Raw genomic sequence first — 144179 nt, forward strand, 5'->3', positions numbered from 1 at the left:
TTTTATAATCAGCTGCATATTTTAATGGAGTACCATGTTACATATTTGTGCAAATATCGGATTTAATGTCTTTTCACCAAATTTTTATCACATTAATAAAACAACTAAACGATCTATCCATTACATAATTATAATATTCCAATTTTTCATATTGACTTATAATAATGATAAAAATATCGATTCGCATGTTTAAATAATTATAATTGTTATAAAAGCGCAACTATTGAAATATGCATACATAAATTAGATAAAATTTTTGTATAAAGGAGACAAATATGTAGCACTGTCAATTTTGTTAACCCAGTTTGAATAATCTAAATGTTGTATTGTACGGAAATTTTTAACCTATATACTCAAAATTTATGTATTGACGTTTTAATAATATAAAATATTTTCTAATGACATTTAGAAAACCTTTGATAAATAACTTTATGAAAATATTTAATTAGCCTAGAATAATAATGCATAGTACAAGCATAATCAATATCAGGCTTTTGAAGTTAAATAAAACACAAAAATAATCCTTCTAATATGCTTTATAGGACATATAAGAACTGGCACAGCTTAACATAATAAAACTGCCTATTAATAGCAATATCTCTATGTGTTATTATTCTAATGGTATTGTAGAACGTCCTATTTACTCAATTTTAGCAAACATATTTAAATTCTCTATCTACCCTACAAATGTTTTAGTTGATTCTACAAAAGCTTTACACTTATTAACTTTACTTCTTTGTTACAACAAATGTATTTGAAAAAGTGAGATTAAGGATTATGTATAAGAAAGACAGAAAAACATTGATATACAAAAGGCACTAAGTAAATTTACTTCCTTTGCTCAATAATAAATACATAAAAGAAAAAAATTGCTTGTTTAAAAATGCACTTTTCTAAGAATTATACCTACATAAAAACATGTTTTGCACCATTTTTTTGTTTTCCTGACAATTTCTTAGTTTTTTTGTATATCAATTGTAAAAATTCCAATGCATCATAAATAATTATTGCACAGTTTATACAATGCCGTTCACATTATAGTGATAGCCAATGTAGGTTCTAATTTAATAATTTACAACTGAGATATAGCTAATTTTTGAGGGTACAAATAGTTGTCTTAGCTTATAATTTGATGCAATTAAGATTGAAAGCATTTGTCTAACTCTCGGCAACCTTGATTGGCTGGAAGCATGGACACCCAAGAATGGAGACGGCTTTGGCAGCCATTTGATACACATTGTTTAGCATTTTAAATTGTATCTAAAATAGCTGATCTATAGCTCGACAGTTTAATGTGATCTGATTGGTTGATACAGAAGTCATTGAAAAAATACTGTCAGTTGTAAATCTATTGACAATGCTAACTAGCAAAACCGTTTTATAGTTTAACTGTATAAAGCAGAGTGTGTGTTAACTATAGATGACATAACATAAATAAAAATTAATATACTCTAAACAGACATAGAATTAAAGGTGAGATATGTTGTATTAACCATGCTAAAGTATATAAATTAGCACTTCAAATATGACATTCCCAGACTTTTCTCATAGACCACTTATAAAAAGTAACTGGTGCTGGTGGACCCCTTGCAATGACTGAATGAATGAATATGCAAGTTTTTAAAAGTAGTAGTTGCTGAGCTTATAACATGTATTTGCCTATATTGATAGGTAAGTCAAACAAACTTTTGAGTTTTTTACTATCAAAAGCAGATTTTTTTTTCTCACACCAGCCTAAACCCCTGTCATGTCCCCCATGGGCCTATGGGGGTCCACCTGGACCACTTTGGGACCTAAGGCTTTAAATTGACTTTCCTGATTTGACAACGAATTGGTAGTAGTATTATATATTATTATAAATCCACCTCTCTTAGCTGCCAATGTGTTATCTTGTATACATAGTACAAATACCTAAACATTCATGTTATTTGTTAAGCAATTAATGTTGTTTTTCCTCAATCTAATAATTTTTCCAAATTTTAATTGCTTACTACGAACACAATTTATTGTATTTAAACTGCTACTACACTACACTTATGATGAACTGCATACTAGATTGAATATAGAGGTAACATTAAAAAAATCATTATCCATGACTTAAATAATGTTATTATTTGCATAAAATTAAAAATTAGTGGTTTTTTGGAGTAAAAATTTTATTATGCAGACAAGCCCATTTCATTTTCTTAGGTACATTGTAAGAAGTTCCTATCAAAATACTAAAATAATGAAAGAGGTGGAACTCTCTTATATGCAATTTACTGTAACCTTGATTTATTTTCTTCCAATGTATTTCACTAATTAGTTGTAATTGTACCTTGTAGAACAAGGTTTGAATATTAATTTTGTATTATGTATGAATCCATTCATAAGCTTTGTTAATTTTTATAGAAGTATACTTCAATCTTTCCAGTTTATGTCTGTGATTGTTTTGTTTTACTTGTAAGTTATTTATATTTATTGAATAAATAAATTGCTTTGACTAGAGTAAAAAGGTGTTTTATTGTTTTTCCCTAACTTTACATTTGTATATAAGCAATAAAGAGTAATTGGTTTATTTACTCTTTCAAAACACTGTGAATAAAAATTACAATCAGTTCAATTCTGTGCCGGGGATTTGTGACCTTTGGCTGCTGTTTATCTTGTAGAAAGTGATGAAATTTTTTGTATTAAAATATATTTTTATTTTTCCCCTAATTTCAGAAACTTAATGGATCATTTCCAAAAGATTAAATGACTTTGATAATGAGTAGCGAGATTGTAGTTCCATAATCCCTGCTCTGAAAGCTTACTCATATTCAATAGGAAATCTACATTTAATATTTTCATGATCAGAGATTTCTCTTGGATGCCTATGTTATAGAAATATCAAATAACATGTCAGTAATTGTATAATTGTCTTAATTCCTTTTCTGCAAAAATTAAAATTATCCATCTTCATTGTATTTCTGTTCAGCTTCCAAATAGGAAGGCATGCGACCAAAAAGCAACTTTTCTCGTTTATGAACATGGCGCTGATGCTTCATCATGGCATTCCTATAACCAAATGCCTTTCCGCACATATTGCACACATGATTTTTAATACCCAAATGATCAACTTCATGATGACGTCTCAGCAACAAATGAGTGTGAAAAGCCCTTTTACATGTATCACATTTAAATTGAGGCTCCTTGTGTTTTAACATGTGACTGTTAAGGTTGCTCTTAAAAAGAAACCTAGCTGGGCATTCTGTACACATATACCTGTAGTCCCCAGTATGTGTTCTCATGTGTGTTTTCAACAACTCTGCATATCTACCTTTGTATGGGCAGAATTGACATTTGTAATGGAAATCATCCCTGTGCCTTAGACTGTGGTTATGATATGCACAACGCAGTCTGAACGATTTCCCACAAACATCACACACATATTTTTGATGGTTTGGATCGTGCATAGTCAGATGTTCTTTGAAATATGAGCGACTTACAACCTTGTCGCAGACATGACACGTAACTTTAGTCGCATGTTTAACTTTCTCTCGTTTCGATGTTTCAGCGCTTTTTTCATCTGAACCCCAATTTTGCTTCAACTCACAATCATAACTATCAGTGTAGTCGTGGTCTTGTGACGTTTCAAATGCAAACTCCTCTTTTATAGGACGTCGCAAGATTGCTTCAGATTCCTTGGCAGTCTTTCTAAATAAAATAGCTCCTTGTAGAAACTTGTGACAAACTCGACACAATAGCTTAGAATACCCGTCGTCTTCTTTTAATTCAATATCAGTAAATATATTTAAAGCGTCTAAAATTGCCGAGGAATTCTCATTGCCGTAAATAGATATTTCCCCTTCTTTTAAACATATCCTACAAGTTTCATGATAATCCGAAAGTCTTTTTGTATTTGGTACTTTGTTGTTTTTCGTATAATATTCAATGGTGTCAAATTTATTTTTATTATTAGACATTTTCATGATATAGTATGAGGTAACCATAATTAATGATTAATAATATTGAGTTAATAACATATACCGTATTTTACTCTTCAATATAAATAAACTGATGTCAAACTATCTTAACGGCGAATTGTCAACAATATTGTTTTTTTTATTCTCAAGGCGACCAAAGTAAATGATATCGTCCGTAACATTATCACTTGCTATAGGCTGCTAATTTCGTTAAATAAAATAGCCATAATTAAGCTCGATTTAAGTTTTACTATTTTAATTTCAACTTCATAATTTAATAGTTAAATTAAGAAAACTTGTAAATAAATTCCTGTTATGTGTTAATGATTTTATAATATAATGTTGACTAAAGGTTTTTTTATAACGTTTTTTTCTATCCTCATTGTTTGCAATGTTAATAGAAAATAATACTTCATAACATAACAATATTTTTTGTAACTGTTTTGTACTATACCAACAAGTGATGACACAGTCAACACGTAATGGCATCGTGCTACTACACTACTTTTCTACTCAGAGCATATACTATATTCGCTGAACAGAGTTAATACATAACGATTAATCTTAATGGTTACTGATAATTGAGCTAAGGATAAACTTACATACTCCTATATACTGTCATAATATTTGCAAGATGCGGAAGCGGCCTCTTTTTCGTATTTTGATGGGTTTTTATTACTCTGCAACTTCGCGTGTTTTTGGATTGAATTCTATGTAGTTGGATATTTGGAGAGTTCTTGCGTTGACTAATATTTATTTTGTGACTGAGTTTTTTGACTGCATCAATGCAAAAACAAGTAATATACTTCCTTAAACCCAGAAACAAAGAGGCATTTTTCGTTAGACAACCGTAAAGACGGTGATAAAAAATAAATTAATTTCTACTTGCACATCTTTTTAAAAAGTACTTGTATGTAACCGAATCATGTTTTTTTGTAGTTTTTAAAGCCCTATAGGGGTGGGTGAGGTTGTGGGTAGGCCAAACGCTAGGTGGACGACGACATAGTCATGATTACGGAAAGTTGCTGGAAGTGGGTAGTGCAAGATTAGTCATCGTCGTGTTCTTTGGGGTAGGTTTATGCCTCGCCTATCGGCTAAAATGATGATGAAAACCTACTAATCTCAAATGTAAATCTATCACATGCTTACAATAATGCGGTTGAAAAAGCTCCGTATTAACTCTGTTTGGCGTACATGGTATCGTCGCCTTAACTTCAAAATGGAACATGGTAATATTATTCACTATTACTATGTATCAAAGTGATAGATAGCCTTTTTTGAGAGACCTATTTAAAAGAAACAAACCATTAGCTACAAGATTCATCAATAACAAAAGTACCATACCATCATTAAATATATCGAAGATCCAATAAATGAGATTGAAAATAAGTCATGAATTTTTCAGTTACGGAAAATTAAAATGATTGTTACTCTTTATATATGACAATTATACATTAAATGAGGAATTAGAAATAAAACTATTGATTAAACATTTAAATAGTGTAATATATTTGATATAAATAGTTCTCTTGGACTAGAATTTGTTTACATTTCAGATAAAACCTTAATTTATAAAATATTTAATACTTTTTCTAATAATTTAAAAACGAGTACATGTAAATGATGACTACAACAATATAAACATTTATAAATCACTAATGTTGAGGATTCTAATTCACAATGGAAGATTTGTTTGATAATTTGTATATGTTCTACGCAAAGGCCACATTATCACTTATGGTAGTAAGGACAGGACATCTCACTATTGAGTAAACCTATGTAACTGTAAATTGCTAACCATTTATAGAACAAATATCTAGTTGTTAGTATTATTATTAGGATTTACTTAAAACTTTGATTCTTATTAAAATATCAAATAATATTATTTACCGCTTCAGTACCAGCGTTGTCTTTATTTGGCGGCCACAGGCGAATGTGTAAAGCCAGCTTTTATCTGCTGCAATGCTGAGCCCGTCTTCACCTAATGTTAATATAAAAAACTGTAATTGCAGAGATAGATAAAAATTTCTAAACACTCTCACAACTAAAATCGATGCTTGGCTGTGTGTGGCTTTGGGGCCGACAAGCGCCATACCTAAGAGGTTAAATAACTTTTCTGTTTTTCTTTACTGAACTACTCCACAAAGCTGTAAAGACAATAAATGTTGACAGCATTATATATTACCAAATATAAACCATTCACAGCTATATAAATAAGTTACTGTTTCCAATAACAGCAGCAGTCAAAAATCAAGTAATCGAATGATAAAATGAAGTTTTTCTTGCTGTGACATTTTTTTAACTGTTTTATAAATTCCATTTGTAAAAATTGTGTAAACATCACCTTTTAGATCCTGCATCTAACCAATTTGTTGAAGATTCATTATTTTCATGAATGTAACAGAATATTATTAATCATAAAAATGCAGAGTTGTCATCATTTTTAGATCTTTCACAATTGATCATTAGTTAATTGTGTGTGTACAATATTTTCAAGATAATTATTTTGTTAATTTATTATGTTGTTTGTGTAAAAACATTTGTGCTAACCTTGACAAAAATGTGTACTTATTCTTATGCAAAATACAACTTTATAACATAACTAAATTATAACAAATAGACGTGAGAAATATAATTTGATAGTTAAAGAATGAAAGCTATAATTTAAACAACATACAACATTTGAAGAAAAGAGTAAAATAGATTCTCTATGAAGTTATTAAACACATCATTTTTTTGAATTCTTTTCACATCTTTAAAGCATTTGAATACAAATGTAAATGTATGCTAATTTTATACATCAATAATGCTTTGGTAAAATCAGTGTAATAAAATCACAAAACATACAATTATTAAATAAGTATTTTTATAAGTTGAGGTACTAAATACTATTTGTTTTTATTCACCATACTTCTAAGCAGCTTACATGATATTTAATTTTTTTTTTCAGTCATATGACGGACCTCGGCACATTGTAACAATAAACATGGAAGCAAATATAAATTCTAATACTTGTATAGTCAGCATCAATGTGCACCAGATGTATTCAATTCTTAAAACCACAACTTGCCATATTAGGAGGTATAGTACACCAACGATGGAAGGTACAGTCAGAATAACAGAGAACATTACTGGTATGTCTGAAAATATAGAGTTAATCAATTGAGCAAAATTTTTAGTTGCAAAAAATACAATATTAAATTTTATTATAAACAGTTTTTCTGAAGAAATTTATGTAATATTGAATAAGTACATGATAAATATTTGTCATTGAGGAAAGTTGATCCTTGAGACCCATAATTTTATACATGTAATTTATATAATTGTGTCTAAAGGATTAAGGTTTTATTAATGGCAATTATTTTATAAAAATAAAACATGTGTAAGTGAAGATTATGAATTAAAAATTTCTTTTTCAATATGTATTTTTTGAATCCAATGGCAAATTGCAATCTAACTATGGATCAATTTTGATTAGCGACACCATATTTCTTTTACTTTTACTTTTGCCTCCCTTGAAATAAGCCCATTAACTCTAATCATATTTTTTTCTGTCAAAATATACTACTGCCTAATTAGCATTTACTATTTTCGCTCTCTTGGGTGGCAGAGAGGGAAAGGCTCTATGCCGTAATTTGAAACCCAGTGTAGATAGCATTGATTAATTAATGATTAAAATAAAAAAATATAATACATACCAAAACATTTTTTTAAATATGATTTATTTAAATCTTATAAATAGAACAGGGTTTCCCGTTAGCCTGGGAATTATTTTTTCTAATAAAACTTTCATATTATTATAAATTTAAATGGGACATAAAAGACAATATTTTTACCTCTTTCGCTGAGACTTCCTTTACGTCCAAGTATAAGTCTAGCTCCTTCAACAACAAAAAGACCCATTAAGACACCGTAGTCTTGACCAACTGTTGTCCAGTAACTATCGCTATTTTGCTTGTTTCCGATCAATATAGATTTCAGTATAAGTGTACCCAATTCACATGTGGCAAACAGACCGAAATAAAATGAATTAATATACAAAAGAATCTCATATGCTAAACTTGAATTCACCATTTTGGATTTATCATTAATTTAATAACAATTTACGCTACAAATGCAATCAAGAATAATACAAAAGTGAAAAAATTGAATTATACGAAGTAGTAATTTTAAAAATAGAATGCTAGTAGATGAGACAGTAGTTGGTAATTTTTTGAATCATGAATGACATGCGATGCCATGGTAAAAAAATTTAGTTACATACATACCAAGCAAAAATATATCTAGTTAGTTCATAAATAATTCCCATTGATTATAAAAGCAAAGAAAATAAAGAATGTGAATATTTCTTATTTTTTCTCATTCTCATTTTCGAAAAATTCTAGGTTGCGTTTCTGTATGTTAATAGGTTTTCTCGGCTGATAACACTTTAGACACGATGAATGTAAGAGTGAATGACTGAACTAATTCTTTGACGATTTACCTGATTCACTAACTAACGCGAGCGTGGGTAGTCGTGTTCTATGTCGTGTTCATTGGTGGGTTAAAATATTTTATGAATTAAACTGTTAAAGTATATTACCGAAATATACTAGTTGAGTTGATATTAAGTGTTTTAATCATCAGTACTCTTGGCTGAATATGATATGGTAAGTTTTGAGACTGCACTAAAATGTGACAGACCACGCGCTTTTAGCGCACGTTTCGATATATAATTATGAGTAAAACATAACATACTAATATTATTATTTTCGTATTCTTAAGATTCATAACAAATATTTGTAATAATAGCAAGTGTGATATAAAGTAGTGTTTGTGCAATTGTAACGTTAATTTTTTCAAGGAAGTAATAGAATTGTGGAATGAAACCATAGTCTGTTGGTATACTAAGTTTTTATGTACAGGCAATGTAAACGAAACTTTATGATAATTAAGCATGAGATAAATTATAGCATTGCAATATATGTCATTGTTAAATGTTATTTTCAAAACGTACTTCTATTTTTAATAACAACGAAATAGAATTTCTAGAATACTGGTTGATTAACGTAAAAAATTAACTTAAAATAGCTGCTATCATTATTTTAGTTTTTATAGTTTTATTTTTTAATAAATACGTTATATCTACGTACATTAATAATTTATAATAAATTGAATTCCAAAACTTTTATAATATTATACGACGGATATTCTTTAAAAATAATTTTAAAACTATTTAATTTTAAAAATAAGAAGTTACTTTTTGACTTTGGTTATTATTACGGGTTTATATATGACGGCTTTTTGTTCCTAATTACTTTACAGTTTAAAGTATTTGTTATCTGTGTACATTTTACAATTACCTTTTGTCCTTGTACTGGGCCATAGTTCAACAAACATCATTGCCCACCAATAGACGAGCATTTTGAAGACAAAGGCCTATTACTCGTATATCACCAATTGTAATTATAATCGAGTATTCCAATGAAAGTACTTAATATAGTAAACGACGTTAAAACTACTACCAGTTAGAGCTTTTAAATGTTAATGTCGCATCTCTCATTTCATGTGTACGGTAAAAATGTACTATAATTTTATCTTCAAAATTAACAAGTGGCGACAAAATAATATATTAAGTTATTTCTTAACTATACGTCGAGTATGTAATTTTTTTAATGCGTTTCATTTTCCTGGATTTTTATTCAATAAGGGCTGCCACGATAGACGTCTTATTGTCAAAACTATTGGTAACTTTATTAATTTAATGTTCTGATTAAAACGGCGATTCGATAAAAATAAGGTATTTATTTTTTTAACTGTGAGACATTATTAATACTGTAATTTGCCAAATGTTTTATTACTAGGTACGAGGTAGGTTTTATCTACTCTGTTTATCTGGTCAATGAAATATGTCAGGGCGCAACTGACGCGTGGACTAGGATTCCCTCAGGAGCCTCGCCTTGTTCCCTTATATAATTTTATTACATTATTGAGCTGTCATTCAGAATGCGTTTAGTATTCTGTTGATCGATTGCTTTTGTCTGGTTAACATCTCCACCACTACGGAAAGCCTTGGTCCGGGAAGTTTCGGAAGACACCAGCAATGAATCTATTATAATAAATTTATTCTTCTCGTTATTTTTTCCCATGAGATCCTTTCATAAATCCGATAAAAAATTGCCGAATTGAGCAAACTAAACAAATTTGACATTTAGTATTTATTTATTTATATAAATAGATTTCGCGCTAAATGATGTTACATGAAGTGACGCGAACTGCAGATAACCATAGTTTTCTCTAGTATAATAGTTGTTTATTTATAACAGTATCTTAGAAAAAGCTCTAGCGGATCCGGAATCCATATTAAAACCCATAAAAGTGTTATGCCATACGGGAATTGGTAATAAAAAATCCAGCTCAACTACTACGCAATACACGAGTTATGAACAATAATTACGTAGACCTCGACCCGAAAATCAGTAACGTCTCAACACAACTTTTATGATAGTCATTCATAAAGTATCGTCAGGAATTTTAAATTTTTTTAAAGACATTAGTCTTTTGTATCTGTGGTCGAGACCCATACTATTGCATTATTGGCAGATTCTCCGGGCTGAGAGGACAGACCATGGAGGTGCTTACCTTACCTTGTTTACGTAATGCTCGAGTACTCCGGAAATATTAGCTCAGACAGACCGTTACCGACATTGCTTACGATCTTAATATGCTTACTTAATTATTCATTGTAATCATTATCGTCGACTTCTTTATCAATTCATGTATTACAAATTTTATGAAAGTAGTATATGGCGGAATATTATTCATGAATTTTAACTTTTTGACAGTCGCAGAAATCTTACATCTTACGATATCTATGGACTTAACACGCCGTTAATTTAGTTGACAGGGAAACATTATTTTCTCTTCTCTTCTTATATTAGTCTCTGGACATTTTATTAGCTTATAACTCTGTAATGCTTCACTGTTTTACGACCAAAGTAATGATTTTTAAGATCCACGTAAAGCTATCCGCAAAAGGTTAGAGAAGTAATTAAATTGCGTTTATTTCTATATAAACATCATCGTTTCAACTGAAGGACGCGTGGAAGTGTAAGATATGCTTCCCCATAGATTTCCAATAAGAGCGATTGGCAGCGACCTATATCTTGCCTCTTCTGACTACCTTAACAAAGTCATCTGTCCATTAATAGGAAGACGTTATACGCTGCACTTGCCGGTGGCCCCTACTATAGAATCTTAGGGATCAATAGCCTTGAGAGAAGTCAGTCTGGCCAATCTGGTCTAAGTTAGCCAGTTGTAGCTCGAAGAGTTAACGAGTGAAGCTTCTTGAAATACTCCAGAACCTTTATTCTTCGCCATATGTTACATAAAATGTATTGTCATTGTTCGTTGTAACAAAATCCCTAGTAGAGAGTAGAGTAGGAGTACAGTATTTGACTCCTGGTTAGGAATTTTATTATATTATTGATTACAAAATGTCACTAAGCGGCTTGTATTCAGCGTCTTCCTATGATCTTAACATGGCTTGCCTAGTTCCCTATTAGCAGGGTACGTTGATTTGTTTCGTTTGTCTACGTATTCCAACAAGATCTAACTAGTCTACTTATATACGGCTATGATTGGTCTCGGCATTTACATCTTCGTCGAACTATATCCCAGTGCGGTCACAAATTTGCCACCGTAAAAGAGCAGTTAGTATATTGTAGGTGAAAGTTTCATAATACACCCTTCGGAACCCTTGAGTTGGTGTTTAACGCGTATCCAAGTCGATGCGCCGAAATGTGGGCATCCACGTTAGCAACCCAAAAGCTCCCTCTAATCTGGTGAAATAAATAGCCCTTGTCAAGGCACGCAAGCCAGCCATGGAGCTTTTAGTCCGACTGGAACCACCATCGCACGCATTATGTGCGCATTTCTATCGCGTAGTATGGCGGTTCTGGTTGGACTGTAGTTACTGTAGAGATTTATGTAGTATGTAAATGTTGAGTGTTTATCTTAATATCTAGATGATATCGTAATCAATATCAATAATATTTGTATTTCTTTTCGAAAAAGTAACGTGTGACACATTAAAAATTTATATATTTCATCAGAGAAAAACGTCATCTCGAGAAAGTCAGTTTATTCAAGTGATAGAAGCCGTCTCTCCGAGATAATGTTGCATTGTCCGAAATGCTTTTTCTTACACCTCTGAGACAGTAAAGTTTAGAAAGGAAATAGGGTAACTGTCGCGTCGCGACCTACTTGCGACGTCGTTATAAATGCACTGTTTAATTTTAATCTTGCCGCACGAATAAATATATTTAGATTTTAAAACTTTTCTATATCTTTTTACCAATATGTATGTATGCAAAATGTATGTAAGTCATTTAGATTTATCTATGTAAATAAAAATTAATCCTTAAATTTGTTGTGAAAAGTAAAACTCGAAAATTGCTCAATAATTCAGCTTTTTTTTCGTTGTGGAATTTTTTTATTCTTTTTATTCTCATAGATAAAAAGAATAAAAAAATTCCAAGGCTTTAAATAATTCCAATATCAACATAATTTAAATTAAAAAAATATTTTTATTTAGCCACAGAGTGAATTAAAATGCCGGTCACTAGCTGTCAAATATTTGACATCACAACCTGAAAAGAAGGGGCGTTAAGGTTTAATGAAACGAATAAATTGCGTACCATAAAGAATACGTTATATATATTTATATTAGCATTCATAATAATTAATGGTAATATGATAAAGTCTTTGCTTAAGAAAACAGTTTAATTGCAGTGTGCGAAATAGAAAATTTGAGCGGCAGCGTCCTCTGCTTACAATAATACCACACTGATCGTCAATCCACCTGCCAAGCGTGGCAATTATGGTATATCCCCACATACAGACTTATACCTCGCAGTGGATGTTTTTTTTTTTAAATTAGAATATGTACATCTGTTGCAATTTTGGCCACTTGATTCCAAGTCTAGTGTGTAAAACTTTTAAAGGTGTGAATGTATAGCTCATTTCGATAATAATAACATTATGGTAATGGAGTAAGAAAAGGCGTTATCAGAATTAGTATAAATACGTATATATATTAATTTTTGTTTACTGTACGTTCCTGCAGACTTTGTACTGCTTTCTACAGAGATTCTAAAAGAGTTTCCACGTAATCACTTTATACAGGATGATTTGTAAATTCTCCAAAGGTTTTTTGCTGGCAAACGAGAAATACATTCACAGCTTTCATACTTTTACACCTAAAATCAATAATCCTGTATAAAATGCTACTTAAGAAATTTAAATATCTATTTGTAAAATGATAATGCGTCTAGCACAGGAATAAGAACATCTTTATTCAATCTCCATTGAAACCGAAGTAAAGCACGTCCTGAGAAAAAAGTCCTCGTGCAAATCAAGTTTATTGTTGTCGAATTATGAGCGTATGATTGAATATAGCACAGAGTGGAAGTCATTTCAAGTCCTTCCTTTTGTTATCAACTATGAGTAAACGTGTCATTTGAATGGACATCCGTGGGAAATAAAATATGTTAAAGTTACTTAAATATATAGTAATTTGTTTAAGAATTTATGTAACAACGTCGAAAGAATTTTTTATAATGATACTTCGAACATCACTATCATTATCATTTCAGCTGTCCAATCCTATTAAACTAATCGGATCGGTAGTAGCAGGTCGCTGCGTTCAGCGTCTTCCGAGGATATTATCAATGTCTTCTGTCCTGCGCTGCATTTGCCAGTCCGTGGTTTCTACTGCAGAATTTGAAGTATTAAGCGGGCATCTGCACTGCGCGATATGTGGTCAGCTTATTGCCACTTCAATTTCGGTCTCGAAGCGAAATTCCGTACATACACATCTCCATGGCTCTCTGTACGTCCCTAACCTGAATTTGTCTAAAATCCTAAAGTAAATTTATCTGGTGCCATTATCATCATATCAGCCTATAGATGCCTATTGCAAAGCATAACCCTCACCAGTTTCACCGTTGTCACCGTTTTCCAGAACTTGCTACTTTGTATGTATAAACACTTTCGATATTGTCACGAGATATTACCGAACGAATTGCAGTCTTCTTGTTAAATGCGTGATACCGATTCCTAATTTAGCGTCGTAAAGTCGTATAGCCGACTTGTAATTTTATATCGAAAGGTCCCAATAGAAAATCACGTTCCAATTGTTTTTTTTAATTGTTCGTTTGTTAAGGATAATCAATTTCTACGAATACCGTAAGTTTTACAAAGTATATATATACATATCATTGACATAGAAAGTATTAATTGGAAAAATGTCTTACATATTTTTTTCTTAACTTCGTTAATAGAGATTTAATACTGTTAAGTGCTGTATTGTACAGTTCATTGAATTTTCCTTTAGTTAGTTAACCTAAGAGCTCGATGCTCGTCTAGAGTGCCTGTTGGCGGGGCATGTCAGTAGTGCAACTGTCAGCCTTTGAGGCCGGAAACTTCTCGAGAGGCAACCAAGAGCTGGTAGACGCGTCCTTGGTAGACCCCCAACTAGGTAGACTGATGATATAATCAAGGTCGCTTGCTGGATGCGAGTCGCGCAAGACTGATTATCATGGTGATCTTTACGGTAGGCCTACGCTTTGTAGTCTGCTGATATGGTGATAAACCGGTGAGCTAAATAAAATTTCTTTAAAACAGAAATGAAATAATATTTGATAAACTAAACACATTTAACAAAACTTATCGACTGAGACCTCACAACGCTAACATTCAGAATATCTCTCCTATTTATCCTCTAAAACGTTAAATTATTTTTTTTTATAATTTTTTTTATTATCTGGCCTAACCTAACCTAACCTATTATTAATACAAATTCGAAATAACCGATATGAACAGACGATCTTTGTAAGGTTGTCGGAAGACACTGGATATAGGCTGCTTCCAATTGGTCCCATTGGATAATATTTCGAAAGTATATGTCCAGCGGTGGACGTTCTGCGGCGGAAATAATGACGATATATGTAATACGTATGTAAGTAATATTACGCAATAATAATAGTCTAATGAAATTTCATTTATTAACTTAACAACCAATTTTAAATAGTCACGTTCCATAGATTTTGAAATTATAGTTAATAATAGACAAAGTAACGGTTTATATTTGTAAAGGAATTCAAGTATTTTGTGAACACGGAGTTTTGTTTTGCAATTACAGTTTCAGAGGTTAAACGTACTCATATTATGCAAGTAATTCTGCATTAATACACAATAATTTTACATTTATTTATATACGTGTAATATAAAAAGAGTTATTCGTAAAATATATAATAATTTCGTAAGCTTACTTACATAAATCATTTGACATTTACTGCTTGTTAATGGGTAACCCAAAAAAAATTTTTTTCGGATAAAAATAATCCAGCGTCATGTTTGTTTGGCCACCTTGTGGTAGAAACTTTTCCAGAGTAATATTTCAATAACCCTTACAAACATAATTTTCGAATTTATTTTTAAAATAATTCATGTCATATTATTCGTTCAGCAAAAACGAAAGCGTCTTCAATCACTTACGAATCATCCTTGCCACAGGATATCCACTACTGGACAACATAGTATAGGCCTTACCCGTGGATTTTCAATAGGACCGGTTGAAAGTGGCAGCATTTAACGTCTTCCGGTGGTCTTAAAAAGGAAAACATTCGAGCTTCGATCGTTCTTCCGTTATGGAAGTTATGTGCCATACCCAATGCCACTTCAACTACCAATCCGCAGAGCTAAGTCGGTTACATTCTTTCGTGTACGGATCTGCTCATTTCTGATCCGAACTCGTAGAGAAATCCAGAGTATTGCCCTCTCCATAGCTTGTTGAGCCATTATTAGTTTGCCAATTAGGCTCACAGTGAGAGATCATTCAGTTCCGTAATTAGACATATCTTCATAAATATCCATTGTAAAGTTCTGGGACAAGACTAGAAGCGTAAAAACAAAACCAAAAAACTCAATATAACACATTATGGGATCATTCGCGTCAAATCATGTTAAAAAAATATTAATTGGTTAAATTAATTTAGATTAATTATTAGTAAATAGATGATTTTTCTAAAAAATGAGTTTATGAATAGAAATACAATGTTTACGAGCTCCGAAGACATACGCGATCATTTTTAATTAATGTAACAGGCGACTGTCTGGAGATAATGAATTAAATTACAACATATACAACCCGCAATCCGCGCGACATCGGGTCAGCTGTCAATTGATGATTCAATTGCATCTAGCACTGGTTGAATGCAATGTTATTTAATAACGACTATATTTTGATAATATCTGTGCGCCGCGCCGCTTTGTTTAATTTATTCATTTGTTTATTAAATAAAGCACTTTATGCTTTTGTTTATGTTGTTTATATTTCGCGACATTTAATGCATATTTGTGGTTTTTGTCAAACGTTCTTTTATATAGTAGAAATTAAATCAAATTAAAATGAAAAAATGTAACGATAATAATCTACAGGAGAATCGTAAGTGAGTATATATATGTAGAGCTCTTTTGATGTCAGTTAATGTATAGTTTAGTGGTTGCCCAGCGGTAGAGGGCGACACTTGCGATCGTAGGTCGCCGACTTGATTATATAGAATTGCCAGTGCTCACAAGTTTCCAAAGGACAGGCGACCTTTGCGTACCATAATATTGCGATCGAAAACCCGCTTGCCAAGCATAGCGATTATTTTATATCCTCCCTTACATATTTTTGTGAGAGGCTGTAGAAGGTATAAAGAAGCTTGCCATAAAATCTAAGTTTTGTTTATTGATTGATTGATTTTTATACCGTACTTAAATAACTACCGCACCTAATTACAGTTATCGCCACAACTAATTGCTGAGGACAGTGACTCGGGAACGGTTTTGAGTAGGATCATAATTAGAGATCGAATTTTATTTTAATTATATTTGCTTACAGTTGAAGAGTTGGTTTATCGAATATCGTTTCATTTTTATTGTCGAAAGCACTTATTCATATAATAAATTCCGGAATGAAATTGAACGAGTAAGGCGGATAGCTATACATATATATTCCATTTGCCTGTGAATAGGTAGAGATCCTTATAGTTCCTTTTGTTTATGTATCTATTAATATGTCATAAAATCCCCATCTATAATTTCTTAATATACAAATAACATTATGTAAATATGTAGCTGGTTTTTGTTCATAACGCTCAAGTGTTTTTATTTATTCACGTTACTGTACACATAAGATCATTTAGGAAGAATGCTAGAAGAGCGCAATTTGATAGAAACTCGTATCAAATTCAACTCTTTATCGTGGAATCTTTCAATTTAAAGTTAAAAGGCTTCCAAACGCTTCCAGATCTATGAGCCCACAACAAATTTAGTTTTTTTGTGATCACTATTACTACATTTTTAGTATAGTAGAAGATTAATTCATCAATTAAATAACGCTCCGACTCAATATAGTTTTTATAAGTTTTTGTTTGATGAATTTATTACAAGATAATATAGAGATATTACATAGGTACGCCACGCCTCCCATGGGAAGTCGCTGAGCAGAAATGATAATGACTTGGGAGTGTATTATACACAGTCGCTCACAATAGAGATACCTATTTTAATTTGTTTTTTTTTTTACAATAACGTCATAAAAATATATTGAAACGTTTTTTTTCTTATCAAAATTTTCAATCGGTTATCATGTCAGAAAAGAGTCTGATATAAATTTGATAGCACTATAAAAGGTTATACAACGCGTTGCTATGAGCGATAAAAATGTACAATACTTATTTGCATTCTGCGATGCTAAGATTTATTTGCACTTCTAGAGGTCATATCGCCAACATTCTTGAAACGTTCGAAGCGTAGATGCGTTCGTGGATTGTTATAACATTGTAAGTTGTTTTAAATCGTGATAAGTAGCGATTTATAGCATTATTATTACTTATACTCTATAGATATATTATGTTTAAAAAAACACCTACTCGACGTATAAAATATACGTACATATTACTATATGCATATCACATTATCGATAATAGGTCTAAAAGCTTTAAAAGGGGTAAAGGCAATGCACATATGCTGTTAATTAACGTGTGATATAAACCATTCAAAAATCAATGGTTTCAGATATAATAAAAACCGTAATAGTAATAAAAAAGCGTTTCCAAAATCCGGATAATTACTTCTAAAAATTTATTAGTGCTTCCTATTAATATTAATAAGTGTATAAAGGCTGATTGGTTAGGAGCATAAAAATTTAAAACTGTGGACATATAGTTCGTTATCTATCAATTAATATATGGTACTCTCTATTTAAAAATCAATTAGTTCAGAAATAAGAAACTGCGTCATGATGACAAAGCGTTTACAAAATTCGTATAACCACATATTAAAATTAATCATTGTTTATTATCTGTCCCTGTAGATTTTCTAATGGCAAAAAATATATCAACGTAATATATTTCAGAGTGATCACACGTGTTTGGAAATCGGTATAAAAGCTTGAAACCTTTCCATATCATCCCGTTTGTTATTATTATTTACGTCTGATTTTAAAATATACTAAATGCAATTAAATATAGAAAGTATTCCAAGTCACTCAGGAGTTTGAAAGTTTAAGCGCCCTTTTGAAACTTTTACGCGCATATTTATTTTCAACTTTGTACGTACAAAGTAGAAAAATGTTCGATTATATACTAGGAAGTAGTGTTCTGTTTATCGGATTTAATATAATTGGATGTGACATCACTACAAGGTTACACTCGTATTATTTTCTATATTATATAGATAATGACACTTTGTTAATAACTAATTTCGTAACAATAGATTGATGTCATTACGTTTGTTCTAATTTTAAATTGTACAACATTTTTATCACCATTTCAACCGTTGGATGTGTTCTGCTGCTGCTACATTCCCCCATACATTTCCAATAAATCGAGCTTCTTTTGCTTTAGTAAGATCGTATATACCTTGTGACTGGACGTACTACGCTACGTTTATCGGTCCGTTACCTCCATTCCAGTACCATAAGACCACAGCCGCCATTTGTTCTGGTAGCTATGTGGCCAGCCGTCTCTTACTTCAACTTGCCACTCCGCTGGGCCATGTCGGTATTTATGATAGTACATAATTACGATACATATGATCATAAAAGGATATCATGATACATATGGCATAGTTAGCTTGCCTGAAGTGGGAGTGGGCGAGGCACATTATTTGAGCAACCATCGAACGTTGAACATCGAAAGATTCTCGAGTACCGACGATGAGGCTAGGGTAGAACCGCTACCAGGTGAACTGGCGACATAGTAAAGTAAGAAAAGGACCAATATTTAGCCACTTCGTATCGGTAGTCGTGCAGTGAATTTCATTGCACGACTACCATTGCATGTGCGGAAGTGGCTAAATATTGGTCCTTTACTTACTTAGGATGGACTTCTGCGAGGTAACGCCTGATTCCATTAAAGACATAGTAAAGGTCGTAGGAAGGTGCTGGATGCGAGTAGCGCAAGGCCAGACAATGTAGCGATCTTTAGCGGTGGCCTATGCCTTGCAGTAAGCGTCTTTTGCCTGACACGATGATGGCACAGTTTTGACTTTCGATTAATAGCTGTTTTTCTTTGTCCACAGATAAATTCAAGAGGTCAAGCCTGGACACAGATGACCGTAACAGTGTTATGATATTATCTGTGTGGTTGTGAATCGTTATGGAGATGTCGCATCAAGGAGGGGCGGAGGCCGAGAGCCTTCTGCGCCCTGACCAAAGGAGTGGAGTCGTCATGCCGCAAGGAAACCGGACTGGAAGTGAGTTTTTCTATCAATATATTTTTTCAATCTTTACCTACATCTCTTATACAGGTAGACTTTGTACAACACAGCATGACATAACACAGTTTGTAAATTTTGCAAACTCTTGTTCAACATGTCAGCAGACTTTTAAAGAACTTTTAAAGAAAGGAAAATGTCCCGAAAGAGAAGACGATATTCCATCGAAAACACGTTCTCAATTCAATTTCTTAAAAAGTCTTTGAATGAGAGTTGCATTAGATGAAAATATTATTTTTGGTTTTTTTTTTGGTGGGTAGCACTTATTTATATTTGAAATAGAAAATAACTTGTTTATATAGAATAAAAACTAATTTTGTATCTCACACAACATGGTTTTTTCTTGAAACGAAATTACCATCTTATAGAAGGGTTGTCTACATTTGTATTTATTTAATATACCCACCCACCAAATGTGTCCTTGATGTGCATGTACTGAGTATAAAAATATACTGTTAACACATAAACAATGTTTATTATTTTATTTATTACGTTCGTATAAAAACATTTTATCCAATTTAACTTCGTTGCTAGATAGCGACGGCGACATCGATTTCATGACCTTGGCCTGTGCGATCTAATTTACTTATCTGTGCTAAATCAATTATGCGCGGTTAAACCTCTTTTTACATAAAGATGGACGGACTTTGGACTATCTATTGGTTACATAGAAAAATATAAAAGGTTAGATAGATAAGATTTACATATATTTTAATAAAAATAGTGTTGTAAAACTCATGTTTGAAATGTTTATCTAATACTAAGATTTTAAAATAATAATTTTTTAATACAATTAACCTAAAAATAATTTTCGATATTTTTAAATGATCGCTCGGTTTTTTTATCAAAATATATAAATGTTCATAGATAGAATAGATTTTTAAATGAAACAAAAATTTTACAAAAATTACCATAGCTATACATTTGTTAACGACCGGCTTTTTTATCTGTAGTCTTTTAGTATCTGTCATGGTAACGGAAAAAGAAAATTACTCTATGCCGATGCCATTATATTTACCTAAAACCTTATATTTTTAAAATAACGTAACTACTTACAATAGATCTTATAAACCGATAAATAAACTGGTTTTTGTTTCTTTGGTATCAAGGATGTATTATTGAGATACATTTTTGACATATTAGAATTCTTAAGATAAAAGACATTTGATTTTAGAGGATTGGTACATTTCATCATAAATATATGTTATAAACTTATGTTTTATCGTTTATTTAAGATTAGAACATAAAAATATTTTTTTGTTTGGTTTACGACTTAGAAGATACGCAAATTTTACTTTGTACCTACATTGCACGAAAAAAAATGTTGCGTAATTTCTAAAATACTAGTTTTATGTCATTATGTAAAATTATTAATTATTATTACATGAAATATATTATTCCAAGATTTATCACAAAATTTTAAAACTTAAACTGAACTAGCTTTTATTTCGATTTTTGTTGCGGTTTTTTCTTCGTATCAAAAAATCTCTACAAAATAACTTACTATTTATTAATTTGTAACAATTCACCGATAGACGTTTTCCAAAGTCCACAATTTTGAATAGTTGTGAATGAATAGTGAAAGTTATTTCCCCGTCATGCTTCAGCGTTACTTTGAGACATCTGCACATTTTTTTTATTTTATTTAGAAAACACGAAAGAAATTTGCTTTAGTATATTATGCAAAAAAAATTGTTTGAAAAATGGGCAAGTGAGACGGATAACTATACCTTCTTGTGCATGAAAAAAACTACACGTTTTTATGCACTGGTAGGGACTCCTTTCGTTCCTCTTATTAATATATCTAGTAGTATCTCCTTAAAGACGCCTTTATTCTGCTTAAAAATAACTCCGGTAAATACAGATTCGAATATACCATTTATTCATTAAATATACACTCAATATAATTTACTGTGTACGTCATAAAACGTCACAAGAGCCCAATTTTAAAGAAACTAGACATAGTTCTTATAATGGTATCCTTCAACTGAAAGCTAAAAGGTTCCAAACGCAGTTTGATCTTGGAAGAGCCCATAACAAACTACTTTTTATTTTAGTTTTTACTTTCAAAATGTTGTTATACTATTTTAAGTAGAGCTTTGTTAGCATTTAAATTAATAGAAACGAAAATGAAATTGATAAAGACGAGAATCAATTGAGTTACCCCGTTAGCGGTATTCTTCAATTTAGAACTATGATGGTTTCAAACGTGGTATGATCTTAGAAGAGCTTACAACAAACTTTGACGGGTTTTTTGTGTTTTGTGTAAATATTTATAGAAAAGTTAGAGCAATAAATTCATTAAAAATCCGTCGTACTATAATAAGATTTTTTCGGACCATTTCTGGAATACCAAATAATGTTTAATATAAAGATACATGCAGGATGTTAAATAACTCCGACAGCACCTTCATCCGAATGCATAACCTTTTATAGTAAGCGAGAAGAAAATAACGTCCATTAGCAAAGTAAAAACTGTATGTACGTCGCAAAGTATGTCGAGTCGTTCCCTCGTAATGAAGATACTAGAAATTGGAGTGTCCCATTAGGGGCCCGGCCGGGGCGAGCGCGCCAGGATAGCGGACGTGGAACGCTCCTTTTGAACGGAGAGTAATTAATGCAATTAGATCAAGTGCAGACGATAACTTTTATGAATAGCGACTCGTAAACGTTTCTATAGCTTTTGGTCCTTTGCTTATAAAAATACATTAAAAACGTAAACATATCGCACTTATCACTCACATATGTATTTTGAAGTGTTTATACAACTCTGGAGTTAATTGATTCAACTATGATGTTTGTGGGTAATCACAAAAAAATTCTCGGGTTAATATTTAGTACCCCCGTAGTCCGGTATTTTAAGTTGAAAATATATTTAGTCCGAACGATGTTGGCACCGCGCTATCTATTTTGTCGGAACTTATAAGTCAGAAGTGGCTAAACGCTTTTACAGATTGCAGATCGTAATGGCGAATATTCATGAGGGTTACAATGCGATTGACATTTCCTAATATGCATAAACCTTAACCTAAAAATAAATAAAAAAAAAAACAAAAAGGACTTTTGATCCTAGTTTTCAACAAATTATGCTCTTCTAGCAATCTTTTATTACGTAAACAGTTGATCAATATTAATGATATCAAATGGAAATATATATCTAAAAAATCAATTATTAATTTCGAATAACTAACAGTTTTGTTTTAAATAAACATAATAGAACGGATACTTAGTTGCTAAAATGCATCCTGAATCATATCAACCTTCGTATCGCTTCATTGTCAGACATATTATGTAATAAAAATGTTTTACTTTTAAAGGTCCATTTTTAAATTCTGTGGAATTCGTATTTGTGAACCTTTACGACTTTTATAGCTTTTCCGAAAGCAAAGCTTGCGAAATCTGAATTCGCGTGATCAAAATCATACTTTTTATAGTAAAAGGGTGTTACTATTAGAGGCGTCTTGGTAAAAACATTAGTAAAACATATATACAAACTGGAATGAACAGCGTAATGTATTGCTAAACTTAAAAGTGTAGAACGGCTTGGCCGATTCAAGAATCTTATTTTACATATCCTTGTTAAGGCATGAGAAAGGATGCTATTGTGGTATTTATTAAAAAATCCGATAAAGGTTGAATAGCGACCTTTGCTAATAAAGTCTCACGGCAGCCAATCTAAAAATAAAAACTTAAATATCGTTAATATATTATAAATGTTAAAAAAAAACACTAAAGCAATATCAAGCTAAATGTGGGTAGTTTTATATCGGATAAACCTTTGGTGATATTTTTAACGCATCGTCACCAAAAAGATAGGGTTTCTTTAAGTTAATTAGTAATAAGGTCGTATTACCTCTAAATACTTAAACTTTCTTTCGTGGTTCACTTGTCCCAACACGTGGTACCGTGGTGTCGGACCACGGACCCGTAAGCGCAGCGTAGTATGTCCACCCCACAGGGTGAATAAATGTGCTTTTTAAGATCGTCATAATAAGCGGAATACAAGTAGTGTTATTAAAAATCTATAGAGGAAGTCTATGTCTAGCGGTGATGTCCTAAGGATGAAATGATGATTGATGAAATAATATTTTCTGTATAATTACCTCTTTTATTGGTTTTAAACTTAATTCAAATAATAAAGCAAGCGATTGAACCAATTTTCTCTTGGGCACCCCTGAAATATCAAATGTGTTTCAAAAAACGAGAAGAGATTGTGTTGTAGGAGGAGTACAAGCCGTTTACTCTTTGGGAGTTGTTGCGAATAGTTGCCTCATGGAACGTTCAAAAAGCTAAATAATAACTAAGCAGTTTCGATCTCCGGTGACATAAATAACGAGCTGAACCGAGGTTCTAGAACCATGGAGCCTTCGAGCTGCTAATGCTGCGAGCGCTTTGCTGCATACCCTGGGGAAGCTATAAATGCCAGCAGGCAAAACACATTTATTTATAACAACAAATATAAATGTGTAAAGTTTAGTAATTTTTTAGTGTTTAATTTACATTTTGTTCATAAATATCAAATAATTACTTTTATCAGTGAATTATTTAGGACTGTATCGATGTACCCATTTCTATTAGACTATTACAGCAACGTAATTAATCTGTCACGATCTCGGTACTATCCGCTATCTATTTTAGATAATTCGTCCGTCCAATCGCTGACCCAGTTAACTCGCTACCGATCCGTTAAAGTTTAATTGTTGGGTCATTTCATTGGGTAGGGAAGTTATTTTTGAACGTGTATGATAACCTTACGTTGTGAAACATCTGTCGTGTTAGGTTATTTTGTTTAAGACATTTATTCATTTACTGTTATTATATCAATAGCATTACTTATAATATGTTTTAAATCTAATATATAAAATTCTCGTGTCACGGTGTTCGAACTTGAACTCCTCTGAAACGGCTCGACCGATTTTTACCAAATTTTATATGCGTATTCAGTAGATCTGAGAATCGGCTACTATCTATTTTTCATACCCCTAAGTGATAAAGGTGGTCCACCCCTAAATTCTTTTTTTTATTTTTTAGACAACTTTTTTGGTTTTTATTTTATTTTGATACAGCATACAAAAATACATACAACCTTAAATTTTCACCCCTCTACGATCAACCCTTATCTTAAATTTGTTAATTAAAAACTTTAATTTTTTTTGCAAAACAACGTTTGCGGGATCAGCTAGTTATATTATACAATTGTAAAAGCTTCTAGTTGTAACTCACGAGGGGTACCGACTGATTGTACTACGCTTTATAACCTGTCGCAATCAATTAAAAATAAATAAATTAATGTAACATTTCAAAGTGCTCACTTTATTTAACTTTCACTTTCCTTCTCTCATCCTTCACAATTTATCTCTTTATACTCTCTTTCATCCTTCATGTTTTCCATTATTCAACATACAGCATTCACCCACATTACATTTACGCATTGCCTTACTTCCCTCGTCACACTTCCTGTAATACGGTTTTGTTATAGCTAATTACGTCACCCACCACCCTGCTACAAAACCACAAGAAAGTGTGGCGGCTCTTCCCCCGTTCCAATGCAATGACACAAGTAATACTACCCATTTCCACTTCGCAAGCCACTCTTAGCCCTCTATACGGGACAGCAAGTAATTGTGTGCTCCACAGTCTGGTCCATCGCCTGGTCACAGATGCAAGTGGGACTTCCTTTGAGTTTAAACCTATACAGGTATACTCTGAGAATCCCCCGAATCGAATTGACCGAATCAACTAATTAGCTGTAACAAACACACGGTACGGCAGTTCCGGTCGGAATATTGTGTAAATATGGACGATATTTTATAGTTAGATTATCATTGACAAATGCCGTTTTCCGGCGGGCATTTACAACGTCACCGGGTTTGAGCGTTGTAGGCGTTTATTCTAGACCTTTTCGCATTAATTAAATTCCAAGGGCCTTGGGGCATCTGGTCAATCTGCTACATTAGATATTTCACCGGATTAGGCCTTATGGCTTGTACGCTTCATGGAGTGGCTGGACTTATATCGGCTTCGGCTATCACCCGATACACGTTGAGCACGGGTGATCAAAAAGGCTGATTCGAATAATGTAGAAAGAAATAATTCATATAACATTTTCTAATTTGATTTTAAAATTGTGTTGTTTTGTATTGTTGTTTAAGATGGTGTTTTAGGTATGAAACTATATATTTTAAGTCTTCAGCGACATCGAAAGTATCCGTGTTTTCAATTGTTTACCGACAATTTGACAAGGATTTGTAAAAGACAATGTCACGACTTGTTTGAGCAGCGAGATGTTTGTTAAATTATCCTACCCTTAAACTTGATTTAACTAAGTTTTGTGAAATCGCATGTTGCTGTTTATAACACTATAATAATTTTGATAATAAATCTATTTGTCATTTCAAACATTATAACTAGTTGTCACCGAATGTGAAATTCGCGAATTGCGTAGGACTTTTGCCATTACTGTAGAATGTAGTACAGGATTACATTATATACGAGGGTGGATTGAAAAGTACTCGGCCTAACCAAGAAAATAAACACATACTAAATCAGTTATATTTTTATTTTTCTACATAATCACCATCAAGTTCAATACACTTTTGCCACCTCCCCTTCCAAGCATTTAGACCGTTGAAAAAAAAAAGATTCTTCCTTAGAGTCAAAATATGCGTCTACAGCTGCTTTGACCACGTCGTTGTCGAAAATCTTTGACCTCCCAAATGCTTTTTTAGGTTAGGGAACAGAAAGAAGTCTGATGGTGCCAGATCAGGTGAATACGGCGGATGCGGTAACAGTTCAAAGCCACAGTTGTGAATTTCAGACATTGACTGTACTGACGTGTGAACACGGGCGTTATCTTGATGATACAGGACTTTTCTTCTGAGCATTCCTCGACGTTTTTCTTTTATTTCCTCTCGTAAACGACGTAGTAAGGTGCAGTAGTAATCAGAGTTTATAGTCTGACCCCTTTCAAGATAATCAATCATAATCACACCTTTCGAGTCCCAGAATACTGAAGCCATCACCTTATTTGCCGACAAAATCGACTTAGCCTTTTTAGGGGGTGGTGAACCAGGTCTTCTCCATTGTTTTGATTGTTGTTTTGTTTCCGGTGTACAGTAATGACCCATGTTTCGTCTATAGTAACAAAACGATTCAAAAAATCATCTGCATCGGCTTCAAATAACTCCAAACAGTCGCGTGAAATAGTCAATCGCGTCCTTTTTTGTTTAACTGAAAGCAGTCTCGGAACCCACCTCGCAGACACCTTGTGGAAACCCAACTCGTTGACAATGATGTTTTGAGTTCGTTCATAAGAGATGCCTATAATCTCGGCTATCTCTCTAATTTTTAATCTGCGGTCTCCCATTATTAAATCAAGTACTTTTTTAATATTTTCGTCAGTAGTTGACGTCGAAGGCCTTCCAGAGCGGGGTTCATCTTTCACACTCTCTCTACCACGCTTAAATTCTGCTATCCATTTTTTGACGGATGAATATGACAGAGCACAATCGCCTAATGTACTGACCATGTCATCATGGATGGCTTTTGATGATAGCCCCTTCTTATGGAGGTACTTAATGACGGCACGCTGCTCGATTGGCTCCATTCGCGGAAATTATGTCCCATTACTTTGTTAATAAATTTATAAAATCACAACTAATTATCGCACACGTTTCGATTGTTTCGATTTGATTTTTAGAATTGAATGGATCTGTGTTAGGCCGAGTACTTTTCAATCCACCCTCGTATCATTCACAATAAATATTAAAATATGCGGTCATACACACCCATGCAATTAATTTCGTCTTAATTCGTATTGTTATGAATTTATCGCAAAAATGTAAATTGTTAATTTTAATACACGGTTATTTATGTTGAAGTTATGTTAGCCTTATGGGGCTGTTACAGCTTCTTCAAACCCAGGGCTGAAACTAAAAAATAAATTGGAACATTCAAAATATTCTCAAGTAAAATCTTAAAAACTCTGATTGTTACGTCGTCGTTAAGATAGATTAAGAGACTTACTTAAAAACAGCAATAAATAATATATAAATAATAAACATTAATGTAAAACAAAGGTACGCTAATGTCAGCGTGTAAAACATCGATACTAATAATAAAAAAAAACATGTAAAATATTAACCGTTGATAATAAAGTACGACATTTAAATTTGTGTTATATTATTTTTGGCCGATTAATAAATGAATCTGATCCAAACGTTTTTCGTTAAAGTTTATATTGTATTAACTTTGAATTAGGTTTGCTGCGTCTTTTTTCAAGGGCACATCAACGTGTTGAAATGTAAGAAAATGATGATTATGCAATGAATACTTTTATACTCCTTTGAGTAAATTTATAACAACCGCGAAAACCTTAGAAAACAATTTTTTATAGCAGCACGCGGCACCGTAATTGTCTCTTTATAAACAGGTAGAATACACATGCCCATTACATGCTAGGTGCAAGGGCAGATTGTAGTGGCGATCTTGGGGGTGGGGGGTGGGGGGTATCCCTAGCAGCGGGCGTCTATCGATCATAATTGCATGATACAAAACCAACGCTATATTAATTTTGATAATTAAGTTATAATATGGTAAAAAAAGACAATATATATAATAGGTTTTTTTTTAATTAGCATATTATGCGAATTAGCCTCCGATCGGCTTGTATGTATATATTTATATAGCATTTATCTTTATTAACTAATAATATTAGCATAAGCGAAAACGCGGGAATCGATAAAAAAAACTGGATATAATTTCAATATTGTATAAATTAATTTCATTGCTATTTCATACAAGATTATTTAACATAGTAAATGGAAGGGAAATAATATTTCGTATAAACCAATAGAAAAACTTTTAGATTTAGATTAGAACGACTACATATGCACCTATTATTGTAACATAAATATACTACCTTTGTGAAACCATTTCATACTACACGATTTCATGTCCCCCGTGTTGAAGTGTTTACCTTCTATAACGCGCGAATTTCTCATGTTACGTTTTATAATTATAAAACATTCATCGCTCGTGCAACCGATAGCTGTTAAGTTCTTGAGTGACGACCAAGATCAGGTAGACGCACCGTGGGTAGGCCCCCCCACTAGGTAGACTGACGACATAATTAAAGTCGGGATGCGGAAACCGCAGGACCGGTCATCGTGGAGGTCATTGGGGGAGGTTTATACCTTGCAGTGGGCGCCTGCTCATTGGTGAAAAAGAAGAATGTTTTCTAAAATTTATGTATTTAACTGTTTTAACAGTTATATATGTATACATGTTTCTTAAATGGTTTCCTTTTTTTAATATAACACATGTTTCGCAAATATCATAGTTTTGCCTTAATATTCGGTTAGAAACTCTTTTAACAACATAAACTAAATATTAATCCTGTGCGCGTATGCGTGTTAAACGGGAGTGTTTGGAAGTACCGACGTGATCGGTAGTTGTAATTGTACTAAAAGGTTTTATAACGTAATTAACACAAGTAAATAAAGTATCAAATGTATGTAATATTAAAAAGAAAACAAATAAACAAGGAAAAATATTTTAATTATATATAGTCAAAATTTAATGTACGCATTACATGTTTGTTTATAATAATTGTTATAGGTAATGTATTATTTTTTCCCACATGTTGAAGTTTGTAATCTGCATAAAGATTTAATTATGAAAGTAGCCGAAGTTCGTCAAACATTTCAAATCAATTTTTTTAATAAGACCTTAATAAAGTAGTAAAAGGCAAAAAAAATTATAGCGATAAATTGAATAAGTTTAGGAACTTAAATATAGAATTAAGGAAGTAAAGTATTGTGCAATGTGGCTTTCTATCTGGAAATGGGATTCAGTATCTTGAATAGAAAAATAATAGTGCGTTAGTGTGAATAAAATAGATGCTTAGATTTGACAAGCTAGAATAAAAATCATAAAAGATCAAGGAAAGGTTGCGGAAATAGAAATGAGAAAAAAAGATTAAGTTCAAAAAATGTAAAATAAAGAGCTTGCTGAAAATATGATTTTACTGAGGTTAAAAGACTGCCATTAGGAGGTAGAAGTACGAATGGGTTTTTTTTTTAAAAAAGGTAGTAATAACGTAGTAGTTCATATATAAATAAATAGTTCGTCTAAGTTGTTTGTGAGTTTTTAATGGTTCCAATAACACGTTTCCTGGACATTTTTCTTGGATAGACAATAGTTATTAGACCATGTTAATACTGCATTAATATTTGCAAGTAATAGTTTAGTAGAAACCACCAGTACATCCTAAATTACTACAGAGATAAATTACATCAGCGAACCGCAGATCGTAAACGTTCCACTTCATTGCTGAATAATCAATACAGTTTAAATATAGAGTCAATACTGTCGAAATTTTAAAGCACTTGAAGTCATAAAGCGTTCGCGGAAAGCATGCGGGCTGCCCGTTGTTCCGTTGTATAGTTTTAGCATTTAACGGCCTGTAGCGCTTGGGCCGCGACTTGAAATAAAATAGTGTACCAATCAATGTATAATTTAGTGAAACTTTCAAATTGTATTGTTGATATGTATCAATTTTAGCTGTATTTACCCATAAGAAAAAATTTAAATAATGAGAAAACGTCGTGATTTGCAGCTGGGATAAGAAAGATCTGTATCAAATAGCGGCAACCTGTCTGCGCTTAGTAAAAGCAAAAAAAAAAATATAAAAAAACACCAGCGATTAGAATTAATAAAAAACGCATCACGTTAGGTTAGCTATTCGCTAACAATTAATTCGCTATTCAATTTTTCTGAAACCTTGACTTAAGTCGGTGACGATATAATAATAATACACTTAGATACTGAAATTTTTAATAATATTTACTATTATATAACATAAATGTTAAAACCACGTGCATGTTAATTTTTCGTTTTCCAAAAAAGATAAACATATATTATTAAAAGTTAATATTACAATCCCTTATGTTTGAATTAATCTTGTAGGCATGTAAATCTACATTGATGTTTATATCATCATCAGCATCATTATCTATGGTCTCCTCCGTAGATTTCCATACTGGTAAGCATCCATCATGTGTTCATCTTGTGGATGACATCCTAGGCTGCGCTTGTCATTCCATGGTCACATTGAATCTTTAGACCCCAGCCGTCATTTGTTCTAAGAGCTACGTGACCTGTCAACTGTCACTTTGTCTTGTAAATCCTTCGGGCTATGTCGGTTTTAATGTTTAACATTAATAAACTAATAAATAATTGACTTTTATCTGGTTATATACAAAGTGTAAATTTTTGTAACGTGACGCCAATTGCATAGAATATGTATGGGATACATTGCGTATTTATTGGAACCGTATATTGCATATATCAAATTAAATCACAATAAATATTAAACAGTGACGCTTTCCATATATGAAATATTCAATTCTGTATCCATTCGTATTCGCACATGGCTTTATCTTGCTTTATCTGTTCCAGCTTCACGCATGTTACATTTCGCGTCGGGGTATAATTTGCGAACTGGTTTTCATTGTTAAACGATATACAGGATCGCCGCCTTGAAAACTATCAACCATAAAGGTTATGTTTACTCAGATGTGTCCTATACTCTTGCATCGGCATATACAGGGTGATTGTTGGTTGGTTGGTTGTTGTATAAATTTTGACGGGGCTCATTTGTAAGCAAAAAGCCTTAAAGCTTTTTCACACCTATTTCTGATCATCTTGTATAAAGTGGTCACTGTGAAATATGTGACATTATTGTTTCAATTAGAATGCGACAGGACAATAACTACTGGCAGAGTACAAAGTCCAGACAATAATTAATTTTAATACGTGGTAATGCAAATTTTGAAAATGCATTTTTTTATTTTAATTGAATATTTCTTAAACAAGTGATTTTTGTGATATAATTGTGCTATACATAAGTTGCAGTGAAAGACCATTTTTTATTGTTATAAGTCGTCATCCGTAAGACATTGGTCGTAGATTTTCTTCCATAAACACTGAGGAATATTAGACAACGTATTCCGCTGCTTACGTATCGCTGCCCAACCGAAATGGATTCGACGATTTCATTACTTACATCGGTTATAAATGTGAATGCCTTAAAGTCTGGACACTTGTATAAAATGTCTACATATCTGCATTGCGGATCTCGTATGTTATGATTTTTTTTTAAACTAGGCTTCCAGGTTCACACTCGATGCTCTATCGCGCCGCCGAGCACGTGGCTCGGTTGCGCGTAAAATTACATTTATCACCGGCATTCGCCCCCAACGCTATTTGGTCCTAAATGATTCAGTTACAATTTCATTGCGTTATATTCCTGTTCGTGAATTTTGTATGGTAATTTTGTTAGCGTGTACGAACACACACTTAAAATTGTACGCAACGTAAAATATATTTTTGCGTAAAATGTCCTATAAAAAAATAATCTTTAAGATTGCGTTACGTAAAATTGATTAGATAGGTAATGGAGTATATTGGTTGTCCCATATATCAACGTCAATTTTAAATCTTGGGTAAAAAATTTTTTTTTCGTCATTGATGGGTAGTCTATTGAAGTAAAATTTTAAATACATGTTTCAACAAAAATATACTACATTCTATCAATGTCGTTTACAGAAAGTTAACTGTAGGATGAGAGTGTAACAAAATTTTAAAATTTAAAATTTATTGTCATAAGCAGATTTCAGCTTGACGTTGATTTATGGGGGTGAGAGGTGGTCTCTGAAAAATAACCATGTCGAGTATTTGTGCTTTTCTTAAATGTATCACCAATCCTGTAGTGAAACTAGCTATGATGTTCTTCCTACTAAAACTCAATACTTGCTATCTAATGTTATATAAACGCTTGGTTATATAAGTTTTTTAAAAGCAGCACGTCAATGTCCATTGGATAATTGTCTTGTTATAGATATCTGTTAAATATATAAAAATAAATGCGATTTACACGAGAAACCTATTAAAAATTAGTAATTATTGGTTACCTGCATCGGCAAATACCTGCTAATTATTAAATGAAGAATGTATAGAAAGTTTCGCGTGATAAAAGATACCTTTTATATACTGTTTGCCATAACGTAGAAGACTAAACCTCTTTACAGTAAGTAGACTTGACGGCTATCTCGGGTACTTCGGCTCGAGCTGTTACACAGATATTTCATTGTTGGGAGGCCGCCAAGCTCTTAGATCTTGAAGTGATTGGTTGCAAGGACCCATATCCCTTTTTTAAATGGTTAGAAATAAAATCGAATCGAAGTCGAAAAAAAATCCTAGTCAAAATATTTCATTTAAGTTTTTAAAGTTTACTCCATGGACCAAGGCCAGAATCTTAAGGCCTTAAAGGCCATCTTTTCTGAGCTCTATGTGGCCTGTTCACTGCCGCTCCAACTTTCCAATGCCCTAAACTATGTCGTAACATTCGTTTGTCTCCGAATCTCCCTATTTCTGATTGGATCTCCCTGAAAAATTCTGAACGTAATCTTTTCAATGACGGTGAGCGACTTTAAGCTTGCCAATGAGGCCCGAAGTATATACAGGTGATCGATTATAGGTATAAAAGTTTTAAGGAGGTGAATGTACTCATTTGTAAGAAAAAAAAACTTTAAAGCTTTTTCAAACAACCTGTATAATGTGATCGTTCTGAAATATATCACACTAATGTGTTTTCTTTCGAAATACGACTTGCCAATAATTTCTGGCAACGCAGTCTATAGGGACAGATAGTAAACAATAATTAATTTTAATATGCAGTAGCCTGAAGTTTAAAACTGATCTTCTTACTATATAATTATTTTGTTATTTATTATTTCTGTAACCATTAAGTTTTGGATAGGCCGTACTATACTTATAGAGACGAAGTATGTGTACTCTGGCAGTATATATTGTTAAAGATAATTAAGTAGGCGTAGAATGTAGGTAAAGGCTACTAGTTATAATTTTACAAAAAAAGTTGCAACGGCTTCTCGCACGTCTTCGCAAAGGTCTGATACATTTTTTCTAGTATTACAGCTATGTGTCATACTTGTTAGTGTTCCGGCGTGCGGCAATAAACGAGAACTGACTGCAGCTGTGTTGGCTAACGAGAGGGAGATTGTTTGAACGACCAATTTGTTGAAGGAACCGGTTTTACGACTCATCTTCAAATAGTTGCTTTCATAACAGACGAGGCGTTTTCTTTTAAGAAACATGCTGACTTGATTCCTAGGGTTGATAAACATACAAACTTTACTCGTAAAATAGTGATAATGATGCATTGAAATAGTAGCGTGCGGGACATATTGCTCGTGCAACCGACGACTGTTATAGTCGAAAGGTTTTTGGGTGGCCACCACAACCCAATAGATGCGGCGTGAGTAGGTCCCCTGCTAAGTGGAATGATGACATAGTCAAGTTTGCGTAAAGCCGCTGAATATGGACAGCGCACAACTGGTCACCGTAGTGATATTTGGGGGAGGCTTTCCAGTGAACGTCAATCGGCTGACAAGACGATGATGCATAGCATTGAACTACCACATGGAATTGTTTCAAAATTGTTTAAAACTCTTTGATAAGCTTTAGCATAATGAATATTCCGTAGTTTTAAATTTAAAATATTCTTCACTTTTAAAGCTAAATAATTTCGTAAAATGTATTATCTATTTGATATATACAGGTTGAACAGACAGCGCAGATAATACTTGTTTTGAAATTAATTAGGTTGTAGATAAAACAGAATGCTGGTATTAGTTTCATGTTTTTTTTTGACGTAAAAGTCTAGCATGCGTTGAAAACGTTATTTTACTTTTACACAATTCACGATTCACAAATCTCGGTAACTGACATCTCTTGATTTTTACCGATTATTTATCTATATCGATAAACATTTAAAAAATCATATAAGAATGAAAATGACTATTTTAAGTTATAATACAGTTTGAAAATGAAGTACACTAATATACTAACACATGTATAATTATAAATAGATGACAGCACTTACTAGTTATGTACACAACGTATATAAATAAGAAAAGCAAGTGTAAATATAAAATAATGAATATTAGAAGTGATAAAGTTATAAATTAACATGAAGTATTTAACAAGCACGTTTGTGGAGATGATAACAAATGAAAACCCGTTGACTTTGTCGTGGGCTTCTCAGATCAGGGCTCTTTTTATCTGACTTGCACTGCTGCTAAACAGGCATTTAGCGGGTTCGATGGGACAACGTACTAAAGGCGCTTAGCCTAAAACCTCTTTTAAGGTAGTGATGCTCGAAGGCTCCCTGGGAAGCTTTGGCTCGGGCGGTATATACTATAATTTTATCGGATTGGGAGACCACAGAGCTCTTAGGTCGTTCTGGCAGGACGCCTCATAGATTCAAGGGCTTCCACGAAGGTACCATGACATCGATGCATGAGCCGATCTCGACTCCGATGAAGACAGTTGGTTTTAGAACGGCTGTGAAATTTTTTTTATGATGTCTGTTTTAACGTTGTCGCAACATCCGAGAACTCAAGCTAAAGCGCATATGTTTGGATAAAGACGGTGCGACGTCTGAATATGCCGGGTGTGATTGTTTTGTAGGTAGAAGCACCTACAATTAGCGAGGACGTGTTTTGATCTGAGACTTTAAGTAATGGATCGATGCTCGTTTTAAGAACTGGGCGAGTCAGGGTGCCTTTAGAGGAAGTTTGAGGTGAACTGAAACTAGGCATCATTTCAGCCATAGGACGTCCAATGAGGGACCTAGGCCTCCCCCATAAATTAGTAATACGATTTTGAACGATCTTAATAAGCTTGTCTGTCCATTTTGTGGACGGATGTTCTGTGCCGCGGTTGTCGGTTCGTGGTCTTCACTCCAGAACGATAAGTCTCCAGCGGCCATCTATTCTTCATAATAGAAGTCCATCAGGTCACATAGTGTGAGCACTATGTGACCTGATGTATACAAGTGATTACTGTAATTGTTTCAAAGTAAATAAAAGTATGAATAAATGAATAGATACGCTATAAATATAATTTCCTTTGGTCTAAAAGTCGGCTGTAATAAAAAAGACAGCGTTGGTCACACGAGTGTGCAGTGTGTTGCCATATGTTGCCCAGCCTTTACGAGAATGCAGTCCGAGCGTGTGTTTATTTTAAACTGAAATTTATATTCCATGCAGATAAAGCACCTGCTTGCTCCGAGGTAGCCGGAAGGTTCTTTGTTCGCTTGTTTTTATTTTCAAGACCATTGTTTTATGATAATCATTCTATTTTTAAATATAGTCAATACGTATGTGTAACTTCATATTTTTGCTTATTTATTTTCTACAATTATAACAATGATATTGTTTAAACAAACCTCAAAAAGAGGTTTTATTTGAATAATTTCATATCTATAAGTGTACTTTAGTTCTGTTGTTTCACTGTTAATAGTGCATATTTACATAAAGTTATTTACATATAATAATAAATATTTACTTGTGTTCAAACATGTGTAACTGATATTATTATATATTTGTTCTTAACATTTTATCTTCCTATTGTCTGTAGTGCACGCGAAAGTGCTGAGCACCGCCTTTAGTATATGTGGGCGGTGAGGCAAGTAGGTTGCAATTAAGAAGTCATACACAAGATATAAAAGAACAGACGGCTTGACGTATTTCTTCCTTGTTTCGCTGGTTTGACTGCCGCTTACTACCTCAGGAGGCGACAAGCAGTAATATGAATAAATAGTATATATGAATATGTTAACAAAAACGTTACTAAATATGATCTGGGTTTAATATGATTATTTTACCGCCGGGAACTATGAAATTTAAACGCGAAAGTCTCGTCTTGATTGATAGCATTTTGTGATGTTCCCTCTTAAATTGTTATCCTTTCTCTCTCTCTCTTTCTCTCTAAACATACATATATTAAATTTTCATTTATAAAATGATCTATCACGGTATAACTGGAACCATAAGGCTTATAGACTAGAAATGTAGAAGGAGGCATAGGCGATGATGGAGCGTTTATAAAATTGCATTTTTTCACAGCTCTGATAAGTATATATTTTTTATTACCAAGAATATTTATTATCAAAATAGTCTTACAAAAGGCATTGCGGGCCACGCGAAAGGGCGTTGAACGGATAATTTTAAATATAAATATATTTTGTATGTAGGAATAATATTTACACTTAAAAACATTGATCTGTTTAAATATCTTATTATTGAGTATTGTAAATAGATTTAATCCACTTTACGGGTGCGCCTATCGTGTTCAGACGCTATTGTTGGTTTCGAATTAATTGAAATGCTAATTATAAAACAGCTGCTATTTATATCGTTGATATTCGCCATCACCTGTTATAAACTTTGTTTTTTTTTTTTTGTTAAAGACCGTTAAACCTTCCTTTCACTATTGACTAATATTAGGCACTCGTGTCTAACGATGACATCAGTGTGAAGTGATGTCATGACCGTTTTTTTATGCGGCAACAAGTTATGTCACTTTAACTATATGGACTTTTTTTTTTATATGCAACTTTTGACAAGTCGCTGATGTTCTTAAAATATTATCTGTTTACATTGTTAGATGAAGTCAAGTCAACGTTTTAGTTCATCACTATTGAAAGCAGATTGATTTGCGTTGATCTGCGCTTACGAGAAAAAACCTCAATTTTTTTTGTCACGCTAACAATCTTTACTCCTTTTCGAGCGACTCGTGGACTGACAGAAATGTCAATAATGTTACGAAATTCCGCGATGTATTCGGGACATTGCTGCATAGAGAAACTATTATTGAATTTGGTTTCAGAACTAGGTTACATTACTCAGTGCTTAAAAATCAAACTTTTTTTAGTTATTCTAGTCATATTATATATATATAAATATAATATAAGTGTCACAGCTTATTTTAATTACTTGTTTATTTATCTTAATTGCTTTGCTTAATGCCTACTTACAGTATAATATTACGAGTTTGATTATTTTTTAATAAATGTCTTTAATACTATACTAATTTAAATATGACGAGTGACTAAGCTAAGACTAAGCTGAGGTTTCCATAGTAGTATATCGCGTCAAGCCTTTGAGGTTCACTATTTTATAAGAGGTTTTATCAAGGCTTCCTCTGTGCCCTGCTACTTCGAACCAGCGGAATCTGCAAATATCATTTGGGGAGTAAGTAGAAAGTCAAGAATCATGAATCAAGCAATATAGGCTTAGTAAATAATAAAAAATAGTATAATAGATATAATTGTATAAAAATAAAACTAGAAATAAAAATAACAAGAAATAGTAAAATGTGAATAAAATCGAAAAATTAAGTCAAAACTGTGATAATGTTGCACGGTGTTTTAAGAACGAAGGTGAGGGTAGGAAGACGATGTACGAGAGACGATATGAATGTGAAGAAAGAAAGAGATTGTGAAGGACATAAGGAGATGGTGATACAAGAGATAGTGTAGAATGAACAAATAAAATCGGTAAAATAAAAAAATAAAATGAAAAAATACTTTAAGAGAGTTGTGACGTCTATGCCCCACACGTAGCAGGAGAAACGAGAAGTACCCAAAAAGGAGGGTCATTATAGAAAAAGAAATAAATACCATTGCAGGAGTGAAAGTTCGGTTTAAAAAAAAGCTTTCGTGTTCATTATATTACTTAAAGGCGAAAATAGCTTGGTTGTGTTAGAAGCGCCTACAATTGATTTAGTTAACAGCGCGGTATCAAATTACAGTGGGTTATATGCAGATTGCGGCCGAGACCCAGATTTGCAGACCGACGCATATTTTTAATTCAATATTACCAACATCCTGTCGGAAAGGCTTTTAAACATAAACAATTGATATACTTCATTGTTCATAACTAAACAACAAGGCGTGAATAGCGATTATTTTTTTAATTTATTTATTGCAAAGAGGGTGAGTTAAATTGCTCCAAATTCTTTGCGCTACCTTCATAATCGATTATGTATTATTATTTAAAATAAAATCATCAGTGTGTGTAAAGAAATATTGACTGAAGTTTTACTACAATTATCGGATAAAGATAAGCTTGTCATATTCTAAGCTTCATAAAAAGAGTACTTCTCTTCTTTGGCCTTTCCTCTTTGCCGTTTCTTTCCTTTTTTTTTTACTTTTTTGGCCAATTATTTACGGTAATGCAATACACTTCCATGTAATAATTTCGAATTATCATAAGATTAATTTAAAAAGTTTCTACAAAATAGGAAACTTATTAAAGGATTTTGAAAGGAGCATGAAATTGAAATGTAAATCAAAGAACATAATAAAATAACAATAAATTAAAAAAAAACATCACAAAAAATATACTTTTCTTTTCATTTTTTGATAATTTTTTGAAATTACCCTGTCAATCACCTAAAAATATTCTGGGGTTGTTTTGCGTCGATCATTAAAGTTGTGTAGTTGTTAAAAATATGTGTTATGTAAACATACGTAGACGTTTTATTTATGTTCACGGTTGTACTATTCCGCCCTCAATATCGAACACATTGGCGACGATTCTGACCATAAACATTTTATGACCGAATAAAAACGTTCGCGATGTGGGATTTGTTTCTTACAATGTACAATCGCGTAGAGCGATATAAGAGAGATACAATAAGGTGTGCGATTTATATGTGTTCTCTCACGAGTCTAACATTTTCTATATTTCTTTTTAAGACGAACTCGAAAAGCAAATTGTAAATTTAAAAACGATATAGTCGTAACAACTAATAACTTGGTTTAGAAAGAAAATATTTCGCGCTGCATTCCGATCTATCCTTCACTAATGTTTTTTTGTAAAAATAATTACTTGTAAGACAAATAGAGTCTACATGAGCTTTCACGTTACGTTGTGTCTGCATGTATGTATGTATGTATATATATATATATATATATATATATGTGTGTGTGTGTGTGTGTGTATGTATGTATATGCATTTTTGGGGGGGATTGCGGGCCGTTGCTCATACTATTTCTTATGAAGTTAGATTAGTATCATATTAGCAAGAAGAGACCTAAGATGGTTCATACTAGCCTAGAAGAAACCTATTCATTTTTGACTTGAAGACTCCTAAGTTATAACTGTCAGGACTAGAAAGGGAGAGTTGGCGCTTTAATCGCCAGTGCATTTCAATTTATACAAAGTTGTGTCAAAGTTTTACGGAGATTCTCTGAAACTGTGTTGTGTTGAAAATTTGATGTAATTACCGCCCCTTCTAACCGGTTCTATTTCAAATTACTGGGGAACGCTTGCGTTTAGCAGTGGTGATGACGATATCAGCAACGCTGACATTGACAAACCGAGTATTGACGGCGAAAACTTTAAAAATTAAATCTAAAGAGTCTTTCTCCCATTTAATAGTAAATAAAATACAATAAACAAGCTGAAAAACCAATTAGAAATGTTAAAATAAATTAATGATAATATTGAATAATTAAAAATATTGAATCGTGATTAATGGTCCGCTTTATATTTAAAAATGAAGTTTCCGTTGCAATAAACTTTGTCTTTATGCGTCATCGGTACGTCAATTTGTTATCTTCGTTCCGTTTGATTTCGCTTCTTTGAATCCCTTAGTTGGTGTCCATTTTCGTTTTGCTTTGTTTTTTACTGCCTACATCGAAAAAAAATTATGGACATAAATACATCTCGTCCCAAACTGCTCATTGTGTATGCATTGTTTATAGTCTCGGTTGAATATTTTACATATATCAAACTGTTTTATTACTTTTTGTTTTTAGACTGAACGAATTTTTTTATAATACATTCTGCACATGATATCGTCTTTGGGTACTTGGTACAGTTGTATTATTATTTGAAACTTTAGTAATTTATTCAAAATGGTATGAATCATAATTTATAAATATATAATATATATATATATATATATATATATATATATATATATATATATATATATATATATATATATATATATATATATTTATATGGTAGTTAATATGTACACTATCAAAATTTATTATTTAAAAAAAATTGTTACATTTGTCGTAGCCAGTAAAAAAATGCACCATATGTTTGAAGACATGGTATTTCTTAACCATTTATTTATCATTATTAACCCTTAATTAGGCGCATGGGGTCAGGGCCACTTGAAATTCAAAAAATTATGGCTTACAGTCTTCAGAGCGTACTAACGCTCTTTCTAGCTTCCTCACTCCACCCGGGGTACGCGAATTAGTCACATCCAGAACATTAACGCATATGCATGCATCGCTGTCCTTTAGAGAGCTGACCCCATGCGCCCAGTTACGTTACATTTTTTGGCGAAGGTAAGTTTTTACTTTTGTGATTTTTTTTGTGTTTATATTAGTATATTGTTTACTATTTATCTTTGTATGTGTGTATTTTGATACGGTATGATTTCTTTATGTATTTTTGAGTTTTTTCTATGCTTTTTCTTTTTTTTTTGAATTGAAATGCCTAACTACAAACTAGTATTGCAATGGCTGGATGAAGTGCTTGATGAAGAGCAAGATGTTGCTGCCTCGGATTCGCAAGACGAAACTTTAAACGATGCTGTTATTGATAGTGCTCATAATTCAGAAAGCGAAATTGAGGAGTCTGAACATATCCAAGACATCGGAAGACGGAAGATAATTATTTTTTATCTCGACATACTCAGAGAAATGGCCCGAAAGTGAAATGGTGTAAAGTACCACCATCGAACGCAGTAAGGACCCGAGCACAAAATATTATTTTATATTTACCTGGAGTATAAACATATCTGGCATTTGTCATACACAAAGCTAATATTGAGAAGACTTTGACATATTCAAGACGGATTTTCTTGAAGAAAATACCTGCGGCACTTGTGGAAGATCACCAAAAACGTCGCATACAACTACGTGCTGTACCAGCGACAACAAAAAACGGCTCTATGAAGTTTATAATGTGAACAAGGCGGTTTATCAATCGACAGCTATGCGCGGGCGCTGTTCATCATGTCCTAGAAAGGACGCCAAAAAAGTGCCAACAAAATGTTTCAAGTGTCGTAAATTTATTTGTCAGCAACACTCAAGGATTTACTGCGTCGGATGCAGAACAGAAGATTCCGCTGATGAGACTGAATAAACTTTATTTCTTAAGATGATCTCGGCTATGCCAAAAAAATTAGTTTAAAGAGAGGTTTACTGTTTTAGTTTTTTTTTTAATATTTTTAATATCATGGTAAGTATTTGTTTCTTAAAGTTAAGTATATTAAAGAACTTTATTAATTACTATAGAAATCCATTAAATTTTATTCCTTTTTGATACTCCTTTCCCAATGTTTTTTTGGGGTCATTTAAGACCCCATGCGCCTAATTGAGTGATTTTCTTAATGCGCCTAATTAAGGGTTAAGAGAGTTCAGGGGTCCAATACTCTAAGTTTATTCTTTATTCTTATAATGTGGGCTTATTAATAACCGATTGGTCCTTCACATCCTTTATGTTATGTAATGGTTATTTTTTCTAAGAGAGGCGGTTTCTTTAATGGCAAAAAAGGTTATTAAGATGACGTATGAAATACGGCTTAACGATACTCGAGGTATGCTTATTATAGCGCATTTTATTAAGTAAGCAAGACTAAATTATTTTAGTCTCAACGAACTAACTCAACTTATTAGACCTAACTCTCAAAAGGCATGTGAATTTTCTAAATTACATTTCAATTCAATTCTAAGTGAACTTATAATAATTATTATATAATATAATTGATTATGGTCTAATACGAATGTAATCATTATCATCATAGACATTAAATTTCCACTGCTGGACATTGGCCTCTCACTTAGATTTCCTAAAGACCTGGTTGGAAAGAATATGGTTGTTAGGCCGGGAATAAAAATTAAATTTAATAATAAATAGGAAAGAAAAGAATGGTATAATTACTGTAGACTAATTAGTAATAAAGGGTCATGAAGTCAAATGTACAAAAGTAATAGTGCGCTTTCAATGCAAAAGTTTAAAATGGGTCATTTGACCCATTATAGTATATTTAGTGTTAATTTAAAAGGCACGTCATCAACGTACTTATATTATTGAAATGCCTTTATAAATAATAATCAACAATGAAAGGGCTTAATATTTACTATAGGCTGAATTTAATGTGTTAATATATTATTAGGAAAAATAATGTAACAACTTCTTAAATGTTATTATCCTTTACGAGATTTTTGTGTTATGTTCGGAATAGAATAAAAACGCCTTGCATCACACAAGCTTAGCTACCGTAAAAAAAAAGGTCTAGGCTATGCGTCTAAATGTAAAAAGAAAAAGGGAAGAATGATAGACGAACAGAGCAAAAGGGTAAGAAAGAAGAAATGTGGTATAAAAGAATGGAATGAAAGATCATGTGAAGAACGGAAGCAGAGAACGGAAATAATAAAAAAAAACTAAGTGAAAAAAATAAATTGGCCAAAAAAGACCCTGTCCCACCACAAGATATGGGGCACGAGAGGCCCCCAATAGCGTGGGTGTTTAAAAAAAAAAGGCTATGCGTCTCTAGCTCTCTGCCAGCCACACAACCTGGCGACGCTGTAAATGCCAACGAGAAAATTGCGTTTGTCAAAGAAAAAAAAACTACAGTATAAATTGTAAAAAGCTATCTACTTATATGTTTACTAATGTAGATAACTTATTAAATTCCTTCGTAACGTTTCAGTAACTTTGTCATTAGGTAGCTAAATAAACAAGTTTGACCTACTGAATACAGTAGGTCAAATAGAAGGCTGTATTCGTAATACGATAAAGTTTTTACTGGTGCATTGCTGTTGTGTTTTTATTACGAATTTCGCTAACAAAAATTAATATATAGTTTGTGAAGTTATTATTTGTAACGCTTTTATATCTAAAAGCAAAATGGCGGGTGATAGTGACTGCAAAGAATAGATCGGCTGTAGAAACTTGATTTATAATAATCATTTCAACTACGGCTGACGTCCAATGCTTGACGTAAGCTTCACCTATAGAATCCTAACAGAACTATTTTGTCAAGCTAATTTAAATATGGAACTGCAATAATATGCATACTCATATCTTTATCAAAGTTTTCCTTTGCAACCCACACGACCTTTCCGGTTTTTGTGACAAAGTTGCTGAAGTAACTTCTGTACATCTGAAGGCATCGACTCGAGGTTTTCGAGGGAGTTCTAGTTCTTTGCTACCTTCAAGAGAAGTTTAGGGTAAGCAACATCTGTCCCTCGTCCCAACGAATCCGAGTAGAAACTATATGTCACTTAGATAACTGTGGACGGCAGTCAATAACAATCTAATAGTATTAATTGAAGTACTTAAATTGTCAAAATTTACTGTGCTTTGACCTTTTATTAACTTGGTTCGAGTGATGGGTAATTCTGAAAATAAAATAATAGTTCTAAAACATGTTTAATGTTTAGGATGCTGCTAAAGTTAAATTCTTAGAATACTTTTTTACAAAAATAGCAGTTAAGAGGCGATAAAATCTTGAACACCCGTTACAACCCGTATACAAATATTGACGCAATGATAAAAACTAAGATATGATCGTTACTTAAACGAAGTCAATATTTGCTACATACATGGAGACGCATGCTCAAGATTTATGTAGTACGTTTTCCTGTAATTTTGCATCTCATTCCAAAGACTTCATTATAAAATAAAAAAACGAAAAAAATTGAAACGTTTTTATTTTTTGGATTTTTATGCAGTTGTTTTATGGAGACTATCAAAATAGCCAGATCACACTCGGTTCGCGCCTGTTAAGTCGTCGTCTTACTTCGTACTGTCGACACAGCTGCGTAAAATCACTTTTTGAAATAATAGTAGTTTTAAATAGAATAAACGCATTTCGGGTGTCTTCTTTACGGAGCCCTAGTGCTCAGACACTCTATGAAAAGTCCGTACCTTACTGACCTAAGAGCTAGGCGGCTTTCCTATTTGGGTAAATATATTAGAGGGACCGAAAGGTAATGTTGTTGTAAGGTAATGTGTTGTTAAAATTGTTTCTTAAATTAAATTCACGCTACATTTTTAACAAGTTTTTATTTCTAATCAACAATATATTCACCTTCGTTTTTGACGACTATCTTTTGCCATTTAGTATACAAATTATCAATGCCAGAGCGGTAAAAATCAATCGGTTTTTCTGTAAAATATGTCGACAGAATCTACATTACCTACCTCCTTCGTAATTATATTAGATGCCCGAGATGGAGATTTTGTGTGAGCCTACCAGCTTAGTTACTGTAGAGATAGATAAATAGGTTTGTTGGTATCTTTGGTGCTCTGTTATTCTGGTGAAGCTACAAATGCCTTAATAAAAATCTAAATATTCATTGTCATCATCCTTTCTGTTGCAGAAAGTTCGCTGTTGGACTATGGCCATTCCTATAGATTTCCAATGGCACCGGTTGAAAACGGCCCGCATCCAGCGTTTTCTGGAAATCCCCGTAGCCCTTTCCATAGCTATTTAGCTTAAAAAATACTATTAGAAGAAAGAAGTTTTAGGTCGCTGGAAGATGTTGGAAGCAGTCTGCTTCCAACATGTCCTATTAGAAATCCATGGGGGAACATATGTCCAACGTCTGAAATGATAATGACAATGAAAATAAACTTAACCTTTTTTAAGAACTTTTGAACTAAAAAAGTAATTCTTGTTATACTTTATAAAAATAATACAATAATTTTGCAAAAAGCATTCTTTGGAATTTCTATTGAAGGAGCGGCATATAATACGTCGACATTACGTTCCTCTGTTCGACATCTCTTTACAGTGTCAAGAACAATGACATATTTGAGTTTCAAACTGCACTAACAGCGAAGTACTCGGCCTAACAAGAACGCTTTGTGCTTCTTCATGTCACTTGCTACAGCCGCGTGTATGTTATAAGGTTTCTAGGTTACTATATTTTGGATAAAATGTTTAAATACTTAACACGAAAAGTTAAAATTGCGTTTTTATATAATGCAGTCATGTTTCTATGGCTATTTATTAATATAGACAGCTCTATGAAGTTCTAGTTCTCTAGTTTTGGTGGTGTTTTATTCTTCTGTTTTCACAAACCATGGGTTCAAATCAATCAAAATAAAGGTTGTCAAATATCTCTCTTCCGCCTTTTTGTCTTTTGAATTTCGCGGCTATGTACAAAGCGCTACAGAGCTCGTATCTGGCAATACTATACATAATTTGAAAGGTCTTGACATAACCTACAAAACGACGCTATGCATGATTAGTTTGGATATTGCGTTCAACAGTTATAGACGTGTAAACATGGAGTTCACTAACGCCGAAATTCGCGCTATTTTAAAGTTTTCCTTCGTTAAAGGCAAATCCGCTAGAGAAACGTTCCGTGAGATTAATGGTGTTTTGGGGGATGGTACTCTATCACTTCGAACCGCGGAGGAATGGTTTCGACGATTCAGAGCCGGCGAAAACGACACCATGGATAAGCCAGCCGGCGGAAGACCTGTGACGACAAATACCGATCAAATCATGGACTACATCGAATTAGACCGGCATGTGGCATCTCGTGACATCGCCCAGGAGATGGGAGTTAGTCACCAAACCATTTTAAACCATCTGCAGAAGGCTGGATACAAAAAAAGCTTGATGTTTGGGTGCCGCATGATTTGACGCAAAAAAACCCTCTGGACCGAATCAACGCCTGCGATATGCTGCTGAAACGGAACGAACTCGATCCATTCTTGAAGCGGATGGTGACTGGCGACGAAAAACGGATCACATACGACAATATCAAGTGAAAACGGTCGTGGTCGAAGGCCGGTGAATCGTCCCAAACAGTGGCCAAGCCGGGATTGACGGCCAGGAAGGTTTTGCTGTGTGTTTGGTGGGATTGGAAGGGAATCATCCACTATGAGCTGCTCCCATATGGCCAGACGCTTAATTCTACCATCTACTGCGAACAACTGGACCGCTTGAAGCAGGCGATCGATCAGAAGCGTCCAGAATTGGCCAACAGGAAGGGTGCAGTGTTCCACCAGGACAACGCCAGACCACACACTTCGTTGATGACTCGTCAGAAGCTACGGGAGCTCGGATGGGAGGTTTTATCACATCCACCATATAGCCCGGACATAGCGCCAAGTGATTACCACCTGTTCCTGACCATGGCGAACGCACTTGGTGGTGTAAAGTTGAACTCAAAAGAGGTTTGTGAAAAGTGGCTGTCCGAGTTCTTCGCAAATAAGGAGGGGGGCTTCTACGAGGGAGGTATTATGAAGTTGCCGTCTAGATGGAAACAGATTATCGAACAAAACGGCGCATATTTGAACTAAATCCGATCACTGTAACACTTTTTATAAAGCATTGAATAAAGAGCAAAAAAGCGGAAGAGAGATATTTGACAACCTGTTATTATTCCTTTATGTACAGGGTAATTGGTTATGACTGTGTAATAAGCTTTTAAGAGATGAATGTATAGATTATGAGCTGTCAGTTAATGAATGAAACAAAAATGAAACCTTCCTCTCCGTGAATTCAGTTGCGATGAAGCTGCAAAAGCCCCCGGGCTAACAGCATCAACTTCAACCGAAACCAAGTAAGCCAAGCCTGTCCAAAATCAATGGTTTTTATGATTTTATAGCAAAAGCGTTTTTAAAATTACTTCATATTAAAAATGTTTATTGATTACTATCTCTTCCTGCAGACTTTGTACTGCCAGAAGTTATAAGCCTGTCGCATTCCAATAGGCAAAATAAATTAATATAATAGTAACATTAATAGTAGTAGTAATAGTAACAATAATTAGTAACATTTTTATAATATGAATTCAGTGTGATCACTTTTTACAAGGTGATTGGAAGTAGGTGTAAAATCTTTCCTGGTTTCGCTAGCAAACGAGACACCCCTTTAAAGTTATTAAACCTATAACTAATCAACATACGTTACACACCGCTCGCGAGCGCTCGTTTTAAGATTTGGAGCAATTTCTCGATTTATGATATAAGGGTATGATGTGATAATATTACATAGGTTGTAAATGCACTAACGGAAAACTAGTTAATTTTGCATCCAATTTTTGAGAGCGTAATGTAAACAAAAAAATAAAATAAAGTACTTCACGAAACATATATTTTTTTCGTTACGTCAAATTAAAAAACTCGGAATAATTACTTCCATTTAAAATTCTTGATTTTCAAAAATTAGTGTAATGTATTTCCCGTTTTACAATTTAGTAGTTGTACTGGTGACTTCGTCCGCGTGAATTTGAACAAAAAAAATATTGTTTTGTTTTACTTTTTATTTATTTATATTATAAGAATTTGACTAATGTAAAAGTTGCATAAGTTCTCCTTATTACATCAGCTACCTGCCAATGTAAGTCTTGTCAAAATCGGTCAAGACATTAGCCGGAACAAACAGACAGACGAATTTAAACAAAAAATGTAATGTATATTTATAGGCATGTAATAAAAAGCAGCTGTTTTAATATTACAAACAGATGATCCAATTTTCTTTATTTATGAATAGATAAACTTGTACGTATCTCAATGTACAATATCTTTTTCTTTAATTTGTGTTATGTACTAGTTTACTTAATTGTATAAAAAGTAGCAATCTTGTACCGAAAAGCCTGTTTTCTGAAGTTAACTCATTTACCCGTAATAAGTAGAGAAAAGTTTATTTTGGTATTGATTTACTTGAGGCCAAGCCGTATTTCGCGTATACATTATGTTAGAAAGGCCCTTGAAACTTTAGGGACAGGCTCTTAGAATCTATTGTACACGTATTGATGTTTTTGTTGTTTGTTTATATTATTTATTTCGACTTCATTTGTTCAGACATAAAAGATCGTCATAATGGCTGAAAACGTTCTCTTTTAATCAACCTTTAGTTTTTGGGAGAGAATAAATAGCGGGTGCTAAATAAAAAAATAATAGCGTGGCCCATATTTTGTTCATTATTAGGCTTATAATTTAAGCACTGGTAGTGGTAGAGAATTGAGAGTTGACATCGTAGGTTTCGGGTTCGATTTGCGAGATACAATGATATGTAAATCACACTGCATTAATTATATAGGATTGCCACTGCTCACAAACAAGTTTCCAGAGAATTGGCAACAGCGTCCTCTGCGTACAATAATACCACACCGTGATCGCCAACTCGCCTGCTAAGCATAGCGATTATGGCATATCCCTCAGAGTTGTCTTTTGGGGAAGTCTATGCCGTACGGCTGAATCGACGATTAGGCTTATAATACTAAATATTTATATCTTGTTAATTAAGTGGAAGAATCAGTGTTGATGACCAATCACGATGTTAATATCAATGTATAAACATTTTTATTTTCCTATGCTGTGGTTTAAAATGTCATGATCATTATTTCAGCTGTAGGACGTGGACGTGGAGGCGTCTATCGTAGATTTCTAATAGGACCGGTTGAAACGTAGAGTATATCAGAATTGGTGAAGCATACAAGATGAAGAATGGAAAATGAAATTGTGAAGCATGGAAGAGCATATTCTAAATGTAGGGATGAATGATAGGTCCCCTAAAAGTGAGGCCATGATCAGTTGGAAAAGACTTGTATCCTGCGTATTTCGTTGACCGTAACATACAGTCGTATGTCCACTTTTTGGATGGACTTCCACAGAACCTTATGGCCTCTGTGGCCATCGGTTCCACGCTATGTGGCCTACCACTCAATGGCTATGTCGGTTCCTTTCATTAGTTTCACGAATATCATCATTTCTAATTCTATCTCGTAAATTAATCCCAAACATAGTAGTAGTAGTCCATAGCTCGCTGGGCGATCGTGTTAAAACATGCAGTGCTGTTCCTGCAAACATTATTTCATTCATATTTAATACTACGGAGTATTCATAAAAGCATCTATAGAGAAGTATATGTAAAAATAGATCGTATCTTTATTTAAGTAATTTTCTTATAAGTGTTCTTACAATGCGATACAAAATGGCCCTTCCACACAACTTTGCTTTCACTGTGTGGGTGTACTACACTGTGTAGGCATTGACGGTACAAGATACCGTTAGACCCGAATTGTCGAACTGGAGACACGAGTAGATGCGGTATTGGTTTATAAAGGTCATTTCAAACTGTTTTGTGTAACGATTTTTTATATTAAACAATGTTGACAGGTAAAAGTTGGATTAACAAATTTATAAATTTTCTCTGCGTAAGTCGTAGTTTTGATTATAAGACGAATAAATACCTCTTAAATGAAGAATCATATTAAGAATTGTACGTTATATACATTGTAGATTAATCAATGTCTCTTTACAGTTCATCTAGATTTTGTCGTCTCACTACATTTAGATAATATAATGAAAATACTAAAAAAAAACAAAAAATATTTCTATTCTATGATGAGTCTAAAATTTAATAATTCAGAAGCCAAAATTGCAAAAAAACTAAGAACCAGATCTAAGTTAACTTAAACACAAAATAATTTTTTTTAAAGTCTAAGATAAGTTATCTAAGGTTCATAAGTCGGTTATGTATAAGTAAATATTGAATGTAATCTACGTTTGTGTTAGGTGTAATAAGTTAATAAAATATATCACTATATTAATTTTATTCCGAGGTTAATTTAAAACCTAATATAAAAGATCTGTGCCACTTCCGTTAATGTTTGGAAGGCGTAATTGAAAAAAGAAAATTAAAATTTTCTGTAGGTTATTTCTGACAGAAAGAAAAAAAAAGAAGAGACATTTTTAGTTTTCCTTTAGCTTAAAAAGGAAACTTTATTCAGCTGCCTACATACTGTACAGCCTGACCCGTAACACAACGCTGGTTTTCAGTAAGAGACTTATTAACTTTTATGGCCAAAAAACATGTAAAAATAAATTAAATAAAAATGTAAATGCTCGGATTACATTTTCACCAATCAATTGAGCTTGGCAACATGGAACTGTTGGATAAAGGCTGTAGCAAATTGTTAGTTTGTAATGGTATTTCAAGTTCATATAACAGGTTGTCAAATATCTCCCTTCCGCTTTTTAGCTCTTTATTCAATGCTTTATAAAAAGTGTTACAGTGATCGGATTTAGTTCAAATATGCGCCGTTTTGTTCGATAATCTGTTTCCATCTAGACGGCAACTTCATAATACCTCACTCGTAGAAGCCCCCCTCCTTATTTGCGAAGAACTCGGACAGCCACTTTTCACAAACCTCTTTTGAGTTCAACTTTACACCACCAAGGGCGTTCGCCATGGATAGGAACAGGTAGTAATCACTTGGCGCTATGTCCGGGCTATATGGTGGATGTGATAAAACCTCCCATCCGAGCTCCCGTAGCTTCTGACGAGTCATCAACGAAGTGTGTGGTCTGGCGTTGTCCTGGTGGAACACTACACCCTTCCTGTTGGCCAATTCTGGACGCTTCTGGTCGATCGCCTGCTTCAAGCGGTCCAGTTGTTCGCAGTAGATGGTAGAATTAAGCGTCTGGCCATATGGGAGCAGCTCATAGTGGACGATTCCCTTCCAATCCCACCAAACACACAGCAAAACCTTCCTGGCCGTCAATCCCGGCTTGGCCACTGTTTGGGACGATTCACCGGCCTTCGACCACGACCGTTTTCGTTTGATATTGTCGTATGTGATCCATTTTTCGTCGCCAATCACCATCCGCTTCAAGAATGGGTCGAGTTCGTTCCGTTTCAGCAGCATATCGCAGGCGTTGATTCGGTCCAGAAGGTTTTTTTGCGTCAAATCATGCGGCACCCAAACATCAAGCTTTTTTTTATATCCAGCCTTCTGCAGATGGTTTAAAATGGTTTGGTGACTAACTCCCATCTCCTGGGCGATGTCACGAGATGCCACATGCCGGTCTAACTCGATGTAGTCCATGATTTGATCGGTATTTGTCGTCACAGGTCTTCCGCCGGCTGGCTTATCCATGGAGTCGTTTTCGCCGGCTCTGAATCGTCGAAACCATTCCTTCGCGGTTCGAAGTGATAGAGTACCATCCACCAAAACATCATTAATCTCACGGAACGTTTCTCTAGCGGATTTGCCTTTAACGAAGGAAAACTTTAAAATAGCGCGAATTTCGGCGTTAGTGAACTCCATGTTTACACGTCTATAACTGTTGGACGCAATATCCAAACTAATCATGCATAGCGTCGTTTTGTAGGTTATGTCAAGACCTTTCAAATTATGTATAGTATTGCCAGATACGAGCTCTGTAGCGCTTTGTACATAGCCGCGAAATTCAAAAGATAAAAAGGCGGAAGGGAGATATTTGACAACCTTTTATAAAGGTTGATTGGTTATAGGTGTAAAAGCTTTTCAATCCTTTATAAAGGAATCACTGTGAAACATGTCACATCATTATATTATTTTTCGATTGGAATGCGACAGACAAAGTCTGCAGGGCCAGATAGAAAATTATTTTTAATTTTAGTATGTATCAATTCGAATTTCTCACTATGCCATGAATACGCTAAACTGTTATTTCTGAAACGGGTGTATCATAAATATATTCTTAGTTTAAAGCTTTTATACCTCCATATATTCAATTACTCGGTATATAGGTAGAGTGCCGGTTTGTGAGTGATTCTGGGTCAAAATATCATTGGCTTATGTGATATTTTATCGATCAGCCTTAATATATACACATTTATACACAAATTACCACATTTTAATTTAGACCACAAACTCTTTGGCATCGCATATGACGCGCATTTTAGTGGAGTTATATTCTAACACAATAGTTCATGAAATGCTACCGTAGACAACAAACGAGCATTTCTTGTAATTAGTAGCTGGAGATTGTCACGCGTCATGTTGACAGTAGCAACTATATAAGCAGATCACATTTTGTCAATGCAGTAGTTTCTATTGTACATTTTATTTACTGGCTTATGAATATCATCATTATCATTTCAGCCGTAAGACGTCCGCTTTTTTATCGACTACAGGCAAAGCTTTTGAACTATGTCTCGCCTGATCTTAAATGATGATGAGGTCTACAATTCTTCAATCTTGCTTAGAAGAAAACCTATTCACTCTTGACTTGAATACCCCCAAGTTATAGTTAACTGTAAACAACGACGCCGATCACTTGTCCCATACTTTGGCTGTTCGCACTATAAAGTATCAAAACTCATAGTGCGTGCTGAGGGATTTCTACTGTGTATGGTTAGGTAAATTCGTGCGTCTTGTTGTCTGATGGAAAAATGGAGATGGGGGAATTAATTATTAGATTATTCTTTTATTAATTTCCGCTGCTTGACATAGGCCTCCTACATGTATTTCCAATGACACTGATGGGATCCAGTGTCATTACATGTCATACATATACCAAAAGAAGTACCTACTACTACTTCAACTTGTTATTCAGCAGGACCGTCCTAATGAATATAATAATGTTCAATAAATTAATATAATTATGTTTATTATTCAATAATACTAATAACTCGAGCAGTTATTAGTTGCAAAGTGTATATTGAGCGTCAGCCCAATCTTACATTTTCCGGAAAGATCTTGATGGGAAGCGTGTGCCTTTAGTCCTCATGTTAGACGTACTTCCTGATTCAATATTTAATGTAACGACTTGAGCCGAGGCTGCCCAGAGAGCCCTCGAGCTTAGTTATATACAGCTTTGTGAAGCTGCAAATGCCATCAGGAAAACAGCATTTAGCAATGACAATCCTTCACTCATAATAAAGTTTTTTTTTAACAAGTTTTTGTGTAATAAACTTTTTGTAATATCGTACTCAGTTGCCGACAAGTTACTAATTTTAAGAAGGTTAAAGAACCTATAAGTAGCTATCTTTATTTCGACAGCATAAGAATAACAGCAATGTAAATAGTTTTACCCGATATTGAGTTACAGCGATAGAGAATTGAGACTTGCGATCCCAGGTCGCAGGTTCGTTTCCCGTTAAGTAATCTTATATAATTCACACAAAGGTTATTAATTAAATAGATTTGTTACAAATAATTCATCACAAATAATTTTCCAGAGGGTGGGCAACAATCGTCAACCTACCCTCAAACTCGATGATTATGAAATATTCTCCCATAGATATCTTGGAGAGGCTATAGTTTGTAGTTTGATGTTGTTATGTACAGCATCATACATTTATTAATGTACTTATATACGAGCACATACACCAAATTATCATATATATTCGTATATTATGACGGTTGATTGTCTTCACGAAATTTTTCTCTTCGAGAATTCCTTGCATGTAATGATAAAAACTTATTACATCTAAGCACATAATCAAACTAATATCTAACTTATTAAAATAGTTAAATGGGTTACTATCATATTTCAATTAACCTGGAATTAAGTACAAATCAACATCGTTAAACATCGGCTACATTATGAATCGGTGAGTACACATGTACTTAACGCATGAATCATTAACGACCGGTAAGCGGGATATATTATCACGCTTTTTGCCGCAGGGAATAAGCAGAATTGAAAATTGTTTATTAGGAATAAATGTTTCTTTAAATATACAGGGTGATTGGTTATAGGTGTGAAAGATTTAAAGAGCTGAAATTATAGCTCAATTGCTGTCAATAAATAATAAATATATAAGTTACACCCTGTCCAAAAATCAATACTTTAAGAAATAATTAATAACGTTGTTATTACAGAAAGGAACTTTAAAACTAAAATTACTATATATAACAATTAAAAATTGTTTACTATATATTGGCCTGTCGCATTTAAATAGACAAATAAATTTCAGTAAAATTTTTCACAGTGATCACATATAAAAGGGTGATTTGACTTCGATGTAAAAACTTTTATGTTTTTTGCGATACGATAAAGCTATATATTTAACCTATAGCTAATCATTCTGTAATAAAGGAACACATTAAACGCATCTAAAATAGTCCAAAGAATGATTTAATAAATATTGAAATTTGTTACGCCTTTATTTTAAGTGAATTATAATTAATATCTAATTTATTACTTTTCGTGTTACCAGTTTATACTTTTAAACATATGATGGAAATATAAATATTAATAATATACCTTTATTTTAATTTTTTAAATGGTACTTACTAGTTGGATTAAAAACTCCAACAGGCTGATCCATGATGTGTTCGTATCTCAGTATGCATGGTTTTTTTACAAGTTACCCACATTAACTACACGCATATATCAGACAATCATGAGCCTCTTGCACCGTAATGAACCTCATTACGTACTCGTTGTAATCCAGACCATGTCTGTCTCACTTATTGTTCATGTGCATCATAATCGTAAAAATGCGAACACTTAACTTTACAAGGAGCGAAGTATTACTCATTAAAGTTTTTTTTATTATTATAATTTTTCTAATAATGAACTCAGAATATTATGTAATTTGACAATGGAGTACGTACAACTAATGGCTTTTAGGTTAGGTTAAAGGACCTATGACATGGTCAAGATCTCGAGAAGTTGCTGGATCAGTGGGCGTCTATCTGCTGAAATAAAGATGATAATGTAATTTGATATTAAGCTTTTATGATGTATCTATTCTGTATAGGATTTAACAGAGTTTGTGTTAGGATTATGAGGTCAAAGCTGAAGTGTTTGTGGGCAGGCCGTATAGCGCAAAGGCGGCTGGGGTGACGGCTGGGTTTTTTTTATCGCCCCCAATTTTGAGAGGGCCTCCCGTTCCCCTATCTTGCTTTTGGATAAGGCCTTATGCTTTCTATAAATATTTTTTTCATTTTATTATTTATTGCCATCTCTTTCTTTCACCCTTCACAATTTCTTTCCCAGTTTTGTTCTTACATTGCTCATATTATCTTTCTCACTCGCGGCATATTTTCGTCACTTCATCTTTTACCCTTCGCCACGCTTTCCGCAAGAATTCTTTTTATTTTTATGTATTATTGTTTTCTTTATTCAAACTTGTATTATTCAAAATGTATTTTATAAAGTACAAGCTTTATAAAGAGTTTAATGGAATCAGGCGTTATTTTGCGGAAGTTCATCCTAAGTAAGAAAAGGACCAATATTTAGCCACTTCCGCAGATGCATGTGCGGAAGTGGCTAAATGTTGGTCCTTTTCTTACTTTATAAAGAGGTCTCAAGGTTATTGAGTGGAGACCATGGACCTGTGTAGAACTTCCACGCACAAGATGAACAGACGACCCAGTTGGAGTACTTAGTAACATTTTTGTGTTCAACTATTTACGATTTTATATTTACAAAAAGTTTGTTTAATAAAAACTCGTCAAAAATCATGTAACAATGTAAAGATTTTATAAATGATAATAAAGTTTGGAATAAATTGCTTTTACTACTATACTAAAGATATTTATGAAAGTTATCACAAAAATGAAGGAGCACGTGTCATTCTGTATGTCACAGTTTGATTTTTGTAAATGATCGAAGTGGATTTGATTAAATGAATACATAAATTACTGCTTTGAAGTACATTATTACTAAGTAATTAATACCTTTAGTTTATTTAGCATAGCCTCAACTTAGCCTCGTCTCTTAACCAAATATATTTGAAATCTAACCATATTGAACAGTTGGAGTAAACTCTTCAGAAAATACGGACGCGTTTCGCCTACACAGATCAGGAAGAAATGGTTAAGAATTGATATTTTTACCAAAGGAATTTAAATATATTTTGTGTCAATATCCTACCCGAAATTTGATTTGGCACGTCGTAACAAGAGCGAGATAATCGATTTTGTGAAGCATTGTCTTTGTCTGTCGCAATGATTAAACTATCAAAGCACTGTGCGATAAGGACAACGCTTTGTAAAATTGAACCAAGGCGACAAATTCCAATGTTTTATATAAAATCCGTAGCATTGAAAGGATTTCTTGTGATGACATTGCACTACGGTATGTAACGGCATGTTGGAGGACGCCGTTACAGGCCGCGCGGAAAGGTAGTGCTGTGGGTACACGCACATCACGTTTTTATTACATTATTTGTGCGATTTTTTATATATATGTACCTACTTTTGATGATTTATATATATATATATATATATATATATAAATCATATACATATACATATACCTATATACAATACGGAGTATATGGTACCTAGAACAGTCAACTAAAAGCGAGGAATCTTGAAGTGACAAAAGCGATTTGACGACAAGAAAGTTCGCCTTTTTTTAGACTACGAAGGATAATGATTATACATTTTAAAAATTCTTAGTTATTTTGTTAAGTTTTGAGTTATTTCCCACGTGAAATTTTTTTGTTTCTATTTTTATTTACTACTTAAAAATATTTTTACTATGAAGTTTTTGCTATTTTTATGCGATCCCTATCCACCGAACAGGTTTAAGTATACTTTATTATCCAACACCGATGCATATGGCATGGCGCGGAGTGCCAGAGTGGCCGCAGGATTGAAGCATTATTGACGAAATCCCTTATCAGCCCTTCTCGGTGTGCGTAGGCTTTTAATTTACTCTCAAGAGACACGGTTAAGCTAAAAGTCAACGATAGTCACTATTTTTATTCAATCTGTTTATATAATTATTAACAAATAGCGGCTAAGTCCAAAGCTCCTGACGGCGTCCTCAAACTTTGTTATAAAAAGTAGGTTTAGGTTACTCCAAATCACCCTGAACCCTGCCCCCTCGAACTCGCGGAACCTGTAAATATCAATAAATCAAACGACTACCCGTCTCGAAAAAAAAACAAAGTTTTAACTACAATACAGTTGATTTTTATTAATTTTTCATTGTAACACTTTCGTAAAAACAACGTTCATGCCACTCTTCTAATGAGGGAATTTTCTTGGCTTCATTCAATCGGAGCTTCCGCGTAAATTTTTTCATTATTCGTATCTATTATTCACGAACGCTGATGAGTGACGAGCTTTTTATATTACCAGTCTCTTTGTGTTTGTATTTCTTTTGCGTGTGTGTATGGAGTGGTAAATATGTTTGTTTGTTTCGTTCATTTAAATAAGAATTTGTTTTTTTTTTTTATATATATATATATATATATATTTTTGACAGTAATTTTGTTCCACGATCAGTGTAAAGGGCTTCAAATAATGTTAAAAACTTTTACACGTTCAATATGTACTTTCAAACTTAAGAAATATAAATACATCCAGTTTAAAATATACAACGCTAAATAACTATGCTTGAGATTTTTTTGCGGGATTGAGGAGATTGGTGTAGACGAACGAAAGTAACCGAGGCTAGATCCGAGAACCTAAGGCTAGATGTAGCTTCCAAACGCTCTGGAAAGCTACGGCGGAGACCTATGCCCAGACGTTCACGGCCCCCCATTACTGAAATAATGATGATGAAAGAACTAAACATTTATCAGGGGATTTGGTTGTGTTTAGGCTGATTCGAAGTGGGGTCTTTCGGTAAGCCTGAAAGATTTTGTATTGATTGTGTATACTTTTGTATAATATTAAAGTAGCAAAATTATAATAGAGAATAGTAAATGATTTATAAAACGATTTCCGTGTTCGGTTGTACCATTTAAAATCATAATTTTAAATTATCAAAGCTTTTATTGCTACCCATACACCGATAACCCATCGATTGTATGCAGTAACTCGGTAAGATTTGTTTAGAAACGTCGTTCTAAATAATGATGTAAATGAGGAATAGAATTAAAATATAAACACATATTATAATTATATTCTACAATTGACTCGCTACCTGAATATGGTCTGTATAGTAAATTATATTTTTTTAATCTGGTTTCAAAACTTTGACGTATTATGTAAGAATAACTAAGTAAATATTTACGTCTGGATATAAAATAATTGTTAAAATTATCTAGTGTACGAGTCAAAAACTTGTCGACCCGAGTCGAATGAGAAATCCAAAATTGAAGTTGATTTAAAGCGAAATTCCTAAATAAGTAATTTTAAAACGTGTTGAAATAGTAAACTTTGCTTTTTTGACATGTTTATGGAAATATTTGAGGTTATATTTATTTTTTATATCATAATGTTTATTTAAGCGCATAATATATTGATAAGAACATATCAGTTTTAAAATATCCAAAGGTCAAAATCGATAAAGTTGTAATTCTCTTTAAGTGTCAATGGTGACTTCGTATTTTTGCGGATGTATTGTGTCGTTTGTAACAATTTACATTATAGAATAAGTGTATCATTTATCCGTTAGAAATGTTATGGTTGGCATTATATCCATTTGGAAAAATTTTATAATAAATTATAAATGAAAACGTTATTTTATTTGTTTATTTATAGTAAATTATGTATACGGAAGCTATATACTTTAGCACTGATTATGGTATTTGGTCTTTATGATTTAGATAAATTAGTTTTTTTTTTTTGGACAAAAATGTTTTGTCCAATGTTGTAAATTGTTGCGTCCACAATATATAAACCGAGTAACTTTCTTGATACACCGTATAAGTTTATACTATATAGTACGAAAGTAAGCATTATAAATTACAATTTTGACTGTTTTTCTTTTTTTAATTTAATACATGTCTAAATCTCTTTCAAAGAAAATTACGTATGTACTTAAATATTTCTTTTTTTTTTCAGAATGGGAGTCGGCTGAAAGCGAGAAGTTGCCCTTTTTACGTAACGAGCCGGTCAGATTAACGCCGGCTTGGGAAGGTTCTAATCTGCCCAATGACACACTCAACCTCAAAGGTTAATTTTTTTATAATTTTATATTAAAATATTTGCTCCTCACTTGTTTCGCGTAGCCCGCCTTTTGTGGGTGTATTTCTAATACTATAATATATTAAGTTTCTCTATTACTATAATACAGTTTAGTAATTTTTAACTCGCAAAAAAAATTCGCGCTAATTTGTAAATGAGATATGGTATAAAACATATATTTTTCAATTAACGCTCCCATCAACCACTTTTGCTAAAGCCTTATGGTTCCAGAAATATCGCGATGAGTCATTCTCAATTTCACATTAGTGAAAATTACCTATAAGGAGTAATTGGCTATAGTTCTAATGCTTTAAAAGGTTGAATGTATAACTTATACTTCAGTTGAATGATAAAGCACCTAATTTAAATCATCCTGTAAAATTATAACACATCGCAGTAATTTATTTTGTCTATTGGATTGAGATAGGCCAATAACTTCTGGCGGTACAGACTACGGGGCTAGAAAATTACCAATAATTAATTATAATATATAGCGATCTGAATTTTGAAAACGCTTTTCTTATTAAATAATCATTATGTTATTTATTATTACTGCATCGATTGATTATAGGCTATATGTTCACTACTTTAAAGCTTTTATTTCTATAATTATCACGCTGTAGATATAGATAGTTTAAAATATGTCCAATATTTACTAATGATTTTTTTAAAGAAAAGGTGGGTGAAATCAAAGGGATTCAATATTATATAAAACGTCTGATTCATCCATTTTATCATTCGCATCTCTCAACATAACTGCAATTTCTGCTATGCCAATTAATCATAATGTAACAATGCTTTGCCGATAGTTGTTATAATTTAACAGCTAACTGTAACAATACAGGTTATTGTAATGTTTTCACGGGGTTAATTGATTTTGGTTAGAAGCGTATAAAAGGGAGAATATAAGGTAATCTGCAAGTGTCAACTACAAGCGTTACAAGGAAACGGTTGTTTGATGTGAAAGTGAAGTTTATGCAAAGTGGTTCTTGTTAACAAAGGTTTTTATTTTTAATTAACAAGTTTATTTGATGGAGATTTTAAGAGAAGCTATATCAGTGTACAGTGTCTCTTTCTGATAAATAGTGCATATCCAGTGTTCGGTATATAATGAAGCTAGTTGAATCATTAAGTTTTTTAAACATAGAAGGGTTGGCGGATTGGCATGTTGAAATGGCAGTGTCATGTATCGGCAAGCGCATCGTATGACGTCCACTCATAACATGGACACTATCAACATAGCGCGATCTTCCTATTCTGGTATTGCTTGAGGTTGGCACTGGCTCACTTAAGTTAGTCACTAATTACGATGTGACTTATGATTTTCTCTATGTTATCACTTAGATCGGCTCGGCTTCAAAGACCTCCACTCTGGAGCCCTAAATGAGCTAATTAAACATCTATTGTATCCCTCTTTATTCATACTTTGGTACACATAAAGAAATTTTAGGACAGCCTTACGTCCAGCTGTGGACGTCCCACGGCTGAAATGATGATAAAGAAGCTGGAATAAAAGTATTAAGTACATGTGAATTGTTATTGAAACACTAGCGGTGGTTGACACACTAGGAGTTTCGGCGCGGATATGGTTCTTATATAATAAGATTCGTAAATAAATATATATAATATAGAACTATAGTAGTCTTGTGGTTTGAGGTTGTGACTAACGATTGAAGGGTCTAATTCTTGACAGACATTGTATTTATCATACGAGTAGCTGTTCCACGCCCGCTTCTTGAGCGTGCCTTTTATTACACTGAAAAATTTCTTTTAATCCATTGTTGGTAATTTTAAAGTTGTTAAGGTACGAAAAAACTATTCTGGCTATGTTTTATATCTGTGACAGTCAAAATATGCATTTTTATTGAACGTTACCCCAATCTATCTTTTACAATTGTTTCGTAAAATAGTAGTATGTTCTTAGCTATTCCATTTGCAAAAAGAAGTTGTCGCACCAAAGTCTCTGACCATTATGGTTCTAGAGATGTCGTGGTAAGTAGACTGGTGGAAATCTATTATATGTATAGATAGATCTGTAAGTTGCCACTGTTAACAAAATTGAACAATAACTTTTTAAAGTACAGAATTTTCTTTGGGTCGGAAAATTACTGCTGTTCAAGTGACATTTGCAGATCCTAGGGTTCGAGGCAGCTGGGCGCAGATTGCTCCTAGCCTAAGACCTCGTGTAAGGTAGCAGAGCTTGAGAGCTTCCGGAGGGGCATCAACTCGCGCTGCTACATATTATTATTAAGCTGATTGGATAAATACCGATGTATCCTATAAAAATATGTGTATTATCGTTACAGGTATTGCTATGGACTTAGCTCCTCCGAAGGACAAATGGTACCTCATTTACTTGACGCTCATGCTGCATGGCCTCGGCACACTGACAGCGTGGAATATGTTTATTACGGCCCGCGACTACTTCGTGGTGTATAAACTTGCCAATGCGGAATTCCTTGCCAAACGTTTCCTGCCATACGTCGGGTGGGCATGCCAGATACCTAACTTGCTGTTCAGTTGGTTCAACGTCTTCGTTCAGATAAAGTAAGCATAGTATGTTCAATAAATTTTCATCATCATCATGCCAGCTGATAGACAATTAGTGCATGGCATATGCCTCCCCCGAAAATCGTCAAAATGACCGGTCTTGCGCTGCCCGCATCCAACGACTACCACTATTACTTAAGATAAATCATGATAGAGCCCAATTATTTGAATGAATATTGATTTATATTATTATAAGCCGAGTAAATAATAATAATAAATGTTTAAAATTACATTAATGATTCAAATATAAAGACGGAGAACCAATTAGATGCCATAACCGCTGTCAGCGTTTAAAAAAATGTTAAAAGAGCACTTTCTTCGCCTCTAAAATAGGATATAGTGTAGCATTTGTTATTTGTTAGTATTTATGTAATACCTTTTCCACGTAAATATTTACGCACGCACACATATACAAACACACGCAAACATACGCAAAAACACATATGTGTGTGTGTGTGTCTGTATAAGTATTCTCGTTAGTAAGTATGTGTCTATAGTAATGTAAAAGTCTCCCTAAACTGCCCTCTTCTTCGTGTCTCTCATCTCCATCCAAAGGTTGTCTGATCGTCCCTAGCGTTAAGACCGCCTCTTGTACCATTTGAATTGTTTCTTTTTTTCTCTTTTTATGGTGTACAAAATAATTAAAAAAAAAACGTGGATTGGTTGCTCACTATTGAACATAGTTATCTGTTTTCCCATTACCTACGCCTTGAGTAACAAATTAAGCCAATTCTCATACACGCTATACAAGTTACGAAAATGAGCAAACATGTTTATAGCTCGAAAAAGGTGTATCAGAGCAATTTGTAATTTGAAACCAACGGTCAACTGTAAGCTGTATTTCAGAAACTTAAGGTTACACACGTTCCCATTGTTGTATATCTGCAAGACCCCGCTGTGTTCACGACGGCTAATGTACACTTGCACCAATGACTTTCAGGCCAGAGGAACGAAATAAAACTTATCTTAGTTGCACAAAATCTAAAACCACGTTTTTCCAAAAAAATATTCTCCCATTGTCTTTGCGGGTAGGTATATAACAAACTGCCGCGCGCGCTCCGTGAGATTGAATCTACTGCTCATTTCAAGCGTAACTTTGGACACACTTTTGATCGGTAAAGCAAATTATTCAGTTGACGAATTTTTAAACGGTAAATGTTTTATATACAATTATTATTTTGTATTATTTTTGAGTATTATAATATAAACATTTATGACTATTGTGAATGTAAATTGGAATTTGAACACACAACTGACATTCATTTTTAATTTTTTTATACATACCCATATAAAATTTCAACTATTTTTTCTCGTTTTTTATGACCTTGACATGTGTTTCACTATATAAGTGATTCGATTGATTTGACGTAAAAAATTGGTAAATTTTTTTGATGTATGTATGTAATACATTTGAATGTATTATTTACCTATTTCAATATTTAAGGAGAAGAACGTCGACAACTGTATCACAGTTTACAACTAGTACCGTTACCACCGGCTGACAGCCGTTGGGTACAGAACGTTCTCGATTGGCGACCACGAATCAGTACAAGTACGTGGATAGGCAACACGCTATCGGGCCGAAGATAGTTAGGTCGCGGGAAGCCGCTGGAATCGGGCAGCACGAGACTGGTCTTTGCGGCGATCCTTGGTGGAGGCCTATACCTTGCAGTGGGCGTTTATGGACTGACGTAATGACGTCATCTTGCTGCCTATGAAATACTAGAATTAATTATCGTATTATAAATAAACACATAAAAACGTATTTTACAGGGGTAACTTAACCACGCGTATTGTGTGGTCGCTAATAATGGAAGTGATGGTTTTCGTGGTGACCGTCATCCTGGCGATGGTCGATAGCAGCGAATGGCCTGTTGTATTCTTTTGGATCACGCTCTGCTCTGCTTTTATACTTAACGGTAAGAATACATTAAAATATTACTAATTTTAAAAAGAGTGCTATCAATGCAATTTTTCTGATATGTATAAATGAAAATCTATCACCAAATGTGTTTCTAAGCTTTGTACTCAAAACAACTCAACAGGCTCGATTTTTTATTTACTTTTCCGTTAAGTCAGTAAGAAGGTTTTTATGAGCAGAAAAAAAATGTAAATTGCGGGGAACATAGTAACAACACTATTCTCTTCCCATATAAACTACAGATTAAGTTAAAACACATGTCCACAGCTGTCAAACATAAGAAAATAAACAAAATAAAAATAGACTTAGAATTCGATGAAACATAAATATAATCACAATATTACTAGTCTTGCAGTGTATGAAATAGAAAACTAATTTGTATCTAATAGTTGTTCATTATTTTAACATTAGCCATTGGTCACTGTGAAGGCCGTTTTATTTGTATTTCTTTTTTTAGAATGGGATAGGTCAAACGCTTTTGCGTGGGACCGTTATTCTATATGAGGCTATAAAAAAACTCTAAAACCCGTTTTTTAAAGGATGATTTAGTATTAAAGACGAATTTTTCTCGCATATAAATAAATAATTTTCCTTACTATGGTTGTCTGTAAGAGATTGCCTTGCGTGATGAGACTGCTCATTCCACTCTTTTGTTTATTATTATGAAACTATTTAAAAATATCATTTTATACATTTTATAACAATCAAAAATATTAATAAAATAATATAATTAATGAAATACATAAATAAATAAGAACAATGTCAATATTTATCCCACTTTCCAACGCAGTGGCAACACTAAATAGTGCTGATTGTCACATATTAATTAGTGAGTAAAATATTGCTCTACTAAAACACAGACTAGCTTTGCAATAATATTTTGATTATCAAGATTTTATCATAAATGTTACTTCTGATATACGAAAACACTTTAGCATGAATCGGCAGGCGGTTTATTTGCAACACGAAGCCAGACGTAATAACAATTTGATACACATTTTCTTTAATAACAATACATAATTTGTAAATCAACACCTCACTTTGCGTCGTTGTTACTTTCCAAAAAAACATGAGGCAAATTGCAGAGAGAATTCTTTTTGAATCTTTTTGAATTTCCAAAGCAAACCATGTAAAGATCGAAGTTTGGTTCCAGGGATACGAAAATACTACTTTTTGAATGAAAAATTGAACAAAGTAAACATTTAAAAAACAAAAGTAATATAACTCTGACAATAAATAAATTGGAATTTTATACCTTTTTTGTAACTAGAAACAACACGTAAAAATTAATATATATATTTTTTAATAAAAGCACAACACACTACGTAATTGAAACTAAACTCTAAAATTAGCAAAATGAAGTGAAAATGAAACTATTTTAAATTGCGATAATTTTTAGTTTAAAACGGAATGCCCGAGTTCTGGTGGCATGCCGCAATTAAAAACAAAAGAATTGCCATATTATTAGAATAAGAAGGAAATTTATAATAAATGAAAGACACGAATCTAAAACAACGGAACCTCGAAAATCCTTCGCACAGTGAATATTCAGTAGAGACGCAATTCGAAAAAACGCAAAATGAAACGACGTAAACTGACGTATTGGCGTATTCGCAAGTGATCATATAAAAACTCATCTGAGGTTGTTGTGGGCTCTCCCCTGATCAGGACTCGTTTAGAACACTCGTTTTAATTGAAGAATGCTAGCATAAGGGTGTTTAATCTTATTCTAGTTTTTATTAAAAAGCTATTTTCTGGCATTCTTCTCCTGCCGTATACAAATGGCCACTGTAAACATAGGTTCGCTTACAGTGGAGCCGAAGAACCTTCACTGCTAGACATAGGTCTCCTCTATAGATTTACTGTCCAGCTTTTGGGCGCATGTGCTTCGCAGGTGTTGCCAAGCAGTGGTCCACTCCAAAATATTAAGGTCTCCCGGTTATCTGTTCTGCGTTCTGTGTGGGTTGTAGGTGATAAAGTAAATAAATAAATGTCTCCTATCAATTTTTATGAACAACTTGTGGTGTTTTGCAGCGTTCAACGCGGTTTTCCAGAACTCTGTGTATGGGCTAGCGGCCCGGCTACCGCCGCAGTACACGGGCGCTGTTGTACTGGGCTCCAACATCTGCGGCACCCTCGTCACGCTGCTCAACTGGCTCTCTGACTCGATCGCGTCCAGTCATCGCACTTCCGCCATATACTACTTTATAACCGGAATGTTCGTGCTTCTCATTTGTTTCGACACATACTTCGCTTTGCCGTTAAATGTAAGTAATTACATTAGTCCGAGGAAAGGGGACTTTTTTAAACTCTTTTTTTGAACAGAATAAAAAGTAATCATACGAGGATTCATTCTTAAATTACGTTCGCTCTGACGAATGATGGGGAGTGTTTATTGTGAGAGCTGGCATAAGGGGTGGTAGGGTCTGAGAAAGCGTGACGATCGCCATTAAAATACGTTAAAATATTGACCATAGATATCTCAGAATATTTGTGAAAATCTTGAACAACTAACTAATTAAGATATTATGTATTTAATTTAAAAAAATAAAGAATATACTATCTACGTTAAGTTCATGAAAAAACGTTGAATGCAGACCACTTTCATCTGGTCTCATTGAAAATCAATGCAAGAGGTCTATATCCAGCAGGTATACGTTCCATGACTGAAATGATGATAATGACACATAAACTACGCTGTTAAATACATATTCAGAGATGAGCAGAAATTTAAAATTCCAGGGAAGCCTTTAGAAAGTAGGGAGAGTTTCAGCCTTTCGTAATGTCAGATATACCGTAAACGCAAAACAATTAAGGTATATAAACATTATTATAGTGAAACCAACAACTATTATAAGGAAGTCCTTGAAAACATAAATTAATAAAAAAAATATAAATGTATTTTGTTAATGTAGAAGAATTCATAGATATTTTCTGTAGATATCAAATCTCTCGCGACATTACTGGGGGTATAATAAAGTTAAGATGAACAACAGACAAATCGTTACAGAAATGGGACAGATTTTAGACGACGCAGTCATTTTTGTTTGCAAAAATGTGTTTTGAACCGAAAAACTTTGTATTAAAGTGCCATCTATAGGGTACTACCTGAATTTTAAGTAAATAGCTGTGAACATATAACTTTTTTTGTATTTTACCTTTAAGCTATTTATTTTAGCTTAAACAAAAATTACGCATAAAATTAAAAGATAAAATTTTATAAATTTAGAAATTTAGCAAAATGCCTAAAAAAGTAGGTTCTGAATCACGCTATTAAAGTTTTGGAATTTGGTAGTATATATACGATTTGAAAGCTCCATCGGATGCATGTCTATCGTATCTGGCTGGACCAACACATCGTATTAGATGTATGTGATGATTTATAAAATAAATCGTTGTTTATATAACATATAATAACATGTTGTTATAAACATATTTTCTAAAGTTTTCATGTTCCTCCCACTTTCCAACGCAGTGGTATCATTGATGTTTCGATGATGTCACATTTCTCATACAGTGGGTACAATATAGGCTTTACTAAAACACACGCATATTTCGTCAATAAATTTGTGTGCACCTAAGTTTCGCTACATTTGTTTTTAATATTTTAAATCGTGACTTTAAATAATATAAGAAAAAAATTGAAAACTCTGAAACTATTTAAATTTAATATAAATTGAGAATAAATTTTCGATAAAAATATTTAAAAACAAAATACTTAAAAAAAAGTTGAAAAAATTTTTTCTAGAATTGTTGGGATTCGAATTGACAACTGCCATTTTTACTTTAATTTTGTTTGGAGCCAATAGATGTCGCTATAATTAAAAATGTTAAAACTTTTTTAGAGATTCTATCGCTACCACGAAACTTTACAAGAGAGAACCATGCGGGTGAATCCAGCTTTAGCGGCAACCAATCAACCCAGACCGGCAAAACAACGTCCGCCTTATGGTTTAGTATTCAAGCAAGCCTGGGTTCAACTTTATAATATTTTTATAATTTTCTTCGTAACGCTTGCTGTCTTCCCTGAAGTTCTTGCCTGTAAGTATGCATCCATATATTTATGAGTATTAATCGTCCCTTCGCGGCTTCATGTGGTCAAAAGGCCTGTCGCAGTCCTATAGAAAAAAAATAATGATACACTTTTCAGATTATTTATTTATTCAATATCTACATTGATTACTTATGATATAATTTTTCTTTTGAGTATGCTTTAAGATTGTAGTATGATTATATTTTAATCATAACATTTTACTATGTTTTATTACATTCTTAGTCGCCTTTTTTGTGTTAGTTACCTTGTGTTTGATGGCAAGAAACTGGTAATATAATTAGTATGGAAAAGTTTTATTTTTAATCACAATTACCCTCATCTTCTGCTATTGATAAATTTAATGTATTACTAATTATTCAATTAATAATTAATGCCAGGATCAACCAATTTTGAGTTCTGGTTTATTTATCTAATAGATCCAAGGTTTTTAAAAAGAGTGCCTTTTATCTGGAAAACACTAATACTTTACATTCGCTGATAATTTTTTCGGATTCTTAGTTCCGAAAGTTGTCCAGGTGGATCTAGAATACATGGAAGACTCGATGGGAGACGGTCGTGAGAAAAAAAAAAACATTGAGGGTACACAAACCGAAAGTGGTGGTCCTTGCAAGTGGTCCCCCTGAATCAGCCATATTATAAATGATATTCTAGAAAATAGTCTAAAATCCTTTGTTTTACATTCTGCAACTAAACTAAACATTAATAATTTTATTTAATTTATACCTGATTGTTATTTTTATCTAATTAATTAGGTTCTTTAATGTCATATATTGATAGATATAATTCTACAAGTAATCATATTATCAGGGCAAGGTTTGTTTATTATGTATTTTTTATTTACAGCTGTACAGCCAATAACTCCGGGTTTCCTCGGTAAAAATTTCACTAAAATCACCTGCTACCTAACGTTTAACTTAACCGCAATGATTGGAAATATCACAGCTAGTTTCTGGCAATTCGTAAGTTAATTTACCTTTATTTGTATACTATTATTAATAAAAGTGCCAAGATCTTCATTTATGCCATAAGAAGTAAACTTTTGGCGATAGGTCTCGCCTAAAGACGTCCAATGGGACCAGTGGGAAGTGGCCTGTAAAAGTATGAAATCAAAATTTTGGCTATGTAAATGTCCAATTAAATATTGCGTTTATCTAGATAGGTATTTTCGAACGTTGGGGCCATGTCCCACGGACAAGAGTTTAACACTATTGCTTTAATGTAAAAATTATGAATGTTACATAGGGGAACATAAGAATTTGAGAAAGACACTGATCTTGATAGTAAATTTCAATCCTAATCTAGAACAACTAATAACCGATGGATGAGATTACATTAGAATATATAGGTTTTCCTTTGACCCCATGAGAAGCATCAGTTTACTATACTGGTACAGCCTTTGTTTGGAACCTGTAATCCATCCAATGATCCATCCACTTGTGCTCAATTCCGAACAAAATTCAAATCCGTTTGCATTTGAATTCGAAAACGAAAGAATAATTTAAAACAAGTGTCGTCGCCATAGCAGTTAGGAATATGAAGCATTCTTCTGACTCTACACCCGACTATTTTTACACGGTTTCGAAGCGACGTCTAATATTTTACATTGCGATATTTTAATAAATTTAACACCTGTTTTTATTGCTGTTTAGCCGAATCAAAGATGGCTAGCACTATTCACGACACTGAGGGCGGTGCTTATACCATTGTTACTACTGTGCAACTACATACCGACGGAGAGAACGATGCCCGTGTTGGTGCAGTACGACGCACTGTATTGGCTACTAGCAGTTATCCTCGGTTGGAGCTCTGGGCACGGTAGCTCGCTCGGTATGATGTACGTCAGTGGGTGAGTATCTACAAATACTTGGTTTCATTTTCACCTTAGGTTAACCTTTTGATTTATATAGTTGCAATATATACATTTAAAAGTCGCTGCTTGACGAAGGTGACAAATAAGTTTTAAGTCACTGGCTAGGAAAGAATTTCGGTTTTTTTAGATCAAAATGCAGGTACTTTGTGGTTAACTTAAAACAAAGGGTAATCTAGTAAATCGGAAAAATTAGATTTTTAATAAAACAATGAAACAGATATTTATTCCTTAGAACAGGCTCTGCTAAGCACCACTGAAAAATAATGATATCAATATAATAAACATCGAAATATGTAATTTAAGAGAAGAATCTGGCAAGAATCTCGACTTTTACACCCCTTTAATGCAAATTTAACAATTACTTCTTCTTGTAAATATTCTATTGCCATGTGAAAAATAGCAGGATACTAATCCTAAGGATTTTTATCCCTTATATCATCTGTTATATAATAATGTCCTTTTGATCAATTTTGCCTTAACTATAAGTTTTTCCACTTAATGGTTTTTTTCGCTTACAAATTTAAATTTGCTGTATTTATAATGAACATTTTTAATACTCATTTTTTTTTATTTTAATACTCACTTATTATTTGACTCCGCCTTAAAAGATTACTATAATTTATTATGATTTACGCCTTAAATACTCATTTCAGTCTAGTATAAAAGTTTTCGGTCCCCAGTGACCACGCTGACCAGTCTTTAGCTGTTAACTATTACTTATAAATATTGTCTCAGGTGGTGTTTTACTGACCAAAGCAAATAGGGAATTATAATATGAAATTAACGTTTAATATTGAATAATAAAATTAATAGGAATAGCATTTAATATTACACATGCTTTTATGATTTAAAAAGAGCAAGTGTTGCGTCTCTCGCCGGCTGTTTTCAGCAGGTTAGCATCCTGAGTCAGTGGTAGCTTACTACTTAAAAGTAATCGATGATACAAAAGTGCATGTAAATGCCTACTTGAATAAAGATATTTTGAATTTGCATCACCGATGGTAGATATTCCTCCCCCCACAATCGCTATGAGGGTAGAATTTTGTGAAATCCGTTCTTTGCTGACCCTTCAGTGAAAAAAAATTTTTATTAAAATTTTTATCAGAGCATTGATTTCAGAGATATTGTAATTATTCAGTAGTAGTTAAAATTAAAAAAATAGCATTCCTTGATATTATGAAGACTAAGCACTTAAACCACTATACAAAGATATAATATAAGTATATCTCATTTACTTTTTCAGTACGGTTGCACCGGAGCATGCTTCTACAGCGGGCATGATTGGCGGTGCGATGCTCGTGACAGGCATTGTTGCTGGCATCACTTTCTCGAGTGTTTGCAGAGATATCGTCTCTTTAGAGTTCTGGAAGACCCTTTAGCGGACGCTCTCTCGCGCTGGAACCTTCTGGAACTTTCTAGCGAGACGTGTCGGACAGTGATTCGGCCCCAAGTGACAAGTGATGAGTGCTTAGTGATTATAAAAGCGAGTGGTGAACAGTGAATCGAATGTGTTTATATTACCGTTATCTTTGTAAAGATTTTTTTGTTTTCATGACACTGTATTTCCATATGTATCTAATATTGTAATTCTTGTTTAAAGAACACCAATACAAATCAAATTTTATAAACTACAGAATGTGTACAAAAGAATTTTGATGTATTAAGTTACTTGAATTTTGAGGTTATAAAATCTATATTTAAGAGGGAATTGATATGAAATGTTATAGTAGTGCTATGCAATATTAAAAATTAGCTCAAAATTGAGAATAATTGCAATAAGATTTTTTTTTCGACATGAGTATGTTACAATTTTGACTTTGCATGTACAGATAACATAGTATTTGTTATATTGGAATTATATGTCAAATTATGGTTAAAAATTGGGCAAATATGAAAAGGCATATTGCATGATCAGAAAGTTGTTCAAGTTTACAGTTTCTTAGATTTATATACAATAGCTATTATAAATAACAATAATATATATAAATATGATGGATTATTTGTTGCAATAAATATAACCATTATGAAAGCTGTTAAAAAGATGTATATTAATAGATTGACTTGGGGCAGTTTAATGAATGTTGTAAATTTAATAATTGACCTTTAATATATGCGTTTAGTATTTAAGAATTTATTCAGAAAAACAATCCAAAGTGTTGCTATACAATATTATAAGTAAATAGATTAATAGCTGCTTGACGCACAGATATTTTTAAACTTTGTTTGATGTTTTTTTTTTTACTTTTCTCATTCATATTTATCTTTATTTTTTAATGAATGACGATTCAACTTTTGCTACGAAAAATATAGGCAATATATATTTATATATAAACACTTAATAAAAAAATAGTGACAGATCGAATAATTGGGATACTTCTCTCAAATGCTTTAATGTTAAAGTCCAAAAAGTACATTAATAACAATATCTAATATTATATTAACACCAAAGACATTTGAGGCTATAGGTAGTTTAAGTAGCTTATTACAAGTCATTCATGTATGCCTGCTGATATAACTATACTTGATGAAATTGAGATGTATTTAAGTAGTTTGAAAGAATCAGACTCTTATATATATTTCAAACGGACACTATTTAAATATTAAAATTTGTATTTTAATTAATAAAGAAATATAAAAGATGTGGTGTATATATGATGTCCCATAAATCAACTTCAAGCTTAAATCGAGTGATAGGCCAAATAACAACTAACCTTAGCATTCGAAACAAAAAATTGATGTCACATATTTTTAAATTTATATTTAATAATTATTATTTGTTTATGATTTGACAAAAAGGTTTTTTTCTTTCAAAATTTGGAGAATGCAATATTACTTTTTGTCTATCATATACAAAAGGATTAGATACAGTATAATTAAAGTAAACAAAAGTATTATATAAGTAAAGATTAGTGGTCATAGTAACTGAAACATCACAGTGACTAAGAAATTGATTTACTTTTTAATTGGAAATAAATGTATATTCTGTATGTAGACCGCTTCCTTCAATGATAAATTTTAGAAATATGTGACTAAGGTTTTAATTATTTAATCTGTGGTTAGCCACTACCTGCCACATCATACTGATTGGGCTTGATTTTTCGGACACTCTGTACATACGTTAACCACTTTTGACCTTTGTATAACTATTGACATGAGCTTATCTTGTTACTGCGGACTGGTTTCTGCAACCAAGTGGCACCGCGCACATTTTGCGTAGGACTTGACGTGTGCTTATAACACAATGTAAAATTTGAGTCGTCATTTAATAACATTATTCAATTATTTAAAAGTTTTTTTTTTACCGACTGAAGCACTAATATATTTGTTGTGTCAGAATAGAGTTTGGCAAGCAATAAAACAAACTTGCATATTACAAAATCAATAGTTATTAGTAGTTTTGTTCTAAAATTCGAGACACAATTATAAATGCGAAATTAGTTCCATTTAATATTTCATATTTATTTTGCACATTTTCTTTCACACAGTTCGCACAGTTTCTTAGCAAACATATAATTCTTTTTTACCTTAGGGCAATTATTTTAAAATGTATGTACTGTTTAATATTTTGAAATCACTAAGAGATATATAATGAAAAAGATTTTTCTTTTGACAAATATTGCATTTGTAAACTATATTAGGTTATTTTGTTTGTTAAATTTTTTTAAACAATAATTAACAAAAATCTGATGTTATACAAATGTGAAGGTGGATATTTAAAATGTTGTGCATTTTGTTTTACTTTAAACAGCTCATTTTAGTGTTTTTTTTATTTAAAAGTAAAGTTTTTTTTTAATTTCTGTTTTATTTTTTCCTTTATTTATGTCTCTTTATAACGGAAAATTATCATGTAGGTGCGGATTGTCACCTGATGTAATTTATAATATATAATAAATTAAAACTATAGAAATATTAATTTTAAATATTGACGTTAGTATGCTGCTACGATAAAAGGCTTAAAAAATAACGTGTGACAATTGAAGAGAAGGTTTGAATAGCGCAAGCCGTCCATTTGTACCAACATTGATATTTCTTACCTCATTTATAATAATTTGAATTACTTGCCTAAAAATCACTGCCAGTTTAATAGTTATATTTTATTCGCTGGACAGAGTAGCAAGCTCTTTAAATCCAACTTGTCAGCTAACGAAGATGATTCTTGTCATTTCTTCAGCCATAGTGCATCCACTTCTCCCTCATAGATTTTCAATAAGATCGGTTGAAAGCAGCCTTCATCCGGGGTTTTGTAACTACTATAAAAATATCCTCTGTCCACTTTATTCGTAGACGTGGACATTTTAGTTGCACTTGCGGATTATCAGTTCTGCGCGTTATGTGCGTAGCCACTTCAACTTATGATGGTAACTTTCGTTCCAGAAACGCATCCTTGGCTCGTTATTACTAATCAATGAGATAATTTGTGCATTTTTCGTATCACTTCTGTCCGGCGAATATACGAGAAATATACAAAAGGAAAAAATAGTTATATATCTATGGGATTGTTACAAAGTTCCTAAAAAAATAAAGGAATTGGTGATTTGTAATATTGTTTTAAAAAGGATTAAAAGTACAATCACGTGAAACGCAATTGGAATTTATACCGCATGAAGAGCTGTCGTAGCAGATTTAATAATAGTAAAACCTTATAATCAATGATATTAGTGTTAATCGCATCTCCAGGTGCCTTATGCAACCTTCATTCGTATAGATTACAATGTACATATTACACATTTTGTACGTATTCATATGGGAGTCTTTAGTAGGATTTTTTTAATCAAGCAGATTAATAATCGATTTCATATAAAATATTCGAACTTAAAGTGAATAGGTCCTTACTACAACTAAATTGTTCAAAAAAAAATGTTTACAATGGCGTTCTGAACTCGGACACTAAAAACAATCATAACCAATGACAATAACAGGAGTATTAATAGAGGAATACGACAGTTTAATAAAACTTAAGAAATTAATATAAATCGCCATATAATGGACTTTAATATTATAGTTAGATTAGAAACTTAACTCTATAATCTTTATAATATATTGCATTTATCGATAGCAGCAAATAAGAAGTACATAAAAAAACATGACCACGATTTTTTGTGAAGCTTTAAACTCACCAATTTTATCGCTATACATTTGTTTTCTTTGCATAAGGCGTCCGCATGCTATCAGTTCGTAAATTGCTATAAAAGAAAGCTTATTTTATGATAAATTTAATATAAACATATTCAAAGAAAACCTGAGCAATTAACATACAGTATTCCTAGTCTTTCGTCGAAATTTTTTCTCGTCTGTCTTTACTCCGAAGCTCATCTGGACATAGGCCTTCCACATAAATTTCCAATATGACTAAGCGGCTTGCATCCATTAAAGCTTAGCTTTTCTGATCAGTTATATTTGGTTACTTCTTTTGAATACTATGTAAAGTATTTTTAAATAAAAAATTCTATTGTTATTGATAGTATTTCTAAGTAAATGCGAACAAAAACAAAATGATTTTTTTTACTACGTTCTTTGAAATCTTATATTTACGCCTCCATGTACACGCCCAATTTTCTCCATATTTGGAAAGTCAAAAAAAACGTAGGGTTTCTTATCTCCTTTGCTACTATCGATATATTTGAAATAATAAAATGTACTCATTTAACACTCTACGCTGTATTTTCTATTTCACTCTCGAATGTAGATATAATATAAATATATATTATACACGATTTTATAAACAAAAGGATTAACACGATACGCAGCATTACATTTTAATGCAGTTTTGTAATTAGTCTATATATGCTATACGAAATAATATTTGTATCTATCCTGTCAAGTTAACCCGTAGTTTTAATATACGGTATATATCCTCCATATATCTATATCAAACAGTTTATTTATAAAAACATTGTCTAACGTATATTGTTCTTTGTGAATTATTGTGTTAACAATGAGCATAGAAAAAAATGCGAACTTATACTTTAATGTTAATGTTTAAAGAAAGTATTTACATTACGATTCGTTCATTTTGTGTTAAATCTGTTTCTGTATTTGTATCTTAATCATACATATTATATGATGTTTAAGTTAAGGTATGATATACGTTGTTTTAGATGTCATTGTTTGTGAAATCGTGTTGAATGTAAATTTTCAAATATTTATAACCATAAAAAATAACCGTATTAGTAGAAGTTAGCGTTAAATCACAATGTACTCGTATATGTAATGATGAAAATCTTTATGTACGTAAGATGCACTCCTTTAGAGTCGAGGGCTGTGAAATAATAGCTTTAACCTTTCCATTGTAGGTATCATGCCCTTAATCATTTAATTATTCAAACGTAAAGCACGAAAGACAAAAGGTCGTATAAAAAAAATGGGATTGTATTCAAATCAGATATAACAATAAAAATGAGCTTAGTTTCTGTATAGAACATTGTCATCATAATGGCTCTGGAATAGATTTTTCACTAGGACCGTTTTGGTCTTCTGTCCGCCTGCCTCTGTCTGCCTTGGCTACTGCAACTTAAATTTGCCAATTCAACTGAATTGAATGAACAACTGTTCAGCGTGTTTTTACTTTCGTTTGTCCACGGATCTTCTTATTTTTGATTTGATCTCGGAGGTATAAATGCTGGTTTCATCACGTAGAGACAACACAAAATATTGCTCTCCATGTTTCATTTAAACCAAGAGGATATTATCCAGTAACGTTGTTTAATATTTCGCGCAATACATAGACTAGACATAGACTTTTATTTACGATTAAGGGGTTAAAAATCGGAAGCAGTATATAAATACTTTCTATTTGTACTTTTTGTCTGTAACATAAAATATATTGTTGCTGATTATCAGAATTTTTTGCAAATATTAATTATAGTAATAACGTGTTCAATTCTTTTTATATTCTATTTAACTTTCCATTGAATTTAAAATAAATTGAATGACAATTTAAAGAATAAAAATTAAATGACGATCAATGTTTTTGGTGCTTTACATTTGAATGACTACTGAACACATCGATCACACCTTTAGTACAAATATCTTTTAATTTTGAGCCTTATATTTAAGACTGTGTAGTTTCTACTACATTATATTAATTATTGACTGAGAAGTATATAGAAAGACAGCCACAATTTACAAACTAGACTGAATTAATTTGCTTTACATGAGAAATAAATGATGCCCTTGTGATTATTTGTTATGACATATATCGCTAAAAAATTCGAACTCTGCTATATTATTTTCTGAAAATTATGTTGGTACCATGGTTTCTTATATTAAATATTTTTTTGTGGAAAGCAATGTATACTCATTATTTTTAAATGTATTTTATATTGATTTAATAAATTAATTGTTATTGTCGACTTATGCGAAACATTTTTATGTAAATTTTTTGTATCAGATTTAAGAAAAGCTTATTTTTATGTACAAGGGTATAAAGTGACTAATTTATTCTAGAGAGTAAATAGTACTTGAAATATTCGAATTTACAGTCATACACAATGAGTACTGGAATATATCCAAAACAATTTTATCAGATTTTATAGAATCACTTTTAATTTATAAGAACTACGATATAGTTAATGAAAAAACAAGAAATAAGTTCATAGTGAATTTGTATGCTGAGGAAGTGTGAGCGAGAGATATATCGTTTCCGTAATGAACTCTCAATACAGCATTGAGGATTATTCATATTTTGGCTAGGTGCAGAGACGACTCTTGGCGTTAAAGATGAGCGCCAATTCATTGCAAAAGTCCACCTCGGGCACTGTATCTGGCTCCTCTAGCTATAACGCTATGAACCTGCCGCTGAGAAGTCAGGTCTCTATATATTTCTTTTGATTAAAGAAAGAGATTCATTAGAAACCTTAAATATTATTTTGTAATAAATAGAAAGCGAAAAAACCGGTGCTGCAAGCATTCATAGCTTCGTCGAACTTTATGCCTTGCAAACCTAATGCTATGAAGGCCGGGCGGAGTTGAACTAGTGATTAAATGTTAGAATGTATTTATCGGTTTATTTTTTTTTCATCTTAGTCGTATGCTTTTGCAGTTTTGACCCTAATTTTTGTAACACAGGACTTCATCTAGCAAAATCTTGTGAAAAAATGTTTGTTTTTTTATAATTAAAAAGTGAAAAAATTATTTTTCATTTCATTCAGTTACAGAGCGCTCGTGATCATGTAGGCATATTTGTAAGAGAGTGATAAAATTTTAACATGTAAGTAACTTCATTACCACTTTTATGTTGTTAGTAATAAAATAGGCTAAATTCATTAAGTATTTTAAATATTTTAATATTGGTTCTCTCTTGTGGTGTAAGTGGGTTATCTGTCGCTACAGAGTTATATCCACTTACAATAATATAACTATGTTAACTAATCCATTAATAAAATAGTATGTAGAGGTCCGCGACGAGCACTCCCTTGGGAGCTTTGGTACAAAAACGAGGTCTAAACTATGCTCATTTTTCACCCTGTCTTCACAAACCGGCGGAATCTGTCCGCCCTAATCTAGCCCCACGTTTTTGATGTGCAAATTGATGTAATAAAGTGAATCAGACAGACGTCAAATGAAGAATTGTAGATAAAAAGACAATAAAGGAATGATGAAAGATCATAGGACGTACGATAGAAGAACGCGAAAATAAAAATATCTCATGAAAAAAATATTAAATAAAAACTAAGTCCCTGTCTCACAATAGATAGGTGTACGAGGTGTTCACAAAGCAGAGGCCATTTAAAAAACAGATATCAAATAGAGATAAAAATATAAAGATGATAATTTGTTTTGGATATGTTCCATGCTTTTTAAACAAACGACCATTTACTTCTGATAAAATAGGACCGTGTAGTATGTTGACCCAAGTCTCCCATGTACATAGAGTATTTATACTGTATTTAGATATATTTATAAATAATTGTTGCACTATAACTTTTAAAACTGTAATTTCTCTCTATTTACTAAACTGTAAACATATGTAAACTTTTCAGTACTTAGTTTTACCATACAATCAATAATTTGTTTAAATTTATGTGTATTTACAATAATATCGATTTTAGGGTTCTCTGCTAAAATAATATATTAAATATTGGTGTATGTTATCATATAACAAAATATAGAAAGATCCTAATTCATTTGTAACAAGAAAAGTCCAACAGAACCCGCTCACACGACAATAATAGTGAATACTCGTAGCTTAACCGTATTTTTCCACTTTTCCACACTCAAGTAAAACTTTCATAAATTATTATAACACGTTCTACAAGTCTTTTTCTATCCTTCTGATAAAATTGTATCCAAGCTATAAATAAATGATTATAAAATTTAGTTGCTTGTTTTTATACTTCTATTGAAATAACTGTTATCATTATCACCGTAGGATGATACAGGCCTTACAGTCGTAGCATGTCCACAGCTGGGCATAGGTCTTTTCCGTAGATTTCTAATAGGACTCATGGGCCACAAGGTGGACATTATAATATCCGCCACAGAACCCTAATTCCATTATTACCGTAGCCATTTCAACTTATAAATCGGCCGGTGTTTATCGATTGGTTTCTTTTATCTATGGAACTTCTCATTCTTGAATCGAGTTCGTAGAGAAATACCTTGCATGCTCTATTATTATTCTTTAAGCAACTATGAGCTTTATGACATGATTTGGTTTAATTTCCTATATACTTACGAAAAGCTCACCGATTATTCAATTATATTAATATCAATTTTTTAAAAGTGATAACTTTAAACACGTTACCGGTTTTTATTTTTATTATTGCTTAGCTTGAATTTATTTTCATTGATTACGCTCAGAGGAAGTCGCTGGTTCCGTGCCGCTTACTTCCGGTACTTTTGGAAATCAACGGAGAAGGCTCATGTCCACCAGTGAACGTGCTACAGCTGAAATAATGATGATGATTATTAACTAAGCTTAATGACTCTTTAAGATCATCGGTTCATTACATTTCACGTTCTTTTTTCATTTGTTTGCGGTTCTAAATGATTTGAAGACCGCTCAGTTCTTTAGTCGCTTGGACTATTTATATTCGTCGTCTATAGCGTAAGGATGTATGTGCGTGGAGCATTTAGTATTTAGGCTTAGAGGACAGGCATTTGGTTAACAGACACGTACTGAAGTGTTAATTTAGCGAGGGATACCAGGTTGAATAACTTTTTAATATTTCGTTTCATTGTTACCAACAATAATGTGTAACATTATAAAACTGAAATTAGTAATTATAAAACGTCGTCATAATATCACTTTGGTGTCGGAACCGAGGACTTTTCTTTGTAAATTTGTCTTTACCTTTGGAAAAAGTTTCATTGGTTATAATACTAGCTGTCCCATGCACGTTTCGCGTTTCCCGTACAACTTTTTCTTTGGTATAATTTCATAAAATTTATTCCTGGTAATTCTCAACATACTAATAAAATATTCTGGCTAAGTTTACTGTACTTTATGAATATGCAATTTTAATAAAAAAACCTTCTCGCCCTTTTTGAGGGTGCAATTTTGTTAAATCCTATCTTCATTCGGCAATTATATATAAGCACTATCCACTATTCATTTTCTAAAAAGCTAAGTTTATTATTGTTTATATAAAGATTTTTCCTTTGCTTCGTTTGTAGAACCTGGTTGTCTCGTAGTCAAAAGTATCATCAGAATGTACAATCATTCTGATTCCTTCCTATTACAGCAGAATACAGTCATCTGTCATAAGTATTAAAAGTAATTTTTTATCAACAGTCCTTTTATTGTGTAGAATAAATAAAAATAAATACTGACTATAAATAACTTGCACTATACACTAGCTCGTTCGTAGTGATTTTAACACTATGTACAGAGGTCGACTCTTCATTGTGCTAAAATTATTTACATAAAGAGGTAGATCAACGTGGTTTAGTAGGTGGGTGAGGAAGATGACGATGATGACGAAGAAATTGACGCTACGCTGGAGTAACTCGGAGACTGGTTGGAAGACGCTGAGGCGCTGGAGTCTCCTGGATAGTAAGAGCTGTACGCCAGTTGGGATGGATCCCATACTCTGGAGTACGGTCCTGAGCTAGCTGGCTCCCATTGAGGGCTGTAGGAGTCCTGAGGTGCGGCAGGGGTAGATGGAGGTCCATACTGAGAAGCCGGTGGTCCGTATTGAGGGGCTGGAGGTGCTTCTGTCGGGGCCATCATCATTGGCATACCTTAAACAAGAAAGTGAGCTATATACTTCATAACATACTACATTGTTTTTCAAAACACAAGTCTTTCAAATCTGAAACCCTTTTAGGGATCTCTTTATTAATACCAATCCATCCAAATTGATTAAGATGTATTCTAGAATAAAAATTCTAATTCATAGCGACTGTATATTGATTGTATATTGTATATTTGAAAAAAAGTAAATACTCGTGAATATGAGTTTCTCATAGTCAAGTTTGACATACCTCCTTTCTTCATTAGCAGATTGTAGATAAGGAATCCAAGAACTAAAGTAATAGCAAGTTTGCTCAGGATAAGCGCTTTAACAGCCTTAATACCAATGATGGTCACCAGAATTGGCATCAACGCTTTCATTTTCAGTTTCAAGAGGAGAAGAACTGGCAGCAATAGCTTCTTCTTTAAGATGCCTCGAGCTGAAAAAGAGTTCTTGTTAAAAACATTTTAAGTCTTTATAAATACATTTTAGATGATTGATAGTACCTTCGCCGTTTTCTGATTTCTCTTCGGGAAATTCGACGTCTAATCCTCTATCAGCGCGATAGGAGATTTCAGCGTTCTGGAAAAAGAACTCGGGCAGTTGAAACCTGAACTCATTGTTGTTCAAGATCCTTCCAACTCTGTCAAACATGACTTTGTCGATGTTCTTCTCGTCAAACGACCTTGCGGATTCCGTGCTCACGCCGAGTTTAGTGTCCAGGAAGGAGAGAACTTTCACTTTGAGACAGGACATAGGTGAGCTGGCCTCAAAACAATCACTGATAACACTGTTTAGGAGATCATCACTTGTTTTCAGGCGCGTCGTTTCGATTTCATTATCCTTGATAGCGTAACTGTGTACCAGGGCGGCAGAAGCCAAGAGGATGCAGAGGCACTTCATTATCGCGATTTTCACTGTGTCATTAGATTTAATTAATGAGACGTTCGGCGCGGCCGGTTAATGGAACAACAATGATTTAATTTTTGAATGGGCTTGGTATTTATATGTGATCCTTTGGGCGTCGAAGCACGCGGAACAAGCGCGTGCCTCGAATAGAAACGCCTTTCATACTTGGCAAAGTATTTAATTTCGTTTAAGAAAGTCCCGGTGGTGAGAGTGAGTATGCTTTTGGTGATAATATTAATATAATTTCATACATCCATACATATAACATTAAATATTATTAGCCCCTTTGAAATAATAAACGTCTTCAAAATTCGTTGCTCTTCCAAATTATCCGGTGATTTAAAGACATTCTTTTAATAAAACAAGATCAAGATTATTATTATAGGATTAAACTATAATTGACATTGTTGGTAAATTAAAATTGAAATGATGAATTAATTTCGTCTCATTAATTCAAGTCACGTATAAACTTACGAGATCAACAAGGGGAATGCATACGTAAAGGATTACGATTGTTTACATAAATAAGGTTTACGTAAACATAATATATTTAGATTTTATATTTCGCAGTGAAAGGCTTAGAAATAATATTATAACGGTTAGATAAAAATATTTTCATAAAACTTCTAGATTTATACTGAAAAATTTATAAATATTTGATAGAAATGTATGCAAATGATTGTTTATAGTTGTAAAAGCTCTTAAAGGGTGAATTTTTAGTTTATATGTCTGCAAAAAGCTTTAAGATTGTATACTTATTTCCAATCACTTTGTGTAAAGTGATCATTTTGAAATATGTTATATTATCTAAAATGCTACAGGACAATAACTTCTGGCCATACAAATTCTGCAAAGATAGACAACAATTATGATTTTAGTATAAATTATATTTTTGCGAATGATGAAAACGCTATTTTTGACTATATTATTATTATTGAATAGGGTGTACCGTACAGTAATTGATAGCAAATGGGCTCTATATTCGCCCATATTTTTTATATTTTTCATATAATTTTACACCTTTGAACAATCTACCCGTCTGTGTCATTTCGTTCGATATTTATATATATATATATATATATAAATATATATATAAATATATATATATATATGTATATATATATATATATAGTTTTAAGTCTTAGATTTTCGATTTTTAAAGAGATAACTATAAATAATGGATTAACATCCATGTCTTTTTTGCCTCTTTTTTTTTCTTTCATACATCGCCTTACTTCCTTTGCATTCCCTCCACAGTTCTACTATTTTACGTATATTATTGTAATTATCGGCTTAAGAATTTATTTTTTCTTAATTCTTATTTATTTTCTTACTATCTATATCGCACTTAATTTACATTATATAATAGTTTAGTAATGTTTTTATTTGTTTTGTCATTGTTTAACTATAAATCATTAAATGTTCTTAGAGAGATAGTTATAAGGTAACATTTGTAACTAATTTTATATTTCTTAGTTTGTACTTTCTTACTGTAAATAAATAAATAAAACGATCACAGCTATTTTATCACTCTTGTTTATTATTTGCATTATAATTGTTCTTTTATTTTTTGCAAACCTCCAAAAAGGTTTGGCGACACTCCTTTTTATTCACTAGTGAGGTAATGTTCTCCTCCTCTATTCTCTTTGCTAATTTTTTTAGGTTCTGACTCATAAACATATTATAATCTTAGCTAGTATATAATTATGCGTTATATTGAATGAAGTAATTTTCATTTTGTCAGTGAGACCAGGTACTTTAGGCCTATAAATCAACAGGATCCACATTAACAATGCGGCTCGCCTGAGCTCTCACTGCCACTTCGTACATATCAATCAATCACTCTTCATTGTTTTGGTAACATTAAAATCACTACGCTGACGTACTTCGCAACACTTTTATATAACACACGCTCGCATATAATTTTCGACGAAATGTTTTTGACGTAACATCGACACTTGCAAAGTAGAGACGACTAATTTAAAAGTCTTGTCAACGTGATACACTAAAAGGAACATTTGCAAAAAGAATACATGTATCGATTCTTAAAATACTTGTGAATTTTTTAACCACATTGGTTATACTTTTCTAATTAAAAGCATTCGGGATAGCGACATTTCAACGTCGGTTGCTGCCGTCAAACAACAGTACGTTGTACTGCATTCGCATCGAGCAGCTGTAGTCCAGCGGTAGAGGACTGAGACTTGCGATCATAGGTCGCGAGTTCAATTCCTGGGATGCACTTTTATATATAATTTACACATTGTGCATTAATTATATGGGTTCACAAACAATTTTCCAGAGATTGGCCAGCGGCGTCCTCTGCATACCATAATACTAAACTATTATCGCTAACGCTAGCTATTATGGTATATTCCCATTGATTTCTTTGGGGGAGGCCTGTCTTGCAATAGGTATCTATGGGTTGAAAGGACGACAAGGAGGTTTAACTATAACTATATTTAGGTTTGAAAAACTCGGTAGATAGTGAACTTGCTTGGTAAAAGAGACGTAACATCAAACAGGCGCGCACCTACATGGGCTTGTACAGATTTTGTAATTAAAAATCCTGGGAATCATTGTTTCTGTGTGAGATTTTCAGTTAGAGTTTCTCTTAACTTCTAACTTTTTAGTAAAAATTATTACAATGAAATTAACATGTACTGTGTTAAATATTTAGTTAAAGAATTTGTATATTATATCATTATTGGGTAGATTTTTGAAACACAATGATTAAGTAAAACCTTTTGCTTGCATTTCATTTCGATCTGAATCTACAATATAGCCTTATACAAAATATTTACATATTTGCGCATATAATAAGGACAAAATGTTGATCACTTACGATAAATCTATAAATAATTTTTCATTATTCATTAATGACAGTGAAATATTGAGCAGCGGTAGAGGATTGAGACTTGCGGACGTAGGTCGCGGGTTCGATTCCGTGGTTGAAATCTTATGTAATTCACACTTTGTACATTAATTATATAGGACTGCTTACAAGTTTCCGGTGGATGGGTCTGCCAAGCGTGGCGCTTGTGATAAATCCCCCCTGAGATATATTTGGGAAAGGCCTACGCCTTGCAGTTTTCGTCTATTGGCTGAGAAAAGAGTAAAATATTACCTAATGTAATTAAATGTCGAGTTAAATGATAATTATTAATATTTAACTCTGTAAATATTATAATACGACTTTTCATTACTTTACTATAAAGATACTACTATAAAGATTTTACAAAAAAAAATTGTAATTATTTTTTTTTATTAAAACACTATCCGACTATGCGCTCATAAGTTTATAAAGAATTTTTACAGTGGGTTTAGTTTGACAATTATTTATTTGAATTAGGTGTTAAATTGATTGTTGGATTTGATTGAAGTTGAAGTTCGAAAAAATATTATTTTTAGTAGATATTTCATCGTAAAATTTATTAATGCTACTAACAATTTTTTACTTTTCTTATTTATTTTATTTTAGTCAGTGCAGTATTTTATGGAAGATAGATGGAATAAATTATTTTATCATACTAATATCACGCTGATTTTGAATGACAAATACAATATTTATATCCAGAAGTGTATAAAATTAAAGTTAAACGAGTAAAATAAAGTTTCCTACTATGATCTTTTCGACAGAGTACATATGTCGAACCTGCGAGTAGTGTATGAAGATAATTGAAACCAATTACACTATGTATAAATATATATTTAAATGAACATTATATCAACGTATTGGCGATCCGATAGTGGTGCTTAGCAAAGCCAATTCGTTTCATTATCGCCTTTTTCTTTTGTCTTCTTTAACAACAATTACATAAACATGACAACTGCGTTCTCGGAAAGTGAAACTGGCGATCGTTTTGCAAAAAGCTCGCGTGTCTCACGGTGCTACATTATGCAATAAGGGATGCCCGCCATTTTGTATTCATTGCGCGCCCTGACGCCATTTGCATTAACTGTCATGTCCGGATAGCTATTTATTACTATTTCACTTCCGTTTGGCGGCAATTTCAACTTCTTTTTATGACTGATTGTCAAAACTGAAGACGAATGCTCATATTTTTGTTTAAATATATTCATGGAATATTACTGTCCTGTTTGAACTCTTCAACATTTACGTTTGATTGTGATTAGAGTGAAAGAGAAGTAACTATCTGTACAATAATGATAAAATTTTCTTGTTAATTGTTTGGTATAGTAGTTTATAGTAGTTTATAGTAGGTAATCACTGGACTAATCAAGGGTACGCAATCTAATTTTACCTATTTATTTTATTTTTTATTTAAAATTCTTTATGCTAGGACAGGTTTAAATAGTTTCATGATATTAAACAAAAAAGTACAATGGGCGGTCTGATCACACAAGGCAATTCTTAAAGACAACCATAGTATAAAAAGGTAGAATTATAAATAATGGATAATGAACGTGTACAAATCACATATGTATACAAACATACATACATATGAGTATTACATGTTTACTTATAATAATTAACATATAATGCATTAACATTTATTTTATAATATGTATTATACCATTATCAGTATAAGGTATTTTAAAAGGTATTTTAAATATAATACATGCCATGGTTTCGAGCCAACATTACTTTGAAAGGCTCAATGCAAGACATTTGTTTGGTTTTCTGTCACTGCCTTACAGTTAATGGAGCGCTCTTTTAACAGCCATTTTATAAGGGGTAGACTATTGTAGAGGGCGTCAGCAATAGCAAAAGAAATATTTTAAAATGGGGTTTTTCCATGTACTTCAAATCTTTGTCAAAAAACAAATTGATACGGAAACATAAATCCTGTTAACATATTGATTTTAAATGACCTTGTTAAACGTGTAAATATCAGTAATTGGTGTACTCATTCGTAGATTACCAGTGTGTTGATTCATTATATAAATAGGTACCCACCCATAGCTCTCTCTCTGTTTTTAACTATATATCTACGCCTATAAATATATATGTATCAATATGTCAGTATATTAATACTTGTCTATTTTTATTTTATTTATATATTGATATTTATATAATAAATAAAATAAACGAGAATACCAGAAGAATCTAACTTAACAATAATTAGAATTAGTTGCTTAACTATTATAACATCACTATTATGACATCCTTCAACTTAAAAATAAGAGAAGTTCTAACTCGCCCTAATCTGAGAAGAGCGCTCAACAAACCCAGATGGATACAGTAATAGAGGAATTGATATCCAAGCTTTCTTCTTGTTGTTTTCAGTCGATGGACTCCCATTGTCAAGCATAGGCCTCCCTGAAAGATCGCTACGATGACCGGTTTGCGTAGCTGCATCCAGCGACTCCCCATGCCCTGTCATCTGTCCACTTAGTAGGGGGCCTAGCCAAGCTTCCAAGCTTTACTGTATTATAATATCGTACGCAGCTGCCTACCAAATAGTTACTAATCATAAAGCCTGGAGAAAGGTGTAACAAACATATCTGTATTTATACTGCTAACCTTATGAACATCACTAATTTTCTTATGTTTATTAATATTTTTTCGCAGACTAGATCACCATAATTAGATAAACACACAATTTTTTTACTAAATTTACTATATCCTGTTTCCGATATAATTAATTTTAATATCAGTAACGGAAAAAAACGATATCTTCTCTTCCATAACATGTTACTGTCTATATTAGGCAACTAGTAGCACATAACAGTTTATCCACTCGCACTCAACCACGTGAGGCACATGTCAATTGTTCAGCCGAATTCTTGATAGATCCAAAAACATCTGAATTTTCTAACAAATGTATATTTGCAGTTCATAATGTAAGTTGCGTTCGAAGATGAACTTAAAGCAACGAGGATAGGAATTGTAATTTTATATGAGGTGTTTGGTAATGTTTGTCAGGCCGCGAGCGCCATAATAATCTTCGATGGCGAACAATCCGTGCTAATGTGTCGGCAGTAGGTTATGAGGGTATGGAAGCCATGGTTGACGGTCATAGACGCATCCTGAGCGCGTTCGCTGCATTCTAATGATGAACGCCGCGGTTTGCATTATCTAGATTATTAATAACTTTATGAACGCCTCGATTCAAACGTTTCTCTTGACAAATTTGGTATTTTAATAAAGTTATTATTAAGTACTTATATTGAGTTTGTAGTTAAAAAGTTAATATAATAATAAAAGTAAATAAATATTACGGAAGGTGAATATTAACCTAAATTTACATAAAGTATTGAATGGTCAAATCTGTTGGGGTAACCTTTTAGTGTTTATTGGATTCCATAGCATTTGCCTCGACGGCCCATCCTAAGTCATCCTGTGTAGGCCCCATTATCGGATAGACGTCGGGTTGCACTGTTCTTTCTCACGAATGTGCACAGGTCAAAATAAATGAACGATTACCTGCCATCGATATCTTACGCAGCTTTTATTGTCTTTATAAATGAAATAAATAATTCAATATATCCGTAACAGATTTTTAATGGGTATATACGTTCGATCAGTATTTACTTCGTATTTGTTGTAAATAGTAAATTTAAATGTTTTATCAGCTAAAAAGGACAGAAAGGAAAGAAGATACAATAGAACCATTATTGTAACCGCTACCTTTAATATTTTTTAACTTATGTGTACAGCCGATTTACCTTAATAAATATATTTTGTACTCTCCCTATAAAATGAAATGCCCGAGGAGCTTAAATTATAGACAATAGAAATTACAAAGTGAAAAAAGACAATTGTATCGAGATATGTAGCTATATCTTTTTATTATTTCAATTAAATCATACCACTAAAAATTATTACCAATAGTTATATTGTACATCACATCAATAATCCACAATAAAATAATCCACACGATTGGCAGTGAAGAGTATTTCCATAGAAAGAGTGTGTGCTGCTATTGATAACTGGCCTCAACGTTTAAAGGAGTGTATGGCCAATGGAGTGCATTGAATTTTACGTACATTAAAAAATGCTGTTATACTTTGTGACAATATTTATAGCAAGATTAATTACTATGTATAGTGAAAATTGAAAAAAGAAGAGAAAAGCCGTGGCTCGTCAGCATGCACGGAGCAAGCGCGGAACAAGCTCTTATCGTGATCCACGCAACTGATAACCGTGCTTACGTATGATGAATTGACCGTTGATTTTCACGGCGATAAAAGTGTGTGTACCACAGTTCATTAAGCCTCAGTATGGTCCTTTAGGTTATCCTTGAATAGGAATGTTAAGCGCGTATTGAGTGATAGCCTATGTCGAGGTATTTCGCCGGGTCATGCATCCAGTAACTCTAAGATACATCTGCCCAAGGGACCTCAGACAATGAAAAAAAAAATTGCCGGAATGTGTAGACGTGTATAATATTTTTTTGTAATAAAAAATGCTTCCTACAAAACACTTTTTTCATTCACTAAAAACACTGGGAAATATATAAGCAAGCAGCTGGTTACTACACAGTTGCGAATTGATTACAACGCCACCATAAAATGTTTGTGCTTAAGTACGGATTTGCTAAACGGATTCCTTATTTGAAAATTCCGTGAGAGATTTCATGGTTAATCCGCTTTATTTGTGCTTTGTTTTAGTTTCAAAAAGCTATCGGCAGATGTCACTATTTTTAAATGAAAAAAATTTGGTTTCTGTTTTTCCAGTTTATCTTAGCTAAAAATATATTTCTAGTTGAGATTAATACTGTAGTTGCATGTAATTCTGGTTAATATTTATTTATGCGGCAAAAATTTTAAAACAATTTCGTAACGACTAAATTTCATCTTAAAAAATTTAAGAAATTCTACTTAGATCTGAGTGTAGGCATATACAATAAAAGTCCACATGATATCTTAGTTTTAAATCTAAAAGTGGAAGTATTATTTTAATTAAATCTTATTATAGGCTTCAAGAATTTTTTCTTTAGGGAAATTAGTGAAACTTAATTTGTTGACACATTTACATGGCTAAGATACAATATATATTAAGTAGTTTAGGTAACACGTACAATATCTAAGGGACGATAAATAATTACAGGTATTCTGTGGTATTCTAAATGAGTCTACTTTTTTTTTCATCATATCAGCCAGACACAGACCTCTCAAGTTATTACCATTAAAATTGGTTCGAAGCCGCTGGGCTATGTAGGTTACGTTCGTTCCTTTAAGGATCTCTTCATTACTGAATCTATCTCCTGGTGAAATCCCGAGCATAGCACCCTCCATATAGGTTCTAGAGCAACTGTGAGCTTTCATGAAAGACATTTTAGTGTCATAAGTCTCCATTGGTAACACACGTCGGCCGTAGACTTGTGTTTTGCTAGAACTTTGTCTTCAGGTACCGAGGAATATTGGACGAGAAATGTTTTATATTTTCCCGAACGCTGCCCAGTAAAGTCGGATTTGACGAATGACCTCATTCTTAAAGTTAGACTTAACTACTTTATTCGCTTTTTGCAGACACATATGTATTTTATAATTATATCATGCGTGCGAAGGGTACAATCTGACTAAAATTGGTTCGATATTTTGTCTTTGTCTACGGAACCCATAAAAGTTCAGCTCATTTAAAATATCTGGGCTATCAATATCCTCATGAAATCATTAACAGAAAATATGTATTATTTTAATAACCCTTCCTTTTATTTAATGATTTTTTTTGTTTTAATACGTATTTTAAAATATTCCTTATTTTGTAGACATTTACATAGCCACTGCTAGTAAATTTTTAAAGACCAACAGCAAACCGACGTATCTTTGTACAAATATAAATAATCATAATAATTTTTACAGTATAAATTAAAATGTGTAATGAAGATTTTATTATTTTTAAAACCAAAAAGTAAGTTCACCTAAGCTATTGATAAACTCGTATTGCGTTTTATCAATAGCAATGTTTATTTAAACCACTAATTTTCGTCCAACGTAGTCGTTGTTTTAAGATGACATTTCTTGCGTATCTTTTTAAGTCTTTGCTACTCATAGCATTACATTATTTTTTCTTTATATTTGATAACCTTTGCTACATTAGAGATCTAATCTGTAATGATTTGACAGAGTAATAAGGCTCTTTAATTTAATTACCACTTCTTTTTAAATAAGCACTCTTTGTGGTACTAAATGACAATTAGCAAAAGCACCAGCTAGCACCATTCATCTAATGGGGATGATACGTTAAATCAGAGGTTCTCATACTTTTTTATCTCATTCAATATATGCAGGTTTTGCAGGTTTACAAGTTTCGTTTTCCAATTTTGCAGCTCCTGAATATATAATACACAAGTTTATACAAGTAAAAGTTGCTGAGCTTCGTAAAATATTACCTGCCTATATTGATAGGTGAAATCAAGACGTTTTAGTTTTTCACAATCAAAAGCAGATAAGTTTGACCGGGTTCCACGAATTGTGAACTACTATGTTTTTGTCACACTAACGTAGACCCTCGTTAAGTTTCCTGCAGAGCCATGGGGTTCAACAGAGACGTCGTTAAGAACCTTTCCTGACGGGCTCTTGAAAAGGTTCTGTTTTTTCCTCAGTTTGTACTATGTATAAAAATTTATGACATTTGTGTGTCGATCACGAATATATTTATCCTAATTAAGGAGGGAAACGTGTGAATGATGACTCTACAGGACTATGTGTTGATCTATTGGTTGACGACTTTCTTTTCGCATATCGTTCCCTATTTATAGAAGAGTTCCGCTCATTTAATGTTTTATATGCAGGGGAGTACATGCGGATGTGGTTTGTAGCTTTCATTGTCACCATTAGCATAATTTCTACAACCTAGATTTAGATGCAATTTCTTTCAAATAACCAGAAAATACAGAAACATATACAATATTAAAAACAAAATAACAAATATGTTAACTACATCAAATATACAAGTAGATAACTTTTAACGAGTTATAATTGCTAATGATGTCAATTAATAATTATCTTTATTTAATAACTTAATCCCGAAGGAATTTTTTCCCAGTTAACCATATGGGTGATGCAGAGGTAAATTAAAAGTAGATGAAATAAGTAAATAAAAAGAGAAAAAAATAAAATGCAAATGAAAAAAACGAAAGGAAAATGTAGGTTTTCAAAGTTTATCTATTTTTTTTGGTTGATAATATTTTGCAGTGGATTGAAGGTTTTATTTGGTTTAGTTAATCAAATTAAATTGTAGTAAAGAAAAAAACTTATTTTAATAATCATTGATTTATTTAAAAAAAAATAAATATCATCCATACAACTCATTCACTCGATCATTCACACAGTAATAAATAATACGTATTACACAGTATTTACACGTAGTTTCACGAGGGAAACTGTTTTCTATTTGGTTCTGCTTCCGTTCGGAAAAGCTTGTTCGAAATTCAATATTCAAGCGGCCATGGAACGGTTTACGTTAAATCGGATCGTTGGGTCGTTTGTTGCTTGGTTAATGGTAAGCGTTGTAGGCCAGTTCCTGGGCCAACTCCTGGGGCTCGGCGTCTCTCCTGCGACGGGTGGCGGCGTACGCTGCGTCCCAAGGGCCGTGAGCGGCGATCTGAGGGTGCGAGTTGTCGGCCGCGATCTGGGTAAACTACAATGTTAGCGGACATAAACGATACGTGATAGGTTAGTCAACAAATCTTAAAGTACGCTCCGAGAAAATTAAGTGCGCCGATTATAAAGTGCATACAGAGGGTGCAGTTAGATTACTATTGCGTGCTATTGACAATGACAATTCGTTTAATACAGAAATATTAAAGCGCAAATCATATAATGAAATACTGAAAAATTTCGAGTTGGTATCAAAGCTTGTCTTTGGATATATTTGGTAACAAATATTAACTGATTAAGATTTTATTTATATATCTATAGGATTTTTAAATTACTAGGTCGAATCAACATTAAATAAATAAAAACATACCTTCTTGCACAGCTGGAAGATAGCAAGAGCAACGGAGACAACGAAAGAGAAGAAAGACAGCTGGAGTGCGTTCCAAGCCTTCAGTCCAAGGACACCAATGGCGAGAGGGATGAGGGTCATGGCCTTGAGAAGCACGAACACGAGGATGGGGACGATGATCTTCTTCAGCTTAGCCTTGCGTGCCTCTCCGACGGAGCGTGCACCTTCCTTGTTGAACTTAATGTTGAGGCTCAGTTCATCATTGTCAAGGTTCCTTGGGCTAACAGTGACCTTGGTGTCGGCGATTGGAAGTTGGAAGGTGACGTCATGAGACTGGATGTAGTTTTCGATACCGTCGAAGAAGTCGCCAGAGGAGCGGCCGCTGAACTCGCTACCGGCTCCGTTCTTGGTCACTTCAACCGCATCTGAGATCTGATATAGATTAAAATGTTAGTATTCGTTACATTAAAAAAATACTTTTGTTATATGGGCACGCTCCCATCTTTCGTCTATTAGCTTTTTATAAACAATTGTCTGTGAAAATAAATAGTTTAGCCATTAACCATGATCCTTAATCTTTTTAAACAAAATTTTTTAGAACGTATTATGTAATGTAGGAATAACCTATAAGGGAATAATGAATAAACAGTTAATTATAGAGTTGTAACAGATAAGAGATCAAGGTATGTAAAAAGATTAATTAGTGATTTATTTTGTTTTTTGTTTAAATATTTTTTATGTTGATCATGCGTATGTTGCGGATGCGGCGGAAAATTGTAATTTTTGTTTGATGTACGTTACAAAAAATACTAGAAAGGATTTAATGAGTAATACCTGGAATGAGTCCTTCTTGAAGATGCTGTCCAATAACGACATCACCTTGTATTTGATGCAGGCGGTAGGGTCGGATCCTTCGGAGCATCCTGATCTCATCTCTTCAACCATGCTGTCCATGGGAGTGCCTTTCCAAAAGGCCGGTTTCGATGGTTGAGCAGCGGCGCTCCCGAACAACGCCAGGGCCAGCAGGCAGACTACTTTAGCTGACGTCATATTTATTTTCTTTTACTTTCTGTTGTTCACTAGACGACAGCTGGTGAGATTGTGATAGATTCAAGAACCACCCGTCGGTTTTTATACAGCTATTTCAAATTCAGCACGGACCCCGTAGTTCCGGAACGCATTGTCTTTCATCGTACGAGCCAATCGCGCACTTACTACCTTTCGGAATGCGCAGGACTCAAGTGTAAGGGAAAGCTATTTGATACGAATCCTCTTTATTGAATCGAATGTAAAAAGGCTTAAGTTCTAACGCCGATGTTCCAAGAAGTCACATTTTAGAATTGTTGATCAATGGGCGCCTTTTCTGTTGTTTGTGACACCGTACCCTGATTCGTCGGATGCTTGATCCAGTTACTTCGTCCTTGTTTAATGAATTGCTTTTTTGCGTTGCAAGAGCGAGAGGTGAGTAGTGCGAAGTAGCGAAACGTTTGTTATGGAGGAGAAGACTTGGTGCACGCGCCGCTTGCATACGTAATTGCGTCTGAATGGTTATCATCGAGCTCGACACCTTATAGATAACGATGTTGACTGACAGCTGTACAACGTGTTTAATCACTTTGTTGCCTCGACAAATGGCAACTAAGTTCGGACACAATACGCAGATTATGTTACAATACTAATCTGAAAAGTTTTCAAGTAGTTTTACATTTATTACGATATTATTTGTTAGGACATATATACTTTCAAAAATTATTGTGATAATATAACATTTTCAGGTGCATGATGAGGCATATCAGAATCAATGAAAATGGGCAAAAGAAAAATACATTGCGCGCTCTCGTTTCCGTACGAATTCTAAATTTATTATAGCAAGGATCAAAAACGGTTTTCTAAATTCAAAACGAAATCGATTTTCAATTAGCATAAGAGATTTTAGCTAATTATCACCGACTTGATTTTTATTTTATTCATGTGCTTGAATTTATTACAGGAAACAACTATTAATGTTACTTATTTTAGCGTGATCACTTTATTATATGATTAAGTGTAAAATTAATAATATTAATTTATTTTCTATAAATATTGACCGATACAGCTGTTAGTTAAATACAATAAAAAATTCTGAAAGCTCATCAAGCTCAGGGCATTGTCAAACGCAGGAAATTCATAGCGAACTATCAAAAGCGAGGTTTGAATAAAAGTATTATAGTTTCATTACATATTCAGAAATTTCCCAGTCTGAGAAGTCAGAGAAGTCTTTATCAAGTTATGGCGTGACAAAAGGAAATAGCGATTCTTCTCCATTAAATATAAACTATAATCAATGTGTTATATTCGTTATTGATTCAAGATTGTAATTAATTTATGAATTTGTACTTTTAATTCATTCTAGATATAAGAACGAGTCTAAACATGCAATGAAAGTAAAATGTACACATCACGAACACTACATTGAGACAGCATACACAATAACATGAAAATTCTTCCTACATCCATTATTTCTAGATTGTTAATTTGCCTTTTGCCTTTTTATTAATTAATACCTTATCTTGAACGCCAGTCTAGGCTACAGAAACTCTTTATTGTATAATTTATGTGTCGTCTAAGGAATTAGTTATTTGAAAAAGTATAGTAATCCTTTTGTGGGCACAGGCCGCCACCGGTCTGTTCCACGTGTCCTTGCTTAGACAACGGACAATTAGTTCAGACAGCTATTTTATATTAATAATATAATATCATTACAGAAACATTAAAATAAATTGTAGGAAAGTTATTTGTGTATTATTATCATCATTATTTTAGCCATAAATGTCCATTGCTGAATATAGGGATCACCCATAGATTTCCAATAAGACGGGTAGAAAGCAGCCTGCATCTAGCATTGTCCGAAGACCTTAATAAGATCATGTGGTCCCTCTATGGGCATAAGTCCCACGCTGCGTCCTTCGGTCCCTGGTATCCACTCCGTTAGTCAACTTTAAGTGGCCATCTGTTCCGAACGCTAAGTGATCTGCTACTTCAATTTGTCCGTCGTTACTATTTGCCTTTATTTGCCTTACTTTTAAGCCTAAACCCCGGACTGTCAGCTGTAAAAAACCCGACTGAGTTTGTTCAAGGTTTTAGTCAGTTCAGGTCAAAGCAGGTATGAAACACTTGAAGTATAAAGTTCAATTAGGTAGAGCTCAATATGATTCGTTTTCCTGTAAAATTAAGGTTTTCTCCTGACGTACACAAGTGATCGCTATAAAACATTCCTAAGTAAAAAATATTATTGAAAAATATAATAAAAAGTCTTATTTATTTAAATAAAAATCAATGTCTCCACCAATTCTACTAATATTTTTTTTTGTCAACGCGAGGTTCTTATGTAGAAAAAATAAAATAAATATTGTAAACCAGAAATCACAACATAGGAAAGTTTGCAAATTACAGTAAGAAGCCATGGATATGTATAGTTAAAACAGAAATAAATTGTATGTAAAAAATAATTGTTGACATGATAATTATCATGAAATGATAGTCGGTAAAATCTGAAGCATTTGAGGGCAGTGTTTTGATATGATAACGGTTGGTAAGTTCCTATTCTTGTTATAGTTATGACATAAATTCTTAGAGTTATCAAGACCTCGATATTTGTGATCCACTGTCGGACCCCCGTTGAATACAAATTGAACGTCGGAGTGGTTCCGCTATCGGTGAAAGTGATGACTATTTACAATTCTATCCTTTAATTATATATTAATGAGTGTCATGATCGGTTGGGTAAGTTTGAAACGTGACGTTTAATCTCTACTTATTAAAAATCGAAACGTACATTTACATCAGGACCAGCGTTCGCTAATGTTATGCTCTACCCACAACAATTCTAAAGCAATTAACCCTTATTATGCTAGTGTTATACAGATGTCGAAGTGTATGTGGGAAAATAACTTTTCCCGTATTTTTCCTCGGAGGAGTTAAAGAGAGAAAATTTCGTGAATATCTGACACGACAATTATTGCAGCGAATTCAAACCGAATTTGGATCGGAACCATAAATCATCAACATCATTTCTGCCCTAACGACTTTCTATAGCTTGGAATACGCCTTTTTAATAGATTGCCAAAAGGACCGGTAAAAAGCATCCAGAATCCAACGTCACCGATGACCTTAACATTATTTTCAGTTTACCTTGAAGGTGATTTCTCAATTCTTATGCTATGCCAGAATTATTAGAAATCATATTTTATATAAATAACAAATTGCCAAATGTAAGGACGGGTTGTCGTGCCGTGGTTTATTAGGATGTTATTTAAACAGAAAATATTGTGAACGATAAAGCGTTACAATGAAAATAGAATACGAATACTTGAAAGAATATGTATAGACATGGCACTAAATTAATAAATTAAGTTATCAATCTGAAATAAGTATTATATTTGTTATATTAGAAAGCGACAGGATAATCACTTTAGATCGCGCGATGTCACTCGGGGCAACTATAGTTGTAACCTAAAAAGTATTGTTAGGCAGAAGTAATTAGTATATAATTATAAGGGGCGTTGGGTTCAATTAACAGTGTTACATAACGTTCCTCAAGTCCAGTAATAAAAGCATTATGTAGAGGCCCGAGTAGAGGCTTCGGATTGAGTACACGAACTTTGTTTCCTCAAAGGAGTTTAGGCTATCCGACTACTGCGCCATCTAAAGCCCGTTGAATCAGTAAATGCCATAGGACAACACTGACCTCCTGTTACTACAAAAAAATCATTCCCAATATTGAGACAAATGCTAGTCAATAATACGATACGGTTCAAAATCAACTGCGTATGTCATTTGCGGATTGATGATGTCAATCTTTTGAGTTTTCAGCTTTTCTTGCGATGTCGACTTTCCACTTTCATTTCGATTCGTACTGTGGTCGTAAGTGTTAGTCTATTCACGAATATAAGAATTTAGTGAAAAATCATTGTTTTTGAGCGAATTAAGTGTTTTTTTCCGAAAGTATGCCTTTATTTGGTCAATTAATTTCTTAGTAAGCAACGATTTGATTGGGTACAGACTGTGGTTAGGTAGACAGACAGTGACGAATCATTGCAATCTTAATTGAAATTGACTGCAAGCTGCATTTGCGAACAACTGTTTGTTTGTGTTACCTGTGTAATGTATTGATTGTTGATATAAAAATTTGCACTCACAGAATACGATAATCCACATGTATGTATTGAATGATATCTAGTATAGTTTTGGACATATTCGTTTATATATTTCGTATTTATTGTGAATCAGATGATGATTGGAGCCTTTAGCTTCTGTTTAGTGGTGAACACGGACCGACAAGCGCAGGATATGATGGTCTCCAACGAGGTGGACATATAAACTTCGTAAGGTCAAAAGACACTGCATGCGCGGCTTCTGCTATGGAGGAGGATCTCACCTGTGCTACATCATGCGGCTATGTGAATTAACATAGGATATTAAAAAAAAAAAAAAACAAATTAAAAAATAATAAAATAAAAATAATAAAAGATGAAGTATAAAGGATGGTTTATTCCTTAACGGTTATTTCTTCTAGACGAACATTTAATTTAGAATGCAGTAAACATTTTTGCTGTCAATTTTATAACACCGTTTGCAAACTACCGTTTACAAAGTTACCATTTTATCTAAGACACAAAATGTGCGCCTTGCCCGGAATAAGCATGTATAGACAACCTGTAAATTTGTTTCTGTCATAATAATTATGACAGAAATAATTATAATTCAAACCCCTTTAGGCACTCTTAGTAAACGGTAAAATTGCAATGCAAATAGTTAAAGTATTATTAATTTCTCTATTATTTAAATCCACAATATGTTTACAATCACTATGCGGCTTGCCCACCGTCACTTTAATTTGCTAATCCGCTAGGCTGTTTGGTGCTTTAGTTCGCTTATAGATCTCCTCACCCATTTCTATTCATAATACCTTCCTTGGGCCATCAAATAAATATAACAAAAATAGCTAAATAGACAAGCTGTGCTAGAATTTTGCGCTTAAACATTATGTAATGGGCGATTCTTCTTTTATTTATTACTACTGCATGTAAAGGGCAATGAAAACGTCTAAGGAAAAATTAACTTATTAAAAGTGAAAAATTGTTATTCGGCAGTGTCTCCTGGAATAAATTTTAGTGTCAATATTAGGAACAATTGAGAGCTAATTTTAAATGTTCTCTTATATACGTAGGTTATAGATATTAAGAGAAGTCGAGCGAAAGCGTTTTAAAAATCTTCATTTCCTCAATGAAAGTGCTGTGTTCCGAATTGTAGCGGAAAGTAAAAATGCTATCATCGGCCGCTCCTCCAAGCTCGTATTTAGGACGAGCGTAAATTGTACGAATATTTGTTCGTTCCTTTACATTCGCGTCACGCGTTCGCCATGTACGGTGCTTACCAAGTCTTATTACTTATTTTTTATTTTATTTGGTCTATAACAGATTAAATTTAACATTTAACAGTCCAAACTTGATGACATGACCTAAATTAAATGTAAAGACTGACGAACAACGGAGTTGCATGCGCGTTTCTGTATGTGCAGTAACACGCGTCATATCCAAGTTTTATACAAATTCAAAAATTGTATCTTCATAAAGAAATTTTAATTGTACACAATCATACAAATTTTGGATTATTTCTCTATCCTCTAGGTCAGTGCTCCGTAAACGGGCAGACTGGTGTGCCGTAGGTCGGATACAAGTGTGCCGCGGTAAAAATTATAAAATTGAAATTTTATAATTTAATATTATACATATTTTGTATTTCAGACAGTGGCACGTCACGTTCACTCGTCTCATGAATTTAGCTTGATTTAGATGGTGTGCCGCGAAATTCTTTCCTAGAATTTTAGTGTGCCATAGATGAGAAAAGGTTGCGGAGCACTGCTCTAGATCTCCAGTAGTCTAGATTGATACCCAGATCATCATCATTATCATCATTTCAGCTGTAGTAAATACACCGTAGAGCCTCCCCTATAGTCTTCGAACAAGACCCAGCATCTGCTGACGACTATACTAAAATTAATTCAAATTCAAAATAGGCATTTACATGCGCTTTAGAATCGTCTATTTATTAATATTATAAGAAGTAAGCTATCACTGGTTCAGAATCCTGATCTGCTAAAAAGAGCCGGTCAGAAACTCAACAGTTGCTGTTGCTTTTAATATATTTCAACAATTTTTAATGTATACATTTTAATATTTAATTATGTACTCGTAATACATGTAATATAATATAATACATTATAATATAACATTTAAAGGACTTAACAAACCAAGTTGAATGGAAAATGAACTCTTCAATGTTATAATTATATATAATAATCTTAAATTTGAAATTAAAAAAAATACAAAAATGACTTTGAAATTGACAGCTAAACTGAACAATTTTGGTTGAACATGAACTGAATAATAAAATACCGTAGGACAAAATGCTATGAAAATAGCTAAAATAAAAGATGAGTTGTTTTTTTACAAGCCTAACAAACTAGTCTGTTTATACACAGTTACATTCCGGATAGTGAGGTGTACTCTTAGTTCACTTAGGCAGTTTCAATGAATTAGTAGGCGCAAAGGCCCACAGGAGACCTCAGCTGGAGCTGTTACAATAAATGCTTCCAACCTGAGTAGCACAGGCGAGAGAAACTTACCCGAAATAAATATATCTTTAAAGGTATTTAAAGTCATAATAATAAGAGAACCAATCAAAAGGTGTGCTTTCTTTTTACAGAGTAGTAATCCTCAGCACTCAAAAAGATGTTTGACATTTTTTAAATCTAAAATTAGGAACCTTCTGAATATTGTACGGGTTCCTATCATGGAAGTGAAAGTATATATGGGTCATATATAAAAATGCTAACTCGATAAAGTCTAGTATTAAAAAAATGGATTGATTGTGGACATAACATCTGTGACACTAAATTTTCATATCATAATTGGGAAGCAAGGATGTTAATATTTTAATTTTTTTCAAATTATTCCCTTTAGGAAACTTTACGGTTCATATTATAAATACAGATAATATTACCACAGATGCTAAGTAGCTATCAGTAAGACGAGTTATTCTACGGCTAAACAGTAGTAACTGTGCATTCTCTTGTTCCGGTTGAAGAAATTGTACCAATGTGACGTTAGATACAAATAGCTGACTAGTTCATTTTCGGTCATTACTTAGTGGTTAAGTTTTTTATATAAAAATTATTGCATAAAGAGTGCTATTGATCATAGGAAGTAAAAGCTTTAACGACTTCCCTTAAATTGATGATATAGGTCTTATCAATGGCAACTTAAACGAAGAAATTAACCGCATCACCATGCCGCATTCCTATACAACATGCTGATTATCTATACATGTAAAACCTGTGAAGGTGAATATATAGCTAAAATATTGTGAATTAATGTATGGTACGCCATATCGAAAAATCAATGGTTTCTTTATTAATAAATAAAGAAATGATTATATACTAAGAAAGAGCTTTTTAGAAGTCCGGGTTACCGTTGTTAACTAACTGTGAAGATTTTCTTATGTCAGAAGGTCCGTAAGATTTCGATGAAAAAAAAAAAGATACTATTATTCAGAATGATTGATTCAGGATAATTGGAAATTGGTGTAAAATCTTTAACACTATTTTTTGATAATTGAGCTAAATATTCAACCTAGAGAACATACATTATAGCTTTTGTATATAATTTAATCATTCTGTATATCTCTGAGCGTAATGTTAGCGCTACACTTGTCCGATTGATGAACCAATTCCTTTCTGTTATTCCCCAGTTTATGTTAAAATATTTTATGTTAATATTATTTTTATTAATAGTACCAAATAGTCGACCTGAACGTAGTTGATACACGGCTGATAAATAGCAATACTGTTTTTAGTGAAGACATCTATTGCATTACATTGGTAATATGCATAGAGTTAGAGAAACTGTATATTTCACCTGTATAACATTTCTTGAAGTATTAAAAAACACAAAAAACTCTCCTTGAGGTGAATACGGTATGTACGAAATACTTATGGAACAATGCGTAAATTTAGAGTCAAGCGCTGAAAAAACATACTATAAACTGTAACAACGGTTATAAAAATATATTTTATGGATGTTATAGAAACATTGAAAATATTTATCTGTTGTCAAATTATATTATAGTTTTTTTTTCAAAGGCTTTTTATGTGACTGCGAGTTTACTAAAAAGACTCGAAGTGAAAGAGAACGGCCACTAACGTGGTCTCTCATTTTGAGACAATACACACGCATAACGAAGCATAATAATTCTAAAAAATAGAAGTTTCTCTACAATAATAAGTATTTTAGGAGTTATTAAAATCTTATCCAGCCAATATAAACTCCATAATATCTAATTTTAGATGTAGTTCTTTCTTAGACTGTATTTAATAATATGGTACAATATAACATCTGTGTGGAGAAGTAATTACGTGTAATCAGCTGATAAGTCTATGCTTCATGTTAAACTGTAGTGTGTTGACCCCAAATGATATCAAGCCATATAATATAGAGAGACCAATTTTCTACTTTAGGAACTTACTGTTAAGGTTGTTTTTATTTATGACAGTTGAAAAAGAAATTCAACACCGTTTTCAGACGCATGGTTTAATGTAAAGGTTAATGTACATTGAAAGATTTAATTTTTTAATTAAAAAAGATATTATTTTATTATCATGATTAAATTTTTTATTTAAAGCTTTTTACTAAACTTGTAAATCGGAGATACGTATCCTATATATTTGTTTTAAAAGTTAATCGGAGACATAAATGCCTCGATCTTCTGGCCTAAAATAAACTTCAACATACCGTGCAAGACCCTTCAATGTAATTCAATAGTGTCTGTGTGTAGCAAGACGTTAATGTTTTTCCGAACACTGTTAATATAGCCAGGAGATGTTAAGCCCTGGTTTAATTTTTTCTCGACAACGTCTATAAATTGGCCATAGGAATATTTTTGTTGTTTAGTGAATTCTAATTGGCTTTTAGTTTAACTATATTATTGATTTGTATATATTTACAGCTGTAAGTCTTCTAAATATATAAATAAGTGAAGAAAAATGAAATATTATACAATAAAAGATATTATTATGCCATAGATTTCTGACTTGACTTATTCGGAAATCAGAGACACCTTCGTCGGTATGATGTTATTACGTCTATAACGTGAATATTGACGAGAAATGAGACCACATTAGTATTATTTTACTAGAGCAATGTAATAACAGAGAATTATCACATAAGTTATTATATTCTAGCTTGCAAATACATAAAAAAAATTATGAATTCTTGCTCAACTATTTGAATGTATCTCATGTCAATAAAAGGATGGCCAAGTAGAGACGGTCATCGTTATAGAGACCTTGGTACCAGTAATAAAGAATATAAATGTCATATATTTTTAATAACAAATTATTTTTATACAATAACATTGTATTAATGTTATTGTATAAAAATAATATAATTTTATATTTAAATATTGTATAAAAATATTGTGTTAAAATTAATGACATAAATTTGTGCTCTTTAAAAACATTTTAATGTTAACTAAATATCATCATATTTGAATTAATAATTAAGTGTTATCATTTCATACTAGTATAATTTTGACTATTTTTACGCTGATTTGTTTAGTTTTTTTTTTCGCTTTTTTCATTAAAATATTTGAAACGTTAAATCATTATTTCTATCAACTTGAATTACAACATTACTTTTTGATAAGACAAATATATTGTTGGCATAATAAAATTTTTTACAACGCTAATGTACATGATATAATCAAATGATTCCTCGTCGACAATTTTTTTACTCAAACTTTTAAAGAGAATAGTTTTTAACGTCTATCAACAGGTTTGTGTGTACGCGAGCGGCTTACATCATCCCACTATCGTTAAAATAGTTTGCTGATCAAACACCTGACTAAATATTCTCCGACGTTCGGTACGGACGGATCTCAATGCAAACTGCATTCTGGCCCACGCGTGCGCGTTCGCTGATCATAAATTCATATCCACGCCTAGGAAGCGCTGACGGCCAAAACTATGGAGCGAAACCTACAATGCGAAAGGTAAGGCCCGAACTATTGAATATTATGTGACCGCTTAGTACCTTGACTGTCATCGCGCGGACTGCACAGAAATATGTGCTCGTGACACGAGAAATAGTTCAATTACGTTTACATAGCCCTGAGCCGTTAACCGCCCTAATAACTAGCAATGTCTAAATTAACTGTTACAAATTTTAGCAAAAGAACCGGCAGTCCGTTCCAGAAAGACAAAGAAACGCAACCCGATGCAGCTTCAATAGTACACGAAGAAACACTACAGAAGACTACTTATGACGTACAAAAAGAGAAAAATAATGAATTATTGCAGAAGATAAATAAAAAAACTGCAGAGTATCAGTCGAACAAACCAAGCTCCGGCGTATTCACCGAGGTTGTGGCACACGGTGCGTTCACATCCAAAAAAGTGGAAAAGGAGAAAGCGCAGAAAGTAGAAAGCGTAACCCCAGCTAAATATGGAAATGGGTCGAACGGTTCAAAGTCTCTTCTGGGGTACCCGTCGTCCGCAAATGATTTGGCCTTGGACGCCAAATCTGATTTAGAATCCGACCCTAACATATCTGAAGAAGTTAAAGAAAAGGTTATAGAAAAACTTTTCAAATTGGTTTCGATGGTGCAACACACATATGAATCAAAAGTGAGAATAATGACAGATTACGAAAAGTTTAAGGATACGCATTTGAAGAACGAAATTAGGCGAGAGAAAGAGCACTCGGAGCAATTGTATAAATTGAACATGAACTTTCAAAATGAAGTCATCCAAGCGGTACAACAGTTGAAGAGTGAGTTAGATTTATCGAGAGTTTTGGCAAATAATATAGACGAAAGTAATTCTGCTGCTAACTTGGAATCCATTGATTTGACCCTGAACGATGACCAGACATCGAATCGAAACATAAATGAAGAAGTTATAGAAGAGCAATTAGTACAAACAAGTGAACTAGTTGAGTCAAAATAAATTAGCTCGTATTTTATGGTTCCATAATTCAATAAATTATTTATGTGTTCTTAAATTTATTTATCTCTGTTCTTAATTAAAAACCTTTAAGATGGTGTATTGTTAATGGCTAATTACAAGTAATGTTTTTACTAAAAGAAGCAAAAAATGAATGTGTTCGATTGATTTTCCAAGTCTATTTAACATGCCTTACGTCAGTGAAGCCCATTTTTGTCGTCTGCATCAATAATGTGCGATGTTATGCATAAATTACCAATAGCTATACATATCGTTTTCGTAATGTAATTTTTTAACAAGATTTGGTTGTAAGTTAATGATATGAAAACATATTTAGACAGAATTAATGATATCCGGTACTATATACAAGAGAATGGTCTGAAAGTCAGTAAAATATTAAAAATATTATTACACATAATCTGTCAATCAATCTTGACATATATTTATTACTATAGTAGGCCACTTCTTAGTGAACTTAAACTACGATAGTGTATTTTTAATGCCTTGAGGTATTATTTAAGTAGATATTTAAACCAAAAGTCGAAAATAAACAAACCACAAGTGACGGATAATGTGTCATTGTGTCTTTCGTCATGAAGTAATCATCGATTTGGTCCTCAAAAATTCATCACAGTTAAAAATAAAATCTTAGTTCTTTTAAATAAACGTCCTTGTCTAATTTATAACTTAAAAGAAAAAGGAAGTTTTTTTTTACAAAATCTCACTGTTAACTTAATGATTATTAACATAATCAAAAGATATCCAAAGGTCCCAAGGTCACTTTTAATAGATAAGAATTTATGAATGTGGTGATATGTACGGTATTATTATTTACTTCAAATTAAAGTTTGAATTTTTATTGTCGTGAATAAAGTCATGAAATGGCCGTTACATCTCCCCGTCTCGTCGCGCGCATGCCTAAGGCGAGGTACAGTGTTTCGATAGCACTATAATAAAAACTATTGTGCAGTTCGGCAAAGACAAAGAGTATATATTTGTAATAACAATATGTAAAGTTTTATTTTTAAGTAGATATTTTACAGTAGCAGTAATCAGTATTAAATTTTAAAAAATACCGCAAAGTTATGGAAACGACGAATCGATTACCATAAGTTAAGTGATTTGCTCAACTTGACACTTAATATCGTGAATAAAATTTCACTTTGAAAATAATTGCTAAGTTAATACATCTTACTAGATATACTACCGATGCGATCTGTAATTCAAATAGGTTGGCTTTATTTTTGCAGTTCTAAATCTGATGCCCGATACAGATGTTTATCGTCTTTTTACACACGAAGAATCAGTTATTTATAAAACAAAGTGGCTTAGGCAACTGCCCCTGGGATTATACTTCTTGCGGTCTTAGCATAAATAATTCAAATTAATTTTAAAATTTCTTGTACAATTTGTGTTTAACGATGAACTTAATTACGAAGTCATTGTCTACTTGTTAACTGTTAAGGCGGTGTAACGATAAATTAATAAAGGTAGCTGATACAAAATTATCATTAAATCCAAAAAAAAAGAAAGATTAAAAGTACGTTATATTAATATGTTAATGGTTACTAGTAATTATAAATATATAAATATACTGTAATAAGTATATTTTAATAGCATGATGTAGTAAATAATAAAATCCAAATATCGTTATGATTCCGTCAGCTTGTCAAGCGACAGCTTTCGAACCTTCACTTTAAATACGTAACGATTCCTGATCATCCTAAAATCGAGAAGGAGGGTGTTCCAGAGCAGAATAGATAGTATTGCGAAGGAGGAGTGAGTAAAGTCTATGGGAGGGACATTTACGAACTGAAATTGAGATGTTAAGTAGGCAGGTGAATTGGGAGAAAAGAGTAAAAAGAAAAGTGTGGTTAGTGTACAAAGAACGGCGTTATCGGATAGGCAGTCATTTTACCTGAGAACCATAGGAAGATATAGGGTCGAATTTGCGGAAATTGAAAACAAATTAAATGCAGTTACTCAGAAGGCGGTTTAGTTTATTCAGAAGGTCTGCATTCAAATCAAAACAGCAAACATCACTATGGTCAATTATAGGAAGAATGAGTGATTAAAAGTAAGTGAGTAAATTAAAAGTTTTTATGGCGCTATAAAGTACGTAGAGGACCAGAAATTTTCTGGCAAATAGAGATGGTCTGTACCGGTCAGCTCATAGTGGAATGTATATATAGCCTAACATTTTATACTACGTTTTTTAATCCTTAAATGGATATGTTATAGCACCCAATAACTACTAGAAAACTTTACAATAGTTTCTTTACAATTATTTATCGAGGAGGAAGATGGGCGGGGGAGGTTTGGTTCCGTTTTCGGGAGGGTTTTGGTGACTGCGGAGAGTCACTCAGGAAGCGGGAGGGACGGTCCTTGGCATCTGCCTTGAAGTCTTCCGGGTATTTCATAGCCATCCTTCGGCCGAAAGTGATGACTGGATCTTCGCCGAAGGGAGGGCCCGTATAGTGACGCCACGTTTGCGCCATTGTTGGGTGGAGTGGTGAGGGTGTGGTTGGTCTACTCTGTACCTCCCTGCCTTGAGACGAAGCGAGCACGGAACGATGGAGAGCGCGAGTTCGCGGAGGTCTAGATGAAGTGACCCATGTGGTCACTCTATGCACCCTTGTGCCGGATAGCGGGTGTCTGGCGAGAGGTAAACTCGCGTTACAGACCGTCACAACGCGTCAGCAAATCTGTCTAAGCCCGGCGAAGATTGAACCCTAAACGGACGTACAGACGCAGAGTCACCCGGCGTCCGTAAAACGCGCCTAACAGCCCTAACCTTACCTACATAAATTCGTAGAACAACCCACGCGGGGCACCGTTGGGGGAAAAAGTGCCCAGTCACACGCGGACTGCGGCCCCGCTCCGGGGCGAGGAGTAACGGCGACGACGCGCAACTGGTTCCGGTACGCGAATACACGGGAAGCGAGTAGGCCGGCGCATGTTGGCCGAGCAAGTAGCTCGGGTGCGACTTGTTTCTGGACTTGGCACGACAAAGGAGCCGTCCAGACCGAAGCAATAGAAGCAGCGCAGCGAGCGTCTGCGACCGTTCACAAGGTGTTCAAGAAGATGGACACTACGTCAGAAACTACGGGACGCGGGAAAGTCCGAAGACACTTCCGACACTCCAAACGCTGAGCGCAGCAAATCCGTGCGCAGGGGCACAGGATTAAGCGGGCAGCAACAGCTGAAAGGGAGGCGAGAAAGTCCGAGGACACTTCCGCATTTCCAAATGCTGTGAGCAAGAATTCCTTGCACCGGAGTGTAAGGAAACGAACCTAATTGCAAGTCAGTAATACGGGAGGCGGGAAAGTCGGCAGACACGTCCGAACGCTCCAAGCGTTGAGCTGGCAATGGCGTGGAATGTTTGTATTCGATATGGCTATGTATATACTCGCGGGAATAATACAAGAAAAGGTTCCGGCAATCGCGTAGCGACGACAAAATAAGCGACGTGGCACCTCTTTCTCATTTTGGCGATGTTTGTCAACGCGGTGTACGTTGCAGCATCTTTCCTCAAAGCACAGTACTGTTTGTGGTGGCGTTCTTGAATTCGAGTCATAGGTCTACAAGGTTGTTGTGTGGTTGTATTCTCTTCGTTAAAAGCTTGCCGGCGGTTGGGCCCAGCGGGTTGACTATTGTGCGATAAGTGTAGCTTATACTGCAGCAGCTACTATGACTTCCTCCATAAAAATCTCCTTAAGTACCTACCTCGTTCCTTTTCTCATTTGTACCTCCCCCCCCCCTTGTCTATTCATTTTCATTTATTTCCATTTTTAGTACCTGCGCGACGCTGTCATTCTACTTTTAAGCGCCTGTGTAAACATGACTGCAATTTTTTTAATCGAAAGGAGTCGTAAATTCGAAAGATTTTTTAAAAATATATTCCATGTTAGTTCATAAATAATTTTTACATCTATTTGAAAAGGCTTTTATTATAAATTACGTGACAAATCAGGTCATAAAAACTAAGACACACTCCTGCGGGTACCCCAGAAACGTTATTTAAAATTAAACGAATTAAAACAAGTGTCGACTTCATGGTGTTTTAGATATGAAAATTTTTAACTACTTTAAAGTTTATTTTTTATCTTTTACTAAAGATTAAAAGTAATACTTTACTTGTGATCTATCGTTATATAGCAATTTTGAATTAAAAAACCTGTTCACTTTTGTTTGAAAATAAAAATTCGTAACAAATTAGTAATAACATATTTGGTTTAAAAAACAATATTTTTGTTGTATTATAAAAGAACAAAATATTCAGTAAATATGTATGATAATAATTATGATAGCCTATAATCATAGTATCATGATTTCAGCCGTCAAATGTCCACAGAAGGACGCAGGCCTATTAAAAATCTCAGTGGGAATAAAAAGCGGCTGAAGCCTGCGTCTTTTGACAAGCTTAACGAGGCCATCTGTCCATCGCAGGTGGAAATAATACTCTGTGCTAGCTGCTCTGTAGCTTCCACCCCAGAACTGTAAGGCTCAGTGGCCATCTGTTCTTCGCGATATGTTGCCTGCTCCAGTTTATTTGATCACATTCGTAATTCTAAATCATTTTAATTTTATTTAAAGAAAAATGTTATTATATCGGTCGACCCATTCAAATTACTTTTACTATCTATCGACTCGTATTTATTTAACAAATGTAGTTTTTAAAATCAGATTTAAAAATTTAACCCATATAATCTCTGATGAGAAACATTGTAAAAAAAGATTCTCATAAAGTACAAAAAATTATAGCCTATCTACTTAAAAACTTCTTCAAACACCAGCTTTAAATTTTAATTAGTTTTGTTTTGTGGCATCCGTGTTACTGTACGTCATCTAGCGGAGTTGCCGTGAACGAAATCTGAAAACTGAAAATTAATTTTAAAAATTTTAGAAATAGCGTAAAGATGAAGAAACATTTTCGAATTTCCGATTGCTATGTATAAAAAGTAAATGTTATTTACTATCTGACCCTGCATGCGACTTTGTATAGCCAGAAGTTATCGGTATATCACTCTCCAGCAGGAAAATAAATTAATGTAGCGTATTCAAAAATTAATGTAAATATTTCAGACATAATTTTATACATGATGTTTGGAAAAAGGTGTAAAAGCTTTGAATCTTTTTCCTCATAAATGAGCTATGTATTCACCCCGTTTAAAGCTTCTTAATTTATAATTGAGCACCATGTAAGAAAAAAGAAATCATTGACCAAAAATTCCACTTTTAAAATACATGAACACTAAATTTTTGTTTTATTTGGCATTCTGATGGAGTCTCTTTAAATTTTGTAGTCGCATTACTTTGTATTAAGATTCTGTGAAGCATTGCACTGTTATTGATGATGTATTTGAAAATATCGTTTAAAGGAATAAAAAAACTGCGGTTACAACAAAAATAATAAAACTTTTAGTAACAGGTTTGACTCAACAATTCGCCTGTCTACTAGATATAATGCGGATATTGTAGGTTAAATAAAATTCAAACGGATAAATTTATGAGCCAATAGTTTCTGATTAACATGGTAAATTCATACAAAAACGCACGATGATGTGTCCGATTTCTCTGGTTAAGCTACAAATTTGTACGGAGTAACTTCACGTGTGGAACTGCCATTACACGAGGGATGGACTGCTACGACCACTAAGACATTCTTACCGGACACGACAGCCTCTCCGAAGTGACAAGATTAGAGTTTGCAGAGTATATTAATATAAGTTTAAATATAAGGACAGCCCGGCGTACGCGTGACCCGGATGTGAGCCAATGTTTAATACATGTGATAACAGATCGTACTCTAAAGAGAATTAAATATTAGGATAAATATGTAAAATAAACACGAAGTGTTTATCTATAAAAAAAGAGTAGATAAATAAAATTGTCTTAATACTTAACTAAGTTGTAATTAAGTCACACAAGTAATTTAAAGTAAGCTGTAACTAATATATCATTAATATATAAATGCTACTTGTTTGGGATAATTAAGATGGTTTTACTTTTAAACATTAGATATGAGCGGAGCTAAATATCAGCTAAACTAGGAAGGTTCTGTAACCTATATCTGCAATCAATGTCCCTGACCACATACATTACGGGAACAAGTTAAAAAAATTATAAAAAATCATGGTAAATTCGCATCATCTACATAAAGTTATAGGTAAACTGGTTGCACACGTACAATTCTCTAACGCCTGCTTTAAATTATTTATTAACTAATTTTTTATACCAATAAACACGTTTTGAGAATAGGTAGAGAATTCGCAACATTGTCAGTGTGGATCAGGTTTTCCATAAGCACTGTGCTTTGTAAGGATATTGTATTAACGTTATAATATTTCGACAATTAATATTAAATTTATCCTTGTATTATAATATGTATATATTAGTTCATACAGTATTTTTTGTATAAGTTTGAAATAAGATTCGTTAAGCTATTAACAATCAGGATAATATAAAATGTGTTGCGATTAGGTCAAAACAAATTCTGGTGATGATGATAAAATGTTGAAGTTACTACGCAACAGTTGAATGGATTTAATAGGTACGTATACTTTAATGTTAAAAACTTACGTATATATAAATTAGATTTTATGACATCTGGCGCAGCTCTTATGCTTACAAAATGCAGATTATATTTCAGGATGATTGATTACAGATGTGATAGATTATAATAATAAGAGAGTAAATATAATGATCATTTGTCACCAAAAATGTTTAAAGCTTTTACACCTATTTTCAATTATTCTGTATAAAATTATCGCTTTGAAAGGTATTTTTATTGGCGACAGCTTGATAATTTTTGGAAAAAAAAATTACAGATAGTACACAATAACTAATAACAATATGTAATAGTCCGAATTTTGAATACTTTTTCTTTGTTAACTACTAATTCTAAAATTATTACTCTTTGGATAGAGTACACCGTAACCAAACATTTACTGACATTTAATGAGCTATACATTCGCCCACCTAAAACTTTTTCACATATAACCAATCATCTGTATACTTGTAGCTTTAATGTAAATATTCTTAAGAGAAAATCATGTTGCAATAGATTTTCTTTGTATTTTTTGGGCAAGGTCTGACCAATCCATAGTGCCCTTGAGGAAGGTCTCGGCCTTGGTTGTCAAAAGTTACACGTTTAGGGATTAACCATATTTAAAAATGGAATCTATATTTATGGTGTCTTAGCTTTCTTCTTTTTATTTAACAACTCGTTTTAATCTTTATTCTCCGATTTTAGTTATATTAAATAAATTTAGTTTCATTTTAAATTTACATATATGTTAGTAATGTTAAGTAATGTTAAGTAATATAAAAAGTCTTAAAGACGTGTTTTCATTTTTTCATTATTTTGGATTCCTTATGGATTTACTTTAGATCCTTTCAAATCTCACTGTCCCAGCCGAGCCTCGTCCAATTGTTGTCTGTAGTTTTCACAATATTATCCACCTATAGTTTCATTGCTTTTCCTACATTTCTGATTGGTCGTTTCCAATTTAAAATTTATCTATTGTCTGTCATTCAGCCTATTTAGCCTGCCGATTGCCATTTAAGTCACACTGCTTGGGTGAATTCATCAGGTTGTTTTATTTTGTGTATAATATATTGGCATCTTATTATTATTTAACTTAAAGGAATTAGGACAAATAATTGTAAATACAATACGTATTTAATAGAAAATTAGGTGCCGCGCAGGGTGACCCGAAAAACCTAGTAATGGCTTTAAAGGATGAGTAAAGCTCATTTGTTGTCAATTAATCTGTTTATACTATTAAAAATCAATGTTTGCTATGATAGAAACCAGGTCCTTCAGTTTTAAGTTAAACATATTTCTAATAGAAGATGAATAAATTTCAGACGAAGATAACGATGAACAAAGTTCAATCCACTAAGAAGTAGAAATAACTTGTCTAAACAATTTCAATAAAGATAACATAAAATAAATTCCTTTTTTAGAACATGTCATTCTATGTTTTAGGGTTAGGTAAACCTTCGATTTCACACCTTTTTTAAAACAAGCCGTCCATTTATGTGATTTGTACTAAAAATTAAAATAAAACACTTTTATTTTATTTTATATTTTTTAAACAAAGTTGTGTTAATTTCTGTATTTTTTTGGGATTTTAAATAATTAATTTTTATTTAAGATTTCGCAATTTTTTAACGATTTAAAAATAAATAAAATTACAAGTTAAGCCTCACGTTGTTTGGTTAATTTTTTCCCCTCGTAAACGTCGTACATATAAAATAACGAAACTAATCTATGACAAATAAAGTCTGTTAGCTCCTCATTTTTTGCTGCTTAATTTCATAAAGTAATCAATACTGTTTCGCGATTTTTTGTCGCTTATCGGCAATAATTTTAAGGCTATAGGCAGATTTGATCACGTTTAAGGCGCTCTTTGGCAGGAGAAACCTCATCCTTCACTGTCGCCAAGTTTTTGTATATTATAGCGTTTCAGTCGTTAAGTGAAGTTGATAGTTGTTAATGCGGTAGCAAAGTCCTTCAGTTGATGTTCCAGTTCCCTATATGTTGTTATTATGTTACGTTAGATCATTATAAATAAAGATAAGTCTGTTGTACCTTACTTTATCGTAATATAAAATTAGTATCTATTCTATTGACAATCGATGGAATACGTTTTCATCAAACTAAAGAAGTTAATTAAACAAAATATTGAATCATAAAACAACGTTAGGTCATTAAGGTATTTCTAAAAAACGTCTTCAGTAATAGCGCAGTTTGTAAATTTGCTTAATTTGTAAACGCATTTGTTTGTGTATTTGTGTACTCGTCGTGAAAGGTCTTCATTTAAAGAACGTTTGAATTGTTTCTAGAATGATCTCCGTAGGACTCTAAGGGATATAAACTATAAATATAACGAATATAAATAAAAAATAAGGAATATAAGGGTCAGGTGGTCATCATTCATATTCTTTAAATTATTTATTTTGGATATCAACTGAAGAACGAGGGCAGTAGTTATTTTAATTTTGACTGTGCCCGTACAACGTAGCCATGACAACATGCGTTATTCAAAAGTCACAGAGAATTCCATATAAATAAACACTCACACATGTATGTACGATAAAGCGATTTAAAAGCTGGAGAGACTCACAATCCGTTGAAATAGTAGTATGTAATGGCCCAAGGAGCTACACTGGGAGCCAGAGGATGTAATTTAGGCTGTATGTCAGTGCGGCCCAAAAAAATAGTCATCTGTGTTTGCGTGTATATGTACTTTATACATATTTACGAATTAAGTTTCTTCTTGTACATTTTTACAGAAATGGCGTTCGCGAGGATTCGATTTTGGCTTGCGATCACGTTCTTCGTGCTAGAAATCGTCAATGCCGACATTATGTGCGAAGTAGCGGAGGATGTTATCGAATGCAGTAACAACGACACGAGTTGGAGTGTTATTTTAGAAAAAGACGACATACCAGTCAATCATAATGCCACTACTCTTTCATTATCCTCCTGTATTATTGAAAGTTGTTTCGTGAATGCTTTTGAAAACGTTCCGCAGTTGTTACAACTTGATTTATCATCGAATTACTTCGAAAACATTACAGCCGGCACATTTGATAGCCTAACGTCGTTAGAAGAACTGAGTTTATCTAATAACAATTTAAATTACTTACCCGCTGACTTGTTTAAATATAACCACAATCTAAAAGCATTAGCATTAGATAATAATGTTTTGAGTAGGATAGAAAACGGATTGTTCGATTCACTTCCGCAATTGTCTTTGTTAGATTTGTCTGATAATATTTTAAATGGGAAATATCTACACCCCCAATTGTTTGCTTACAATGTTAACATATCTACACTAAAATTGTCTAACAATTTTATGTCAGAAACACCCTGGAACTTGTTAAGTTATTTCCATAATTTAAATAGTATAGACCTCGGCAGCTGTGAACTTGAGGAATTTCCGTCGTTTCTTATGGCACCCAATTTAGGAACTCTTAATAGTTTAAATTTAAAAAATAACAGAATTACTAAAATAGAACAAGTACATTTCGAGCACTTAAAAAATTTAGTTATTTTAAATTTGTCATCGAACAATCTAGAATTCATTGGTGATAATTCTTTGCGAGCTTTAACAAATCTTGTTATGCTTTCTTTAGATAAAAATTTATTACGAACCATCCCAAAAGGATTATTTACAAGAACGACGAAATTAAATTTACTCAATCTGGCACATAATATGATAACTACATTACCCGACAATCTGTTAATGAAGACGAATTTGAAGTTTTTGAATGTGGCTTATAATAATCTAACATATTTGCAAACTAATTTTTGTACACAGCAGAAGAAGCCGGTTTTAAAATTTTTCGTTTTTTCTCATAACCCCTGGCAATGCGCTTGCTTGAGAGAATTGTTACGCGAAGTAAAACAATTACATTTGAATTACGATTCTAAAGTTTTCGACGGCAATCGGCCCGTTTGTGCTACTACCAGTGACTATACTTGTAAAAGAGAAGAGAACCTTGATAGTTTTTATGTGGATCTCTTTTACAGTAATATTAATTGAATATTTTTTTTTAATTTTTATAGGTTGTTATGTATGTTATTAAATTCATAAATGTATGATGATAATTGAATGATATTTGATTATTTTAATAGAAATATTGTTATCCGTCATTTATTTTCACTACCTTAATCACCTTTTAAAGATTTAACTACAATGTCTGACTCGCTCCGGAAAAATCCTTAAAGCACTTATTCCTTGATAATGCTAATTATCAATCGTAGCGCCTTCAAGCTCACCCAGAGAACGCACTGAATAATTTGGCTATAAAATATTAGACCTACATCAACCTTGTACTGTAATGTGTCCCATTGTTGAGAAAACATGCGGGCCAAAAATTGGTGGATGCGACTTTCCAATTTTGGATTCCATGATATGATGGTTTTAGACGAGTGACAGTGACATAGAGTACATGGAATACAAAGAATACGCTTACTGTAAAAGTCCTCTTTAGTTTTGATACGCGCGATATAAAAAAACTATAAATCACTAAACTGCAATTGCACCGGTAAAATCTTTTTTGATTACTGTGAACGTAATATACTTTTATAAGAAAAACTTAGTATAATTTTAATTTAATAAAAAGAAACGATTTGTAAAAGTAGTAGTGGGTAGGCCACATAGCACGCAGAGCAGATGACTTTGGTGATGATTTAATGATTGACATTGATGACGGTTGAGGCCTTGTGGTTCTAGAGTTGAAGCCACGCGTCGGCGAGCGCAGCGTAGGAGGTCCAGACAGATGACCTTGTCGAGGTCGTCGGACAATTCTGGATGCAGGCTGCATCTCATCAGTTTTATTCAAAATCTGTGGGGAAGACCTATGGACAAGGCCATATGATGACATTGATAATATCATCATCATGATGATTTGTAGCCTAAAAATCACTCTAGGTTCCAAAAAAAAAAAATGTAACGCCTTTGAGCGCAATCGTGCAGGCTTTAAAAATGAACCGTGCAATAAATTTTTAGAGTTTATGAAACAAACACTAAAACTAGTAAGAGAATTTTATTACAGTGTACAGTTAAGCGGTGATACAGTTTAGGAATATTTTTTTGTTTCAAATACTTATCAATTATTTATTACAAAAAAACTGTCTGAGCATGATTTGGGCTTTTTCCAGATTAGGACGCGTTGAAAAACCTCGATGCCAGTTATTTAATTTGTACGACGCCACGACAGAGCACGCAGGGTCCAGACAAGTAAGTCAGTGCTGATGCTAATATCAGCCATCAGTCTTTCGTGGATTTTGAATTTTTCGATCACGCACGACGAAATAAGACCATTTGAAAACTTGTAATCATCAGAAAAGTGAATGAATTCGACTACGAGGCCGCAGCGCCACGCGTTGACCCGGACAGATCCGTCCATGCTCGGTATATACATAAACTGATCTTCACATCGCCCTTCTGCGCGTTTTTTTTTGTGTATATGAACTCAACTCAAATCATTTAAAAATTTAATTTAATGTAGTCAATAGACAATACAAACACTTATAAAAATATATTACATATACTTTAACTTCTAAATTAATAAAAAAATAAAGAATCACAGAAGAACTAAGTAGGTAACTTGCACATTTAAGAGAGAAAACTTTTGTTAAATTCAATAAAAAATCTTTATCGTTCGATTAAAATTGTCTTACATATTTAATAAATATTTTATCTAGCTCTTTTATCCTCGTTTTAGCCGGAGTAGGCTTTCTTTAGCGGCTACTACAGAGTGATCGGTTACAGCTAAAAAAGCTGGATGAATGTATAGCTAATTTGACAGCCAAAAGCTTTAAAGATTTTAAAACTATTTCCATTCACTTTGTATAAAATGATCACTCTGAAACTCTATTGAAGTGTCACAGGCTAATAATTTCTGTCAGTACAATACTAGCAGGGACAGATAGTAAATAATAATTAATTGTTATAAGTAGTAATCCGAATTTGTGAATGGAGCATATTGCCCGTACAACTGATAGTTATAGGCTATATTCGATTGGTGTCGGACGCTGCTAGCAGTCTTGGGTTTTACAGCTTCATCAGGCTCAGGGCTGCCGGATCCGAAATCTGCGAGTTAATAAATTAAAAGAAGTACGTCAGATTTTTTGTTATCTACTCAATTATTGAACATAGATATCCTTATATCTTATATCCTTTGCTCCAATAACATTTTAGCTGAATAGATATCAGAGCTGGGAGAGGATCGGTTGGAGTCGAAGGTGCGTACGCGCGCCGTGAGACTTGTACGGGTGAGATGAGCATATGACGCGGTCGATACTTTTGTGTCGACGAGCTCAAATCGGGTTCGTAGTTGACCGATGGCTGTTTGAGGTCGAAAATTTCATAGTAGATGCGGCGAGAGTGGACCGACTACATAATTGGGGTCGCGGGAAGTCGCTGAATATGGGCAGCGCAAGACCTGTCATCGTATCGGCAGAAAAGAATAAGAAATATTCGAATTTTGAAAACACTATTTCTTACTATATTATTAATTTTCATTATGTTATTATTTTTTTCTGAGATTATTGATTTTTCAATAGAGTGCATTATAGAGAACATGAGATGTTTATTCACCCATTTAGCTGGCTTTATAACTATATAAATAACCAGCCACCCTGTACATTTCTATAGACCACTGTTAACAAGTATTTCTCCAACAACTTAATAGATATTATATTTAAAATAAAATAAAATCAATTCAATAGAACAGTTTGGAATGTAATACGTATTCTGTTAATTTATTTTTAACAAAACGTTCGCCAGATGGCGTTTGCGCCAGTACATAACAGGTTATAGTCGAGTAGCGTGTTTCGTTCACAAGTTTGTAAAATAAATTCATATTACACTCTATAAACTTACTTCACAAACTTTATAAGAGATTTGTGAAAATGTTATGAACTGTTTTCCAGTATTTTTGATTTATTATCATCGTTCGAAGTTAAAGGCTACAAATATTTTGGTAAGTAAATTTACTTATAAAAACTATGTTTTTTATGATCTAAAACAATTGAATCACAAATTATTTGTCAATCATTTTAGAGAGATGTACGTAGTGTTTTTTTTGTATAAATTTAGATCTTTTTAGCAATCGTATTTAGTAAGTTAAATAACTTTGTATGTGTCTATCTCTGTGTGTATTGTGACTCAATAATAAGACAATTACTGATATGATTTCATGTTATTAAATTTTTCTGTGGCAATCTATGAGGTAATTCTCTGGATGTAAAGCACATTTCATACCTATTGTCAATAAAACTAGCTCGTATTTGTCATTAGTGGATAGTACTTTTAAATAAACTAATGTTTAAATATAAATATTATTGCTTGCATAAACATTTATCATACTCGGGTTTTATCGAAACATTTGATAATTGCTTACAAATTATCTCTGGACGTATAAGCCATATAAATAAGAGAAACAAATGTAGTTATTAATGCTCATATATGGATATAATGATATCTATATTCAGTTTTATTTATTTAAATCTCTATATATACTAGTTGTTGACGTTACACGTTTTCTGTTAAATCAAGCGATATCAGACTAACGGATGACAGGTCATGCAAAAGTCAGACATACGATAATAATTAAGGTAAATAATTTAATCTGTTTTTACTTTTTCTGAATATGTAATATAAATATATATTGATTCATAACACTGACCGTTCGTTTTATATTAGACCAATTTGTATGTTTTGAAATTCCTGCCAATTCTCTCTAATTGTAAGTTTGCGTCGAACCAGTGAATGAGCTATCGGTTATGTGAGTTTGTCAACAATACCTGCACAAGTATCAAATTGTCATAAATCTAATTTTCGCATGCATGTGACATGATGTGCATCTAAGTTACATATTTAATACTATCACACCAAAGTGTATTTGAATTAAGAAAATAGTAATCAAGTTACTCATCATAACCTGTTCATACCTCTTTAGTTAATTACACAGACGTGTCCCACATTTACCAATTAAAGTAAGTCTTGAATAACAAATGTGTCTTTCGTTAATTTTTAAAATTAATACCAGGTCCATTTGTTAATGGACGAGCAGTAAAGAAATATAAGCTCTTGGCAAGATAATTTTAACCAAAAACAAGTTTAATAAACTACCAATCTTGTTGACATATTGATAGATAAGTTTGTTGCTAAACAAAAAACGTCCCATTGAAAATGAATGTCATAAAATAGAAGGGAGCATTTGAGTTTTGTATCGCTATACCTATGCTGGGAATAAATATAGATATTAAATGTCTTAGTCTTTCTCTTAGTTACGCTTAGTAAAAAGACAAACGTTATATCACACTAAGTCATAAAATATCCCATTTTTTAGAGCTCAGTCCAATCCCATAATTTTATTCACACATTTGTATAACGAACGAGAGATAAAACTGTGATGCGGTCTGGAAAACCCCTTGAGTATCGAGTGCAGTTTGTGGCGTCTCGCTCACAGGACGTGTTTAAATAACAGGCTGTTTGTTCTAAATATAGTTCAGTGACAAACGCAGGGAACACATAATTATTACAAGGAATATACAGGTAAATTCACTTTTACTATTTTATTTTAAATAAGTAAGTCAATTACTTTAACTAAGGTGTCATTAAAAAAAATGTATACGGAAAGATTGGTTTTAATCCGATTCATGCTTTGATACCTTTGATACCTGGACAAAGCCTAGATCGGCTAGCAGCATAACTTGAAACACATCAAAGGCAACGCAATGTAAAAAATGACACCTTTTTCTTTATCATAAATAAAAACTTTTTCCTCAGCTTCTAAACTTTATTAATTTATTGAAGTTTTGTTACTAGTTGTTACGGCCACGACTGGACATAGACCTCAACCATAGCTTCCTAATAAGATCGATCGGAAGCGACTTGCATCAGGCGTCTTCCAAAGATCCTTACAAGGTAGTTTGTCTACGTGGACTGCGTTTACCGGTCAGTGGTCACTCCAGAATTTTAAAGTCTTAAAGTTACAGCGGTCTCTGTCCGTGAATTATAATTAAGTGTGTCATCGTTAGTATTAAAAAAATTTAATTTTTGGTATGATTATTTTTAAGGAAGGAGTTTTAGCTTTGGCAACGTAATATTTCTAGGAGATTCGCTGGAACTATAACGTAATTTAATGAGAACAGAGGTCTTCTGAAAAGTGAAATTTCAGGTGACATATTATATAAACGGCCCCTAATTATTAACTTCTCTTAAATGTAAATGTTTTTATGAGGATGACTATCATGTCTGTTTTAAATTAAAATCTCATATTATAATTAAAATATATTATAAAACAAACTAAAGTGCCAGCTGTAATCTTTGAGATGAGTCTTTAATATGACGAGGATGTCAAACCCATACTGGGTTTTGTTATTTAGTTTTGTTATTTATTTAGTGGTTTTGTTACCTCGTAAATTATAACAGGTGAAAAGCACCTGTGTTAACAGGTGTTCACAGACAGGAAAAAAGGAGAAGGAAGAAGGCATGGATAGGGATGTCTTGATATCTTAGAGACATCTTGAGCATACACTCGATGTCTCTACGATATCGAATCAGAAAGATGTCTCGACATCTATCTCAGATGAACGCAAGTAACAGACTTAGCCTAGCGGATTGGCTAGTTGAAGCGGCAGGTCGCAAAAAGTATAGCCGCGTAAGTTTTATGATTTTAGAGTGGATACCACAGACAAGTGCAGCGTCGTAAGTCGTTAAGTTAGTCCCTTTGCGACCGATACTATTGGAAATCTATGGGAGAGGCCCACGTCCAACTGTGAACGATCTACGGTAGAAATTAAAGAAAGAATTACGAAAGGAAAGAAGTTGTTCGTTGTTAAATTGTAAGTGTTAAGAATATCGAATAATTTGATAAAATTTACAAGTCCAGTTTAAATTACATGATCAAATTAAATTAGTGAAATTAAAGAGAAACATTTTTTTAAATAATAACATATAAAACAATGAATTAATTATGCGATGTATATTACTTTAAAACATTTAAACAAAATTAACTTAATCGAAAGTTAATTATAATTATTGTTTACGTTATAGGTATCGACAATGCAAATCTGCAAATGGTTGGTACTAGCTCTGTTCGCTACAATTATCAGTATTAAAGCCGAGTCGCCATCTTGCATTTCTGACAGCAAAAGTTCCAGATACATTGAATGCTCTCCCAGTAATACAGATTACATCTTGGACAAAGGTCTTGTTTCTGATAATAAAGACACGGTCAGTATTACACTTAGAAGATGCAGAATAACAAGTTTAAATACTGACAGCTTCGACGGGCTACCGTCACTCGAAAAGCTAGATATATCGGACAATAAAATAACTACACTACCTTTAGGAGTGCTCGATAAAGTGCCAAAATTAATAAATTTGAATGCATCCTTTAATTTGATAACGGATTTGCCCGTCGGTTTGTTTGATCAAATTCCAAATTTGCTCCAGCTTGATTTAACTGGTAACCTTTTAAAGAAGTTGGATCCGGGCGTGATTAAGAAAACAAGTATGTTACATTTGTCAAATAACTTATTACAAGGAAAAGATCTCAAGCCTGATGTATTTAAAACAGGCGATGTTAATTTTTTATTACTCAATAAAAACAATATGGAAGATGCTCCAGACAACATACTAAGCTCATTTAGAGAACTAGTGTACTTAAATCTAGAAGGATGCTCTCTCACTAAAGTACCTAAATTTGTAACAATTCAAAATTTGGATACTATAACCCATCTTACACTAGCTGATAATAAAATACGTAAAATTAGCGACGGCACCATATTTAAGAATCTAAACGATTTGGAAGTTTTAAACTTGACAAAGAATCTCATTGAACAGATGGATGAAAATTTGTTTTCGTCAACAAAAAAATTAAAAACTCTCGATTTGAGCATGAACAGACTGAGTACAATTGCAGAATATCAGTTTACGAATTTGCCTATACTGAACGAAGTAAATCTATCAAATAATTTAATTACAATATTGCCTGTCAACGCATTTAGAGCAACCAAGATAAGTAAATTGAATTTGTCAGATAATAAAATAACATATTTACAAGATAACTTTTGTCTGGAATTGAAAAATTCGGGGGTTGTCCTGAGAAATTTCTATTTTAGCAGAAATCCGTGGCAGTGCGCATGTCTTAAGGAGCTGATGCGGGAAGTTAATGTTATGAATGTACAATACGATAGTAACAACTACAACGGGGAACGTCCAGTTTGTGTGACGGCCGGACTCTTTGTTTGCTTGAGACAACCGGATGTAAATCAGGATTTTATAAACATGTACGATAATATATAGAGTTAAGTGAATAAAACTATAATTTGAATTGAATTTATATGTTTTGTATATTTTTAATCTTTGTTTTTATTAAATTCAGTGACTTATTTAAACTTTATGATAGGTTTTTGATAAATGTAAATAAAGCTTTATTATTTATTTGTTAATATGTATTTGATTATAAACAATATAATTAAATAATAATAAATATGATACTTAAAAGAAGAATATTTTGTTATTTGGATCTTTTCATAACGTATTACTCTAATCATGTCACCACACGCATAATATATATTTATATTAAATATATAATGCGTTTATGCATAATTTTCATGGGAAGCTCAATTAAGTGTGTCTCCTTTACTAATCGGTGTAACATAACTCCTGAAGATGTGGAGGGGTTAAATACGAGTTGAGTGATTTGACGGTGGCGGTTGTGTAATTTGCATTGTTTGCCGCATACGCATTTATCAGCGGGCTAGCGGGCGGTGCACTTTGTTGCACGACTACCACTGCATGTGCGGAAGTGGCTAAATATTAGTCCTTTTCTTACTTAGGATAGACTTCCGCAAGGTAACGCCTGATTCCATTAAATAATTAAGTCTATCATTAGATGATTCCTGAGTAGCACGTCATATAGCATCTACATTGCTTATGAACCCGTTGACTCAATATGACGCCATGGTTGACATTCAGCCTGATAACGATCGGAAGGTCGTTGGATGCCGGCCGTGTCCAGTCGGTCCTATGTACGTAGCCTATGTCCAACAGAAGACAATCCTTTGCCGATTCCACCTAAGGATAATCATCATCATAATTTGATCATCATTGTTGCTGCTGCATTCTAAACTCGAAAAATTTCTTTACTGACCTTACCTGACCGAAAAATAATAGTCCGTAAGATTTACTCTGTTCCAATCGGAAACTTATCAATAAACTGTTTCGAAAAGTGAAGTGTGTTTATTTTTTGTTGCAAAGGGTTCTGTATTTTAGAATAATGTACAGCATCGCAGCTTCATATAAATATAACTACATATCTTTATAAATAAAATTAACCCTTATTTTTACGTAAAGTTACATGCGTTGCTTGTTAGATACGAGGTGTTTTTGTTAAAATGAAACATTTCACACAAATCATTTATTTAAATATAGCTAAAAACAATATAAATGGTACAGGTATGAAAACGTTCTTACACGGAACCGTAATATGTTGTTCTTGAATCTTTCGAGAAATGCTTTGTTAGATAATGTGTAGTATTTTAAAATTAAGATTAACGTTCTTTAAAACAAATATCCGGATTTGCTAAAAATTAAATAATAAACAGTATTGAAGATGGCCTATTTTTTAAATTTAGAAAACTTAGCTGTCTTACACTTAGCAGAAAATGAAATAGAGTTAATTAACGAAGATGCGTTTAAACCATTAAAGAATCTACAAAAAAACTTTCTTTATAAATAAGCTAAACATGATTCCATCTCGTATGTTTCAAAATCTGTCATAACGTTTTTTAAGAAATTTTCAATTATTATTGAGATCCTCTGGAGTGTGATTGGAAATGATCTCGTTTAATGGTAACCTATGTCAATGCCCGTGTTTGAAAGAATTTTTAAGGGAAATCGAAGCTTTAAATTTAGAATACGATGGAGAAAATTACGACGGAGTGCATTCTGTTTGAGTTTCAAGTAGTGAGTTTAGTTGCACAAGAGAGTAATATTTGGATGATTGTTTATAATGTTTATTAATAAAATTATTACTTAATCAATTCAAGCCTTATGGGTGGCAAAGGTGAAATAATAATAATTTTACTCAGATTTTTTTTAATATCATACCTCTGATAATTTGAATGCATTGACAATAATATATGCACTAAGATCATGACCACGTTTTCTTTACATATGGCCAATTTCCGATTCTTGTCTTAGTAGAGAAATATTATGGGGACCGGAAAGTAATGTCACTTTTGTTTTTTAAAGTTGTTGTTGTTTTTAAAAGTTTTTTTTTATTAATAATCAACAATATATTCACCTTCGTTATCAACAACCTTTTACCATCTATTATACAAATTTTAACCGGAGCGGTAAAAATAAATAGGAATATTTGGTGGCTGGAGCCAGTTTTGAGTGGAGACTGCGGACCAATAAGCGCGGCATAGGGTCTCCACCTATAAGGTGGACGGCCCACCGTGTTAATGTGGAAGACTCTGGTTGCACACGGCTTCCTACCGGTCTTACTGCAGTGGACGTCCTATTGCTGAAATTTTGATAATGAATAATGCTAAATCATTACAACGATTATTATTTTGCGAGATATTATTTTTTCTTTAGACCTATATCCAAGGCATTAAACGTCATCAGATCCGTAATAACTAAACTCATAATTAAAATATTTTTATGTTTTGACCTTATGAATCTCATTTTATTAAGTTGAATACAATATAGCTGGTCTGACGACCACAACAGTATACGACGAGAAAGATAGTGTACAAGGAAAACTTTATCACTTATATATATACGACCTTGTTGGTCGTTTCGTCAATGTATGGTGCGCCTAAAGGAATTTTAATATTATTTTGGAATAAATTTTAAAGTACCATTATCATTATAACTATCGATATTTAATTCCTTTATGCGGATAATCTTTTTCTTTATTTTTTAATCTTCACTTTTTTAACATAAGACGTCAATAATTTTAAAGTAAATGAAAAAGTTCAAAAGGTAACTTTAGAAATTTAGATAAAATCACATGAATTCATGAAAAACAACTTTAATAATAATAAAATTTTCAAATCATCATCTTCTTCATCATCATCATCATCTTTTTAGGCTTAGTAATAAAAGCTGGACATAGGCGTCTTCTATAGATTTCTAATAGAACCGGATGTAAGCGGTCTGTATCGAGTTACTCCCGAAGATCGTACCAAGTTCGACTCTCAGCCTTGTGGTTGGACGTCATACGTTGAGCTTGCTGGTCCGTGGTCTCCACTCCAGAATCTTAAGGTCCAATCGGACTACAGCTACTTCAGCTTGTTTATTTTGCAAGCAGCAAATAACATCATCAATTTTTGATCTTGTTAAAAAATAAGTGTGTTGATTATTTGTTTTCTTTTTCAGAAAGAAGTGCAATGGGAGATCACTGGTGGTTTGCTGTGGCGTGTTTATGTGTATATATAAGCGCCGAGCCGACGTGTAAATTGTACGGTCCTTCAAAAACAGTTGTGATTTGTAAACCCGGAGACAGTGACTATATTTTGAAAAGAGGTTTCGTTTCTGACAACAACAAAACTACTAAGATAGTTCTACGTGCCTGTAAAATAACGGATGTGGATTATGAATCGTTCGAAAATTTACCATCTCTGAAACATTTGGACCTGTCACAGAATACAATAAGAACTCTTAAATTAGGAGTCCTTGATGAAGCTTTGAAAGTGACGCATTTAAACTTATCTTACAATTTATTAACGGAATTTCCACTAGGACTGTTTGATCAAAAACCAAATTTAGTTACTCTTGATCTAACTGGTAATGCTCTGCATTCATTTGAGTTAGGTATTTTTGACCCTCTTACACGTTTAAAGACATTGTATTTGACCAGTAACTCAATATCGGGAAAAGATTTAAATCCATATATATTTGACCAGAGTACTAAAATAGCTCATTTGAATTTTTCCAGAAATGATATGTCTAAAACACCAGATAACCTACTTCATGCTCTAGAATCTTTAGAAGAGTTAAATTTGGATAGGACATTTTTAACAGAAGTACCTAAATTTGCAACGGCATCTAACTTGCGATCATTGAAACATCTGATACTATCTAACAATCAAATAGAAAGAATCGATGATCCTGTTACATTTGTTAATTTAGACAACTTAAAAATTTTAGATTTAGCGCAAAACAACATAGAGTTTATTCACGAAAGTGCCCTTAAACCTTTGATACATTTAGTAGCGATTTATTTAAGAAAAAATAAATTGACAGTTATTTCAGAAAACCTTTTCCAAAACGTACCCAAATTAGTTAATATTGAACTGTCTCATAATCAGTTAACTTCTCTTAGTGTTAGTAATTTTAAAGGTACTTCATTGAAAAATCTCAACATATCAAATAACAAAATAAAATTTCTACCAGCGAATTTTTGTTCAAAATTAAAAGAGACAGGAATAAATTTATCAAAACTGCTATTTATACCCAATACTTGGGAATGTGCATGTTTAAATGAATTACTTAATGAAGTAAAAATTATGAATATTCAATACAGTAGCCACGAGTTTGATGGAGAACATTCGGTGTGTTTTGCCACAAGCGGGCTTACTTGTAATAGATCTTAATTCAAAGTAATCATGTTAATAATTTTACTTTATAAGTTTTGCTGCAAAAACTTTTCAATTAGCTAGGTTTGCTTGGTCAAGTTAGGTCAATTTGTGGCAACGACACTCCTGTGTAGATAATGTGACACTACTATTAAGTTAACTTAGCCTTTTAAGGCTTTATTAAAGGTCTATGTAATTTATATGAGTTTAGTATTGAGTTCTTTAAACCATCACCAACGTACCCTATATTCTTACGGTGATATTGATGTGCCTAAAAAAAATAATGCTATCAAAATGATTACACCGGGCATTCTTTATAAACTCTGATCATCATCACTATTATCACCATGTTAGGTTATGGATGCTCTCTGCTAATTTATTCATACATGTCCGCTGTTAGATGCCTAATGCAAGGTACAGGTCTTCCTCATTAATTACCACAATGACCAGTCTTGAGCTGCTAGCTTCAAGCGAACCTCCGCGATCTTGATTATGTGGTCGATGCACCTAGTGGAGGCTGATCCAAGCGTTGTCACCTGTCGAGTTATTATTGCGGCCCTAACTGCCGTTGGCTGCACTACCGATGTGCTCCACCCACTGTCTCTTTCAACGAGCAATTCCAAGTGCGATGTCGATGTCTGGTTGTCTTGTTAATGTTTAGATATAATACAATTTAAATTATTTAGTGACTGTATTTATATAAACATAAATATTAAAAAGTATTAAATACACTTAATAAGAATGGTATATTATTGTCCCTGCGAGAGTTGTCCTTCACTTTATTATATACATTTGCAGACGTGGTACACACAGGCAAGTATTTATAGTAAGTAAAACATTGCGTTGGGAAAACCCGGCGTGATTCCACGCGGCCTGTCCTGTGAATATACTATTAGATTCGTCTAGATATGTCCGCTGATCTTTTTCAAACGTAATTTAATTTTGAGAGTGATATTATAAATTCTCGTCTCAGTAAGAATTCAATAATAGTGTGTGTATCAAGGTGAGTCTAAGTTAAATGATATTGTATTTTTAGATATTAACAATATTGTCTATCTTATGTAATCTGGAGTGTTGCCAGTATATTACACGTTCATGCAAAATAATTTTTATAAAGTTGCTACTAACAATAAATAAATACTAGAAAGATCTAAATAATATAAAATTTTGGTGTTCCTACGTAGTGATATATGCTTTGCATGATTTAAATTTTTGCCAACGAGTACTTTTTGGCTTCACTAATAAAATAATGACATACTAGGTGATTGATAAAAGGTGTAAAATTTTAAAATAAGTGAATGTATAGCGCCTCCCACAAAAAACGTTTCACACCGATTTCTATATACCTTGTGTAATGTGATCACTTTGAAATACGTTACATTAATTTATATTTTCTATTGGATTGTGATATATTAATAACTTTTGCCAGTAAAAAATCTACAGGGATGGACAGTAAGCAATAACTAATATTATTATAACATTATTTAATATTTCTGGAACCATTAATTTTTGTGTAGAGTGTACCGTATATATTAGTAGACAGAAAATTAATCACTCTGTACTATTTTTGAGTTTCACATAGTTTTATTTTACAATAGTCTATAAAAACCACACTTAGGATTAAAAAAATTGTCACTTGTGACGTTTAGTATAATTAGCCCAGTAAAAATAAGATAACATAACATCATAGTATTTATAAACATAAGATCAGAACATAGTAGTATTTACGTACTATAGACGTAATTGGCTAATGTATCGATAAATTAGACTTATCACAAGAATAGCTGTGAAGCAAGCTATATTTCATAATGTTCATTTTAAGCTTTCCACCTGCACTGATAATCGCTACTGAGTCTTTACATTTATTTTGATATTTGCCGAATAAATTTAAATACAACATAATTTACTTATATTTCAGATTGGAAGAAATGATGGTGGCGTTGTTATGTACTTTGCTTTTGAACCTATTATTACTGGTTGAAACAAAACCATTGTGTAAATCAAATAATGGACTGAAAGACATTGGATGCACAGCTGGGGACAGTGATTACATTCTAAAGAGAGGTCTTATTTCAGATAACAACGTAACAACTGGTATCACACTTAAAGCTTGTCGCATATCTGAAATAGAACTCGAGTCGTTTAAAGGTTTACCTAGCTTAGAATATCTAGATTTATCAGAAAATAAAATTAAAATTCTCAAGTTAGGTGTACTTGACGGTATTAAACAAGTAGCTTATTTAAATTTGTCTTACAATCTACTTACAGAATTTCCTCTAGGATTATTTGACCAAAAACCCAATTTAAAACTTCTTGACTTAAGAGGAAACACTTTAATATTTTTAAAGTTGGGCATATTCGATGCGTTGACTAAGCTAGAACATTTAGATTTATCCAGCAATTCGTTAGTGGGACGAGAGATAAATCCGTATATTTTTGATCGAAGTAAACAAATAAAATTTATTGATTTTTCTAGGAACGACATGTCAGAATCGCCTGATAACCTATTACATGCATTTCGCGCATTAGACTTTTTAAACTTAGATAGATGCTTTCTAAAAGAAGTGCCAAGATTTGCGACAATACCTAATTTAAAAAACTTGAAACATTTAATGATATCGACGAATCTCATAAGCAAGATTGAGAACGCTGCTACATTTGTTAACTTAGATAACTTAGAAATACTGAACTTGGCGGAGAACTGTTTGGAATATATAAACGGGAAGTCGTTAAAGCCGCTGAGAAATTTGAAAATGATCGTTTTGAGAGATAATAAGTTGAAATATATACCCGACGATTTATTTATAAATTTACCTGTATTGGGCAATATTGATTTATCTCACAATGCCATCACCACTATACCAGTGAATATATTTATAGGAACTGCATTGAGAAATCTTAATTTGTCTGATAATAAGATAACTTATTTATCATATAATTTTTGTTTGGAGTTAAAGAATTCTGGGACGAAGCTTTCTAAGTTCTTCTTTAACCAGAATCCTTGGCAGTGTGCTTGCTTAAGGGATATATTACGGGAGGTAAAGAATATGAATGTTCTATACAATGGAGTGAAATATGACGGCGAGCATGCAGTTTGCGTCACCGAGAAAGAGTTTATATGTCACAGGCATGAAAATTACAACGAAATTTTTGTTAAGTTATATGATAATATGATTGCTTAAGCGATTTTAGAAATTAATCTACTCATGATTCACATGTTTAAGTTTATTTGCATCTATTATTTAAAAGATTACTTTCTTTATTTACATTTGTTTTGCGCATACATATATTTTCATAATAGTATGTAGCTATAAATTTTAATAAAACAGTGTAGACAACATACCTAGATGTTACAGATCTTTGACGGTATTTATGAACAATCTAATTTTTTACTTGGGGTTTATTTATGAAATACTTAGAAGTCATATTGCCTGTTCATGAAATTGTAGACCGTGCATGATTGTTTAATTTCTTAGCATCTATTTTATAACATGTTAGTATCTTTATTGCATATATGTATAGTTTTATTGATATTAATATGTGTACACAAATAAAAATGTCTTAGAAACACATTTTTGTTATATTTAGGATAATCATTATTTATTAAAAAAATATTAAAATTTAAAAATAATTTAAACGTGTCGTTGGAAATATGTATTAAGTCAATCATTAAAAAAGATAAGATAGTTACAATTTGTATGGCACTCGGGAGAAGCTTGGATAATTGTTTTAAGGATTACGAAATGTTTTTCCCGAGCGTCTTATGGCAGACGTCTTATTAATTATGTGGTTTTTGGACTTGATGAGACTTAACTTAAAATATTAAACATTTTTTATGAAAGTATTATTTCACACGAAGTTTCTTTTGGGGTTCTATACAATACGGCAGGTATATGGTGATATACGCTTGTCGAGTGATTGTATTTATAATGTATTAGTTATTTATAGGTAAAGCACGCCATCTATGAAAACTTTACCTAAGCTCGTGAACAAATAAAATACTTGTTAAGGCTGTGCAAAATTTATCATTTTTGATAAAGAGTTGTTTATATTTGACTAGAGATGTCGCTGTAATAAAAGTGAAACGTAGCATCAGAACGGGATCTAGTGCAACGGATCCCGGTTATGAGTTTCAATATTCTGAGTTTTTGAATATCGCGTCAATTTAAAAACACAATTAAGACATAAATTCAAACAAGTGCTTAAAGAAAGAATCAGTAATGCATAAAATTTTATAAAAATACGCTTTTGAAAATGTTGTGTTTAGAAAATACATGATGGAAAGGGCTTCATACTAGAAAATGCACCGCACAAAGATCTTTCCGTAATTGGCATGACGTCATCAAGGTAGTGGGGGGGGGGGTGCCTAGACTAGAGTACCATTACACCGCTTGCCCCTACTAAAGATCTTTATTTAACAGTTGAAGTCCATTGAAAGGCAGAAAGATGATGGTATCGATAACTGCTTAAATTTATCTACAGATGTATTTAATTACGAAGAAAACAATTTGTAATAAGACTCTAAAACCTTTTATCCTTAATGTCTTTACTATCGAGATAGATTATAAGAGCTGTTTATTTTTTTGAGAGCAATCTCCATAAATTATCTGTTTATACATTATCCACAGAGTTTATAAGCAAAACTGACAGCTGCTAGCTACATTCGCATTCCTTCGACGCAATTTATTTATAATTAAGAAAAGTTGCAGCAATTTTAGACAATTTTGTAACCAATATGAGGACCGCACACATCAGCGAGAAGGAAAAAAAAAGGGAACCCGAAAACCACGTGCAAGAAATTTATAAAATCAACATCTGCGAAATCGGACTTTTTTATTAGAATTTCTTTTGTGTTCACTTCACTAAAAAAAACTATATGTTTTTTAGAGATCGCGTATCGGATAGATTCGGAACACGTAGGTTATTCGACGTATAGTAAAATTTATACAGAGTGTCCCTTTTTTCAAATGCAACGATTATGAAAGTAAAAACAATATTGTTCTGTGTTATGAGAGGTAAGTTGTTTCACACGCCTCAAGGCAGTGCATAATTTTATCATAAAAAACATAATATTAATTGAATGCATTATCTTTATCTCCGTCTATATTCTACAAAACCTTTGTCTCATATGTTTATATCTACATCAACACTATCACGGAACAAAGACAATATTCAATATAATCATTCGACGCTACAAAAATATATTGTGCGGTAACAAATCTCGATATCTCATCACGATATTTTTGTAACCTTAACACTCAGAGACTTATATTTTAGTACGAATATTCCTTTTGTAAAAAGAGATCAGCTGAGAATGGTATTTATGAAATTTCAACTGCAACGGGGTCTAATACGCGTTTACAAAAAATACAGATTTTCAAACAAAACTGTAATAAATTAATAATAATAAGTAACAAAATATTTATCAAGGAATGAAAATAAAATATTTAAAAAAGATAATTTCAAAAACAATTTTTTTCAAATAATATTCATAGCAATTACCAAGAATGGATTTTAATCTCTATATTTTAAACTACTTTAAGCGGTCGGGGACAGTTAGTGATTTTTACATATATTGGAATATTCATTTTCGCGTGTTGCTTTTCGGAACACCCTTAATATATTTGGAGTTTTGATATCGCAGGTAAGGCGAAACTTTTTTTTTTCTAATAAAATGATTCCTCAAAAGCCTTAATTATCTGGCACGAGATCGCACTGTTTTTTACAAGTTCAACCCGGCCCTCGCACGCCATTTGGCAGAAACAACGCCGTTTCTTTGACGTTGACTATAAATTAAAAATATAATGATCATACATAGTGATGGCTTATGGAATATGAAGTATATGTTAAAAGTTATTTCCTTTTTTTTAAAATATGACTTTAACGAGTAATTTAATCAAACATAAATTGTTCAAATTATAGCTAAATTTAAATGTTTCTTTTATTTGAGTACCAAACAATTAGACATGGAGATTTATGATAATTGTAAGATATTAAAAAATGCAACGCGTAACTCACATAAAATCTTGTAATACCATTAAATCAAAACACAGGCGAAAAAAACCTAAATTGTAAATAAAACAAGCGGTATGGTAAATGATCCGTATAAAGAGTAATCTAATAAAGTTTGCTTTTGAAAATAATGTGTAAAATAGACGTTTTACTTTGACGAATATATATTTTTCTTCAACATAGTAAGGAATGTAATTTATTGTTTGAAAATTGTCTTTACGGTGTTCGGAAACATTCTCCCAATTTTATAAAATTTATATATAATTTATTGATTGTCTTGCTCTAATTAAGCGCTTGTTTTAGGAGAGTAAAGAAGACCCACATGTACAGTGGGAGAGAACTGAGGGTTGCGATCGTAGGAAGCTTATTCGATTCCCGTTAAACAGTCTTACATATCATTCACACTTTTAAATTATATAGCATTGCTACTCTTCACAAACGAGTTTTCAAAAAATCACCACCAAAGTTCCCTGTGCACTATAATACCACACTACTATCGCCAACCTGCTTATCAAGCGTGGCTGTTATGGTACATTTCCCCGTAGATATCTTTAGAACCGGCGATGAACCGCAGAAGACTGCAACTAATCTGGACTTCATGTTAAATCACCTCTCTTCGATATGTCTTTTCATGGGGACATTTCACCTACAATCTCCATATTGTCATTAAATGGATGACAAGGGGCTCCGTTATGAGGGAACCAACTCATAGAGTTATACTTATGAGCTCTTGAAGCGTTGGTTACAACAAGTTATTTAAAATGGAAGTGTACATAATTTGTTTCGTGTAGAATTTCATAGGGATGGACTATAGTCGTATATTCAAAAAACAGGAACAGGAACAGACATCATAAGTAATATTAATTAGTATTTACAATTTTTTGTATTGCTCAGTAGACTATTGATAAAACGGCTTTGATTCTAGCCTTGAATATAATTGTAATAGGTTTAAATTCTAGTTATTTGTTTATATCTTTTTATTGATATTATAATTTTTAAAATCGTGATATTTTCTGTAAAAATATCTTTATAAATGACTTTATAATATAAATATTAAGTTTAAGCTAGTTTAAGCTGGTTTCCTATTACTTTACGGTATTTTAAATCTCATTAGTCATTTTAACTTAAAGATATAGGCTGATTGCATATGTAAAAGATTTCCTGGTTGCATGTCGGAGGTTTTATAGGAAATATATACATGAATACATGTCATACCATTTACTGGCGCTCAGCCAGAGCTGTTAATAGACAACGATATTAATGTATTCAAATGCTGGACGGCCGTTGTTTGCGATAATACTCGCGACCTTAGTTTGAATTTAATCATTGATGAGCGTAATGAGCTTGTTACTTGCATATTACAATGAAGTTTATTACTTATAGCCACATTGTAATTATAAATTAGTTATAGTTCATTTCCCGGTTCAATCTGTCAATTATTTTAACATAACAAATTTTACTTTACGTATGGTATGGTCGTCATTGGCAAGTTTATTAGTTTATTATAGCGCGAGCCAAAAAGGTTATGCTTGAGATTTCTCCACAAAAACGAATTGAAAGTAACAGACAAAGTCCAGCGGATTGGCAACTTGAAACGGCTGTGAGTAGACCACATAGCGCGTATAACTTATGACCGCTGGAGCCTTAGGGTTCTATAATAGAGACCACGGACTGATAAACCCAGTTAAGGCGACTTTTTTTATACTTTTCTTCGACTTTTTTTTGGTATCTGAAGTTGCTGAATGCAGGATGCTTCCAATTGGTCTAATCGGACAAAAATATGTGGGGAAGCATATGCTGACGAGTAGACTTTCTACAGCTGAAATCATGAATATAGTTATGAAAATTCTATGCGTAATTTTCTAAGTTTTAACATAATAAAAAAAACGTCCAATAATAGCTAATTGAGACGCGGTTAAGCTGTCAGGCATCATATGTGACGAGGACATCAGCTATATCGGAGGTGATATTACAGGTAGGTAATAGCTAGTATTATCGACGAGTGACAGTCCAAGGTATGATACCTTGGAGGCTTTTGAGTCTCGTCAATTTATGGAGCGTCAGCTTAAACTCTTCTTTTTGATAAAGATACATTGGGAATTGGTCGCAGCCGAGCGGTGAAACTGTAACAAGTAGCGGCTCGAGCTGAGACTCTTCAGAGAGCCCATGATCTACACGGCCTTAAAAGAGGTTTTAGACTAAGAGCTCTCTGCTCCTTGCCCCCGTGAACTCGTAGTATCTGCAAATGCCACTTGGACAGAGTATAAGTCAGGTAAAAAAAGGTTTCACAATTATGGGCTACTTACTTTTAATTCTCGATAGGGGCATACTTTTTGTGAAGTAACATTATCGATGTCTGTTAAAGGTAAAGAAATACGTCGTTGAAACCAGCATATTTTATTAAAAACACTAAATAACTTGCAATTCAATTCAAAATTCAAAAATATCTTTATTCAAGTAGGCATTTACACACACTTTTGAATCGTCGATTATTTTTAACATTATGAGTAGAAAGCTACCACTTGCTTGGAATGCTGATGTGTTGAGAAGCCGGCCAGAAATTCAACAGTTGTACTTTTAAAATAAAATTTAGCAATCATGTTTACGTTGTAAAATCAACCCTGTAAATAAATGAACAAAGCAAGTTCCAATAATTTCTATCAAGTAAAAACTCTTGAAAACTATAGGTAAGATCTATTTAATAATTTGTATTAGTAAGTAATGTCTAAAATGTCTTGTGGAATTTTATAATGTATCTGTACACTCACTCCGAACTTGACAAGCGTAGTTGGTTAACCGTGAAAACATGTGATGTCCAAAACCTTTTTTTTTTAATTTCTACGAATGATTTACGAATTATCAACAGCGAGAAAGCAAAAGTTGCGGCAGCTGGAAGGAGCACGAGCCGATCCCCAGCCGTCAAATTATGTCTCTGTAAAAAATGTTTAAAAAACTTGATAAAACACTTAATTTGGCAAGGAAGGTAAAAAGACAGGAAGAGGCGGCATATTGCGGGCACTTCCGCGGTCGCTCGCATGGAACAGAAATATATGGACATTCACGATTAACATAAACTATACATAAATTGATGTCAATAAAAGTAAACTTTTCTTTATAAATGTATAGGAATAATGTTACTTAGTTTTAATTATTAACATAGAAAAAAATATAATGGGCTTCAAATTTAAAACATTCGTTCTTATGAGCATTTACACGTACTTTTAATTCACTAAATCTCTTGAATTCTATAATTTTTAACATTTATTTAAAAATTGCTTTAAATTTTACATTTTAAAGTAAAAAATTAAAGATGTTAATGAGTATAGTGTAATGAAATAAGATATATAGTTCGTAACACGAAAAAGTTATAAGAGAAAATTGATAAAATGCATATCCATATAAATATTTCGTCGCAAGCAAACTTTTTCTTAATTTGCCCAACAATTGTTAGGATTATAACACAACGGAGATGGGAAAGTGTGGGAGATGAAAAAACATAGGCACGTGCTACCAGACTCTCATTTTTTACGGAAACACCAGTGCCATTTCGTTTTTTGGATTTTTTTTTCAATTTTGCCTTTTGATGCAATTGTATGAAATTAATTCCGAGGACATGTGGCTAATGGCTAAGAGTGCAGATGTGTCGGCAACTGCTTTGGACATTTTTAAATTACTCTCAATGCGACGTTGCAAATTATTCATAATTATTGAATAACGATTGGAGGGACTCTTACTAAACTGAAAGTTTTACTTTTCATTAGAAATATATCAAAATGATAATAATTTATTTAAAATAATTGGGTAATATTATCCATAAAGAATAGTTGACAGTGACCACTTGTTTACGTCATAATGAGCCAATTTGATAGGAACAACAAACAGATTAAGCTTATCAATAATAGCATTCCACAAATTACAGCTGTGAGGGTTCCTAAGGTTCCCTGATCTAAAACAGCCTACAATAAACTCAGATGAGTTTTTTTGTGATTACTCTCCCAATACTTACTGTAGTGTACATTTAATTTCCTAGTTTCATATCACTAAAAAGATCCTTTACACTACAATTAGATTTTTAAAATGTTTTGTTCAAATAAACTTTCGAAATTTATTAAATGATAAATCAGAGATATCACATGGGAGTATTGTAATATTACACACGGTTGCTCATAAAAAGTTACTTGTTTTGATGAAGCCTATATAATGATATAACAAACTTAATTTATTTCCTGTGCTGACGTTGTGTGTTGGCAATTATCATATTTTTTTTACATAGACCAGTTTATTATACGAGTATATGTATTGACTTGGTATAGAGACATAATATTTCTTTCGCGAAAGTTTTTTTTTTCCATTTTTTTCTTGTTACGATCTATGATTGCATATGGATGTTACTCTTTGTGTACAACATCTTATCTATAGTATATTATCGTTGCCGCTCAGCTTAGCCACGCTCCGAAAATCCATAAATTATAATAAATTTAATGGCTGTTTTCGCAGTTGCTGGATGACTTACTGCGGTGATACGTGGTAATTCTTCGGGCGTAGCTCGCATTCGGTGAACAAGCCGAGGAGCGGGCTATGCGCGTGATTTCTCTACAAGTTGCAATAAGTGATTAGGAAACCCGTAGACGAACGAAAGTACATAGCTCAGCGAAGTGGCAGTGATCAGACCCCGCAGAACAGGTGGGCACTAGGGCCTTCAGACTTTGTACTAGAGATTACGGATCGGCAAACGCAGTGTAGTACACCTACAAGCTGGAAAAACGATCCTATAAGTTCTTCGGAAGATACTGGCGGAAGATCGTTTCAAAAAAAAACTAAACTGAGTAAAAAAACTTAAAGAGTGTACAACAATATGTAATGAATGAAAGATGTAATAAGAGAACTTCTGACGAATAACAAAAGAGAACCCTAAAAAAATGTTATGAAACTTATTTGAATTTAAAGTCCCTGTCATAGATTTAAGATATGCGAAATAATTTAAAAACCACACGATGTTGTAAATCTGTAGATCAAAAAAAGTCAAAGAGCCCCCTGTGGCTGCAATAATGATGATGACGGTATGAACCTTATTAGTTTTGATCTAGTGCTAGTCTTTTGAATAATATTATCGCAGACGTGTATTGTGCGTGTCAACTTTAGTAATAAGTCCATGTTAGTACGTTATTAAGCATGATATTGAATATTCGTTTAATATTTGATTTTTCAATTAAAACATCCGTGTAACAGTAAATAATAAAATTTAATGAATTTTAAAAGTAGAACTTGGATGTAAGTCTAACTTTATTTATGAGATTTCATAGTAAGTAGAGTTGAAGTTGACTCTATGTATTTCTAATACGTATTTACGAGTATATATAATTCACACGTATTTAGAATTTAAAACAAAAAGTTTTTAACTATTTTACGACAATGGCTTTTTTAATCATAAGTGTATTTTAAAATGTTGACCACTCAAAAAACTATGTTTATACAGCAAAACAAACCGACGAACATACAAACATTATAGTTAAGGAAGTCCACCGTCCACACCCTAAATAAATCGTATAAATAAAAAGTCAATAGAATTTTTTGTCTGTTCCGCAAGCAGAGGAAGTTTGGCACATGCCACGATCGATAAAAAAATCACCGAAATTTTAAAAAAACTGTGTATTCGTGTTTGTTCTATGCAGTTTTGAATGCGAGTTTTTGTGCTATGTGTATGCATAGTAATAGGCGGTTTTTTACTGACCAGATGCTATATGCAGATGACATTTTTTTGCATAGTGCGATTTTAGTGGTTTATCTATTGATAAGAAGTTTTTTTGGATAGCAGATGTTAAATGTATCGAAAACAGTGTTTTATGATAAGGATTTAAATGTAAATTAACGAATACAAGGATGGTAACGATGCAATATATGGCTCACTATCAGCAGGATTGTTTAGCTTTAAGTTAAAATAAAGATCCAAACTATACTCGCATATTTAGGTCTTTCATCATTATCATCATTTCAGTCTATTGACGCCTACTGAAAGGCATTTACCGGCATCTGGTATCTTCGGAGAAATTTCGGTTGTACGAACGATGTGACACGCCCACTGTCACATCAGATGAGAAATTCTTGGCGCTACGTCGAGTCTATTCAGGACGCTTCATGAACTTGGTTTTTGCTTTTTAATTATGATTAGTAATTTTTTAAAGAATAAGACGTTTATTTTATTTCGTTTTAGTAAAACGATTGAATAACCGATAAATAATAAAGAACATAAACAAAATAGTTTAAGTGTTGAGCTGTGATGCTATATTTCTCGAAATAGTCATAGTAAAGTTTTAAAATTTGTTTATTAATCGTCCAATTTTACTGTTGAAAATTATAATTACTTGGGTAAGTTATCAGAAAGTAATGGATGCGGGCCGCTTCCAATCGGACTTATTAGAAATCTAAGGTTGAAGCCCGTGTTCAGCACTAAAAGTCTGGCCTGAAATGATGATATTTAAATTTAATTTAAATAAAAATTATTTAAGTATACATTTATTTGTAACTAAATGATTTGAAATGGCGAATGCATAAAAACGTTGATACGAGAGTTGTTATATTCATGGCACCCTAATTATCGGTAATTTTATAAGCATTTATGTCTAAAAGTAGGCCATTTAAGGCTACAGTGGACGCCCGCCGAAATTCGCGGAAACATTAGGTATTTAGCGGATCATGCGAGGGACGATGTGTTCAATAAAATAAAATATAATTGCTATTCAAAAACAAATAATTCGCGGGCCCGCGGCGAAGGGATCCAAAGGATTTTCGATTTGAATAAATCAATCTCTGATAGAACTGCATTGCTATACCGGATTATTCGCAGCTTGAGGACCGATCACACTTTCGGAGCCTTATTTTTAAAACATTTTTTATTAACGCATCGTTATCGTATGTATTTTAATTATTTATACCCAATTGAACAGATGAGTACAATCTTGTATACCTCACAAAATTTTATAGTTGATTTTATAAATAGCCTTCCTTTTTAAAAATTGAATCCTGGAGAGATAAGTGACAACCACTTACCTTCGCTTAGCCTGCGAGGTGTACCATGATCCGAAACCTGACTTTTAGAGCAGGATTCTTATGGAGAACACATTATAATAGGCTAAAAAAGTAAAAAGGGCCTTACAGATTACCAAATATTCAAACTTTTTTTAGCCATGGATTTTGTAATCCAAAATGTGGTGACATATTTTGAAGTTAAGGTCTGGTAGAGGTATGATGCAGGTCGTTTCCAATTTTCGATCTTATTGGAAATGCGGTAGTAATATCATCTTCGCTGTCAAAGACGGTCAACTGAATATTTGAGCGACTATCGCGTACTAGGTAGGTTTTTCCCCTTAGCGATGGTTTTTTGCTAGTTTATTCGCGACTTTTTCTTTAATCGTAAATGCTTTCCGCAGTGAAAGTGGTAAGGTTACCTTTAGTTCTCTTTCATTTGAATTGTAACACTAAACGCGACTCAATAGACAAAGCCCTAGATGAGGTTCCATTTTGAGAACTTTGCTCCAAATACCTCCATGGCGACGTCCTTAGTGGTCTAAAACAAGATTTTGCCCTGACTGACAATAACCAACAAACTCTGAACATTTATGATGATTGGTAACATGAAGGAATCTATAGGTTGTGCGTATCATCTAGCGAGAGCTTTTAAATCGCTGAATCAATGGCTCGTGTGAACAGGCCCTAGTGACGGGAGCGTTTGCATCCACCCTACATTCGTGCACTTTTTCGAAACATTTAGAGGTCGCTTTTTAAAGGGTTTTTTCTCTCGATCGGGGCCAATTATGCACATTTTTGCCGATTCGGCCCGTTTGACGGCACCTCGAGAGCCGCTCCGGCTCCGTTGATGCTTATGTGGACGGATTCCATCAAATAAAAATCTGCTGATGCTTTTTGCGTCGGTTTTTGTCGGGATATTGATGAGGCCCTTCCAGATTTTGAAGGAATTTCTTCTGGAACGATGAGCGGACCCTATTGTGTCGTCGGGGCGCGCTGTGCGAATGCTGTGGATTTTTTGGTATTGTACATATGTATGTTACAAACCTTACATATACGTCTGTGATTTATTCACGTACAGCGCCGAATTTGACTCTCAAATTTTACTTTTTACTAAATATATATATACACAGGGCGAAGATTGAGGTAATTGTAGTCGCGTTACGAATTATTTTTTTTACATTTAGAAAAAAAAATAATAAATGCTATTATTTATGTTCGTGACCCGATCAAAATGATAAAACCCGCATATAACCGTATGCAGTTGATATATAATCTGATCTATGTGCATAATACGATGCGATGTACATAAAGTTAGGGTTACAAATAGAGGTGAGCTTGTACCTTTCTTTAGGCTTCATAAAATTAGTACTTCATAAATTAGTAACTGTTTTCTATATTTCTATACATTTCTGTGCAATCCCTCTGAATGATCATGTGATAATTTTAAAAAAGTTCATTAAATAACAACTAGTAAAATAAAACTATTGTGTTGTGCAGGATTATTTTAAATGGCAATAAAGCTTGGAAATGAATTACTTCAATAACATATTGAGGATATTTTGGAATGGCCCACTGAAGCTTAAAAATCCTATGTGTATAATATATATAACACTATGTGTGTTTAGAATTATACAATTCCGCTCTGCATCAATTATTGATTCGTGATAATATACAAAATAAATTTAATAAATAATTATGAGTTAAGCCTTTTTAATGCCAAGTGATACAGTTAAATTATTGTTTATTAAATTTCGTTCAAAAATGTATCATGAAATATGTATGTTCTTTAATGAGGCACTAAGAGTTCAGCTGCTGCAAGAAAATAAATAAAAATTGACATTCAACAAAACTGGATAGTTTTGGCACGAACGTACCACCGAAACAGGCTGGGAACAGGTGGTGACTGGCATCGTTTGTAATACGAAACTCCATATAAATAGACAAAACAAAGAGCATTGGAGTTAAGTACACGGGCTCGGTGATCTAGTGACAATGCTGATCCACCTGTCAAAACAAGATTCTTGCGCACAGGTGATCCCACACCTGACCATTGCCCACTGCCCAACGTCCGTGGCGGCCTCTCAAACAAACCATTAAACACCACTGTAATTATATTTTCAATACTCGACATACCCGTGAACAGGCATAAAACATTTCAGCAATTAGTTATTTTCGTTTATACGCATTAGTTTTATAATTATTATTTCTTTTAAAAGTTATCAGTATTCACAAATCATATAGTTTTTTATAAACAAAGAATTTAAAGATATATTTGTTTTCGATAACAAATTCAGTCAAATTTATTGATACTAGTATAAATGTAATGTGTGAGTACATAAATCTTTGAAATATGTGCCTGTTTGAATAAACATGCTTTAAAATATGTTAATAGTTGTAACCAACATACAAGGTTTAATAAGCATAACGTTGACAAAAGTATAACTGGACTAAACATGACAACATAGTATTGGAAAAAATTAAAAAGTGTTTGATTAAAATAAATATAAAAAAACACACACACACAGAAATAATGTTTTCATTTAATTATAATCTTATCAAAGAGATTTTATTTACAATGATTACTTTTAAGCACTCCTGGTGTATCCTACACATTTGACATAATTTCGTGCTAATTTTGAAATATTTTACTTAACCTTTATACCATTTTTAAAACAAAAATTTTATTGAAATATTGTTAATTAACGAATACAAAATATTTTGAAATAAAATTATTATTTACAGCCTATAAGTATTCAATAATCTCAGGGATTTATTAAAATTATAAAGTAATTAAATTTGAAATTAACGATTTCATTAAAAAAAAACAAGTTGTCGATAACGCATGTTATAAATTGTTCTCTGAAATCAACTCTAGAAATTTCATTATATGCCAATAAACGTCCTCGAATTCGATATGTAACAAGAATGTTGACGCATATACGTATGCCGCATGTAATGGTCGCATTGTGGGACGAGAAATTTTGTCGTAATGCCTTGGTAACTGTAGTAAACAATTATTATTATTTTTATTTTACAATTCAACATTGCATTACGTTTTCTTTTTGTTGTTAATAATTTAATATTTCTACTGCCCACCGTAAATGTAAGTTAAGTTTAAATTAGAAGATAATTAAAAAACATTTAGACATTGATCCAAGTAAAAAGAGGATGATGCTGTATATTGTATAAAAGCTTTAATTAATCTATAAGAAGAAATAGCGTTTTAAAAATTCGAATTACTATATATAAAAAATTGTTATTGTTTACTATTTGTACCTGCAGACTTTATACTGCCTGAAGCTATTGGCTTGTCACATTTCAATATAATTAATGTAACATATTTTACACTGATCACTTTATACAGGTTTATTTGCAATATGTGCTTTAAAAATTTATAGTAGCCTTGCGGTAGACTGGGACTAATACTTGCGATCGTAGGTCGGGAGTTTGATTCCTGGAATATGATCTTATGTAATTCACACTTTTTACATTAATTACATAGGGCTGCCACTGTTCACAAACAAGTATCCAGATGATGGGCAGCAGCGTCCTCTGCGTACCATAATACCACACTGCGATCGCCAACCCGCCTGCCAAGTATGGTGATTATAGTATATCCCGCCATAGATACATATGAATTGCCTCCCAGTGGGCGTCTATTACTGAAGCGATGAATCCATGAATGGGCAAAGAAAGATAATTTATTTAAATAGAGAGTTCGACATATTATACTTGAAAAAAAAACTGTTGGGGGAGGAGGGTATTATACTCTAGATAAGCCTTAGGTTTTGCTCACGACAAATACTATAATAATAATATAAGTTGTTGTTCTATTTAAAAACATCGTTCTTAAATATTGTGATATAAATACTTTTATGAATATTTTAAAATATTTTTATCGGACTTTATAATACATATTGTTTTTATTATTAATGATATATGTTTTAGTTGTTAATGATTTAATAACCAGGAAAATAAAAACTTGATAAGGTAGATCAAGAATTGATTAAATTTTAACGATATGAACTATAACAATATTTCAATTTTGAATGAATAACAAGATAAAAATTAATGCCATGGCAATATTCGAAATATTACGAATTCGTGATGTAATCATGACGTGAAATATTTATTTTCTTAAGTAATATCAGTAAAACAAACAAAGGCAATAAAGCAATAACCGTTAATATTTTATTTCGGTTATAAATAATTATAAAAAATGAACATTTTATTTAAAGGTGGTATCAATAGATGTTTACGCATGTGCTTCTACAAAGGTAAGTGTCATCGACAGAAAGGGCTCGTGCGTTTTTTTTTATACGGAAGACGATGAAAGCAAATGCATTTGTCAGCCACAAT

At 32.9% G+C, this 144179-nt stretch overlaps 8 protein-coding genes across 15 annotated transcripts; 5 read left to right on the forward strand and 3 right to left on the reverse strand.

Moving 5' to 3' along the window:
* Nucleotides 1-2231: 2231 nt before the first annotated feature.
* Nucleotides 2232-3994, reverse strand: LOC137926073 (zinc finger protein 664-like). Its single transcript, XM_068769614.1, has one exon. The coding sequence runs from the start codon at nt 3969-3971 to the stop codon at nt 2928-2930; it is 1044 nt and encodes a 347-aa protein (XP_068625715.1). The 5' UTR covers nt 3972-3994; the 3' UTR covers nt 2232-2927.
* Nucleotides 3995-8451: 4457 nt separating this feature from the next.
* On the forward strand, nt 8452-73397 carry Ent2 (Equilibrative nucleoside transporter 2). Of its 2 annotated transcripts, XM_068769330.1 has the most exons (10): nt 8452-8593; nt 19557-19730; nt 59149-59259; nt 61578-61818; nt 63595-63740; nt 65777-66009; nt 67588-67783; nt 68640-68755; nt 69446-69642; nt 70910-73397. In XM_068769330.1, exons 2-10 carry the CDS (start codon nt 19634-19636, stop codon nt 71043-71045), a joined length of 1473 nt encoding a protein of 490 aa, XP_068625431.1. In that variant the 5' UTR covers nt 8452-8593; nt 19557-19633; the 3' UTR covers nt 71046-73397. The 2 variants fall into 2 exon arrangements, with proteins under 2 accessions (XP_068625431.1, XP_068625432.1); XM_068769331.1 differs by lacking the exons at nt 8452-8593; nt 19557-19730; nt 59149-59259 and adding an exon at nt 60205-60272.
* Nucleotides 73398-80457: 7060 nt separating this feature from the next.
* On the reverse strand, nt 80458-81746 carry Osi20 (DUF1676 domain-containing protein Osi20). Its single transcript, XM_068769597.1, has 3 exons — nt 81350-81746; nt 81094-81282; nt 80458-80850 (listed from the first exon to the last, which is right to left on the reverse strand). Exons 1-3 carry the CDS (start codon nt 81744-81746, stop codon nt 80555-80557), a joined length of 882 nt encoding a protein of 293 aa, XP_068625698.1. The 3' UTR covers nt 80458-80554.
* A 10220-nt stretch (nt 81747-91966) lies between these two features.
* On the reverse strand, nt 91967-94009 carry Osi19 (DUF1676 domain-containing protein Osi19). 2 transcript variants are annotated; one of them, XM_068769540.1, is made up of 3 exons: nt 93448-94009; nt 92635-93045; nt 91967-92295 (listed from the first exon to the last, which is right to left on the reverse strand). In XM_068769540.1, the coding sequence occupies exons 1-3, from the start codon at nt 93661-93663 to the stop codon at nt 92161-92163; spliced, it is 762 nt and encodes a 253-aa protein (XP_068625641.1). In that variant the 5' UTR covers nt 93664-94009; the 3' UTR covers nt 91967-92160. The 2 variants fall into 2 exon arrangements, with proteins under 2 accessions (XP_068625641.1, XP_068625639.1); XM_068769538.1 differs by having other exon boundaries at nt 91967-92304.
* A 9570-nt stretch (nt 94010-103579) lies between these two features.
* Nucleotides 103580-104670, forward strand: LOC137926058 (interaptin-like). Its single transcript, XM_068769596.1, has 2 exons — nt 103580-103701; nt 103879-104670. Exons 1-2 carry the CDS (start codon nt 103676-103678, stop codon nt 104654-104656), a joined length of 804 nt encoding a protein of 267 aa, XP_068625697.1. The 5' UTR covers nt 103580-103675; the 3' UTR covers nt 104657-104670.
* A 9288-nt stretch (nt 104671-113958) lies between these two features.
* On the forward strand, nt 113959-115212 carry LOC137925816 (leucine-rich repeat-containing protein 15-like). Its single transcript, XM_068769274.1, has one exon. The coding sequence runs from the start codon at nt 113959-113961 to the stop codon at nt 115210-115212; it is 1254 nt and encodes a 417-aa protein (XP_068625375.1).
* A 2786-nt stretch (nt 115213-117998) lies between these two features.
* LOC137925907 (carboxypeptidase N subunit 2-like) lies at nt 117999-127496 on the forward strand. Of its 6 annotated transcripts, XM_068769387.1 has the most exons (4): nt 117999-118159; nt 119531-119736; nt 120010-120138; nt 121240-122566. In XM_068769387.1, the coding sequence occupies exon 4, from the start codon at nt 121249-121251 to the stop codon at nt 122491-122493; it is 1245 nt and encodes a 414-aa protein (XP_068625488.1). In that variant the 5' UTR covers nt 117999-118159; nt 119531-119736; nt 120010-120138; nt 121240-121248; the 3' UTR covers nt 122494-122566. The 6 variants fall into 6 exon arrangements, with proteins under 6 accessions (XP_068625488.1, XP_068625492.1, XP_068625491.1 ...); XM_068769390.1 differs by lacking the exons at nt 117999-118159; nt 120010-120138; nt 121240-122566 and adding exons at nt 118756-118793; nt 125584-127496; XM_068769388.1 differs by lacking the exons at nt 117999-118159; nt 120010-120138 and adding an exon at nt 118757-118793.
* A 98-nt stretch (nt 127497-127594) lies between these two features.
* On the forward strand, nt 127595-129964 carry LOC137925906 (leucine-rich repeat-containing protein 15-like). The gene is made up of 2 exons (XM_068769385.1): nt 127595-127785; nt 128701-129964. The coding sequence occupies exon 2, from the start codon at nt 128711-128713 to the stop codon at nt 129962-129964; it is 1254 nt and encodes a 417-aa protein (XP_068625486.1). The 5' UTR covers nt 127595-127785; nt 128701-128710.
* The last annotated feature ends 14215 nt before the right edge of the window (nt 129965-144179 follow it).

The sequence above is a fragment of the Battus philenor genome, unplaced genomic scaffold, assembly GCF_028537555.1.
Source record: "Battus philenor isolate CCGP_79_NKW_IND1 unplaced genomic scaffold, ilBatPhil1.0.hap1 SCAF_28, whole genome shotgun sequence".
Lineage (NCBI taxonomy): Eukaryota > Metazoa > Arthropoda > Insecta > Lepidoptera > Papilionidae > Battus > Battus philenor.

Excerpts from the sequence above, each read along its gene's own strand:
- LOC137926073 (XM_068769614.1), bottom strand. The coding sequence starts at position 3,971 with ATGGTTACCTCATACTATATCATGAAAATGTCTAATAATAAAAATAAA.
- LOC137925816 (XM_068769274.1), top strand. The coding sequence starts at position 113,959 with ATGGCGTTCGCGAGGATTCGATTTTGGCTTGCGATCACGTTCTTCGTG.
- Ent2 (XM_068769330.1), top strand. The coding sequence starts at position 19,634 with ATGGAGATGTCGCATCAAGGAGGGGCGGAGGCCGAGAGCCTTCTGCGC. Across the intron at positions 63,741-65,776 it reads CTCTGCTTTTATACTTAACG|CGTTCAACGCGGTTTTCCAG; the intron begins GTAAGAATACAT and ends GGTGTTTTGCAG. Across the intron at positions 68,756-69,445 it reads CAGCTAGTTTCTGGCAATTC|CCGAATCAAAGATGGCTAGC; the intron begins GTAAGTTAATTT and ends ATTGCTGTTTAG.
- Osi20 (XM_068769597.1), bottom strand. The coding sequence starts at position 81,746 with ATGAAGTGCCTCTGCATCCTCTTGGCTTCTGCCGCCCTGGTACACAGT. Across the intron at positions 81,283-81,349 it reads GAAATCAGAAAACGGCGAAG|CTCGAGGCATCTTAAAGAAG; the intron begins GTACTATCAATC and ends ACTCTTTTTCAG. Across the intron at positions 80,851-81,093 it reads TCTGCTAATGAAGAAAGGAG|GTATGCCAATGATGATGGCC; the intron begins GTATGTCAAACT and ends TTCTTGTTTAAG.
- LOC137925906 (XM_068769385.1), top strand. The coding sequence starts at position 128,711 with ATGATGGTGGCGTTGTTATGTACTTTGCTTTTGAACCTATTATTACTG.
- LOC137925907 (XM_068769387.1), top strand. The coding sequence starts at position 121,249 with ATGCAAATCTGCAAATGGTTGGTACTAGCTCTGTTCGCTACAATTATC.
- LOC137926058 (XM_068769596.1), top strand. The coding sequence starts at position 103,676 with ATGGAGCGAAACCTACAATGCGAAAG. Across the intron at positions 103,702-103,878 it reads CGAAACCTACAATGCGAAAG|CAAAAGAACCGGCAGTCCGT; the intron begins GTAAGGCCCGAA and ends TACAAATTTTAG.
- Osi19 (XM_068769538.1), bottom strand. The coding sequence starts at position 93,663 with ATGACGTCAGCTAAAGTAGTCTGCCTGCTGGCCCTGGCGTTGTTCGGG. Across the intron at positions 93,046-93,447 it reads TCAAGAAGGACTCATTCCAG|ATCTCAGATGCGGTTGAAGT; the intron begins GTATTACTCATT and ends AATCTATATCAG. Across the intron at positions 92,305-92,634 it reads TCTTCCAGCTGTGCAAGAAG|TTTACCCAGATCGCGGCCGA; the intron begins GTATGTTTTTAT and ends CTAACATTGTAG.